The sequence below is a fragment of the Sarcophilus harrisii genome, chromosome 2 (assembly GCF_902635505.1).
Source record: "Sarcophilus harrisii chromosome 2, mSarHar1.11, whole genome shotgun sequence".
NCBI classification, from domain to species: Eukaryota; Metazoa; Chordata; class Mammalia; order Dasyuromorphia; family Dasyuridae; genus Sarcophilus; species Sarcophilus harrisii.
Genome location: NC_045427.1, coordinates 283,282,494 through 283,426,672, shown reverse-complemented (window position 1 = coordinate 283,426,672; position 144,179 = coordinate 283,282,494).

Sequence of the window (144,179 nt, the reverse complement as noted above, 5' to 3'; positions counted from 1 at the left end):
ATGTGTCATTATTCCTATTTTATAAATGTGGAATCCAAGGTATAGAGAACATGAGGAAATTTCTAATTTTACCTTTGCTTAGTTACCAGACAACTTGGGAACTCAAAGAAAAATCTCCTGGCCAAGGTAACAACATCACTCAATCACCTCACATCTTTTGGAAATGCTCTTGATTCCAATTCCAACAATTAAATATAATTAAGCAAACAAAAAATAAGTCCTGCCATGTGTTGAATCCTGTGGGAGTAATACCAAGATGAAAAATAAAATGGTCCTTTCCCATTTACAATTTAAAAGAAAGAATACAAATGAATGAATGAAAAAGCATTTATTAGGTATTTACTATGTACAAAAAATGTCTGGTATGTGCAAATAACAGCAATATAAGCTAGAATGTGATAGGACTAAAAGAGAGGTCCAGGCAGAATACAAGATGATTTGGGGCAACCTTCAAATGCTCATAAAGTTTGCTCACAAAAGAAAAAGGAAAATTTCAAAGAATGGACATGTGCAGGAAGTGCATTCTAGGCATTTGGAGCAGAATTAGGAAATGGAAGTAATAGAATTAGAGGACAATTAGGTCTCCCAGGAGGTAGAAGAGTGGGCTGGGAATCAGGAAGCCTCATCTGAGTCACAAGTTCAAATACAACCGCAGATACTTACTAGCTGTGTAACTGGGCAAGACACTTAACCTTGTTTGCCTCAGTTTCCTCATCTGTAAAATGACTAGGAGAAGGAAATGGCAAACCACTCCAGTATCTTTGCCATGAAAACCCCAAGTGAGGTTATGAAGAATCAGACATGACCAAAGAACAACAATAATTGATAAAATTAAAAGCAATGAATGGAAATTATAGATATTTACATTTTGAATTAATAAAAAACTTAAAAGCTGTCCCAAAATGGAATGCTTAATAAAAAGTAGTTAGTTCCAACCATTGGAAGTCACCAGTCAAATGCTTTGTGTGATTACACAGAAGTGGAAGATAGCAGATTCTATATTCTTCTCTGTGGACAATACTATACTTGCTTTCCAACTTGAAATCCAACCCACTCAGAACTCTTTTATCTCATGGTGTTGTGCTATCACTGATACCACTAGAGGGCACTCTGAGCACCTCTTTAGATTCTCAGGGTCCTTTCGAATTCCACGTGATTGAAGTAGTCAGGGATTGTCCTGTATTAACTTGCTTTGCAATGTTTTCCTCTCACTCCCTAGTCTATGTTCCTGATACCAGAATGTGGGATTCCCATCATCAGGACTTCTTCCTTCTCTCACTGTCTGATCTTGCTCCTTTGCTTTTGGACTGTTTCATCCATGCGAGGCATTGGAATTGGAAAGAATCACGCAGACCTACTGTTGTTTGTTCCACATCAGGGAAGTGATGTCATGACATGCAAGTGAATTGAATTTAAGTGAGGTGGGGCTGTGTAAGGTCACCTGCCTCACTGTCTCCTCCATAGCCATCGGGGTCCAGTGCTCAAGTATAAATCAAGATGACTGGAGATGGCCCTGGGTGAAAGCTAGATGGCTCAGTAGATAGACCACCTGACCTTAAGTCAGAAGGACCTGAGTTCAAATCCATAATCAGACACAAAGACTGTGAGACTTTAAAGGGACCTCAGAATACAAAAGAATAAGATATAGAACGCAAAATACTAGGGTTAGAAAGCTATTAGAGGATTATTATTTTTATTTTATTCTTTAATCTTCTTTATTATGAATAAAACCAGCAACTATATTCCAGAGAGAAGAGATTATATATGAAACTAATCTTTTGTTCCATAGTTTGTTTTAAATGCAGTTAATTTTTAATGTATATTAAATTTAACAGAATTAACAAAATTGTTCTATTTTTGTCCCCTTTTGAGTTTTTTCTTCTGTGTATTTTTTGTTTCACTGATGCTTTTTCTTTTTTTTTTTACCTTTATTATTTCCCAATAACTCACTCCCTAAGTAAAAAAAATCTTGCAGCAAAATATTCAAGAAAAATGTAGTAACACATTGACCATATATGAAAATGCAGTGAGTTGTCTCATTTTGTATTTTCAGCCCATTGTTATTATTCATCGTTTTTTAATTGTGTGCAACTTTTTGTGACTTCATTTGGAATTTTCTTGGCAAAGATACTAGAATGGTTTGTTATTTATTTTTCCAGTTCATTTAACAGATGAAGAAACTGAGGCAAATTAGGATTGTGATTTGCCCAGGGTCACACAGCCAGTAAGTATCTGAGGCCAAATTTGAATTTAGGAAGATGATTCTACCTGAATCTAATTATTATGCCACCTGACTTCTCCTTTAATCTATTATCTGTCTGCCAAGAAGTAAGAAGCATGCTTTTATCATTAGTCTTCTAAAGTCATGATTCAATACTGCTTAACACCTTAATTTCATAAACGGGGAGACAAAGACTCAAGAGAAGTGACCTGCCAAAGTCACATAATGGCAGAATCAGCAGTATCTGTCTGTTATCAGACTGGTATCAGTCCCTCTTTCTGTGCTTTTCCTATTATACCTTGCCATCTTTCTTTAGGAGTTTATTCTGTACAATCCTAATTCTGTCTGATTTCAGATGATCTGGGCTTAAGGTCTAGTTTCATCATTTGGAAAATCACTTCTTCACTGTGAATGTTAGTTTCCTCACATGTGAAATAAGAATAATAATCTTGCTATTATTTTCTATACTGGATTGTTATAAAGGTCAAAGGAGATGATGGATAGCAAAATGCTTTAGAATTATAAAATGATTATATAAAAAGATAATGATTTGCTGATAAAATATGAATATCTTTTTTTCCAGGAGTGAGCTGGTTGTATGAAGGGGTAGATAACACACACACTCTAAGATTCCTTCCAATTCTAACATTTAGTGATTTAATCTTGATTTATCTAATTCTGATAGAACGAGGCTGAGCTCCCCCACTAGTATAGTTTTTGCTGTCTTTCTTCTTGCAACTCTCTAAATTTCTTTAGGAATCTGGATGTTATACCATTTGATGCAAATACGTTTAGTATTGATATTACTTAATTATTTATGGCACTCTTTAGCAATATGTAGATTCCTTTCTTATCTCCTTTAATTAGATCTATTTTTGCTTTTGCTTGATCTGAGATCAGGATCACTATTCCTACTTAATTTTTTTACTTCAGCTAAAGCATAATAGATTATGTTCCAGCCTTTTACCTTTATTTTCTATGTATCTCTCTGTTTCAAATGTGTTTCTTGTAAACAACATATCATAGGTAAGAATTCATGATTTTTAATTCTTTTTCTAAGCAGATATGTAGTAAAGAGCACATTGCCCAGCACTTTCTTAATGCAAACTGAAAGGAAGAGGAATTAGATTTGGTCTGTTTGGCCAGAACAATGAGCAATAGTTCAGATATTCAGAACTTGTCTTAATAATTACATAAAAGATATGCTCTGAGGTTACTATCTTAAGCTTATTCACCCTGGAAGGTCAGACCTATGGAAAACACCTGGCGATTCTCCCCTCAAGGTTCTAAGAGTCATCCTGAGAGATTGTATGTCTGTAGCATTGTGCTTTCTTTATTAATGATATGTTGTTATAAATTACTTATCCAAACTTAACTTTTAGAAATGTGGATTTACTAATATGATATAGTAAGAAGATTGGATACAAAACTTCCACCAAATGGGGATCACAGTCTCTCAAGAATACATATAGAATCCAGGGAAAAGAAGACTTACAGACCCTGGAAGTAGTTTTGCTATAAGTTTTTTTCTCCTTTTCATGGGGTCTCCTTGTAATGATGATTCTCAGATTTATTTATTTAGTTCTAACCTTTATCTTGACTTCCCATCTCAAATCTCCCTTTCAATCTTTCAATAACTGTAGACATCATGTCCACAAGTGAATTCATTATTTTTCCTCCCAACCCCTTCCCTCTAGCTGTTACTGTCAAGAACATCAGCAACTTCTCAGTCACCCTACATTGAAACATAGCTGTCATTCTTAGCACTTCATTCTCCCTCACCCACCATACATAATCTTGTTGAAATTCTACATCTGTCATGTTCTACATCTACATATAAAATCTCTTGTATATGCCCACTTCTATATTGTTGTTCAGTTGTTCCTAACTCTTTGTTTCTGTGGACTATAGTATACCAAAACTGTCCTTGAGGTTTTCTTGATATAAATACTGGAGTTGTTTATCATTTCTTACTCCAGTTCATTTAATAGATGAAGAAGCTCAGAGAAACAAGGTTAATTGACTTGCCCAAGCTCACACAACTAGTAAGTGTAAGGCTTAGTTCATCTTGTCTCTAGACCTACTGCTCTATCCACTGAGCCAACTGACTACCTCCAGAAAAGAAAAATAAAGTACTCAGGCCACCCAAACATTTTGGTTTTTTCCTGCCTTTCTTTTGCTTGCTCTCTGTGTGTCTCTCTATCTCTCTCAGAGGGCCAGTTGCAAATGCCATTGCACAGCTCTCCTTATGGGCAGGTCCTAACACTGGAGGGGGGACTTTACACTGAAGTATAAAGTCCTCAAGAGTCTCTTCTATACCAACACCATAATTCTAATTCAGATCCTTATCACTTCACACCTGGACTACTGCCATAACCTGCTAGCTGGTGTCCTTGATTCATCCTTTTCCTATAACAATCCATCTAATCATATATCAAAGTAATATTTTTTTTAAAGAAAATACTTTTACTATAAAACGTTTTCAAATTTCTGCACTAAAATTCCACCCTAATGTCTTAAAGATCAGCTGGGTGACACAGTATTGCTGGGTTTTGAGTCAGAAAGACAGCTTCCTCGGTTCAAATTGCCCTCAGACACTTAGTATTTATGTGACCCTGGGGGGGGGGTGTCATTTAACCCTAATTTTCTCAGTTCCTTACCTGTAAAATGAGCTGGAAAAGAAACTGGCAAACTATTCTGATACCAAAGTAATTTTAAAATTCAGGTCTGACCATATCTCTCTCCCATCCACTCCCATTCAATAAACTCTAATGGTTTCTTATTTGCCTCCAGAATTTAAAAAACTGAAACTCCCATCCCAGGGCCCATTGATATGGGGCTCTCTCTATATTGGTGGAGATGAATGTCCTGTCCATGTGAGGAGTAAGGTAGAGTTTGGTAGAGTGGAAGAGCTTCTACATTTTCTAGTCCCCTCTGGAACTCTTTATGGGTCACAACTCTTCTATACCCTTTAAGCTTCAAATTGCTTCAGGTACTTTGGGCTTCTAGTTTCCAGAGAGACTATGGAAGAGATTAATGCCTCTTCAGGTTGCTAAAGGAAGACATAATCGTCTATTTGGTTTTAAAGCCTTTAATAAACTATATCCCTCTTACTTTTTGAGTTTTCTTGTACTTTACATTCTTCCATGGACTTTATATTTATAAATAATATATAATTTATAAATATACATTTATATGACACTAGATACCCTGATTTTTTTTCACAAGATGCTCCACCTCCTGATTCCATGCATTTTCACTTACGTTCCCTCCTAAACTTCGTTTCTAGGCTTCTCTGATTTCAATTAAAATTCTTTCTTCTGTAAGAAGCCTTTTTTGCCTTCCTTTAATGTGAGTGCTTCCCCTCTAAAATTATCTCCAATTATATGTATAAATACATGTGAATATATCTCCCTATTTTTGCATATGTGCGTATTTGTGTTTGTGTTTTGTGTATGTGCGTATTTGTGTTTGTGTGTGTTTGTGTGGGGTGTGTGTGTGTATGTGTGTGTGTATCAGCTAAGTGGCATAGTAGATTGAGTGCCAGGTTTAGAGTTAGGTAGGTTTATCTTCCTGAGGTGAAATATGGTCTCAAACACTAACAAACAAACATGTTCCTAGACAAGTTACTTAATCCTCTTTGCCTAGGAGACAGCTAGTTGACTCAGGGAATAGAGTGTTTGATCTGGAGTCAAGAAGAACTGAATTCAAATCTGCCATCTGATCATGGCAAGTCACTTAATCTCTGTGCCTTAATCCACAGGAGAAGAGAATGACAAACTACTGTAGTGTCTTTATCAAGAAAATGTCATGGTCCACAGGGACACAAAAAGTTGGACATGACTGACATGACTAAGTAGCAAAATGATTCTAAAACCTTTCAGGTTCCTCCAAACTCTGAGATTCTGTGATTTGATGACTCGGTCTTTTGAGAAGGAAGGCTCCTTCCTATTCTGTGCCAGCTGGGCAGCTAGTCCTGAGAAAGATTCTTTCTTCTTTTTTTTCTCTTCCTTCACTTTGGTTGTCTCTGAGTCATTATGAGTCCTTAAATGCCAAGGAGAGCATGTTTTTATCATGTCTAATAAAATAAAAATAGAAAGGAAAGTTAGTGAAATATGAAGACAATCGCCATGCTCCAAAAAGAGTTAATGTTGACAAAATGTCTTCTGTGCCTTTATTGCTAATATTTTCTTTTGGATTCTAATGCAGGAAGATTATTTCACTCTTAGGTTAATAAAGCATTATCTTAACATAATGACCAAGATAATTCTTTTTCAGGATCATAATAATAAACAAGCTGCTTCTGATGATGAAATACTGTTCTCCAAATGAGCCCATTCTATCCCAGGTATATAGAGTAACCAATGATACCCATTCACACTCACATGCTTCTGACTGGCAGAGACATTCTGATATAGTGAAATGCATACTGTACTGTGGCTGAGAGGCTTCAGATCAAATCCTGACTGTCACTGATGCACTTCATCTAATTTGTTAACAAGTTACATCCCCCCCACTCCAAATTTCGTTTCTTTTATCATAAAAGAAGTTTTACTAGATAATTTCTCACAGAGCCTATAATCTATGTATCATAGTAGCCTAAATCAGGACAGTGAAAACAGGAATACACAGACTCAGGGAAGAGAACCATAACAGTCATTCAAGTAACATAATTCTCCATTTGGGGGTGATGCTCTCTTCTTTATTGTTTTTGAGTAAATTTCCAACACTTTGTGACCCAGTTTGGAATTTTCTTCACAAAAATGGTGATTTGCCATTTCCTTTTCCAGCTCATTTTACAGATGAGGAGACTGAAGCAGTGTTAAGTGCCTTGCTCAAAGTCACACAGCTGGTAAGTTTCTGAGGTCAGATTCGAACTCAGGAAGATGAGTCTTCCTGTCTCCAAGTGCACCACAGTGCCATTTACTTACCCACTTCTCCCTTTACCATCAACTTGCCTCTCTGAAAGGCAACAGTGGCAAAGACTCAGGACTACTACTCTGAGAACTCAGTCAGTCCTTCACTGAACATTTATTAAGTGCTTACTATGTACCAGGCTAATTGCTGGGATACAAAGAAAGACAAAAATAGTTCTATTCTCAGGGGCTTGCAATCTAAAAATCAGTCAGTAAACAAATAGTAAGTTCCTACACACCAGGCACTATGCTAAGTATTGGGGTTACATAGAAAGGCAAAGACAGACTACTCTCAAGAGCTTACACTTTAAAAAATAGTCAACAAATCTTTCTCAAATAGCTACTATATATGTGCCAGGGACAGTGCTAAGTGCTGGGGATATAAAAAGAGTCTTCAAGGAGCTTACAATAGGGATGACAAAATGCCAACAACTATGTACAAATAAGTTCTATGGGATAAGTAGAAAGTAAGCAGCAGAGGGAATGGCACTAGAGTTAAGGGGGATTGGGAAAGACTTCCTGTAGAAGGTTAGATTTTAGCTGAAACCTGAAGGAAGCCAGGATACAGCTTTGCAGAGAGAGCAAGCATCATATGGGTTGGTTACTGAGAGCCCTTCCAACTCTTATGTTCGTATTTTTGCAGTCTGACTTAGCCACTTATCCTCTGTTCACTCCACTTAAGGGAATATTGAGGGAACATGATGAGTTCCTCAAGAGGAATGCTTGCAGGACTGAGAGAATTGCCAGCAACACTGGCAATCCTTCACTTCAAGCCAGCTTGTGTGAGTCAGACTTGCTCCCACAGAAGCTGACCCTTCTGGTAAGGGGCCCCAGGAGTTAGCATTTCATCTCTGGGTTCTTGGAGAGCAAAGATCTTGGGTCAGGATCCTATTTATTTCTCTCTTGGAGGGTGGAGATGGGAGGGAACTAGGATTCAGATTTATGAGACAAATTACAACTAATGAGAACTTGCTGAGAGCTAGATTACTTTTCTTCTTATCTTAAGATGGAAATATTAAGGACTTTTATTTTAAAAAATGGATCTAGACCTATAATTTCTTCAGTATAGAGAATTCCTGGTATATTCTCATCTCTGAGGGAATTAAAATTTAAGTCCCTTGCTCAATGGCATAGCTAATATACATCAGAGTCAATACTTCAATATGGGTCTTTATGATTGTAAGGCTGTTTCTTTATCTAATATACCATGATGCTGGGAAGTATTTAGTACCTTAACATTGGTTTTAAAAGAGTATTGAGGGTCTTCAAATATCCAATTTGCCAAAGGGCAAATTAATGGGACAATTTCTCCACTCTTGAACATAGATATCTCAAACTGCTTTGGTGACTTTTCTTCCTTATTTAGGTGTTTGTTTCATTTATTATTTCATTATATTATTTTTAAAAATGTGTTTATTGTTGAAAGGAAACAATGTTTCCAAGTTCCCACTCTTCCTCAAGTGAGACTACCTTGATTCTAGCATCATTCCCATCCTCTGCCTGACATATACCTGCAGAATGTTATCAGAATAGTGTACGGTTTTGCAGTTTAGAGGACTGACAAAATCATTGTCCTTGATGGCATCAAAGGACTAGCTAGGAAGTAGTAGCAGTTTTATTAGACAAGAAAACTGAGGACCTTAGAAACTAAATAGCTTGTCAAGTCTCACGTCTCATAAGTGACAGGGTTCACACTTGAACCTAGGATTTCAGAATTCTATGGCACCTTATACTGCATTTCTATATGAGACACACAATGGATCACAAAGATCATTTCTGACTATTTTTTTCTTCCCATATTGCTTTATAAAGTTCCTCATTCTGAATAGCAACCAGTAGAGGGCACTAGGAGCTTTCCCTTTTTCAGTCCCTCAAAGAGATCAATCAACATTTAGTGTAGCTCTTTAATCGAAATAATCCAACTGCAACCTGAAGAGAGCAGGGTTAATTGTGGGAATTTGAGCTGGAAGAAACCTTAGAGATTATTTAGTCTATCCATACTCATCTTCATGGAAGGCAAAACTAAAGTCAAACTATAAAATGTAAAAAAATGGAAGGCACCACAATCACATAGTAGTTGGTAACAGACATGGAATTTGAACCCTTCTCCAATGCTCTTGTCACTATCAGGAATATTCTGAAGTTAACTAATACCAGGTCAGCTCACAAGAATCAATAGAGTTGATTGATAAAATTTCCACGTGAGTACTTATACCTGGAAGACTAGCAAATTCTATAAATCAGGATCTGATAGAGTGTTTTGTTGATTGTCTAATTTTAAGACAGTGACAGAGATTATGCTAATTCATAAGAAAGTTAAAAGTATGTTCTGTGTATATTTCTTCCAGAAAACTAGTTGTTAAATATTTATCTTGGCTTCCAACTCTAAAATTCTGCAGTTCTGTGAAATGATGTGTTAATATCATAGAAAAAGGAAAAAAAAAAAAAAAACCCAACCACCAAGAACTCAGTGTTTAGTTTTTTCAGTGTGATCTTTTACACATTGGAAATTGACAAAAATTACAAATTGGGGCTTGATTTACTGTTTTGCTTATCAAGACTTAAGAAGCAGATGAAGAAAATGTTAATAATGCAAATTAAATTTGAAAGTTTATCATGTAAATGGTCAAAGAATATGAACAACTTTCAGATGATGAAATTGAAACTATTACCACTCATATGAAAGAGTGTTCCAAATCACTATTGATCAGAGAAATGCAAATTAAGACAACTCTGAGCTACCACTACACACCTGTCAGATTGGCTAAGATGACACGGAAAGATAATGTGGAATGTTGGAGGGGATGTGGGAAAACAGGGACATTGATACATTGTTGGTGGAGTTGTGAACAAATCCAACCATTCTGGAGAGCAATCTGGAATTATGCCCCAAAAGTTATCAAACTGTGCATACCCTTTGACCCAGCAGTGCTACTACTGGGTTTATACCCCAAAGAGATACTAAAGAAGGGAAAGGGACCTGTATGTGCCAAAATGTTTGTGGCAGGTCTCTTTGTAGTGGCTAGAAACTGGAAAATGAATGGATGCCCATCTATTGGAGAATTATTGGGTAAAGTGTGGTATATGAATGTTACGGAATATTATTGTTCTATAAGAAATGACCAACAGGATGAACACAGAGAGGTTTGGAGAGACTTACATGAACTGATGCTAAGTGAAATGAGCAGAACCAGGAGATCATTATATACCTCAACAACGATACTGTATGAGGATGTATTCTGATGGAAGTGGATTTCTTCAACAAAGAGAAGGTCTAACTTAGTTTCAATTGATCAAGGATGGACAGAAGCAGCTACACCCAAAGAAAGAACACTGGGAAATGAATGTAAACTGTTTGCATTTTTGTTTTTCTTCCCGGGTTATTTTTATCTTCTGAATCCAATTCTCCCTGTGCAACAAGAGAACTGTTCGGTTCTGCACACATATATTGTATCTAGGATATACTACAATATATTTAACATGTACAGGACTGCTTGCCATCGGGGGGAGGGGGTGAAGGGAGGGAAGGGAAAATCGGAACAGAAGTGAGTGCAAAGGGTAATGTTGTAAAAAATTACCCTGGCATAGGTTCTGTCAATAAAAAGTTATTATAATAAAAAAAAGAAAGTTTATCATGGTTTCAGAGAATTAGTTGTTCATAATTTATTAGCAAACCTCTGCAACTAATTCTATGGCACTATCTCATATAAGAGTTCATTGTTGAATTTTAACAACTTATCTATGCACCAGTTGGAGATTTGAGATTTTGTGAATAGTTATTACAATTTGAGTCAGAGGAAAAGTTGGAGTGGACTCATAGCAATGAACTCTTTATGTCTGTCTCTCTAATGATCAATGTATTATTGAGGACCTACTATGTGGTCAACACTGAGCTAGCATCTAAAGATAAACAGAGCATATTCAAGATTTAAAGTTGGAAGGGGCCTTAGAAGTCATTTAGGACAGCCCTTTCTTTATATATTTTTACTTTAAAAATTAATTTTAATTTACTTTTTGCAAGGCAATTGGAGTTAAGTGATTTGCCCAGGGTCATACAGGTAGCAAGTATTAAGTGTCAGAGGTCATATTTGAACTCAGATCCTCCTGACTTCAAGGGTTAGTGCTCTATCCACTGTACCATCTAGCTGCCTTTATATTTTTTATTTTAAAATATTTATTTAAAATATTTTATTTTTATACACAATTTCCAATGTTCATTTTTTTAAAGTTTTGAACTCCAAAACTCTTTTCCCTTTTTGCTTATTATTATTAAGAAATTTGATAAAGGTTATATTTCATATTAGTCATTTGAAAGAAACACAGATGAAAAACAAACAAACAACCCCAAAACCCAACAACCCAAGAAAAATATAATAAAAAAAAAGTAAGAATTGGTTTGCATTTAAACTCTATTAGTTCTTTCTCTGGAGGTGAATAGCATTTTTCATCATAGGTCCTTTGGAATTGTATTAGATCATTGCATCGTTGAGAGTAGTTAAATCATTCACAATTGATCGTTTTATGATGTTGCTGTTATTGTATATATTGTTCTCCTTGTTCTGTTCACTTTGCTTTACATCAGTTCATCTAAGTCTTCAGGTTTTTCTGAAAGTATTTGGCTTATCATTTTTTGAAGCACAATAATATCCAGTCACAGTCATATACCACATATTATTCAGCCATTTCTCAATTGATGCCCCAGAGAAGTGAGTTGCATAGGGTACACAGATAATAAATTGTAGAGATAGGATTGCAGCTCAGATTCTCTGACTTCCAAATTATGATTTTTTCCACAGCTTCCGTGTGCCTCTTACTCTTCCTCCATTTCCTATTCTCCCATGCTCCCACTTTGGCCTCTGAATGTTTTTTTCAGGGTTTCCTGAACCTTTGAGAATCAACATAACACAAGAAAAGGGAACCCAACTTAAGAGTCAAATGACACACACTATCTATTGGCACTATTATTGGCAGAATTATGGAGGGCAAATAACTTCATCTCTGTGCCTCAGTTTCTTCATGTGTAATAAAAGGCCAATCATGCTTATACTATTTACTTCATAGAGTTGTTGTGAGGAAGGCATTGTAAATATCTTAATATTTTTAAGAACTATGTTTATAGAACTATGAGTTATATTATTTCTAATTTCATCTTTTATACTAGAAAATATTTCCTTTTATTTCCAAGAATAGGGCTTCTGGTACTCATCAAATTTCTCAGAATTACAAATAAGTAATAACAATAATGACAATATTGAGCATTTATGTGGTGTGGTAAGTTTGCAAATCTTATCTTATTTTATCCTTACAATAATCCTTTTCTTGTTGCTATTTAATCAATTAGTTGTATCCAACTCTTCATGGTCATATTTAGGGTTTTCTTGGGGAAGATACTGGACTGGTTTGACATTTCCTTCTCTAACTTATTTCATAGATGAGAAAACTGAAGCAAGTAAGATTAAATGATTTATTCAACATCATATAGTAACTATCTGGGGTAGGATTTGAACTCAGGTTCTCCTGACCCCAGGTCTAGTATTCTAACCACTATACCATTTCACGGCCTGTGGTGGGAAAAATTATTGGCCATGTAAAATGAATTCTCACCTTGGATTTCTGTATGATTTAACAATACAGAAAAGCTTCTAAAAAGAACAGTTTTTGTTATTCACACTGTGCTCAAATAGTTTAAGTTGAAGGAGTGAAGTATAGTGGAAAAAAATGCTCCCTATTGGAAATTGAGTGAATGCTCATCAATTGGAGAATGGCTGAATAAATTATGGCATATGACTGTAATGGAATATCATTGTTCTATAAGAAGTGATCAGCAGGCTGATTTCAAAAAAGCCTGGAAAAACTTGTATGAACTGATGCTGAATGAAGTGAGCAGAACCAGGAGAACATTGTACACAGGAACAGTAACATTGTGTGATAATCAACTGTGATGGACTTGACTCTTTCAACAATGAAGTGATCCAAGGCAATTCTAATAGACTTGTGATAGCAAGTGCCATCTGCATCTAGAGAGAGAACTATGGAGACTGAATATAGATTAAACATAGTATTTTCACTTTTTGTTTGCTTTTTTTCCTTTCTCTTGGTTCATTTTCCCTTTTTGATCTGTTTTGTCTTGCATAGCATGACAAATATGGAAATATGTTTAGAAGAATATTAAATTGCTTGCTATCTTGGGGGGAGGGAGGTGTGGGGGGGAGGCAAGAAGAAAAAATTGGAACACAAAATTAAGCAAAGATTAATGTTGAAAGCTATCTCTACATATATTTGGAAAAATAAAATACTATTGGGAAAAAAGAAAAGAGCCTTCTTGTACTCTGAGTCAAGAGAACTAAGTTAAAGCCCAGCACTGGCCCTTATCATAAGTATGAACTTGGGTAAGTCATTTCTAAAGCCATGATATAGAGGAGATCATGATGAATTTCGAAGTCAAGAAGACCTGGGATCCAATTCCAACTCATTTAATTTCCAATTAGATGATCTTGGGTAAGCTACTCACTCTTGGAACGTGTTTTCTCATCTGAAAAATGGGATGAAAATTACAGTCACTTACCTTATCTATGAAGTCCAGATAAACCAGTATATGTAAAGTGAGTGACACACCTGAAAGTGCTAGATAAAGGCTGGCTATTAGAATTTCTCCTTCTCTGGTCTGAGCTTCCTTGTCCATAAAATGTGGTGGTTGGACTAGATGGTCTCAGAGATCCCTTGCAGTTCTGATGTTCTGGTTCTCTAGCCTTTCTTTGGAGGCTCTCAGTTCCATTTTTACTAATACATAGGACCAGTCTTTCATAATGATTGGGCAAAGAATAGGGGGAAGGGGTGGTGATGGCATATAAGATATTAACAGGAAACTAGTTTTGTGGTTACATAATGAGCACTATTGTTGTGGTTAAAAGACTACAGAGTCAGAATCCTGACTATGCCTCCTGGAAGGAAGGAAGGAAGGAAGGAAGGAAGGAAGGAAGGAAGGAAAGAAGGAAGGAAGAAGGAAGGAAGGAAAGGAGGGAGGGAGGGAGGGAGAAAAGAAGGAAGAAGAAAAGGAGGAAGGAGGAAATGAGAAAGGAAGAAAAAAGAGTGAGGGAGGAAGGAAGATAAAGAGATAAAGAAAAGAAAGGAGGGAGGAAGGAATGAAAGAAGGAAGCAAGAAAGGAAGGAAGGAAAGATGAAGAAAAGGTGGAAGGGAAGGGAAAGATGAAATGTAGAAGAAAAGAGGGAAGAATGGAGGAAGAAAGAAAAAGAAAGGGAGACAAGGAAGGAGGGAGGGAAGAAAGAAGGAAAGGAGAAAGAAAAGAAGGATGGAAAGGAGAAAAGAGAGGAAGGAAGGAGGGGGAAAGAAAGGGAAAGGAAGGGGAAGGAGAAAATGAGGACAAAAGGAAGAAAAGAGGTAGAAAGGAAGGAGAGAGGGAAAAAAGGAAGAAGAAAAGAAAGGAGAGAGGGAAGGAGAAAGGAATGAAGAAGGAGATGAAGTACTTATTAAGAGTTTACTATGTGTCAGTCACTGCAAACCTCTTAGCACAAAAATACAAGCAAAAGAAAGATAGTACCTGCCATAAAGGAACTTAGATTCTACTAGGGGTAGATAACCCACAAAAAGAAGCTGAAAAGCATATCTGTGGGGAGGGAAGTTACTCGACGTGGGGTATGACTTTGAAAATTGGAAGCCAGGTGAGACAATGGGAAAAGACCCAAAATGAAGACTTCATGAAGAGCTCCCTAATGGGATCTGGTAGTGGAGGTTGTTTACAGAGGGACGTTCTAGGTTAAGAAGCTTATAAAGGTGACTGAATGTTCAAAGGTGAGAAGGCTCCAGGTTCTGAGGGAAGTTCCCAGATGGAAAAGTATGGTTTTGAACTGGGAGAGCCAGGAATAGGACTGGGAAGAGAAGGACAAAAGGAATTTTACAGATGAGGAAACTGAGTTCCAGAGAAGTTAAGTAGATTCTCCTCTTTAACTAAGAAGTTAAAGAGGCTGGATATGAACGCAAGTTGTATGAACATGATGATATACTTTTTGTTGTTTGTTTCAGCTTTGTATGAAGATGACCCTTTTGGGGTTTTATTAGCAGAAATACTGGGATGGTTTATCATTTTACAGATTTTATTGAGGCAAACAGGGTGAAATGACTTGCCTGATTCATGTAGCTAGTGAGTGTCTGAGACTGTATTTGAACTCAGGTCTTCCTGACTTCAGACCATGCACTTTATCCATTTCTGCATCTAGCAGTCCTGATGCTGCACTGCACTTGTGATGTCTAAAAACTTTAAGCACTGAATACCAAATCTGAAAGTCCTTAGTATGTTAAAATTGCTAAATAAATCAACATTTATTGAACATTTAGTATATAGCTTGCACTACATTAAGCACTAGAGTTACAAAGAAAGACCAAAAAAAGTCCTTACTCTCAGACATGGGAAGAAATAATTGCCCAAATCTGGGAAGGGGTGGGCAGTGAGGAAGGGAAGAAGACTTAATAACTTATATTATTGCTAAAGTAAATAAGATACACCTGTATAATTCTGTAAAGCATTTTAAGGCATTGCAGCTCAGAATGCTTTTCTTATGATTGCATCATTACAACAAACTCCTCTGATCTGATTTGTAATTTATTGCTATGTACTGTCCAATTGTAAGGATAATCTATGGAACCTTTAAGTTGGAAGGACATTGGAGATGATCTAGTTCAGTCTTAATCTATAGAAGTATTTCTTTAGTCTTTAATGGATGGTCATTTAGTTTTCCCTGGAAGAAGTTCAGGGCCAGCCATCATTTGTTCCTGACACAGCCATTTTTGGATAGCTTTGTCAGAAGTTCCTACTTATTTTAATCTTGAATTTGCTCCCACTGCAGTTTCTACCTTCTTTTCCCAATTAGGCCATAGGATGTTAGAAAGTCTAAATTCAAACTCAGGTCTTCCTGGCTCTAACTCCAGTGCTTTATTTACTTACTGAACTCATAAGAGTTGATAATGTCATCAAGATATTAGATAATGCCCAGCATAGAGTCTTGGGGTATATCCAGATGTAGGATGAAGACTGAGAATGTGAGGTGGGACAAGTGGGATGAAAAGTCAGAGAAAAGAGCATGCACAGAAGGAAAGGATGGTCAAGAATGTCAAATGCTGCAGAGAACAAGGATTTTAAAAGCCACAAATTTTGGCAATTAAGTGATCATTGGTATTTTTGGACAGAGTAGTTTCAATTAAGTGTTGAGATCAGAGCCTTCAAAGCCTAAGACAAGTTAATCAATACTTTTAGGGGATCTATAATGGTATGGCTTAAGACCAGAAGGTAGGTAATAATTGCATAGTGATCTATTACTCTTTAATATCCATTCTTGGAGTGGGGGTAAGGAGGAAAATGGTACAAGGCCACAAGGCTAAAATCCCAGTTGAGTTCAGTTTTGATATAAAGAATTTCCGCTCTCACAAACACACACGTATCCACACATCCACACATGCAAGTACATGCATACACACAATCTCTTTGTGGCTATTAACTCAAAGACTATTTGTTTGCCTGGGCTTCTCTTTTTTGGTAGAGATTTATTGCTTGATGCTCTGTGCCTGCTTGAGAGGCAGAGATGACTCCAGTTGAAAAAAGAAATTTTGGTTTTCTGGCTTCTAACTTTGAGAGAAAAGACATATAGTTCTCTTTAGGTCCCTGAAGAGATATAAAGAGCTGGGGAAGAAGCCTGCACATAGAGGAACAAACATCTCTATCATGTTCTTATATCCAATTTACGGCACTAGAGACTTCAGAAAATTTCCCCTTTGGGTCTAATGTAGAACTTTCTTCAGCTGAGTTATCTTGCTTCCAATAGGAGAGCTCATTTACTCTGCATATTTTCTGGTATATTCTCTTCTGTATATCTTCTCTGATTTTTGTTTGCAATTGGAATGGATAAGTAACGTTTATTTGCCACTTGCCATGTTATATTCATTATGGAACTGTTATTTGTTGGAAAGGGACCAAACTTTGGATGTCTCATTAAGAAAAAAATGGTCAAGAGTTTTGCTTAAACCTAAAATTGTTTTCCCTGGACTTATAATATTCAGGTGCTCAAATAACTATAATTCAAATATCATACCTTTTCTCTGAGAAAAGCACAATGGCCAATCTTTAGTGCTAATTTCCTGCCTGTCTTCTTGGCAGGAATCAAAGTCTTCTTTGAAGAAGGATGGTGGGGGAGACAAGGGAGATATTCATCTAATCATGCCTTCTTGTGAGCCACAACTCAATAAGCCAATTTGGATATAAAATCTACACAAGCAGAACACATACTACATATTACTCCCTATTTCTGTCAAAGAGAATTCCCCTTTTCTGCAAAGCTCTCTCTGTTTAGGACCATAGAGATGCCATCTTGGAAATGGGAGGTTTATAGACTCTTGAAATTGATTGCTCGGATTCATTCTGGGCTTGTTGCCTCCCAAGAAAAGAAATTAGAACCTTGGTTCAGGCTCATTTGATCTTGGTACAAGATGAGTTTTTCATCCCCTTTGCCTTTTCACAATTATCCAGCCACCACAATCAGGGAGAGAGAGAACAGTTGATTTTTTAGAGCAAGAAGGAAACAGTTGTTCCTGCCTATATCCTGAAGAAAGGGACCAGCCACTTTCTCTGGCTCTATTCTAACTTGAAGTCAATTTACAGAAGCAGAGAAGGGCCAGTTCTTATACTGCAACTGCAGAAGATGCTATTTTGTTGAGAGAGAGCAAAGGAGAGCCAAGGGAGAAGCTCATTGGCATAGCAATGCATCTCTGGGGAGTTTGGTTACCTCACTAGATTTCCCTGTGTGTCTGCAGTGATGATTATTTGAGATTTGTGTGAGTGTCCCTGGGGAAAGATCTGCATTCAGTTGTACTCCAAGTCTCTTGATGGCTTATGCACAAAATATACCAAAGGCCCAAGCAGTAATGACTGTCACAATATCAGTGATATATGTGTCAACACTTTTTGAACCAAATCTTTCCCTATTCTCTTGAGTACCCTGATAGAACTTGAGGAACCTTTACATTCATAGGTGTCAGGCCCATGACATAGCCTATCCATAATAACATATTACATGGTGACTGACCACAAATGTATGCAATATTCAATCATATTCCAGGTGGAATAGTTTACTGGATGTGATGGAGTATTCCCAAGGCTTTGCTCATTACTAATAGATCTATGGGACAGCATGCATATATAGAAGCTACTATAAATTGTCATAATTTTCAGCAAATACCAAAATCCTTTGACTGCCTTCATTCTGATGATTCCCACATATCTCCCATATTTTCCTTTACCCATGGCAACCTCATCTTCTAGATGAGATTGACTTTCTTATCACTCTTTGTCTCATGCTCTATTGGATTTTGAGACTTTCTTCTCACTGGTGGAGATCAATTTCCTTTGCCCCTCACACAGGCATAAGGCATCTTATGACCACTATCAATGAGAAGAAAGGGTTTAGGGACTGGGCTTACATTTCTTTGCCAATTTCCATACCTAGTTTTCTTTCAAAATTCCAATATGCTGACTGGGAGTCAACCTTTGGTCAGTTCCTTAGAAGATAGCACTATACTGACATGTATAAGTTGGAGGTAGTATAGCTCAATGATATAAAACAAGATCTAAATATTTAAATGAATAGAAAATTTAGTTTTAGTTATTATTTTAAAGTGACTACCAAACAACAACAACAACAAATAACCCTAACGTGATTTTAGGTTTAATAATAGAAGCAAGATACAGAATGAAGATAGTAATAGTTCTGCTGTTTATTACCCTGGTTAGACATTTACAATATTGTATTTAATGGTGGGCAACATGTTTGAGAATGTTGAGAATGTACTTTGACAAGATGTAGCATGTCCAAAAGAGGGCAACCAAGATGGCAAGACAACTCTCTGAGAATTGGTTGAAGAATCTGGGAACATTTGGCATAGAAAAGTGAAGACTAGTCTACATAACATGTATAGTAAGACTGATGTTATTCAGCAAGTATTTATGAAATGTTTACTATATGCCAGGCACTGCGCTAAGCTTGAAGATGTCTTCAAGTATATGAAGGGTCATATATTTAGAACCAGAAGATATTTTAGATCTTGGAATACAATGCTTTCATTTTATAAATGAGGAAACTGAGAATGAAAGAATTTTTTCTGTTTTGATTTTTTTTAAGGATCAGAGATATTGAATGATTTGTCCAGTATCATATAAGATACAAGTAGCAGAGACTGAACTTAAATGTAGATCCTTTGACTTTAAATCCACCATCCTTTTTTTATCCCATGCTGGGATTCAAGCCAATTTAACACACTTTTAATAAGTACCTACTATGTACATTGAGAGTGCAGAGACAAAAATGAAACTGTCCCTGTTGTCAGGGAGATAAAGAAATATTAGTTTTGATCTATCTTGGTCCCAAGAGGTAGAACTAGCAACAATGGATAGAAATTGCAGAGAAGGAGATTTTAATTCTGTTAAAGGAGCATAATAATGATGATGGATATCATTTACATAGTTCTTTAATGTTTGCAAAGTACATTTACAAATATTACTCCACTTAATAAGAACACATTCCTAATAATTTGCATTGTTTAACATATAATGAACTGCTATATGGGGCTAATGAGCTCTTTATTAATAAAAGTGATAAAGGGGAAGTCAGAAACCCATTTTTGAGGATATTGTGATGGGTATTCCTGCTTTGAGTAGCTATTATAGATGGTGACTTATGAATTCCTTTTCAACTATGTCCAAAATTTGGTTATTCTCAATCAGGGAGTTGCTTTCTATTAGATCCTGTTGTCCCAACATTTTAGTGTTTCTAGAGTCATAATGGGTGGCAGACACTGTGAAGTTCCTGAGACTGAGAAGGAAAACATGAAAAGCAAAATTTAAATGGAAAAATGAATGATTAGACAAATTAAACAATTTACAGAGAAGCTCTAGGGCATTCAACAATATCCTGATCCTAGAATGGGACAATAATGGGACCATCCATTTTAAGCTTATATCCTTTGATGATTCAATGGTTCTTATGATCTCCATGGGCATACCCCCTTCACCAACTTCCATGAGTGCTGTTTTCTATTATTCTAGGAACTTTGTCAATGCTTTTCCTGCATATTTCACAAAGTAATTAATGTTAACTTCTTCCTATCAAGTATATTCTACTATGACGCAATAGTGGAAGAAACAAATGGGTTAAAGCATGATGTGACTTTCCTTTGATGGTGATCTTTGTCCAAGCACTTACAATCACGCTCTTTATTTGCTAACTGGTTGGTACATAAAAGAAGGAGGAAGAGCAAGTCCAGGAGAGTTCTATTCAAGAAGTAATGGAGATGGAATATAAGAGTTGTAGAATTCATCCAGAATCTCCTTTTAGATTTTATATTTGCTTACATGAGTACAGACTGTTTTCCTAGTAGATATAAGATCCTTGAAGTCTGTCTCTTTCTCTCCACTGTGTAGCATGGTGTCAGACATTTAGTAGACAATTAATAAATGCTTATTGAAGGACTGATTGAGAGTCCAGGTGATAGTCCAGTCTTTTACATTTGCAAACGACCAGTTTTTGCTGAGGTTGTATCAAATTAAAAAAAGTTTGTCTTTGCCCAATTTCAGAGGAGGTCTCATCATAATTTCATTATATTTTTTAGATTCCTTAACTATGTGCCAAGAATGAACTAAGCAGGGTGTGATGAATCAAGACTGTTTCCTAGGTTCTCCAAAATGTGCTGTTCTTCTTGGTCTTGGGGCCAAGGGGAAGATCTGCCAGGAACTACAGCCAAAAATCTTATACTGAGTAAGGTAGACTGAGTGTGGGGAGGAGGTAAAAACTTCAAGTCATTTTGTCTTTGTGGTTTTGATGTTGCTTCTGATTGTATTAAATTTGCATAGCATTTTTGTATATCCTAAAATAATGACATTCACTTTTTTTTTGCTTAGTTATGGAGTACAGTGACTCTTAAATGATCTCTTCTTAACTGTTTTTTATATCAGTTATTTTCATTATAGTATTTTTTATTTTTCTGTTCTATTTAATTCATTTATTTTCATTCATTTAATTTTGTTCTAGCATTTCTTATTTTATCAAGGCATTAATTTGTTCTGTTTGCACCATTCTCTTTTTTCAGGGACTCCATTATTTGTCTAAGATTTTTCAACTTCCATTCTGAACTGCTTATTTTCTTTCTAATTGTTTCCACAAGATCACTATTTTTGCTTATGATTTCATCTTTTAATCCCTTGATTCATTTCTTTTTAAAATAATAATAGCTTTCTATTTTCAAAATATATGCAAAGATAGTTTTAAATCATTGCAAAACCTTGTGTTCCAATTTTTTTCCTTCCTTCCTTCCACCTTTTCCCCTAGATAGCATGTAATCCAATATATGTTAAATGTGCAATTCTTCTATACATATACATACATTTCTATACAGGCATTTATCATGTTGCACAAGAATAATCAGATCAAAAAGGGAAAAATGAGAAAGAAAAAAAATCAAGCAAACAACAACAAAAAAGGTAAAAATAGCATGCTGTGATTCACATCCAGTTTTCACAGTCCTCTCTGAATGCAGATGACTCTTTACATCACTATCCTATTGGAATTGGTCTGAATCACTTCGCTGTTAAAAAGAGCCATGTCAATCAGAGTTGATCATCATATAATCTTGTCATTGTTATATGCAATGTTTTTTTGGTTCTACTCAATTCACTTAGCACCAGATCATGCAAATCTTCCAGGCCTTTTTGAAATCATCCTGCTGATCATTTCTTCTAGAACAATAATATTCCATAACATTCATATACTATAAGTTAATCAGTTATGTTTCACTCAGTTTCTAGTTCCTTGCCACTTCAAAAAGGGCTGCCACGAACATTTTTGCACATGTGGGTCCTTTCCCTTTTTTTATGATTTCTTGGATATAGACTCAATAGAAAATACTGCTAGATTCAAAGGGTATGCATAGTTTGGTAGCTCTTTGGATATAGTTTCAAATAGCTTTCCAGAATGGTTGGATCAGCTCACAATTCCACCAACAATGTATTAGTGTCCCGGTTTTCCCAAATGCCTTTCAACATTTAATATTATGTTTTCCTGTCATCTTAGCAAATCTGAGAAGTATGTAATAGTATTATAGTTGTCTTAGAGTTGTCTTAATTTATATTTCTCAAATCAATAGTGATTTAAAGCATTTTTCACATGAATAAAAATGGTTTTAATTTCATGTGAAAATTGTCTTTCATATCCTTAACATTTATCAATTATCAATTGGAGAATGGCTAGTATTCTTATAAATTTGACTCCATTTTCTATGAATTTTAAAATGAGGCCTTTATCAGAACCCTTGGATGTAAATTTCTCCCCCATCCCCAGTTTTCTGCTTCCCTTCCAGTACAAAACCCTTTTGATTTAATATAATCAAAATTATCTATTTTACAATTCATAATATTCTCTAATTCTTCTTTGGCCATAAATTCCCTTCCTTCTTCACAGATCTGAGAAGTAGACTATCCTTTGTTCTCCTAATTTGCTTATAGTATCACCCTTTATGTCTGAATCATGAACCCACTTCAACCTTATCTTGGTATAGAGTGTTAGATGTTTTCCAGTGCCTAGTTTCTGCTATATTATTTTTCCAATTTTTCCAGAATTTTTTGTCAAATAGTGAATTCTTACTCTAGAAAGGTTTATTAAACATTAGATTACTATAGCCATTGACTACTGTGTCTTGTGAACCTAACCTATTCCACTGATCAACTAACTCTATTTCATAGCCAGTACCAAATGGTTTTGATGATTGCTATTTTATAATATAGTTTTAGGTCTGATACAGCTAAACCATCTTCATTTTCATTTTTTACATTAATTTTCTTAAAATTCTTGACATTTTGTTCTTCTAGGTGAATTTTATTATTTTCTAGCTCTGTAAAGTAATTTCTTGGCAGTTTGATTGGTATGGCATTGAATAAGTAAATTAAAAATTTTTTTTATTATTTTAGCTCTGCCTACCTATGAGCACTTTATATTCTTCTAATTATTTTGATCTAATTTTGTGTGAAAAATGTTTTGTAATTTTGGTCATACAATTCCTGGCTTTTTTTTGCAGATAGGCTCCCAAATATTTTATATTATCTATAGTTATTTTAAATGGAATTTCTCTTTTTATATCTTACTGTTGGAAATCATTAGTAATATATTGAATGCCAATGACTTATGTGGATTTATTTTGTATCTTGCAACTCTGCTAAAGTTATTGTTTCTAGTATTTTTTTAGTTGATTCTCTAGGATCTCTTAGCATACCACCATATCATCTGCAAAGAGTAATGATTTTGTTTCCTTATTACCTACTCTAATTTATTTAATGTTTTCTCCTCTTATTGCTAAAGCAAATATTTCTAATAGAATATTGAAAAGTAGTGTTGATAGTGAGCTACCTTGTTTCATCCTTGATCTTATTGGGATTGCTTCTTGTTTATCCCCATTACATATGATGCTTACTGATAGTTTTAGATAGAGCTACTGCTCATTTTAAGGAAAACTCCATTTATTCCTGTGCTATCTATTGTTTTTTTTTTAATAGGAATAAGTGTTGTCTTGCTTCATTTCTTCTGGCTACCGTTGGAGTCTTTGTGGTCAAGTAATCCTTTTTTTCTGATACTATTTGTTACTCTTTTTTTGAGGGTTTAATCTTGTTGCCTTGTGCTTGACCCTTAGTACTTCTTCATTATTTTTGGCAATTCTTCTGTTTATTCATATCTTTAATCTCTGTTTATGGATTTAGAAGTTTGCCAGAGCCATTATCCACTCCTGCCTACACTCTTGGAGCGCCATTGCTACTATAATTCTGAGTGGCGAGAATTAGCCCCAATAATAACCCATATTCCCTGGTTTCTGGGACTGTTTCCTGGTAATCCAACAACAGTTTTGGCCTTGTCTTTTTCTGTTTCTTTCTTCTTGATATCTTCCAAACTAAGAGCTGGCCCCATGCACGCTATGTCCTTGATAGGTTTCATAATCCTAAACCAACAATATTAATAAATTACATTGATCACAGACCTCCTTTAGGGCTTCTGTGTTAGGGCCATCTAACTGCTATAGTTCTATATCTTGCTCTTTCATCTGCATAGGTTTCCTGGCCACTGGGATGCTCTTCCCTCTGGCTGGCCCTTTCTCCAATTATGCTTCTGGCACTGGTCCCATTTTGGCTTTTGCTTTTGCTTTGGTTCCAGGGAACATTGCTCAGGTGCTGCAGTGACCCTGTCATCATCTTTGGTTCTCCTACAGGTTGCTGGGACACTGCCTTCAAGCTCTGTATATGGCCTGACCCTATGTCTCAATGCAGTGGGCATAAGAGGACAAGCTTTATCCTCAAATGGTACAACAGGCCAGGGCTGAGACCCAACATTTTAAAGATCTAACTGGATATATCTCTTCCTCTATCTTCTCTTCTCTTAGAACACCTTCTGGCAGCCTTCTTATGCAGCACTGGATTAGATGGAGAAGCTTATTGCCATGCCTCTGGTTTTCTTTGTCATTCTTCCTTCTGGTACATTTTTAGAATTTTGCCAGAGTGTTTGTGGGAGAACTGAGATCCTCTGATGCCTTTCATGTTGACATCTTAACTAGAAGACACCATAATATCCTCATAATGGCTCTCACAAAGCCTTTAGTCTCTTCTCTCTCCAATGTTTTAGACAGCCACCAAAGTAATGTTACTAAAGTCTTGTGATGCCACAAACCTTTTAGACAAGTTCTGTTGGCTCTTTCTCATCTCTAGGATCAAAAACCAACTTCCCTGTTCAGCATTTACAGTCATTCACAGTATATTTTGCAATCTTATTATGTATTGCTTTCCTCTAAACAGTCAGTGAAGCAACCAAACTGGCCTTCTTGCCATTTCTCCCACGAGCTATTCTTTCTACCATCTCTATCCTTTTGCTCAGACTTTGTCATGCCTGACATGTAATCCTGTATTTCAGTCTCTTAAAATCTCTAGCTTCTTTTAGACTCTCGGTTTCTATATAAGGCTTTTCTTGATTCACCTTCTCCTACCCAAGATGCTAGTTTCTCTCCCTCCTCTCCAACCCCAGTAAAAATAGCTTGTATAGATTTTACTTTGTCTACATTTTGCATATCGTTATGTGTGTACACATTGTCTCCCCCAAGAGAATATAAAGTCCTTGAGGGTAGAGATTTTTTCCAATTTTGTCTTTGTATTCTTGTTGTTTAGTCCAATGGGAAATATCAATAAATGCTTCTTGATTGGTCAGCCTAATTGCATGGCATTGAAGGGATAAAAAAGCAGTAGTCTGAGCAGCAGACCAAAGCCCAGGGTAAATACCACCAGCAACAAGCAGCCAGAGGTGGGAATCCAAGGTGAAGAGATGAGACAAGAACAAGATGAGAAAGGATCTGGATTCAGAAATAATCTCACATACACTTAAAACATGAAAATGAGAAATTTCACAGAAACACCTAAAACCCAGCTCCACACCTAAAATCCCTAAAGAATATAAGCCAGCTTCTCTTTGGAAAACTTTGCTTTAAGACAGCAACACCTCTAAGTGAATGATAAATATTCATTTTGTCTGACATTCATATTTGCAATTTTTCCCTATTTCTAGCAAAAGTTTCTTTTTTTCCCTTAAGGGAATGAGAGTGATACCCCATATTCAACAAACTCCAGTGGCTCCTTATTACTTGAATGTTTAAAGATAAACTCCTTGCTTTGACATTTAAACTACTTCAATATTTTTTCCTATATTATGTTCCTAGATCTTCTTATACTTTACTCTCCTCATTGACATACCAGCCTATTCAACTCTCATTTCCTTGCCTTATTTATTTATTTATTTATTCATTTTTTCGTTCATTTATCATTCATTCATTCATTCATTTGGGGAGAGGGATCTGTCCTCTTCCTGTCCTAGGAATGCCTAGAATGCTTTCCTTTCTCACCTATAAGTTTTGGAATCATTGTTTTTCTTCAAAGCTCAGTTCAAATAACTTTCATAAAACTTTTACTAGCCCCCTTCTAGAGTTTCTCCTCCCCAAATTTCCTTATCTTCATTTTGTGTGTACACATACACACACACATACATACACACACACACACACACACACACACACACGCACATCTTATCTCCTCGATTAGAATATAAATTCCCTGAGGCCAGGAATTGTTTCACTCTTTGCATCTCCAGAATTTAATACAGTATTTGGCATATTGGAAGCACTTATTAAATAATTGTTAATTGCTTTAATTGATATTTGATTTTTTATTATTTTGATTGATTGATAATTGATATTTAATTGATAACTTAAAAGAAAATTTAAGGAATCATTGAAGCATTGAACTATCTCCCCTAGTCCTGAAAATCTATGGGAGCAAGACACATTTCCATCATCAGGATTCTAACTCTTGTCTACCTGATGACTTTGATCTAGAGTGAGAAGTTAGTGAGATGGCTGAATTCAACTGTTTTGACAAAGTTTCACTGACCTAAAGATATATTAGGGATGTCATGAGTTGGAACTTAAAGACCAAAAGAATATCCTCTCATTATTCACCCCTAGAATTAAATTCATAGATTTAAAGCCAGAAAGGATATTAGAGATCATCTCATCCATTACTTTCATTTTACAGATAAAGATTTAAGATCACAAGAACTTAAGTCAATTGCCCAAGGTCACACAGAAAATGAATGACAGAACTAGGAAGAGAATTAAAATTCTCTCCAAATTTCTCACCATCAACTTCTTACTTCTTAGTGATTTCATTGGTTTAAAAAATGAACATTTTCCTATGACCCACTTCAAACTAATTTCCATCTGGATAATTTAATCCCCGGGGAAATATACAAATATGTACATTATATGTTGCAGGTACAATGGAAAGAGCATCATAGTTGCAATATTTGCAACGGGAAAGAACATCATTGTTGCAAAGGTCCTATATTAACATCCTGGACAAGCTAGTTGTGTGACTTTGAGCAAATCATTTAGTGATTAACCAGTAAAACCCTTAGTGCCTGCTTCTAGAACAAAATACAATTTCTTTGTTGTTCAGTTCTCTCTGACTCTTCATGATTCTGTGTGGGATTTTCTTGGCAGAGATAATCAAGTAGTTTGCTATTTCTTTCTTTAGCTCATTTTACAGATGAGAAAACTGAGGCAAAGAGGGTTAAAGCATTTGCCCAAAATCACACAAAGTAAGTATCTGAGACCAGATTTGAACTCTCAAAGAGGACTCTTTCTGACTTTAGGCCAGGTATTTACTGTGTCACCTAGTATTTAAGGCCCTTCATAATCTGTCTTCTATTTATCTATCTTGCTTTATTTCCTACCAGCTTCTTTCATGAACTGTTTCAGTCAAATTTCACCACATTTCTTCCCTTTCATGTCCATGCAGTCCTATAAACTGCCTGGGAATGACCTTCCTCCTCATCCAAGTCTCTCAGAGCCATGTCTTTTTTCAAACATCAGATTAAGTGCCTTTGACTGCATGAAGCTTCCCCTCTTCTTCAAGTTCTTGTCTCTCCCTTCTCAATTCTTCTTCTACTTATAAATTCTACTTATTATGCAGTATTGGTTTTCTCTTGTAGAATATAAACTCCTTGAGGGCAGAAATTGTTTCATTTTGATTTTTTGTAGTCCCAATGATTACCATAGTAATTAAATTAATTAGTTAATTAATTTAAACAATTGAGTTCTAATCTTGATTCTGCACTAACTATAATTTTGATGTCTTATCAGTACCATATCTGTATCCCTAAAGTTTATGAATTCTAAACTGTGATACCCAGAATAGAACAATGTAATCCTGAAGTCTCACCAGACCAGAATAGAACAGAGTTACATGGGGGGGTAAGAGGTGAAAAATTGGAACAAGAGGTTTGGCAATTGTTAATGCTGTAAAGTTACCCATACATATAGCCTGTAAATAAAAGGCTATTAAAAAAAAAAGAACAGAGTTACAATCTCCTTAGTCCTAGGCACAATGTATTTCTTTGCTAGGATGGCATAGTAGATAGAATGGTTGAGTTCAAATTTGGTCTTTTACTAGCTGTGTGATCCTGGACAAGTCCCTTAACTCTGTTTATCTCACTTTCCTTATCTACAAAAATCTGTAAAATGATATGGAGAAAGAAATGGCAAACCATTCCAGCACCTTTGCCAAGAAAATCCATATAGGGTCAGGAAGAGTTGAACAAAACTAAAAAATGACTCTATAACAACAAAAAGGAATTTCTGGAATGAAAACTCTCCAACCCATGGAGATCAGCAACTCATCTGTATCTGTAGGAAGATGCTCAGAGAATTTAGATTTTTAGGGTCTTGTTCACTGTCATTCAGCTGGTATGTGCCCTCTTTTATACTTCTCCATAGCCCAATTTATTTGGGAAAAGCTGCTTTAGAAGTTTTACTCTTAACTCTTCAGAGACAAGATTCCATGTAACACTTATGCAAACTACTTCCTAGATGTGTAATGTTGAGCAAATCATTACTTTCTTGAGTCTTAGTTCCCTCATCTATGCAATTATGGGTTTGGAACTACATCAGTGGTGTCAAATTCAAGAAACAGAGCCCAGTGAGCCTTATATTGACTTAGAAAACCACAAATATTATCTGTGTTTTATTATACTTTTCTAAACATTTCCTAACTACATTTTAGTTTGGTTCTGGTGGAACTCAGGTGTTTTATAGACCACAGATCCCTCCAGTTTGACACCTTTGAAACACTGGTAAGAGCTCTTTCACCCATTTCATCTCTAGATACTAATGAGTAAATTTGTCTAGATGATCAATCTTCACAAATAACTTATCCCAATCCTAAACTCCCAAACCCTTCCTTTAATTTTCTCTGAATCTTTAAAAAAATCTTTCACTATATGCAAGTTAATCTATTAGTTGCACAACTAAGTCATGGAATTACATAAAAAGTCAAAAATCCCTTTTTATATGTCAGCTCTTTGTATGATTATCCATCTATCCAGTCAACAAATGTTTGCTTTGGGTAGAACATTGTGTTAGGTACTGAGTGAGATAAATTATTTCAATAAGATACTTTTCCTGGCCTCCATGTGGCTTACAATCTAGTTTGGGAATAAGACATAAATACGAATACCTATAATACACATTATGTAAAAACACATTGCAGAATTACAAAAAGAAGTGTTTCATATGATCTGAGAAATCAGAATCCCTCATTACTTCCCCCCAAATTTTTAACTGAGTTAAACAAGCAGAGTTCCCTAAATTTCCCTCATATAATGTGATTTCCTGTCATTTCATTCTGTATCCTATCTCTTGCCAAGCTTCTAAAATGTGGTGTCAATAAATGAACAATATGCCAAAGATGGCATGATCAAGGCAGAATACACTAGGACAATCTTCTTCCTAGCTCTGGGCACTTGGCTTCTATCAATGCACCTCAAAATGACATTAGTTTTTTTTGGCAAACATATCACATTGCTGCCTTATATTGAGCTCACAAGTTGGTAAATTCCCCAGATCTTGCTCATGTGACCCTTTGGAAAACTAGATCTCCCCCATCTTGGATAGGTGCCAGTAAGAAACATTAAATGCCAAATGTGTGGGAAAGCATTGATTTGTTCAAGATGACTGGGCAAACCACAAAATCCCATAATCCCCTTTTCTTAAATCAGAAGGGAACTCCCTCTTATTATCTAATACCCCCACCTCCAGTAAAACTCATAGTGAAGCTAACCTGGAAAGTTGTGTTATCTCCCTTATTTAAAAGAAACAGAGAAAGAGACATCTTGCCTAGGAACAGAACTCTAGGGAGATGGTCTAGAGAGAAATCTGACAGTTACTTCTCTCATTCCTTGCCCTACACATCTTCCTGAAGGCTGTTGATAACCAAAGGCTAAACTTGTACTGTGCATAAACATTCTGCTAGGGTCACAAGGTATTTCTATCTCAGGTCATGAGTCATGACAGCTATTTTTAGCTTCCTTATTGAGGACATTTTTGTTTTCTTTTCCATCTTCTGTCTGGTTGGGAGCCAATTTCTCCCTGATCCTGACAGAATGAATGACCATCCATTTGAAACTAACTACATATGACAGCATGAGGCAGGTGCTCCACCAATACCATTGTCTGGATGTCTATGAGAGGAGGGCGGCCACAGAGCAGCCAGATTTGGCCAGTCCCAAATTGCAGGGTTACCCTCTTTCCTTAGGTTTTCCACATTTCTCATCTTTTGAAAAAATCTCTAGCAATATCTTTACCTTCACTGCTTTTTATATTTCCTTAACCATTCGATTCAACCCTAAGTCAAACCATATTTTTATGGAAAGGCTGCTATGTGCTGACACAGTCTTAGGTATTATGGTTCATACAGAGGCACTAAAATCATAGACTATAGAGTACCAGAGTTGGATAGAACCTTAGAGCAAAGAATGTTTGAATATAGAACATAACATGTTAGGGCTATAAGAAGGGGTATGTTAAAATAAACTTGAGCCAGCTTCTGAGAGTTGATGGTTAAATTTACATTGTCAGCATTTATACCTCAGAAAATGGCAAATTTTGTTTAAACTTAAGAAAGTGATGGTGCATCATTGCACATGTATAGCCCATGTCAGATTGCTTACTAACTCAGGAAGGGGATAGAGAGGAGAGAGAAAGAAGAGGATGGATAGAATTTGGAACTCAGAACCTACAGAAAAACCTCGAGAAATGTTAAAAATTGTTTTTTACATGTAATTTGGAATAAACAAAATATTATATAAAAAAGAGTGATGGAAAGAAAACGAATTATCTGATAAAATTGGGACACAGCTCACCATGGTGAGGTGATAGTTAAACATTTACTGAACCTCACTGAAGGAATCTTAGAGCAAAGAACATACAACATAGAACATTTGATCTAGAAGGGAACTCTGAGTAAAGAATGTTAGAATACAAAACACAGAATGTTAGAGCTAGAAAGGCTTTTAGAGACCCTTTGTTTTAGTACCTTAATTTTACATGTGAAATATATGGTCAAAAAAAAAGGAATATGATTTGTCCATGATCAAACTCTTGTTATGTCCAGTTCTTTATGATCTTATGGACTTATTCATGATGTTTTCTTGGCAAAGATAATAGAATGGTTTGTCATTTTCTTTTCTGGTGTGTCCCCATTTTACAGATGTGAATTGAAGCAATTAAGGGTTAAGTGATTTTCCTGGAGCCACATAGTTTGAGGTTGGATTTGAATTCAGATCTTGACTCCACTTTATGTATTATACACCTATCTTCCCCACCAGGATCTAATAGCCTATAAGTAAAGGACTAGAATCGTAGCTTCATGACTCATTTTCTGACCCTTTTACCATTACTACTATTCCATACTAAGGAAGCTCCTATATAAAGCATCATCTCTAACTCTGTTTCAATATTTCAATGGGCCAAAAATCTTATTGTTATGGGTTCTCTGTCCACTTACAGCTCACAATCAGAATGCTTCCTTATTTTATGCAATTCTTATCAAGATTCTCCATAGACGTTTTACAAAAAATAATAATTAACAAAGAAAATAAAATAACTTATTCCCTATAAGCCTTTGAGTAGTGTAACTTTTGGATTCTCTAACAGCTATCCTTCACTGTTATACATAGCTGGTCTAAATTCTCCAGTTAAGTTGATGATTTAAAAAAAAATTCTAATTCTTCTACATGTCATTTTAAGTAATATGTTGCAGCTAATAATATTCACCATTTGTCTTAGCAAAGTAGCTTTCTGGTCACTTGAAATTTTTATTCTTTTAAGAGCTTGGCATTTACACACACACACACACACACACGTGTATATATATATATATATATATATATATACATATACATATACATATATAGATGAGCTAGCTCATTTGGCTGTCTATCCAACTGCTCATCATAATTTGAGCAAAATTTAGTATAATCCCTATGATGCATTTGCCATCTAAGGACCACTCCAGCTAAGTATGGAAAGGTTCATCATTGGGGGTGATTCATTTTTTAACTATCCATATATAGCCACCCATGGTTCAATAATCATGAATTGATAAACTATCAAAAGAATTGAAACACATCTGATTTTGAGGTTGCAGGGAGTAAGGATTTGGACCTACAATTTCATTAGTATATCACAGCAGTTCTCAAAGTGTGCTAGAAGGAACCCCAAGGCTATTGAGACATTTTAAAATAGGTCTGTGGGGGCAATATTTTTCCTAATGATATTAAGATGATTTAATTTCTAACATGGTAAATATCAGGGGTCACTGACAATCACCTTAACTTTTATCTTGCTACTGGAGTCTGATGACTCTTGAGGAGATTGTGAGGCTAGAAACAGTGCACTTCTGCCTCACTTAAATCTAATTCAAATGCAAGTTAAAATATCACCCTCATAATATCATTGTTCTTCTTTGAGAACAAAGGATGAACAATAACACAATAAATATCAGCATATATAATCCACATAAACAAAAGCTTGAGAGGGAGGGATCCTTGACTTTTTAAGAGTTTAAAGTGCTCCTGAAACAAAACGATTTGAGAATTGCTGGTTTAGGGAATTCTAAGTGAAGAGTTCTGTGCTTTCTCATGTAAATCAATAACTTCTGCAAATGATAGTCTCAGAAAGTTATGAGGGGACACTTTGAGATCATAAATCTAGAACTTGGAGGGACTGCATAAATCATCTAGTCCAACAGGTTTGGGGAAGTTAACTTGCCCAGGTTCATACAGCCAGGAAACATTAAAAACTGGACTTTAAATAACAAAATATCATTTCATAGTGTTTAAACAACAATATCTAACATTTTTATAATGCTTTAAAGTTTATAATATACTGTACAAATATCAACTCATTTTTAATTTAATTTAATTTAAATAATCTTTAGAGTTAGGTACTATTATTATCCCCATTTTACAGATGAAGAAACTGAGGCAGATAGTGGAAAGTGATTTGCTTAGGACTATACAGTTAATAAGCATCTGAGGGTGGATTTTAACTCATCTTCCTGATTCTAATCCCAGTATTCTTATATCACTTTCATTTCTCAATGTATCATTATGTACATTATTCAGTGGGCCATTTCTTGTAACAACAATAACAACAACAAACCTAAGCAGGACCTCAATATAGCCTGACAGTGTATGCAAAATCCTACAACCATAGTTTCCAACCTTTGTAGTAAGAAAAGAAGAACCATTTCACCTCAATCTTTCTTCTAGAATTAATATGGATATTATTTATCTCCAGTTTAGAGATAAAGAAATTAAGATAAAGGAAGTAACTTGAAGAATGTCACAAAATTAGAAAATGATAGAACCAGGATTTAAAGTCAGGTATTTTGACTCCAAGTCCAGTGTTTCTCAAGTATCTCATCCTCTCCTTCCTGTTTCAGGGAGGACCAGTATCTCTGGTGTAAGGGCTTGCAGAAACTTCTTCAGGGCTGCTCATTCACTTTTTGTGTCCATCTAACCACCCAAATCTCGCCAGTGACTCCAAGAAGCTGTGTCATATGTAGCAGTTACATCCTGGTAAAATTGTCTTGAATTAAATGAGGTTGAAAGTAACCAATGGACCATAAACCCATCAGTAATTTAAGGCAGCGTCTACTTCAAGGATATGAAAACTTCCTCAATGGAGTAGATGAATACAAACAATTTGTTTCAATAGCCATGAAGGTAGTGAAAGCAGGTGTTGTGGAATGCTTAGAGCTTGGTCGGACATCAAGGACACCAAGGTCATTGGTCATCTGGATTTTTGTCTTGTCACTGAACTTTGATGACTGGAAGAGAAAATGAGGTTGAGGACTTTGGAGAGTTCTTCCTCACTCAAGTGCAATTCACAGGCAAGTCAAAAGATCACAAAATGATGTTACTGGTTCTCTGAAAGTTAACTACAAACAACAACATACATGAACTCAATTCAACATTCACTTATTTATTAAAAAATTGTAGAGATGCCAAGATAAATACCTAGACCCTGTTTTCAAGCACCTGAATATCAGACAAAGAAAAAGATCCCTATACTTCAATGGCTCTGTAAATACAGAGTAAATATGTAAATCAATATGGGTAGTAATATAGGTAGATAAAGATTGCAGAGGGGCAATTAGGTGGTACACTGGATAGAGTCCCAGGTCTGGAGTCAGGAAGATATCTTCATAAGTTCAAATCTGGTTTCAGACACTTAATATTTGTGTGACCCTGGGAAAGTCATTGCATCCTGTTTGCCTCAGTTTCCTCATTTGTAAAATGAGCTGGAGAAGGAAATGTCAAACCACTCTAGTATCTTTGCCAAGAAAACCCCAAATGGGATCATGAAGAATCAGACATGATTGAGAAAAAGACATCCTTCTATGCTTTTTCATCATTCTCTGTGATCTCTGCTAAGGTCATTATATCATAAATCTTCCTTCCATAAATCTACCAGTACACTGAGGGGCTTCTTTTATTTCTCATGATGTTTCAAGATTACTAGTACAATTTTAGTGTTAATAATTAGTGCTTATTACCTCTTTTTGTTCTTTTTTATTACCTTTACATAGGATTAAAGAACCATAACTAAAAATCTAGAGGCAGTGATGTATAGTGGAAAGGACACTGTCAGAGCATCTTAGTTCACATCTTCCTTTTGCCATTTCTTTTCCATATGAGATTGGGCAAGTCATTTTACTCATATAGATTCCAGTTTCCTTATCTGTAAAATAAGAGAGGTGGCTTAGATGACCTGTAAGGTTCCCAGCTCTAATTCTATGAAGTTCTTCTAATCCAGTTCCTCACTTTGTTTATTCATGTCCTCATGGACCACAACATACTAGGTCCTTCTGTCCACCATTACCTCCCCAAATCTATCTAAACTGATGTTCATTATTTCAATGACACTATCTCTCCATTTCATTCTCTGTTGTCACCTGTTCCTATTGCTTTCAACCTTTTCCAATATCAGGAGCTTTTCCAATAAGTCCTATCTTTTTTAAAGTATTTAAACTTTAGCTTTAATATCTGGCTTTCCATTGAATAGGCTGAATTAATTTCTGTTATTCTGGCTTTTGATTTGTCCAGTTTGACATTTCAATGATGTTCTCGAATATAAATTAAATAAATAAGATGACAATATATACCCTTGTCATGCTCCTTATCCAATCTTCAACCAATAAATTGTTTCATGTTTGGTTCTAACTGTTCCTTGTTGGCCTGTAAACAGATAATTCAGGAGACAAGCAAGATGATCTGGTATTTCCATCTCTTTGAGGACTTTTCACATTCTATTGTGATCATCATAGTTAAAGAATATTGATGTAGTCAATGAAGCAGAAGTAGATGTTTCTCTGAAGCTCCCTTGCTTTCTTCATTTCTAGTGAGTGTTGACAATTTGGTCTTCAGTTTCTTTGCCTATTTGAAAACCACCTTGCTCTTCTGGAAATTCTAAGTATACATATTATTGAAATCTAGCTTGCAAAATCATAAGCATAATTGAAATGAATGCAATTGTTTGGTAATTTGAACACTTTTCGACATTGCCCTTCTTTAAGATTGAGACTTAAATTGATTTTTTCCAATCCAGTGGTCATTGTTGACTTTTCCAAATTTGTTGGCATGTTGAGTGCAGCACTTTAACAGCATCATCTTTTAGAATTTTAGATAACTCTGTTGAAATTCACTCAGCTCCACTAGCTTTAATGTTAGTTATGTTTTTAACTTGACTTAATTCTCCAGAATAGTTGGATCTAGAGCAGTAGCCACATCATTGTAGTTATCAGTAATATTACAATCTTTCTTGTATAATTCTTTTGTGTATTTTTGCCACTTCTTTTTAATCTCTTCTGTTTCTCTATTTCTAAGAAATAGAGCACTGGGTTTGGAGTCAGGAAAAGTTGAGTTCAACTAGGCTCAGACACTTAGGTAGACCATATCTGTGTCATTACTTAACTACTGCCTGCCAGTTTCCCAAGTGTTAAATTGGGGTGATAAAAAACAACTCCCAAAGTTGTTGTGAGGATCAAGGCACATAGTGGATACTCAAAAAATGCTTGTTTTCCTTCCTTACTCTTTAGACTGGGGGCTTTAAGGTGCTTTTTCATTTGCTAAGTCAAATGTGACTTTAATTTGTTTAATATTTACAGCATTAATTATTTATAATCATAAAATTATAATTCCATATAGAATATTTTCTATATTAATATGATTAATTATTTATAATTGTAAAATTATTTATAACAATTTTTGTTAGTCATCAAATCATAAGCATAGTGTGATCAACAGAGAGAGTATTATCCCTGTCTCCCAGAGCTGCAATGAAGAAAGCACTTTGTCAACTTGAATCTATGTTTGAAGTAAAACAAGTATCAGCAATAAGCAATGGGTTACCCATGATCACTTTTTATGCTTTTGTTCACTGATGGTTTTAGGTGAAGGAAGAAAAATCACTTCTTTCTCCCACCTAACTTTATATTACTACAGGGAGTTGGCTGAATGAGGGAATGAGTCTAAACAGCAGTCATTTACCATGAAAAAAAAGTAGGCTGGAAAGTGTCAGAGCTACAATGAATGAACTTCTCTTGCTAATGGCTGACTGGTCTTGTTATTAATACAGATGTAATGCTATTAAGCTTCCCTTATTAAGTCAGCAGCTCTGGATCCCTGTTACCCTTTATGCCTTAGTTACAGCCTCATTTTTCAATTATATCTTAATTCGCAACATCTTCAAAAAATGCCTGGTGTACACAAGGGATCACAAGGAAAGGCTGCTGAATTTCATCTGAATTGAAACTCAAGAGGAATCAAAGATCTGAACCTCCTGTTTGAGTTCCAGCCACTTTCAATTTTCAGGAAGGAGAGAAAAGGGATCAGGCAATGATATTACCAAATGGTCTAGATCTTGTCACCTATTCTGGAGTCAAGACTTTAAAAAAAAACATATTGAGTTTGTGAATTGAGAATTATAGAAAAGGAGATTCCAAAAAGGTATCATGAGTAGATAAGACACTGAACATGGAATAAAGAAAACTGGTGTTTAAATACTGTCTCAGGCCCCCTTTTTCTTCCCTTTGCTTTTTTACAAAGGAATATTTACTGAGAAGATATAGCAAAAATAGAAGTACAAACTTCCTCCATCCAACACTTACAAGTAGTTTTCTCCACCTTACCACCTTAGTCACTTGGGAGAATGAGTTCAAACTTGACAGTTGCTACAAAGCATTAAGTCCAATGAATTCTGAAAGCAGCATGGTCAGTGGACAGTCATGTAACCCCCAACAACTTGGATTTCAGGGTCAATCTACTGCTAGATGGAGTCATGGTCACTCTAGCATGGATGTTAGGTCCAGGACCTCTGATCTATCTATTACTTTTTTGAAGCTCATAGAGTGGAGTTCAGTCTGTTCCAGCTCCAATGTTCCTCCACCTCAGGCATAGTCATAACTCAGGCAGAAGAAGCAATGGGGATGTGAGTTCATGGCTCCAAGTTGTCTTGGGTAGTGATGGTTGTTGTTGTTATTGTTTGTCCATCATTCTCAAAGAAGACCATGACATCGGGGAGGTAATGTCATAACATGCAAGTGACTGGATTTAAGTAAGGGAGGGCTGTGCAAGATCACTTGCCTCACTTTCTCCTCCAGAGCCATCTGGGTCCAGTGACCAGATATAGATCAAGATGATGAGAGATGGCCCCAGTGCAGTGGGAGACTGTGGCCTTTTTAAGCCAGTGTCTTCAAAAAGGTCTTAGTTTGATTGAGGTTACACTCATTCAGTGGTTAGGCTAGATAAGTGAGTAACCTACTACCTTAACCTGGGTGGGAAGGTACCCAGAGGCTTAAATTTTGTCTCCTCATTCAAGCACAGATATCTGCCTCAGATTCTTTTTAGTTACGATACTGCACATCATTAAACTTGAGTCTCAGTCTCCTCATATATAAAATGATGAATGTTAATTTAATGAATTCTAAGGTCACTTCCAGCTTTAAATCTATGATCCTATAAAACTAGGTTCAGTTGAACAAGTTGTACAAGACACTGTGCTAGATTTTGGAGATACGAAAATAAAATAAAACAAAACAAAACTTCTCATTCTCAAAGAGGTTACATCCTTTTGGTTAATACATTACACAGAGAAGCAAATGAAGACAATTTAAGAAAGAAAAGGTCATTAATAAGTAGGGAGATCAAGGAAGTCTCCACAAAGAAAGTGACAATTTAATTGGGCTTCTAAGGAAGCTAATAAGAGATAGAGGGCAGAGTGAATGCATTCCAGGATTAAAGGAAAACCTATGTAAAAGTACAAAAGTGGGTAATGGTGTCCAACCTAAGTGCCATCAATTTGGTAAGCCAAGGGAAGGGGGAATTTTAAGGTGAGGGTGAATGACCAAGTTGCCTTACAGTAAACTGGTAGAGTTGGAAATAGAGAGATCAAAGCTTCATGCTAATCAGCAGTGGAGTCAGTATACTTCCAGGAAGGAAAAAGAGAGGATGGAAGAAAAGGAAAGGAAGAGAAGAGAAGGAAAAAAGGAAAGGAAATAAAGACAAGAAAAGAAAAGAAGGAAGGAAGAAAGGAAGGGAAGGATGGAAAGGAGAAAAAGAAGGAAGGAAATAAAGAGGAATGGAAGGAACCAATAAAGCTGGATTCCTCTCCAGATAATTCTAAACAGATCTAGAAAATGTGCCAAACCAAATCCTGATAGGGAAAACTTGCAATGAGTTATTTGTTCAGCATAGGATCATTTGTTCTAAGCATAGGGATACAGACAGAGAGGTCTTCAGGCACTGAGGACTGGATCAGGGCCAGAGAATGCTGGGAGGGGAACCCCCAGGGAAGTTTAGGGTAAGAGGTTCCACTCAAACCTGAGCCCCACCAGATGCATACCAGAGAGCATTGTGACAGGAACAAGTGTGAACTGACATTTTGCCATTCACTACTCAGTTTATGAGTCAAAGGTCTAAGGTAAACTGAGAAGGTCTGAGCTTTCCTCTGTAAGGAGGCCTTCAGTAGCATATCAATAAAGGAGCAAGTTCAAAATCCAGTAGCAGTAGGGACAGCAGTTAAACCACAGACAAAACAGGGTTTCCTTTCCAACATCTAGCTCAGTCTGCAGAAGACTATTGCTACTTGTTCTTCCTTCTCAAAAAGGACCATTGACATAAGGACCATGATGCCTTAGCTTGTGAGAGAGAATTGGATTTGAATAAGGCAGAGCTGCACAAAGTCATCATCCTTCATCTTTCCTCCAGAGTCCTTGCAGTCCAGTGGCAAGACAAAGGTCAAGACAACTGGTGGTGGCCCAGGATGCTCTGGATGACCTTGGCCCTTCTAAATTAAATTATAGAAAAATAAGCAGGATCGAATTCCAGATCAAAGAGGAGTCTATAATTCTGCTTCTCTGAACCAAGAGAGATTTCTAGCTGATAGAGGTTGAGTCCACCAGCAATCTCCTTTTGTTCACATCCAAACCCAGGTCAGGAATTTGCAGGGCTCAGACAAGGAAAGTGGCAAGCAATCTTTTCCCTGGATCAGACCATTCTGAGAGCATTGGAAGATTGTAGATTCCAAGACTGTTTCTGAAATCCAGGAATAGCACCACACTCAATACTTCAAGAAAACAGCAACAGGACTAGCCCAGACTTTCCTTTCCAAGATGTCACAGAGCCCAACACCCAAATCAAGTCTCAAGTCAGGATGCAGGTTGGAAAATAATTAAAAAAAAAACCCAATTAAAAAAGAATCCTACCAAACTGAGAAAAAAACAACAAAATTAATTATACATGAAAATAAATTTACATTGTATATAGTGTTCCATTCCCAGAAATGCTCTCATTTACTCTGCAACAGAGGAGAGATATCTTCTCATATGTCTTCTTGGGAGGTAATATTGTTCTTTGCAATTTTGCAAAATTAATTTTTGATTATTTTAATGGATATGTGGAACTCTCAGTTAGGATATTTGTCAATACCTGGTATACAATTTGTAATCTAGAAGAGCTTCCTGGAGGATGAAGAGATTACATGACTTGCCCAGAATCACACAAATATTACTCTGGTTGGGAGAAGAAACTACATTCTCTTAATTCTGGGTCCTCTTCTCAGTCCACAAAGCCACACTACTTCTTGCACATAATAAATATTTTTCCAATAGAACTGAGTTATAGGCTTTATAATGCCAAAAGAAACTGAGCAAGACAGAGATTAGAGATCAATTCAATAGTTTATTAAATGGAGAGAAATACTGGGACCACTGGATCCCAGGACTAGACGAGACTATCATCTCAAAGAGTCTAGCCCCGAGTATCAGGACAGCAAGCCTTTTATGGAATAACAAGAACAATGACAGAATGGAGAGACCTAGGTGGGGACAGAGGGAGGTTACTGATATTCTAATGACATTAAGGAATGTCTATAACACTTTTATCTCAACCATTAAGAGGGGACAGTCATGACCTTAAGGCAGAATTATGAAATAGGACAAATGGAGGAACTGGTCACCCCATTAAAAGTGACCTTTGGCATTACATTCCCTCCTTTTTCTCTTGGAACTATTCAAATCTTTGAATTACCTTCCTCTAGAAGGCCTTAGCACTATAATTTGAACAACCCTATGTGAAGTAAATCAAAATAAAGCTAGACCAATGCAAGGACAAGTCTCTCCCTGATAACCCCAGAATTAATCAGCAATACACAAGGTTCCTTATTTCAATTATTTCTGACAATCAATTGTCAGATCCTCTGCAGTTGGGGAGCATATGGACAGCTGTGGTCATTTGTGCATGACTCGACCTCTGCTTACGGAAAGCAGCAGGCTCAAGGCAGTTGCCCATTCAGAGGGGCAGCCGGCTCCAGGAGAGAAGGGCGAGGCTTGGAGTAGCCCCACCTGTCCTACCCTGAGGAACAAACAGGGCTGCCCACTAGAATACAAATTTCTGACCAGATTATGCAGTTAGACCAAGGCAGGCAACCCCAAACTTTTTAGAGGTCTTGATATTAACAAGATCCCCTTTTAAGTACGCTGAAATACTAAGTAAGGACCTGGGGTAACAGGAGTGGAGAAACAGCTCAGAGAGACTGCCAGTTCCAAGACAGGTATCCAATTTCTGGTTGTTTCTAAAAAATAATCCCCCAAAACTGAGTCTGCCAGGGCAATTCCAACAGAATAAGGGATTTCCAAGTTAAAGAACAACCAGAAAATCATAGTATAGTAAATTTAAGCAAGGAGTAAAGGACTTCCAATTAATTCTGAACTAGCAAGATACCAGTTTTCCCAATTTCCTATTTCTTCTCCTCCCTTTTTTTTTTTTTTTTTGGAAAGGAATTGTCAAATGACCATTCCACATACAAATCATACACATATGCATATACATAACAGACTAAAAGTCCCTCAAACATAACAGCAATAGTTACACAAGTTTAACAATTTCCATTCCAAGTCTTAAACACAGCACAGTAATACAGTGAAAATTTTGACAAGTCAACCACTTTCCCACTCCCCCCCATCAGTCCAAATTACATCAGGAAAAGTGGGCGCGGGTGATGGCTGTCATTTGCTTCTTCAAGCTGGACAGGGACGATGCTAGGGATGATGCTCAGTCCGCGAGGGGGATGGGTCCGTAGTGTGGTGAGCTGACAAACAAAGGTTTGATCTAGGTCCCAGAAGCAAGTCAATATATTTGCAATTTGACCAAATCTAGAAATAAAAACAAATCTAATAAAGAAAAGTTAGAACAGTCTGAGATAGAAAGACCAGTCCACAAGAACTGCTACAAGATGTGGCTTCTTAAAAAAACTTGAATATCCAGACACAATATCTAGTAACCAATAGATGACCAGACTAAATACTTATTTGCTCAAGTATTTAGAATATAGTGATTACACATAACCAGACTGGAAACAGCAAAGTATGACATAATTGAATTAACAATTTCTTATTGACCATTATAGAAATCAGTTACAGGAGGGAAAAAAATGCAGTGCATATTAACTACAAACCCAAGATATTTTACCTCTAGTAATAGATATTTACCATTATCAGTTTGCTTAAAACTGGTAAACCTTATCAGTTTGCTGCTTTTAAAATGTCTGGAACAGTTTAGAGGAAGGGGGGAGAATAGATCCATGTGACTACCCTTTCCCCAACTCCACAAGGGTGGGGAGCGAAATCACTCCAGGCTAACTAAATGGCTCCTATAGCTCAAGTAACAGCAGGGGGGGGGGGGGCGAGTTTAAATCTTTACAAAAGATCCCTACCCCACCCAACATTTAATGTAGCAGAAATCAGTGGGTGGGTGGGGGAATCCCATAAAACCCACAAGTCAAGCAGAGCTGGATTTAAAGCATATAATCCATTTCTATCTCATTTCAAATAATAAAGCAACATAGTTTCTTCCTCTCCTTCTGGCCCCATGTAGCCATTATTCCCAATGGACTTCTCCTAAGCCCAGCCTGGCCAGGGATGAAGCTTTCAGAAAAGTCCTTGTTACATACTTTAGGTAAAATTAGAGGCACATGACCTCTTTCAGGCAGGTTAACAGAACTTCTTTAACAAGCTATTATTCCTTTACGATCTTATACTTAAGGAAAACCAATTCATTTCCCAAATTTAGAATCATCTTTAAATTCCTAATCAAATGTTTTCACCAGCTGGAGTTCAGCATTGAAATAATCAATTCCCAAATTTGATCATTGTTCTTAAATTTAACAGAGTTCTTAAGTTACTGAAACAGACAAACAAATTACAAACAATTTCACAAAAATCACATAGGACACAGAGCACAACTAGACTGTCTAATAACATACAAGACATACAGAACACTGATCACACTTAGACTGCACAATTACAACATTTAGTAGGACACTAACATTAAAGCCAAACCAAATGGCGTTTTTAAAACCCCAATCTTTGTAGATAGCCCCCTGAGCATGCAAAAGCGGGAGGGGCCGACATTACTCTAACTAACACAGGATGACCCAAACAGGGAAACTGAGTCCCATTTTCAAATGTATATACTTCCCACTAGATGGAAGAAGTGGGAGGACCTCTCTTAGAAATGCAAAGGACGGGCCTTTGTCTCTGGAAAAAGTTGGACAGAAAGAGTTTCCTCAAGCAAAGCATCTGCTCCAGGAAAAGAGTTTTGAGGCGGCGGATTGTCTAGATTGCAGACAAGTAAAAACTTAGTTTTCCCAACCTTTGCAGCCTTTTTTTTAGAGATAGAGCCGCAGCAATTCCTAAAGAATTGTGCCAGAGCTCCCAAGAGCTCCAAACAACGACTGCAGTCTTGATGACTGCAGTGTCCACCACAAGATAAGGAAAGAAAAAGTCTTTTACCTTGTCCAAAATTCCATCACACTCCAGTAGCGACCTCCTGCGTCCAGTAGGCCACTCATCAACCAAGCAAATGGCACCCCCAAAAAGGGCACCCCAAGTGACCCTGTGTCCGGTTATTCACTAATCAACCAAACCAACTGGTACCCCAAGAAAAGGGCACCCCAAAAGTCAACCAAACCAAACAAACAAAACCACATGGTACCCCAAAAGGTACCCAGACAAACTTACTCTCCTGTGGCCAAAATGGGGTTGTCTACCATCAGGCTATTGTAGCTGGGAAACTGCTCTCTTTCCCGGAGGCTCTGGAAAGAAAACCAGGAGAGCCCGAGCTCTCCAGGCCAAGAGTTCAGATTTGCAGTCACCCCGCCCAAGGCAGAGACCCCAAAGTCTCATCTCTTATCCTGCTCATTTTCTAATCATCTTGCTGGGGCCTCCAAATGTAATGCCAAAAGAAACTGAGCAAGACAGAGATTAGAGACCAATTCGATAGTTTATTAAATGGAGAGAAATACTGGGACCACTGGATCCCAGGGCTAGACGAGAATATCATCTCAAAGAGTCTAGCCCCGAGTATCAGGACAGCAAGCCTTTTATGGAATAACAAGAACAATGACAGAATGGATAGACCTAGGTGGGGATAGAGGGAGGTTACTGATATTCTAATGACATTAAGGAATGTCTGTAACACCTTTATCTCAACCATTAAGAGGGGACAGTCATGACCTTAAGGCAGAATTATGAAATAGGACAAATGGAGGAACTGGTCACCCCATTAAAAGTGACCTTTGGCATTACAACTTTCACCTAGTCCAACTACAACATTTTAAAGAGTAGGACAATGCGACTTTGAGGATGGCTATAACTTTCCAAGGTCATATCTGGGAAAGCTGAAAGGAGAACCCAACTTCCTTAAATTCCCAAGCCAGGGGTATGTTCCAGAAAGAAAGAACACCTACATACTTCTTGCTGGAACAAGCCTGTTGAATAGGATTAAATCTTCTAGTGCCCTGAGGCAGCAACTGAACTTTCATGATTAAAGATGATGCCAAAATCCAATTCACACAGAAAACAATTGAATATGACAGAATACTCTGAACCCCTATTGTCTTTATAAGACTCACAAGTTTATTCCCAATTTTCTCTGAGACACCAAGAGACAAGTATATATTTCAATTGAATTCTATAATGCTAAAATCCTACCTTTAGCCCTAAATCCAGAATTACCCTCTCTAAAACCTCAGGAGAATTGCTTCCTGCAGCAGAAGCTTTTCTCTTGCTTAAAGAGATTTCTTCATTCTAAATAAGAACATGACTACACAAGTCCAGCAGTTCTTCTGTCTGCCAGTGAAACATTAAGTTGCCAGATTAAATGGATGGTTTTAGTGGTGCCTGATATCCAAGGTAGCTGGGAGGAAGTTGATTTTTTTCTTAAAGCAACTTCTTTATTATCATTATCTCATACATTGATCAGTTGAGTACTTGAATTGACTGGTACCCATCTTATGACTTTTGAATACTGACTCCTTCTTCCATGACTTATCATTGCTTTGATCTTAAGTAAAGTCTACTTTCCCTGGTTTTCTTTCCCCAAACTCTCATCCTTTTCTAGCTCATCTTGCATGCTATCTTCATTTTACCAATCCACATTATTGCCATCTCAATAATTTCATCAGAATAGTGAGAGTACCAGAGATCATACTATGATGAACCTGGGAGCCTCCCCACTAGGCTAAAGGAAAAAGTCACAGGAAAGCTCAAAACTCCCAGAGTTGCCTTGTCAGGGTCAGAGAAACTCCAGTAGCTCAAAGCTTTTTTTCCTCCAATAGGATATTAGAATATCAATTAACCATCTCCTCCACTAATTAGTGCAAATTAGTACTAGTTCCTATATCTAGTCTCCTTATTTTCTTTCCTCAATGCCTTGTCTTGCTAATTCAAGAAAAGAACTCTATAAAATTCAACAGAATTTCTGGATTGGGAAAAGGTGCCCTAACTCTATCCAAGACCCCATTAGACTATCCTCTCTTTTATTTTGTATCTTCACTCAATGGAGTATATAGAGTGTTCAGAGAGGATTTCATCCAAGGGTGATGAAACTGGATAAGGCAAGCACTGTGAAGAGCTTGGCTAGATAATTAAAAGGACAACATCATCCATTGCATCCTAGGTCATTGTCATTCATACTGACTTTGTCATTGGCCTTCAAGAGGGAGGCTGATGACTTTATGAAACTCTGCCTTGCTTAAATCCAATTCACACACAAGTAAAGACTTTACCCATCATCTTAATATTTTATCTCAACATCATGATGTCATGGATGCTCTTCTAAAATAAAGCACTAACAGTCTTCATTCAATAAAGTTGTCTTCCTTTGCTGTCTTGATATGAACTCCATGTTTCCTGGTATTGGATTTTGGTATTTCAAGCCTTCCTAAATTTGTATTAAGAGACATACTGTTTGAGGATTAGTTGAATGATGATGGTAATTTTGATGATGATGATGATGATGATCATAGATAGTGTTTATATAGCACTTTAAGTATTTTAAGGCACTTTACATGTTATCTCATTTTATTCCCTTAACAATTCTCTGAAATAGGTGCTATGAATATCTCCATTTTTTCAGATTAGGAAATTGAGGCTGAGAGAATTTAAATAAATTGTACAGTATCACAAAATAGTCTAAATGTGTGTTGCAGAATTTGAACTCAGGTTTTCCAGCAACTGGGGATAGTTAAGACTTAAAGGGAATAACACAATTTGGTTAGTTGTTGTCCTCCTGTCTTGAAGAACACCAAAATGACATTGTTCTGTTCGGGTCAAGGTATAGTGTGCCTGACCATGGTTGATCAGACCAATATAAGCTGAGAAGACTGTCATAGTTTAGGTAAAAGTAATTTATATGAATAGTCAGGGCAGAATTGTCTCTGAATTTGTGCATCTCTTGTTTCTTTTGAGCTGTTGCAATTTTGCTTTGCTCATAGAACGTAGCACTTTCTTTGATGTGGGCATGTCTTTCTAGGAGGTCCTGTCTCCTATTTCTCACAATCAGATTTCAAAGTTCTTTAGAGAGACTTTGAAAATATCCTTGTATTACTTTTTGACATCCATGTTAGCACTTGTCTTTTGTGAGTTCTTCATAAAATAAGTCTTTTAGGTGAACATACTTTTGACATTTGAACAAAGTGGCCAGTAGATTTTGGAGTTGTGATCTCTGCAGCTGAGTCTGAATAGTTGGCAGTTCAGCTTGAGAAAGGACCTCATTATCTGATACCATTTTTGTCAGGTGGTCTTGAGATTCTTCCTAAGATAATTCAAATGGAAGCAATTCAGGAAACAATCCTGAAATGTCTCTGTATACTATCCAGGTTTCATAGGGCATAAAACTATGAGGTCAGTACAATGGCTTTGTAGCTTGGCAAATATTTTCCACATAACCAATGAGATTAATGTACATGTTGCCATAGTTCAGAGTTTGGGAGGCTCCAAAAGAAAGTGTGGGAGAGAAGAAACATTTAAGCATCTAAAGGGCTGTTACACAAAAGAAGGATTAGATTTGTTTTATTAGGCTCTAGTGAGTGGAAATAGAAAGTAATACAAAAATATTGCAAAGTGGCTGTCTTAGCTTTGGAGTAAAGAAAAAAAATCTTACAGATTAGAGCTGTTCCAGTGTATAACAGACTTCCTTGGGAAGTAGTGAGTTATACATTACTGGAGGATTTCAAGTAGAGCCAAGATAACTGTATATTGAATATATTTAGATGGAATTATTTTGGTTAAGTGTTACATCAAATGGCTCTGAAATTCTATGATCTCATTTTTTTCTCCAAAGGGTTTCATATTGTATACACCTGGATTTCTGGGGGAAGGAGTGTTAAGTAATGATAAGGATCCTGAATTACATTTTCTCTGGTAAAATAGGAATGAAACTCATAGGCTTTTGTTTGCTCTTGCTGTCAAAAGTCTTTAAGTACTATCCATAAATCAGGAATGTAGTCTAGATGCAGCAGGGACTAGAGAAATGAATCTTTTTCTAAATGAATCCTTGATGCAAAATAGACATTGGGATTAAACTCAGGGACCAAGAGGATTTTAGGAGCCAGCCTGTTTCTTTAGTCACTCTTGTAAATAATGTCATTATGGATGACACCATTACCTTTCAGTTGTTTAGGTAGTAGAGAATAAGTAGGCTGACTCCATCCCTCCCTCTCTCTCATTTCTAGTTAGCACAATAGGTCTCAGGAAAGTGGAAACCAAAATTAGTAATGGGGCTGAATTGAGGAGATGGCTTTTGGTCTCTTAGATTAAAAATTGACTTATTTTATAAGAGAAGACAGTCAAATACCTTTTACAATTACGGCTTGGGGGAGAGTTCATAATTAAACAAAAGATAGACATGAATATAAAAAATAATAGATAATTTCAGTTACATAAAATTAGACAGCTGTTGTATCAGCATAATCAATGCAACTAGGACAAAAAAAGAAGCTGTTGATTGGAGCTAAAACAACAACAATCTCCGACAAGAGTATGATATCCAAGATATATAGGAAATTACTGTACATATATAAAATCAAGAACCATTTCCTGATAGGCAAATGATTCAAAACTATGAACAGATAGTTCTCAAAAAAATGCAAGCTATTAATAACCATATGACAAAACATCTGTAATAAGAAGAAAAATTTAAATGAAAATATCCCCAGTGGTTTTTTACTCACATCCAACAAAGTAGTAGAAGTGGGGGGAAAAAAGAAATGCTCACTATGGGAGGATGTGGAAAGAAAGACACATTAATGATAGATATTGGTAGCATTAGGAATTGATCTAATTATCCTGGAAAACAATTTGGAATTATCCCCTTCCAAAAGCGAATTTTTTACATGTCTATAGCCTTTGTCCACAAGATTTTACTTCTAGTCAACTGCTTGAAGAGATCAAAGAAAGAAATAAAGCTCCTATATATAATATGACATTTCCATTAGAAACAAAGTAGATGTTAGTTAATTGTAGAAGAGTGAAACAAGCTATAAATTGGGAAGGCAGTAAAATATTTTTGTGCTATAAGAAACCATAAACATGAAAAATATAGACAAAACTATAGGTTCTAATTTCAGAATGAAGTAAGAAGAACCAGGAAAACAATATGTACAATGACTTCAGGTAGAAATGGAAAGAACAACAACAAAAAGCTCAATTGTGCAATTATGATAACTAAATCTGGGCCCCAGAAAATAGATAAGAAAATGTACCTCCCTACTTTCTTTGCAGAGGCGGGGAATCAAGAGCATTGCATGCATCACCAGACTAGGCATTGGTGACTCTTTGAACTGTTTTTCCTCTTTTTAAAAAAAATTCTTTGTTACTAAGTTTGTCATGGGATGGACAAGGTAAGGATATATTTTGAAATTGAGATTATTAAAAAACAAAATTATTAATAAGAATTTTAACAAAAATTGACTTTTCTTTTAAAAAGAACACCTCCACTGACCTTCAGATCCAGAGCAGTTTTTTGGTTCTTTCTGTCAGAGGTTTTTTCTGTTAGTACAGGAAGGTACACAATCAGTCAATAAGGATTTATTAATCTCCTATCATGTTCCAGGCACTGTGCTAAGCATGGAGAATGCAAATAAAAGCAAAAGACAACCCTTGATCTCAGGAAATACACAGTTAAACTGGAGATGTAGCACACAAATAACTATTTGCAAACACAACAGACATAGGATAAATATTAGAGATAATCTCAGAGGGAAAGCATTAGATTAAGTGGGATCAGGAAAAGCTTCTTGCAAAAAGTGACACTTTGGCTAAGAGGAAAAGGAAGCCAGAAGATAGAAATGAGGGGAAAGCCATCCAGGAGGGGCAGCCAGTAAAAATGCATGGAGTTGGAAGATGGAATATCTTGTATATGAGGAACAGCAGAGGCTAGTAGGTAGATGTGACGTCATCCCTACTTGGTGGGCAGAAAAGCCATCACCCCTCTATCTTAGTCTGCTTTTTCTTCTTCTTTCCCTCTTCACTCCTCCTTCCCTCCATCTGTTCTCTCTGCCTTTTCCCCCTCTTGTATCTTCATCTTTCATTCCATCCCAAACAAACCCCAAAGAGCCCACCCCCATCTTCCTTTCAGGAACTCACATATTTTTTAAATTTTTATTTCCCCAGGTTTTCTGTTAAGAATTATATTCCCAATTTAGTGAAGTCATTTTAATGGATTTGTGTATTTGTATTGTGCTAGAAGTATCGTTGAAAATCCATGTGCTTCCCAGAGAGAGGACTGTGGGAACTGAATGTGTATCACAACATAACATTCTCACTGTTTTTGTTGTTGTTCACTTGCATTCTGTTTTCTTATTCATTTACTTTCCTTTTTGATCTGATTTTTCTTGTGTAGCAAGAGAATTATATAAATATGTTTACACACATTGAATTTAACATATATTTTAACATGTTAAAGATATATTGGATTGCTTGCCATCTAGGGGAAGGGGTAGGGGGAAGGAGGGAAAAATCTGAAACACAAGGCTATGTTGACAAATTATCTGTGCATATATATTTATATTTTGAAAATAGAAGGCTTTAAAAATTAAAAAAAAGAAAATCCATGTACTTGATAGTTCTTATTAAATCTTTTTCTCAAACAAAATTGTTTGTTTATTCAGTATGGTTCAGCCTGCCAAGTATTCTATTGTTGATTGCTCAAAAGGTTCTGAGGGCTGGGGAACCCTGCCTGGAAACATTTTCTGCTGAAGAAAATTCTGCTATAAGCTCATCTTTTACAGGTGGTTTTTGCATTATTTTTTCAAAATATTTTGCTTTGTTTGGTTTTGACACTATGGCTACTCCTCAACAAATACCACAATAGATCCCATTTGGTAACATATTCAGAACCCCCTGGAATCAATGAATCCTTGTGGCCCAGAATCAGAAAGGATCTCAGCAATTTGGGGGTCTGACTTCTGCCAAAATCTTCAATCCCTCAAAACTATCCTTGGGTAGTATCAATCAGTTGCCTAGCATTTATTAAGCATTGACTATGTGCCAAGTTCTATGCTTAAATGCTAGGGAAACAATGAAAGATAAAAATTAGTCCCTGCTCAGCCCCTTCCCAAACCATGGGGGAAGGATATGTAAATAATACAGAAAGGATAAGCTGGAAATTATCATCATAGAGAAGGCACTAACAGGAAAGGAAGTTTGGGAAATAATTCTTGTTTTAAATCCAAGCCTCCAGGATGTGAATCAGTGTTTTCCTGATATTCCCCAGCTTGCCCAACACCCCTACATTTTCTAGTACATCTTCCTTTGCACATGTAACTTGATTGGCTATAGCTTCCTTGATGTAGCTTCTAAAAAGCATAAAAGGTTCCAGTCTCGAATAGTCAGGACCTCTCAGAATTGGTGGGTGCCTGAGTCCAAGATGAGTTGCCATGTCTTGAAGACTGTTCAGATGGATTTCTAAATGGAGACAAGGAATGTGTGTGTGTGTATGTGTGTGTAAGTCACAAAAAAAAAACAACAAAAAAAAAAAACTATCCTTGTTGCATAGTTTTGCTGTGATAGAGAAAAGCCAAGCTTCTCCTTTAATAATTGTTCAGTGACTTTCAAGAGTCTCATTTCATCCCAACATGAAACCTGAACTAAGTCACTAGTTGGCAGTAGTCACTCCTATAATACAAGGGGTGTTACAGTGCAATAGCGAGCATTTTTACAGTGCTTTAAGGTTTGCAAAGGATTTTATATGTTTTCTCATTTGATCCTTACAACAACCCTGGAGATGTGAAGTATCATTAGTCCCACTTTTACAGATGAGAAAACTGAGACAGTTAGTTGGCAAAGGGCTGGAGTCAGGAGGATTCATCTTCACAATCTGACCTCAGGCACTTTCTAGCTGTGTGATCCTAGGCAAGTAACTTAATCCTGTTTGCCTCGTTTTCTCATCTGCAAAATGATGTGGAGAAGAAAATGGCAAATCACTCCAGGATCTTTGCCAAGAAATCCCCAAATGTGTCATGAAGAGTTGGACATGACTGAAAAATGACTGAACAAAAAATTGAGGCAGACAGAGGCTAAATGACTTGCTTAGGGTCACAAAACTAACATTTTGAGGTTGGATTTGAACTCAGAGGCTGACTCTGGGGCCCAGTGCTATCTCAACTTCACCATTTAGCTGTCTCTCTTTGATGTTTCTATTGGCGGGAAATTCAATGCTTTTTGACTTTATGCACTTCGCATTTCCAGGACTGTTTTCATTGTGTGTTGGAAATTTTTATTTTATTTTTTATTCAGATGAAATGTACTTTCCAGTATCTTTTAACTACTGGACCTAGTTCTTTTCTTTGGGAGCAAGCACAGGACAGCCCTTTAAATGTTTAATGATAGCTCTCATGTTCCTCCAAGTTTTTCTTCCTCTCTGTCTAAACATTCACATGTCCATTTATCTAAATATCATGTCAATCACTCAATAAGCATTTATTAAGCTCCTACTATGTTCACTGCACTGCAGAGAAGAATACTATCCCCTTCATCTCTCACACAATGCAATTCATTTTCTCAAAAAGCTTAGCTTGGTAAGGCATGGAAGACACCATGGTCATTCCTTGCTTCCCAGCCCATCACCATCTGTCTTGACTTGTCTTGTTGCTGGACTGTGATAATTCTGGAGGAGATAGGGTGGCTGATAACTTTGCACAGCTCTCCCTCACTTAAATCCAGTTAATGAGCAAATCAAGACATCACCTTCTTGATGTCATTGGTCCTCTTTGAAAATGAAATATGAACAACAACTAGAGAGTCAGACTTGGAACTAGGAGAATTTAAGTTCAAGGCTCTCCTGACACATACTGACTATGGGATTTTGGTCAAGATGCTTAAAACCAATAGTGCTCTAGGCAACTCCCTTTGATTAGAAGTTTCAGAGAAAATGTGCAGCCTACATTGGTAGAGTTTCTTTGCTTGAGAATTCCCTACAAAGTAAGAAAGAATATATAATATGACATGGAAAACTTCAGGACCTTTCTGATTACTAAAGGAGCTCTCTACTAATATGTTCGATTTTTGGTAGTTCTGAGGAAAATGTGAGCTGCTCAAAGAGAGTACAAAAGAGGCCCTCAGAGTAGGACTTTGAGAAATGGGAGGGGTGGGGATTTCTTCTGAAGTTTAAAATCAAGTATAGAAATCCCCAAAGGGAGTTAAGGTAAAAAGAGCTAAACTTGATCTTAAATGCTTAACAAATTTCCTCCTGCCTGAGTGTTCACTTAAAACATTTTAGCAGCAGCTGGCAGTCTGTAGTGATCAGAGTAATCTATGTAAATGATTTATTTACATGTAAAAATGAGACATTTCACAATAGCTAGACGACGGTCCTGGAGTGGGGCTCTCTTTGGATAGCAATACCACTGAGGCTTGGAAGCCTTCATAGCTCAATGCTCTTGGTAGCTCCACAGGGGGGTGATTACCTTTCCATAATGGCACTCCTCGCCCAGAGTTGTCAATGTTATTGCTCAGAAATAAATGGTCTAGGAGACTTTCAAAGCAAGAGTGAACTTGAAGTACAGTAAACATTTTGATTTCAGGAATGCCAGGAGCCCCTGCTGAAACAGGAGTGTCAAATGACAGCAGAAAGGCAAGGGGGGGTAGAGGTGGTCCCCGCTGTGCCCCACCATTTAGGGTTCTCTTCTATGCTGTCTCACACTCTAATTGACTGTAATTCTTTCTTTTTTTTTCCCTGATGAGTTAATAAGCTCTGAAGAGGAAAGGAAGAATGGTACAGTGGGAAGAACACCATACAAGGAGTCGGGAGTCTTGGCCAGTTCTTAATCTACCATTAACTCAATATGAAATCATGGAGAAATGATTCCAGCTTTCTGAGTCTTTGATTCCATCCTGTATAAAATGAGAGGACTGTGATAAATTGACCTTTCTGCTCTCTTCCAGGGCAAACATTTTCTGTGGTCTGTGTGCTAATACTCTGGATTCTTTGGTTTCTTCCATCTTGAACTTTCTATGTTCTTACTTCATTGTTCTTTGTGGGCTCATAGGATTTGAAATGTATTGATTTTGAACTTAGCACTCACTGACGGTAATTTCAATATACAAACAACAAAAAAGGAAGACTACATATAAAACCATGAACTTTTAAAAAGTAGCCTTTTATTTTCAAAATGTATGCAAAGATAATTTTCAGCATTCATCTTTGCAAAATCTTGTGTTCCAAAGTTTTTCTCCCTTTCTTCACCCCGCCCTCTTCCCTAGATAGCAAATAATTCAATATAATTTAAACATGTGTAATTCTTTTATACATATTTCCATAATTATCATGCTTCACAAGAAAAATCAGATCAAAAAGGAAAAAATGAGAAAGAAAACAAAAATCAAACAACAAAAAAGTGAGAATACTATGTTGTGATCCACATTCAGTCCCCTCACTCCTCTTTCTGAATGCACTCCCTCCTTCCTTCCTCCCTCCCTTCCTTCTTTCCTTCTTCCTTCCTTCCTTCCTCCCTTCCTTCCTCCTTTCCTTCCTCCCTTTCTTCTTCCTTTTCTCCCCTTCCTCCCTTTCTTCTTCCTTTTCTCCCCTTCCTCCTTTTCTCTCTTTCTTTCTCTCCAATTATTACTAAATTTCTCATCCCATCTTCTTTTATAACAAGTAGAGATAAGAAACAGAAATCAAAACACTGATCAAGTCTGTAAAGTTAAGCCCCATTGAGTTTTTTTGCCTTTTGTTTCTCTGCAAGATGTGGGAGACAAACTTCATAGTCATTTCTCTGAGGGACTGATTGACTGCTGTGTTGATAAGAATTTTAGTTTTAGAGAATGTTAAGAGCTAAGAGGGATCTTGGGACATAGAATATTAGTGCTAGAAATAATCTTGGCACATAGAAAAAAGGACTATTAGAACTAGAGAAATCTAGAGTGACCTTCCCATTGTACATTTGAGGGAGCAGAAATGACTTGTGCAAAGTCACAGAACTAAGTAGAAACTGAGTCAGGATTGTAATCCAAGTTCTTTACTCCAGGCTACATAATATTTCTTTGCATTTTCCTGAGAAGAGCATTAAGCACATAGTAGGTTTCCAATAAATTCATTCTGATTGGGAGGAAGTACCTGCCAACCATAAATGATCATCACTTAGGCATCAATCCTATTATGCAATTAGGACTTCCAAGGCAGATGCTTCTCAGCAGTGTGCCAAAGATGTGGAAAAGAGTGGAAAACTATTTTGGAAGAACAAAACAATCAATTTACCACGTTTCTTGTGTATACAAAAATACCTTGCTTACCATTCTCTGAAAAACAACTTGTCTTGAACAAGTAAGTGGCTGATAGGAAGGTTAATTCCTGTCCTAGCCCTTTTTTTGCCATTTGTATGCAAATCAGCACCATCAGGCCTTCCACTGAGAGACAAAGTCATAACTCAATCTAAACCATTAAAACTTCTATTTCTGGAAATTTTGGGCAATGAAGACAGAGTCTTCATTTAACATGTTCCAAAAGTTTCAGTGTAGTGAGACTTTGGAATATACTACATTATATTTGCTAGAAATGCAAAGTCTTCCTTTAAACCTGAGCTCAAATATCACTTTCCCAGTTCCCAGTTAGAGGAGATCTCTGATTCCCTAAATGTTACAAAACACAATTAAATGAGTACTTTATAACCATTATTTCAATTTATCCTCGCTACAAGTCCTATGAGATGATAACAATAATTCATAATTCTTAGAACTTTAATCTGCACAGTCTTTCCTTTTGAATCTGTAAGGTAGGCTTAAGAGTATAATCAAATATATAAAAGTATGATACTATATGTGCAAATAAAATTAATTTATACAAATACTTTCATTTTTCAGATGAAGAAAAAATAATGATGGCAAATTTGACTGATAATAACAAATGACTAGTCATGAATTAATGAAAGAGCTTTTATTAAGAGCTTATTATATGCTAAACTCCAATGACATAAATTTAAAAAGTGAAGCAGTCCTTACTATCAGGGAACTTACTAATTGGAGGAGATAACACATAAAAGATCATTCATCTGTAAAATGGACAGAAAGACCTAGAAGTCCTCAGGGTACATTAGGACATCAATGATAAGGCCCAAGGATGCACGTTGTAGGATGCAACAGCAGGTTGGATGATGGTGTTATGGGGTCTGGCTGGCAGAAAGACTTTCAGATGGGGCTGGGTGGCAAGATATAATGATCCATCATTGTAGTTGGTGATTCCCAGGGCTCAATCAAGCTAATTTGAGTATCTATGTTACTCTTTGCTTTGGGATTCATGTTTCTAGGAGCAGTATGTCCCTACTGGAAGCCCCAAAGGAGTCCGGGTAGCCTGGGGTTAGGGATGGGGTGAAAGGGAACGTAAAGGACATCTCTGCTTGAGTTTCTTTATGAAGAAAATGAAGAGAATTATGCCTATAGATGATACATGGTATATTGGTAAAGAGTAAAGTCAGCTTCAGAATCAAGGTGACTTGGATTCTAGTCCTTCTATCGTGTGTCCCAAGACAAAGCAATTAAACTCTTAGTGCCACAGATATATGTCTAAAGCTATAAATTGAGAAATAGTTGGTTTCTTGTGCTAGTGGGTGTTTCCTCACTGGAAACTCCCTTCACTGTTAAGTAGTTTTTCAGTTTTATCTAACTTTTAATGACCCATTTAGGATTTTCTTGACAAAGATACTGGAATGGGTTGCTCTTTCCTTCTCCAGCTCTTTTTTATAGAAGAGAAAACTGAGGCAAACAGGATTAAGTGACTTGTCCAGGGTCACACAACTAGTAAATGTGTGAGACCACGATTCTCAAACATGAGTAAATAATGACTGAACAACCAAAAAAAAAGGTATCTTCCACAGTGAACTTTTCTACCAAGGCACAGTGTATACTTTCAGCAGAGATACCACCCCAGAGTCGTTTCCATTGAATGAAATTAAGTCTCAAGAATCTCTTTATAAGGTTATAGAGAGGTACCTATCATTTTCTATTATAGACCATAGGGAAGTAATGATAATAACTTGGGACATGTTAGGGTCAGGATGAGCTGCCTGTCCCACTAGTTAAAAAGTTAAGAGATATGGAGGTAATATGGGATGCCTAAGAGGATGATGCAGATATAGAAGAGTATCTTTAAGCAACCAAGACTGATAGATCTATGTAGATTAAGCAAGGAAATTATGTCAACTCTGCAACAATACTGAAGGTTGCAAAAATCTAGCACCTACTGATTACCCAGAAAAACACATCTTGGTGGTTATAATTGTACTTCAGAAGCTTACTATCGTATGTAAATATTGATACAATGACTCCCCATAATACAAATACAGACTCTAAATTATTTGTGAAAATCTAACCAAAAAAATATATTGAAACTAGGCAGATATCTCAACCAAACCTGTTATATTGGATTTAAAAGCTACTGATAACAGTTTAAGAACTATGTTTTTAAAATGTGTTGTGAGGTCCAAATATACATTGTCTGCAGGAAATGAAAAGTTTTCAAAATATAAAGACAGTCGAAGAAAACAAAACCATCTGAGCATAGGATGAGATATATATCACATTCACAAAACATTAAAAGCCATATAAAGATAATTTCATTCTCATTTTTTCCTGTGGAATTTGGATACAAATATCCTGAGACATGTGGCTGTCCTGATATTATTCTTTTATATTTATGTGACTTTTAAAGTCTAATGAAATACTTTCCTCACAAGTAATAGTAGCTCACATTTAAAAAGCATTTTTATTGCTGAAAAGTATTCTGTATTGATTCCATTGTTTCTCAAATAACATTTTGATTAAATTATTATTCCAATGAGGGTGACTCTTAAATGTATAGAGCTAGCCCTAGTCTCTCTCTTAAGCTTGAATTCTGCATCACCAAATTCCTCTTGCAAATTTCTAACTGGAGAATCCACAGGCACCTCAAAATCAAAATAGAATTCAACATCTTTGTCCCTTTTCCCTCTTTCTAAATGTCATTGAACAGTTTCACAAACTCAGAGTCATCCTAAGACTACTTGCTCTCCTTTTCCATGCCATGTTTTATTAGTTGTCTGGTCTTGTCAATTATATATTCATGATATTTCTTGTTTTGGTTCCCATCTCTTCACTTACACAGCCACCATCCTAACTCAGGACATCATTTCCTCTCACCTGTTTACCTCTCAATCCATCTTCCACACAGCTAGCAATGTGATATACACAAAAAGTAACTCCAATTGTATCATTCCCCCATGTCATGAATTTTTCAATTTTATTTTGCCTCCGAGATCAAATACAATTCCTCTGTTTGGAATGGGCAACTTGACAGAATCTGACTTCACCTTATTGAGATTGAAGTAGGTTCAATGTCAGAAATGCCAGTGTTATAAAAGTAGAAGGCACCAATAATTTTTTTTTAAAAATGCAAGTTCATATGATTTCTTCCTTTAATTCTGCTTGCTTTTCTCTCTCTTTTTTGTTTTACTAATGTCTTTTGCTTTTACATCACATTGATTTCCAAAACATGGCTACTGTCTCTTCTGCTCAGAGATTCTTTTCTCATTACAAAGATTAAACACACTAAAAAGTGTTTCAGCAAAACCAAGCAATGCATCCACCCTGTCTGACATCATGATATTACTCCAGTTTTGAAATAATGTCTTCTTTCTCCCACAATTTATGCTTGGGTACCTGTCTATCACTTCTGGCCCATATCACCTCTGCTTAGAGCAACACACTTTCTATTATTTGGTAAACAGTGTCCAACAAATGTTTGTTACTTTAAAGTGAATTTAAAAAGACTCAAAAGTGAGACAATTAAAATTGCCTCTGGTAAGACAATGCAAAGAAGAAATACTCTGGGCTGTTTTCATTTCATTTTATACTTTCCCCTTGGGAGCTGTGTTTTCAGTAGGATTCATTTTCTGCCTATAATTGGAGTCATAGTATATAATATGCCACATACCTACAGCTGAATATATTTTCTCTAAATTTCCTGTCACACAGGGTAACTGCTTTCAATTTACAAGCATTAATTAAGCCTTAAAACACCTCTGGGAAATATGTTTGATAATCGTGTTGCAAGTCAGCAAGCCAATTCATAGCCAACTTAATGTAAGACTAATTTTAACAAAGTAACAGAGTTAAATTAGTATCTACAACAAACAAAAAAGTGGAGATTTGCTAACTATCCAAAAAAATTTTTATTGGTATCAAAATTAGTGCTTGAATTAGATATTCACTCCATTGCCACTGTTGTAACCCATCCATGTCTACATATCCTATGGCTTCCCACACATTTATCATAGTCTGTGCAATATGGAAGAAAACATCCTTAAATTCTCCTGGTATCACAAGGGTATCAATAGAACTATTGGATGACCCAAATGTAGTTCAGATATTTCTTGTTCTCTTTCTGTGAAAAGTCCCTCCTCATTTGTGATCAAAAATTTCTTATATGATATATTCTTTCCTGCACTCTTTCTTTATAATTCCATATCTGTAATAAGTAGCCCACTCGTGTCAACCATGGACCAATTTTTAATAGACTGGAGTATTTCATAATTCTTAGCTATACAAAACAGAAGAATAGTTATAATAAAAAGATTTACCTTTGTTTTTAGGAATACATTGGAGTTCTATTATGCATTCAGATAATAGTCGCAATAATAATAGTTTGATAATAAGTTGATATATTGGATAGAGTCAAGAAGACATATCCAAGGAGTTCAAATCTAGCCTCAGATACTTCCTAGCTGTTTAACCCTGGACAAGTCACTTGCCTATTTGCATTGGTTTCTTCATCTGTAAAATGAGCTGGAGAAGGAAAATGCCAAGAAAACCTCAAATGGGGCCATAGGGAGTCAGATATGACTGAAAATGACTGAAAAAGAGCAACAATAACGGTTTGAGAAGCAATATCATATAATATAGAGAGAGCAGGAGGTGAAGATTGAGAGACCTGGCTTGAAGTCCCAGTTCTCATGTGAACTATATGAATATATGGGCTATATGAACCTAGGCACAATGCTTAATCTCTTACTTCCCCAACAAAATCTCTAAAACTATAATTTGTAGAACAGTTGCCAACATGTATAGGTAGAAGAAGTCTCCTCACCTGGAGTTCTCTATACTAATCAAAACATATTTTAACCTAAATAATGGTTTACATTTTTGTGGTGTTAAATGGTAGCAAAACGTCTTTAACTTTATGAATGGGTCCTTGAGGTGAGGCTTTTCTGGGTTTAAGGAATGATTTGGGTCCATAGACATTCAAAAATATAAACTCATGAGCTTCTATGGATATACTTAATAGTAGTAGTCAGCAGAAAATTATTAGTGCAAGACACAGACATTTATTGAATTAGCAAAGTGTGGGAAAAAAAGGAATAAACATCTTTTTCCATAAAACTGAGATGCAGGGACAGCTGTAGTGTCACCTACAGCATCAGCCCTGAAGTCAGGAGGATCTGAGTTCAAATCTAGCCTCAGACACTTAACACTTTCTAGCTGTGTGACCCTGGGCAAGTCACTTAACACCAATTGCCTCAGCAAAAAAACAAAACAAAACAAAACAAAAAAACAAAAACAATACAAAACAAAAACTGAGATGCGTTTCCACAAATACACACAGTATCAGAGAGAAGAGCAGACAAACAGGTCACATATGTGAAGAAACATACCTGAAGGAAACTCACATAGAAGGGTAATCTCTGAGATTGAAGGGCTAATTTTTTATTATTATACCTTTTTATTTACAAGTTATATGCATGAGTAATTTTACAGCATTGACAATTGCCAAAGCTTTTGTTCCAATTTTTCCCCTCCTTTCCCCCCATCCCCTGCCCCAGATGGCAGGTTGACCAATACATGTTAAATATGTTAAAGTATAAATTAAATACAATATATGTATACATGTCCAAGCAGTTATTTTTCTGTACAAAAAGAATGACTTTGAAATAATGTACAATTAGCCTGTGAAGAAAATAAAAAATGCAGGCCGACAAAAATAGAAGGATTGGGAATTCTATGTAGTGGTTCATAGTCATCTCCCAGAATTCTTTCATTGGGTGTAGCTGGTTCAATTTATTACTGCTCTATTGGAACTGATTTGATTCATCTCATTGCTGAAGAGGGCCACGTCCATCAGAATTGATCATCATATAGTATTGTTGTTGAAGTATATAATGATCTCCTGGTCCTCATTTCACTCAGCATCAGTTCAATTAAGTCTCTCCAGGCCTTTCTGAAATAATCCTGCTGGATGTTTCTTACAGAACAATAATATTGAAGAGCTATTGTTGATATATGCTGAATATGTTATGATATGGGAGTCCCCTGCCAGTGGCTGCTGGAGGTCTAACTCAGACCTGTAGAATGGATCTCTTCATGTGAGAGGATTATGATGACACAAGGAGACTGAGAGACAGTTGCTTTCTCTGACACAACATATATATATATATATATATATAATCTGTTGATATCTCACTGAACATGTAAGCTATATTGTCACACAACTTTTGCTCAGTATGACCCTGCTAGTTCTGTGGTTGTGGAACTTCATTTCCTTTCCAATTTCTAACTTCAGTTGAAGTCATTGGCATTAGTATCATCTCTTCCTCATGAGAAAAATGGTCTCTACTATGTTCTTTTAATTTAAAAACTCAATGCTTTTTTAAAAAAAGTTATTTTAGAAAAGTAAGATGTCTTGCTTCATAGGCAATAAAAATACTTCTGGGGGAATTTATAGAATATCTATCTCATTAATTTCAGAATCTTTTCTAGAAGGTCTAATATCCAATAAGAAATTCTTTGTCCTAAGTGTCAACCTCTTTTTTTTTTTTAACTTTCATTCAAATATGATTTATTTATTAGTTACAATTTGGTTAGAATATTATGATTGAGAATGTAGTAATATTATTGGATGTAGTATTTTAATTATAGTTTTCTATTTTCAAAATATATACGTGGATAATTTTTGACATTCATCCGTACAAAACTCTGTATTCTAATTTTTTCTTCCCTTCCTCCCACCCCCTTCTCATCAGCAACTGATCCAATATATATTAAATATGTACAATTCTTCTATACATATTTCCACAAATATCATGCTGCACAAGAAAAATTAGATCAAAAAGGAAAAAATTGAGAAAGAAAACAAAATACAAGCAAACAACAACAAAAAGAGTGAAAATACTATGTTGTGGTCCACATCTTCATCACAAGACTATTGGAACTGGTCTGAATCACCTCATTTTTGATGAGAGCCATGTCCATCAGAACTGATCATTGTATAGTCTCCTTGTTGCTGTGTATAATGATCTCCTGGTTCTGCTCATTTCATTTAGCATCAGTTCATGTAAGTCTCTCCAGGCCTCTCTGAAATCATGCTTCTGATCATTTCTTATAGAACAATAATATTCCATAACATTCATATACCATAACTTGTTTAACCATTCTCCAATGGTTTTCTGGTTTCTAGTTTCTTGCCACTACAAACAAGGCTGCCACAAACATTTTTGCACATGTGGATCCCTTTCCCTCCTTTATGATCTCTTTGGGATACAAACCCAGTAAAAACACTGCTGGATCAAAAGGTATGCACAGTTTTATAGCCCTTTGGGCATAGTTCCAAATTGCTCTCCAGAATGGTTGGATTCGTTCACAGTTCTACCAACAATGCATCAGTGTCCCAGTTTCCCCACATCCCCTTCAACATTTGTCATTATCTTTTCTTGTCTTTTTAGTCTATCTGAGGTGTGTAATTGTATCTCAGAGTTGTCTTAATTTGCATTTCTCTGATCAATAATGATTTGGGGCATCTTTTCACATGACTAGAAATGATTTTAATTTCTTCATCTGAAAATTGCCTGTTCATTTCCTTTGAAGTGTCAAGCTCTTTCACTGTTAGCTAAATATTTAGTGCCCTCAAGCTTATCTTTATTTTGAACCTAGTTTTGAGGTCTCTAGGCTCTCATCAATAAGTATGACCTTACCTAGCTTAGGTTGGTCTTTCTGTATACTTCCTGATTTTAATCTTTGAAGATAAGTCTACATATATTATTACTACTACTACAATTCTACTTCCACCACCACCACCACCATCTCTACCACTTCTGGTACTACTATTATCATTTATTTGGCACAAAGCACTTTATAAATATTATCTTTTTTCATCCTCACAACAATCCTTGGAGGCATATGCTATTACCATCCCTGTTTTACAGTGAGGAAGCTGAAGCTTTAGTTCTCTTCCAGGGTTGCACAGCTAGCAAGCCTTCAGACTTCATGTCAGGTCTTTTGGAATAGATATTCAGAGCTCTAGATCCACTATTAGCTCTATCCATTCCATCACCCCAGCTGCCCAATAATCATATGGAGTGGATATTCACCCAGTAACTGCTAAGGACCCTAGGGTTCCAAGGTCTCCCAATATATCAAGTCAAAAAACCTTGCATTCTTCCATTTAGATTGCTTGGTATGGGAAAGGCACAGAGACAAAACTAAGTCCTGGGGGCAAATTCATTATTTCTTCTATCTGTCTAGTTACATTTTTGCCATACATATATCTATGTCTATAGATATGAAAATGTAAAGATATGTGTCTTTATTTGTTTATATATGTATATGTATGCATATACATATGAACAATGTACTTATGAATATATGTATGTGTATATATAGCAATTATATATCAGATCAATAAAACTTTTCATCAAATATATGTATATGCATATACATGTGTATATATATATGTGTGTGTGTGTGTATTTATATGTGTTTGTTTATATGTGTCTGTGTGGAGCTAGGAGATATAATGAATAAAGTACCAAGCTTGGAATCAGAAAGACTTATGTTCATGAGTTCAATTCTATTCTCAGGCATTTCCTAACTGTGTGACCCTGAGCAAGATATAACTCAGTTTGCCACAGTTTCCTCAATCTGCAGAATGAGCTAGAAAAAGAAATGTCAAACAACTCTAGTAACTTTACCAAGAAAACCCCAAATTATACATGATTGAAATAACAACACTTATGCCACTCCTACATATACACATATGTGTTACATGTGCATGTATTTGGAGTGTATCTATACGTACATATACATACATACATATAAATTTCATTTAATCTTTGCAACAATCCTTTGAGCAGATTATACAAATAGAAAGAGGGCTACTTGGGAATTCAGAACATATCCTGGCCTCTTTATTACTTGTTTGATCTTTGTCAAGTCATTTTTGTCAGTTAAGACTTAGAAGGCTCATAAAAGGTCCTCTAGTACATCCACATTTAAACAGAAATTCCCTTTTCAATATCCTTGACAAGTGGGAGTGACAGAGAATCACTAACTCTGTCAACAGTTTATTCTAATTCATGAACTTTTGATATAGTTTCCCCATCTGTAACAGGGAGGATTGACAGAGTATTCCCACCAGCCTCAGATTCCTTGTTACTAACATGATTACCTATTTCTTAGTATTATCATAAAAAGCTTTTTCATATAAACCATGCATCCCACAAAGATGTGAGTAATGATAATGATGATAATGAATATGGTGATGATATGACACCACTTTTATAGGTGAAGAATGAAACTTAGAGAATCTCAAAGGAAACTTGCTCTGTTTCACACTGAAGGAAAATTGCAAATCTGGAATGCTATGAATCCAAATTCAGTGCTTTTCCATTACACTAACCCTATCCCTCATTTATGTTCATTTAGTGCCTTATATGCAAAGTACATTGAAGGATCTAAAGATGTGAGAGGATCTGGGTTCAAATAATCAAATCAGGCAATCTTTCCAGGTCTCAATTTTTTTCATCTGTAAAATGAGGATTGTTATAGATATTAGTCACATTCTGCAGTGTTACCCAAACTGGATTATATGTAATTGGGAAATATGTGACAAGACAAATGACAATACACCAAAACATAGATAACATCACATTTTAAAACAGTTAACATGTAGCCCACAGATATCCTTACATGTGAATTTGTGGCCCCTGTTTCATCTGAGTTTGATACCACTAGATTCTAAATCTATGGCCTCTAAGACCCTTCCTGCCTCTCATACAAATTTCATAATTCCTATGACAAAGACTCTGTCCCTGCCCCTTAAAATGATAGTCTTTTAGACAAAGTAAATAAGAAAAGAAATAACTATAATATGATGGTTGAAGTTGTTGTTCAGGTGTTTTCATTTATGTCTGACTCTTTGTGATCCTATTTGTTTTTTTTTTCGCTGAGATACTGGAGCAGTTTGTCCTTTCCTTTTCCAGCTCATTTTACATATAAGGAAATTGAGGCAAATAGAATTAAGTGACTTGCCCAGGGTTACACAGACATTAAGTGTCTCAGATCAGATTTGAAGTCAAGTGCTCGATCCTTTCTGCCACCTAGCTGTCCTATTATGGTTGGTTCATAAGGCAAAATTAGATGTCTAACTATACTTTGGAACCAAAATGTCTCCAATTAGCCATCAGCACTGCTCTTTAGTAGGTCAGACAATCACCAAAATCTTCCCTTCCCTCTCTGTATGGTGGCCACAGCCATTGTTAAACAAGAGATTCTAAGGTCATGCTGGGATGACTGGCCGTTTCGCCATCTGCTCAGTGACATTGTGGCAGTCTGAGAGAGTGATGAATTTTCAATATCCCAGTAGTGACAGTGATCTGAGTGTCAGGCTGACCCTAGAGATGTCACCTGAAGGCCACAGAGACCTCATCAGTCATGTAACAGAAACAGGAGGAGAATCCAATAATCATGTTGCCTGCTGCTTTCAAAGCTGGGAGTAAACTGTAATAAAACCCATTTTTCCTATGAATATATATGTAATATACAAAAACTTTAATGAAGAGAAAATTTCACAGACAACATAGTGTGTTTAGAAGGAGAGATATCAGGCATTGCTAAGTACAGAATTTTTAATAGGTCTCAGGCACGTTTTCCTACTCATGTAAACTGGTTTCCTCAGAGATCGTTCCCAAGAACTAAATCCTTTTGATTTGATTTGATATGCTAAAATCCCAACATTTCAGAATTTAGTATAATTCAACAAATATTTACTCAAAACCTGTTGGGGGGGAGGTCTCTGGTCTGTATGCAAATAAATATAGATAGAATACAAAAAAGATATGAGAAGGCACTTAAATGGCTTTTCATTTCTCCATCCATCCATATACCCAATCATTCATTCAAAGGATAATAAGAGCAAAAGAAGGATCCAGACAAAGATGCTCTAAGAAATTTGTAGAAGGAATAGATCACTTTCAGTTAAAGGATGGCAGCAATCTGCTGATAAATGTTTAACAACCAGCTCTTCAAAAATACTTACATGTGGATTTGTGGCCCCTGTTTCATTTAAGTTTGACAGCATTGGACTAGATAACTTTTGGGGGCAGAGTTCTTAAATCTAGACAATCAACAAGACAACAGATAAGATAAGGCTGTAGAGGAGAGACATCTAGCTGGGGGGATCAAAGAAGACTTCATGGAGAACATGTAATAACTTGAAGTGGATTATAAAGAAAAAAAAAAGATTCCAAATTGGGGGAGGAGGGAGTACTTTAGCATTGAGGGAAGAAAGAACAGAACAAAATGATGACGTGGTAAATAATCTTGTTATTTTGGAATGAAAAGTATGAAAAAGGAAGTAAATGTAAAAGGTCAGCAAGATAGGTCAGAGCCAAGTGTTGGAAGATGTTGAATACCCAATGAAAGTATTTCTCTTTTGTCTTGTAGGTATTAGGGAACCATTGAAGATTTTGATTGAAGGTTTATGATTTGATCTGACCTGAGTATTTGATAAAGAATTTTGATAGCCACAAAGAATTACAGGACTTAGAAATGGAGAAAACATAAATGATAGTCTATTCTGATTCTCTCTTTTTATAGATGAAGAAATTAAAGTTCAGATTACTTGCCTATACCCACCTACATTTTAAAAAGCAAAACCAGGTTCTAAACTCAATATTTTGATCCTATTCTAAGACTGGAGAAATAAAATACAGGAAGACTTGAATGAAAACAGATTATTAAATCATTGTATTCAAATGAACTTATGGAAAATGGAAAGACCAATGACTAATTAATTAGAGGATTTAGATTAAAAAACCCATTTCTAAGTGGTATAGTGGATAGAGTCAGGAAGGTCTGAATTTAAATTTAGCCTCAGACATTCTAGGTGTGTGAGACCTATATGTCTCAGTTTCCTCATCCGTAAAATGGGGGTGATAAAAGCATCTATCTCCCAGGGTTGTTGTCAGGATCAAATAAGACAATAATTGATGATGGTGATAATGATGACAATGATGATATTTATTATTGCACCTTTCTGGAAACAATCCTTAACTTCCTTGGGCTACAGTTTCTTCAACTCTAAAATAAAGGGGTGGCTTGTAAGGAACGTTATATGATTATGTCTACAGAAGACAATAGTTATTTTTTTTAACCTATGAAATCCTATTATTCAATTAACTCATTTAACCCAAGGGCAGATGAATTAAATTGGCAAAGAGACAGAAAAAAGGCAGGTTTCCTTGGGTGCCTTGTCTCAACCTATAATATAATCTCCCAAAAAATGCTGGGTCTTCTTACCATTCAAAGAATATACTGAGTTAATTTTTGTCTCCAAGTCTTTCATTATGCAATTCCCCCCATCTAAAATTCTCTCTACCTTTCTTCCCTGTCTTTTCCAAGTCTTCCTCAACCACTTTGGCCCATAATAACTGCTCTTTTCTCCAAACCCTTGCATTGGTTTTTAATTATATCTTAGCAAACAATCATATTCTCCCTAACATGACTTCTCTTTTTAACACTTTCTAAAAGAAGTTTTCCTGCTCCACTTAATATTAGTGTCATTATAATTATTTCCAATCATATATATATATATATATATGTATACATAATTAACATAATTGCATGTTTTCTCCTTTATTACATTAGGAGGTCCTTTAGAGCAGGACCTGTTTTTTGCCTTTTTTGGGATAGCCTTAGTTAGTACAATGCTGCCTGCTACATTTTTGTTCAATTGTTTGAGTAGTGTCAAATTCTTCATGACCTTTTTTGGGATTTTCTTGGCATATATATATATATATATATGTGTGTGTGTGTATGTGTATGTATATATGTATGTATGTGTATGTATATATGTACCATCTGGACTAGCTCTCTGGAGGATCTCAGGACCAGCCCAAGTACTTGGACTTAGAGGAGTGAAGAGGCAGAGACCCATGAAGATGATCAAAGATGGAGTCTGTTTATTTCAAGTTCTCTCAGCCTTAAATACTTTAGTACAATTACATCACCACAGCATATTGAGCATGTGCCAACTGTAGTACAATTATGTCACTACAACACATTGAACATGTGCTAACTATAAGCATCCTGCTATTATTATGAAAATGCCTCTTTACTTCAAGTATCTTGCTTCAAGTAAAACACAGGTTGTCATTTCCCCCTGATTTCTCAGGAAGGTTGAGATGCCCCCAAGGGGAGATGAGAGTCGAACCAGATATTGTCAGTAGGTTCCCTCTATGCTGAAGGGTCTAATACACCTCACTGAGAGTTCCCCCATTGTCTGTGGCCCTCTCTCTCTCTCTATATATATATACACACATACATATATGCAATATATATATATATATATATGATGTATGTGTATATAACTAATCTATATAATTATATGTAATATAAATGATCAGAGAAGTATAACAAACAATTATTTTTGAGATTCAAATAGGAAAGTTGTTAAGGATGGGAAGATCAAGGAAGGCATCTTAGAGAAGTAGAATTTTAGTTGAACTTTAAAGAATGGGTAGAAATTCACCTGGGGCAGAGAGGGAAGGAAATATTCCAGGCCTGGAGGAACAGCATGAGCAAAGAAAGGCATGCTGTGGCTTACACAGCATGCAAAGTGTTCTAAGATCATGAAGGGATGCTAAGCACTGTGCTAGGGAGAAAAAGAAAAAAAACACAAAACAATAAGAAACAAATCCTTGCCATCAAGGAGCTTGTATTCTACCCAGTAAGCAGTAGGAAGCCACTGAAGATTTTTGAATACAGAGGTGTCAGGCCCTGCTCTATATATACATAAGAAAGGTTAGTTTGTCATTTCTTTGAAGTATGGATGGGAGAAGTAACAGGAGAGGGTAAAAGTGGAAAGACATATTAGAGGGATAGCTTTTTGTTGTTCATTCATTTCAGTAATGTCCAACTTTTCCTGATCCACTTGAGGTTTTTTGAGCAAAGATACTTGAGGGCTTTGCCATTTTCTTCTCTAGCTCATATTACACATGAAAAAATTTAGGTTAACAGGAGAAAGTGATTTGCCCAGGGTCACACAGCTGTTAAGTATCTGAGACCAGATTTGTGTCAGGAAGATGAATCTTCTACCCTGGCATTCTAGCCACTGTGCCACCTACCTGCCAATGAAAGGCTATAATAATGATACAATAATGTTAACAGGAATCCTTTTCCCTAACTTACCTGTCTTCTCTACTTTCCTAATACTCTTTATATAATCACAATTTTCATAGACTTCCAACCTCAGTCATCTCATGTCCAATCAACTGCCAACATCATTTGATTTTATCTTTATAAAACCTCTTGCATCCATTCCCTTCTCTCCATTTCCATGGCCACTATTATTTGTTCAGGTTCAACATTTACCTAGATCATTGAAATACTCTTTTACTTAATTTTCCTGCATAAAGTATTTCCCTTCTCTAAGCCATCTCTCAAACCATTACCAAAATGATTTCTAATCATACAGGTTGAGCCATGTTAATATTCTTCTCAAAAACCTTCAGTGTCTCCCTATTGCTTATAAGAAATTGCTTGTACACAGGAATGTTGCTTACATAAATTAAAACTCCTTAGAGCCTGACTTTTAATGTAGCACTGTTTGTCCCCCTTCCCATATGGCAAGGGGATATTGCATATTGGACAAATTTTACTACTTCAATAACCTCAACAATAAGACTTCTTATCTTTTCAGATTTACTTTATATAACTTCATGTTTTCTATTCATTGGACTATCAACTGATCCCTTATTTTATGCAGTCTTCTTTCACTTCCATGTATCTAACCAGGCTGAATCCTATCTATGAAATGTACATTCCCTTTCCAACTTCACTAATGAATATTAGATTGGCTAGTTAGTGGAACAGCTTTCTCCTTTGCTCTTCATTCTATGGAATATGCCCCACATTCAGCAATCTAGAGGAGGGAAGGGGCATGTAAAAGGAAGAAATAACTAGACTTGGGAAAAAGAAAATAATATAAGATATAAGAGAGAGACTGGAAGAGATCAATGAAGAGTATAACATGAACTGGAGGAATTATGAGGATCCTCTAGACTCCAGATAATATAGAAGGTAGGTCAGAAAGTCTCAGACTACCACTGAGAAATGAATGAGGAGAAGCAGCTGGAAGATGAATCATTGGCCCAAGTCTTAACTTCTCTCACTGTCTAGAAAGTGACTTTCTAAAAAGCTGTGAATAGAACACTATTGGGACGTTTGTTTCCTTCTAGTGGAAACAACTGCTGGTCTAGTTTGAGATGCTTGACTATGTTTCTGCAACTCTAATAACCTAGTTAAATCCTGAGAAGGGTTAGGAAAGAATCTCTTACAAGATGTTTATTTTTTTTTAATGTATCACTGTTGCGATTTCATGGACACACAACAGGGCCTTCTATCCTCCACTATCTCTTGAAACGTGTCCAAGTTCATCTTCATTATTTCCATGAAACTATCTATCCATCTCATCCTCTGCCATCTCCTTTTCCATTTGCCTTTAATTTTTTTTTTCCAGCATCAGGGTTCTTTCCAAAGAATCCCATCTTTTCATTATATGGCCAAAGTGTTTAAACTTTAGCTTCAGCATTTGACCTTCCAGTGAATAGCCTGAATTAATTTCCTTAATTATCGACTGATTATCTCTTTGCTGTCCAAGGGACACTCAAAAGTCTTCTCCAGCACCACAATTCAAAAGTATTGATTTTTGCAGTGCTCTTTTTTCCTTATAGTACAACTCTCACAGCATAATTTTGATTATATGGATCTTTGTCAGCAAGGTGATGTCTTTGCTTTTTGGTATGTTATTCAGATTTTCCATCACTTTCTTTTCAAGGATCAGGTATCTTTTCATTTATTTGGTTTGTTTTCAGGAGTATGAATGTGAATGAAAGATAACTGTGTGTACATATGTCTATGTATGTGTGTATGTGTGTGTACATGTATGTCCACACAGAGTAGAATACCACATACAGTGATATTTGTGATGTACTCCATTGTGCATTAGGTATTACAATAAGGTATTGTAAACACCCAATAAAAGAATAAGAAGATATTCAGACTACTTATTTGGTATGAAGGGAGGCATAAAATATTTTACTCAAGATTTTCCAGATCATGGAGGTGCTGTGTCCCTAATCCCCCAAATGTGGAAGAAATAGCTAATTGTTTTAAAGTACCATGAATTGTACCCATGTAAGAAGGTGAAATTAATTGATAAATGTTATATGTATTCTTACTGCTCCACTGACCAGTCCTTAGACATCTTTTTCCCTCTCCCTGGGCCTTTCTATTCCCTGAGACACAACAATATTGAAATCAGGCTGATTAATTACCTTCCAATGGTCCCTAGGTATTCAAGTGAAAGGAAGAGTCAATCTAAGCAGCAAAACTCATTGTTGTATTATTTTAAGAAATTTCCACAGCCACTCCAACCTTCAGCAGCTACTTTCCTTATCAGTCAGTAGTCATCCTATTGAACAAACATCCTTGATTGAACAAAATCCTATACCAGCAAAAAAGATTATAACTTACTGAGAGCTCAGATGGTGATTAGCATTTTTAAAGCAAGAAAGTATTTTTAAATATAGGTATGTACATTGTTTTAATTTTGAAAAAAATAATATTATACACTTAGACTACGGTATAGTATAAACATAATTTTTATATGTAATGGGAAATAAAAATTTGTACTTAATTGTAATATTTATTTTTATTGCAGTAGTCTGAAGCCAAACATGAATATCTCTGAGGTACGTATACTTGTATTAAATAGTAGAGCCAGGACATGAACCTCAGTAGTCTTAATAGGCAGCTAGATAGCACAAGAGATGGAATGCTAGGCCAGGAGTCAGGAGGACCTGAGTTAAAATCTGGCATTAGACACTTACTAGCTGTGTGATCCTGGACAAGCCACTTAGCCCTGTTTCAGTCTCCTCAACTGTAAAACAAAATGGAAAAGGAAATAGAAAATCAGTGTAGTGCCTTTGCTAAGAAAACCTCAAATTGGATCATGAAAAATAGAATACAACTGAACAAAATTCTCACTCCAAATCTTGCACTCCTTCCATGCAAAAATGCTGCTTATAAAATGAGCACTGCCGTCTACATAAGGGATAGAACTATAGAACAAAGGTAAACAACTCTTTGAGAATCATAGAGACTTTGGCATTGATCCCCAGGGATCCCCTAGTTTTGGATGACAGTAGAAATGTGGAATTGTAACCAGTTGACCATTAAAGAATGGGATCCAAAAGGGCCTTCAGATGGCTAAATTAGGTTGTAGAATCATTATATATGTGTGTGCATGAGTATACATATACATATACTCAGACACATCTATGTATGTACACATATGTACATATACATGCATGTGCATATCTATATATATACCCATTGAAAATGCATGCTATTTCAATGCTATTTACATACAATTTCCAGGAGTTCCTTCATCTTCCTTTTGGACATGCGATTTATTAAATTTTGCTATCTTTCATATGGTAAGTGTATGAGAAAGACAAAGACAGAAAACAGAAAACAGAAACAGTGACAGTGTTAGTAGATTCAGTTTACTCACAACCTTTTTATTGATTAACTTCAGATTTAAAGTTTTGAGTGTTAATGTTGAGGAGAGGGGGTAGTTTACAGGTTTTTTTCTTTTTCCAAATTTCAGTAATTCTGACACAGAAACAAGAGAAATCTGTAACATTCCAAATCCCTAAATTAACAGCATTAGACCTAAGCAATTATACTTGAATTGTGAGACATATCAATTAATTTTTATTAATAAAACTATCTTGATTCCAAGCTAAACTCTGAGTATCATTAATAATCATGCATTTTAAACCATTATCATAAATAATGTGAACAGGCACTGTACTTTTTTGAGTAGTTATCAAGAATGTTAGTTTTCATTGTTATAAAAATACAATTTTGTTTTTACAAAGGCCTAAATTTCACCCTGTATTAGAAAAAGATTTCATATGAAGTATTTTTAAAAAATCATTTACTATAGCTTTGTGCTAACCAGAGACAAACAAGCAAAACATAATCTTTGCCCTAAAGGAACTTTCTTTTTTTTCTTCATATAGCCCAAGGCTTACCAGACTAATTTGATGGTACTTAATCTTTTTCTAGTTTAATAGTATTTTATATTTTCCCCAGTTACATGTTTTTAATATTAATTTTACATGATTTTGAGTTACAAATTTTATTCCCTCCTTCCCCTCCCATCTTCTGAAGATGAGAGACAGTTTGATATAGTTGATACATGTGCTATCATGTAAAACATATTTCCTTGTTTGTCACAGTTGTGAAAGAAGAAACAGATCAAAAGGGGTAAAAAACCATGATAAAATAAAGTAAGTGAAAAAGTATGCTTTGATCTGCATTCAGAATGTATCAGTTCTTTATCTGCTAAGGACAGCATTTTCCTTCCTGAATCCTTTGTATATGTTTTGGATTATGTTGCTGAGAAAAGCTGAATCATTCTTAATTGATCATCACACAGTGTTACTGATGCTGTGTACAGTGTTTTCCAGGTTCTGCTCATTTTATGTTGCATCGATTAGGACAAGCCTTTACAGGTTTTTTTTTTGTTTTTTTTTTTCTGAAACCTGCCTGTTCCTTATTTCTTATTGCACAATAGTATTATATTACATTCATATGCCATGATTTGTTCAGTCACTCCCTATATTGATGGGTGTTCCCTCAATTTCCAATATTTTGCCACCACAAAAAGAGCTGCTATAAGTATTTTTGTTCTTGTAGGTCCTTTCCCCTTTCTAATGATCTCTTTAGGATCCAAACTTAGTAATGCTATTGATGGATCAAAGGGTATGCACAGTTTGGTGACCCTTTGGTCATAAGAACTTACATTCTAATGGGGGGAAACAATATATAATTGGGAGCAGAAAGTGGGAGGAAAGTGGAAAAAGTAGTTTTGAGAATCAGGAGATGAGTCTGTGAGCATAAATGACAAAAGTACTTCCTTAAATGGATGTGATTATGAGATACTCACCAATGGAGGAAGAGGCTGATGGGGTTACATCTCCAGTATGAGAAGGGTGTTGGAGGAAGGTGGAAAAGTAGATGAGACAGGATAGAAAGTATCAGGGAGGTAGAAAGCAGAATGAAGATAGAAAGTAAACCAAGTATGAAAAGTAATCTGGAAGTGCAAAGGAATCCAGAGTATCAAGAGCTGAGCCTGGATGATTGAATCTGCAGCCCCTTTCTTAGAGAGTAGCCTTATATAACATATAATATGAAAAGTAGGGAGAAAGGAAAAAAAAGTAATTGAATAGAAGAAATTCATCAAAACCATTCAGTATATTAAAAACAATTCTAGAAATCTATGTACCTATGAACCATCTTCCTCACCCCCCACCAACCCAACACACACACACACACACACACACACACACATACATCTTTGCAAAAGAATAGGGAGAGAAGGTGTTTTCTCATATCTTTTCTTTGTATAAAGCTTTCTTTTTGTAATTTTGACACACTAATTTTAAGTTGTTTTGTGGTTTTCTTCCCATTTACATTATTGCAGTCATTATCTTATTATATATATTGCTTTCTTGGCTTCACTTCATTTTGCAGCAATGCTTATAAGTCTTTCCAAATTTGTCTATTTTCATCATATTTATCATTTTTATAGTACTATAATATTCTATTATATTAACATACTACAGTTTATTTAGTGATTCCCCAGTTTGTGGGCATCCACTTTGTTTCTAGTTATTTGCTACCTCCAAAGAGTGCCCCTATAAATATTTTGGTTTCTTTTTTTATTAATAATCTATTTGATTTATATGCCTGGAAGAACAATCTCTAGATATAGACATTGTAGAAAACATATTTGTATAATTTCAAATTGCTTTACAAAATGATTTTTTTACTGATTTACATTTTCACCAACAATGAATTAGTGTGCCTGTCTTTCCACAACACCTCCCTCCAACATTAACTATTGATGTCTTTTTTTCATCTTTGCCAATTTGGTTGATGTGATGATGTAAAGTCTTGGGATTATTTGGCTTTGTATTTCTCTTAGTAGTAATTTGGAGTATTTTTTCAAATGGACTCTTTTATTAATTATCCAGAAATTATGTCTCTTATACTTTTCATATGCATGAGGTATATATATATGTGTGTGTGTGTGTGTGTGTGTGTGTGTGTGTATGGTCCTGTGCTGGGCCCTGCTGAGATACAAAAATACGAAGCAGCATTGTACTTCCTCAAAAAACTTACAGGAGATTAAACAAGTATTCAAATAAATAGAATATATATTAAAGTATATAGAGAAGATAAAAATATTATGAGAAATTTGAGCAGAAAGAGATCATTTCTAATTGGAGATTCAAAGAAAGCTGCTCTATCAGCAATGGGCATTGATGTGAAAGACTTAATGAAGTGGAAATGGAAAAATGGTGTAGAATTATGTGCAAAAGTAATGAAACAGGAAAGCACAGCTTCAGATGGAGAAGTAATTTGACTAGTGTCTCTAGTGAGTGAAGATAAGAGTGAGATAAGAGATGGAAAAGAATGGGATCAAGAATACAAAGAGAAAGAGGTTTCTTCTCAAAGTCTGAGGAAAAGGAGGATAGTAAACCTAAAACTTGAAGGAATCTCAGAATGAGTGAATAATCAGGGGAGCTGCTGTTAGGAAGATCTGAGTGCAAATCCAGCCTGAGACATTTACTAGCTATGTGACCTTCTCGACAAGTCACCTAACTCTATCTATTTCAGTTTCCTGATCTGTAAAATGGAATCCTATTAGTACCTACCATCTAGTTTAGAGGGCCACAGATAGTGGGGGAACTCTGGATGAGGCATAAGACCCTTCAGCCCAGAGGGAACCTACTGATAATGTCTGGTTTTACTTCCCATCTCCCTTTGGTGCTCTCACCATTCCTGAGAAGTCAGGGAGGGCATAACCACCTGTGTTCTACTTGAAGCAAGGGATGCTTACAGCAAAGAGGCATTTATATTCATTAGCAGGGTGCTTATAGTTAGCACTTGCTTAGTGTGGTGTGATAATATATATATCATGGTTCTCTAGTTGGCACAAACTTAGTGTGCTCTAATAATGTAATTATAGCAAGGTATTTAAGGGCTGAGAAGACTTGAAATAAAGACTCCATCTTTGACCATGCTCTTGAGTCTCCTGCCTTCTTCATTCCTCCACTAAGACTAAGACTTGTCCTGAGATCCTCCAGAGAGCTAGTCTAAATGGTATATTTTGGCACCCCAATTTGGGGGCTCTAGAAAGCACACTACACTCTTTAGATATAGGTCTGGTAATATGCCATTTTGTCAAAGGGTTGTTAGTGACTTTTGGGTGTATTTCCAAATTAATTAAGAAAAACATTTTTAAACAATGAATAAATTCCTAAAATTCAAATTATCCTTATAACAGAAGTGCAATATTTTGTATTTGATCTCTTTCTTTTTTTTGCCAATTTCTTATCTTCATATCTTCCTCTCTCCTCTTCCCTCTTGCATCCAATTTATTTCATCCTCAATTCACAAGGAAAATCTGTAAAGGCTTCTATGCAACTCCTTCAAGTGTTATGATTTGCAGCTGTGGAGGCTCTAGAAGAACTGACTTGCCCCTTCACTTAGGCATGGTCCTTAACAAAAGGGAAAAACTAATAGAAGGGAAAACAGAAGTATTGAGGGAAAGGTGTAAAAAAGAGTGAAGGACTCTATCTAACATGGGAGAATTGTTTGAGGGAGGTGATCATCAAAAGAAAAATTCTGTAAAGGAGAAAAAGAGGAAAGGAAAGAAAATAGCATAACTTAGGATAAATAATATGGCAGGAAATACAGAATTAGTTATTTTAACTGTAAATGTGAATGGGATAAACTTTCCCATAAAACTGAAGTGAATAGTAGATTGGATTAAAAACCAGAATCCTACAATATGTTGTTTACAAGAAACACATTTAAAGAATAGTGATACATACAGAGTGAAGATAAAGGGCTAGAGCAGAATATATTATGCTTCTGGTGAAGTTAAAAAAGCAGGGGTAGAAATCCTAATCTCAGATCAAGTAAAAGCAAAGATAGATGTAATTAAAAGAGATAAGGAAGAAAACTGTATTTTACTAAAGGGTATCAAAGATAATGAAGCAATACCAATACTAAACACATACGCACTAACTGGTATAGCATACAAATTCCTAGAGGAGAAGTTGAGAGAGCTGCAAGAAGAAATAGAGAGCAAAACTATAATAGTGGAAAATCTCAACCTTGCTCTCTCAGAACTAGATAAATCAAACCATAAAATAAATAAGAAAGAAGTTAAAGAGATAAATAAAAGAGTAGAAATGTTAGGTATGATAGATCTTTGGAGAAAAATTGAAGAGAGACAGAAAGGAGAAGACTTTCTTCTTGGAAGTTCATGGAACCTATACAAAAATTGATCATATATCAGTACTCAAAGACTTCAAAAGCAAATGCAGAAAGGCAGAAATAAGTAACAAATTATATTTTCAATGTAAAAATTACATTCAATAAAAGGCCAGGAGAAAATAGACAAAAAAGTATTTGGAAACTAATTAATCTCAATCTAAAGAATGAATGGGTGAAGTAGCGAATCATAGATGCAATTAATAATTTCATCCAAGAGAATGACAATAATGAGACAACATACCAAAATTTGTGGGATGCAGCCAAAGCAGCAATAAGGGGAAATTTTATCTCTCTAGATGCTTACTTGGGTAAAATAGGGAAAGAGAAGATCAATGAATTGGGCTCGCAACTAAAAAAGCTAGAAAAAGAGTAAATTAAAAACCCCTAATCAAATATCAAACTTAAAATTCTAAATATAAAAGGATAGAGTAATAAAATTGAAAGTAAAAAAAACTATTAAATTAATAAATAAAGCTAGAAGTTGGTTTTATTAAAAAAAACCCAACAAAATAGATAAACCTTTAGTTAATTTGATTAGAAAAAGGAAAGAGGAAAATTGTTAGTTTCAAAAATGAAAGGAGAGAACTTTCCACCAATGAAGAGGAAATTAGAGCAATAATTGGGAGTTCCTTTGCCCATCTTTATGCCCATAAATTTGATAATCTAAGTGAAATGGAGGAATGCCTACAAAAATATAGATTGCCAGATTAACAGAAGAGGAAATTGTCCAATTTTAAAAAAGAAATAGGACAAATTATTAATCAACTCCCTAAGAAAAAATCCCCAGGACCAGATGGATTTACATGTGAATTCTACCAAACACTTAAAGAACAATTAACTCCAATACCATATAAACTAATTTGAAAAAAAAAGGGAATTAAGGACTCCTACCAAATTTCTTTTATGACACAGACATGGTACTGATACCTAAATTAGATAGGACATAAACAGAGAAAGAAAATTATAGACCAATCTCCCTAATGAATATTGATGTAAAAATCTTAAATAAAATATTAGCAAAGAGATTACAGAAAATCAAACCCAGGATAATACGCTATGACTAAGTAATATTTATACCAGGATTGCAGGGCTGGTTCAATATTGGGAAAGCTATTAGCATAATTGACTATATCAATAACCAAATTAACAAAAACCATATGATCATCTCAATAGATGCAAAAAAAGCATTTGATAAAATCCAACATCCATTCCTGATAAAAACATATAAATGAACTTTTCCTTAAAATAGTCAGTAGCATCCATTTAAAACCATCAGTAAGCATTATATGCAATGGAGAAAAACTGGAACCTTTCCCAGTAAGATCAGGAGTAAAACAAGGTTGCCCACTATCACCATTATTATTCAATATTGTATTAAAAATGCTAGCCTCGGCAATAAGAGCCGAGAAAGAGATTAAAGGAATTAGAATAGGTAATGAGGAAACCAAACTATCACTCTTTGCAGATAATATGATGGTATACTTAGAGAACCCTAGAGATTCTACTAAAAAACTATTAGAAATAATTCATAACTTTAGCAAAGTTGCAGGATACAAAATAAATCCACATAAATCCTCAGCATTTTTATACATCACCAAGAAAATCCAACAGCAAGAGATACAAAGAGAAATTCCATTCAAAATAACTGTCGATAGCACAAAACATCTGGGAATCTATCTACCAAAGGAAAGTCAGGAATTATATGAGCAAAATTACAAAAAACTTTCCACATAAATAAAATCAGATTTAAATAATTGGAAAAATGTTAAGTGCTCTTGGATAAGCCAAGCGAATATAATAAAGATGACAATACTCCCTAAATTAATCTATTTATTTAGTGCTATACCAATCAGACTCCCAAGAAACTATTTTAATGACCTAGAGAAAATAACAACAAAATTCATATGGAAGAACAAAAGATCTCGAATCTCAAGGGAATTAATGAAAAAAAAAAATCAAATGAATGTGGCCTAGCTGAGCCAGACTTAAAACTGTATTATAAAGCAGCAGTCACCAAAACCATTTGGTATTGACTAAGAAATAGATTAGTTGATCAGTGGAATAGGTTAGGTTCACAAGGCAAAAAAATCAATAACTATAGCAATCTAGTATTTGACAAACCCAAAGATTCCAACTTTTGGGATAAGAATTCATTATTTGACAAAAACTGCTGGGAAAACTGGAAATTAGTATGGCAGAAATTAGGCATGGACCCACACTTAACACCATATATACCAAGATAAAATCAAAATGGGTCTATGATTTTAGGCATAAAGAACGAGATCATAAATAAATTAGAGGAACATAGAATAGTTTATCTCTCAGACTAGTGGAGGAGGAAGGAATTTGTGACCAAAGAAGAATTAGAGATCATTATTGATCACAAAATAGAAAATTTTGATTACATCAAATTAAAAAGCCTTTGTACAAATAAAATTAATGCAAACAAAATTAGAAGGGAAGCAAACTGGAAAAACATTTTTACAATTAAAAGTTCTGATAAAAGGCTCATTTCCAAAATACATAGAGAATTGACTCTCATTTATAAGAAATCAAGCCATTCTCCAATTGATAAATAGTCAAAGGATATGAACAATTTTCAAATGATGAAGTTGAAACTACTTCCACCCATGAGTGTTCCAAATCACTATTTAATCAGAGAAGTGCAAATTAAGACAACTCTGAGATACCACTATATACCTGTCAGATTGGCTATGATGACAGGAAAAAATTATGATGAATGTTGGAGGGGATGCAGGAAAACTGGGACATTGATACATTGTTGATAGAGTTGTGAATGAATGCAACCATTCTGGAGAGCAATCTGGAATTATGCCCAAAAAATGATTAAACTGTGCATACTCTTTGATCCAGCAGTGCTACTACTGGGTTTATACCCCAAGGAAATACTAAAGAAGGGAAAGGGACCTGTATGTGCCAAAATGTGTGTGGCAGCCCTTTTTGTGATGGCTGGAAACTGGAAAATGAATGGATGCCCATCAATTGGGGAATGGTTGGGTAAATTGTGGTATATGAATGTTATGGAATATTATTGTTCTGTAAGAAGTGACCAGCAGGATGAATACAGAGAGGCTTGGAGAGACTTATATGAACTGATACTAAGTGAAATGAGCAGAACCAGGAGATCATTATATACTTCAACAACAATACTGTATGAGGATGTATTCTGATGAAAGTGGATTTCTTTGAAAAAGGGAAGATTTAACTCAGTTCCAATTGATCAATGATGGACAGAAGCAGCTACACCCAGAGAAGGAACACTGGGAAATGAATATAAACTGTTTGCATTTTTGTTTTTCTTCCCATGCTATTTTTACCTTTTGAATACAATTCTTCCTGTGCAACAAGAAAACTGTTTGATTCTGCACACATATATTGTATTTAGGATATACTATAACATATTTAACATGTATAAGACTGCTTGCTATCTAGGGGAGGGGGTGGAGGGAGGGAAGGGAAAAGTCAGAACAGAAGTGAGTCCAGGGGATAATGTTGTAAAAAATTACCCATGCATATGTACTGTCAATAAAAAGTTATAATAAAAAAAGAAAAAAAGAAATCAATCAATTCTCCAATTGATAAATGGCCAAAGATATGAGCAGACAATTTTCAGATAAGAAATTGAAACTATTTCTAGTCATATGAAAAAGTGTTCCAAATCACTATTGATCAGAGGAATGCAAATTATGACAACTCTGAGATACCATTATACACTTATCAGATTGGCTAAGATGACAGGAAAAGATAATGATGAATGTTGGAGGGGATGTGGGAAAATGGGGACACTGATACATTGTTGATGGAACTGTGAATGGATACAACCATTCTGGAGAGCAATTTGGAACTATGCTCAAAAAGTTATCAAATTGTGCATACTCTTTGACCCAGCAGTGTTTCTATTGAGCTTATATCTCAAAGAGATCTTAAGGGAAAAAAAGAGACCCACATGTTCAAAAATGTTTGTGGTAGCACTTTTTGTAGTGGCAAGAAACTGGAAACTGAATGGATGTCCATGAATTGGAGAATGGTTGGGTAAATTATGGTATATGAATGTTATGGAATATTATTGTTCTGTAAGAAATGACCAGCAGGATAAATACAGAGAGGACTGGAGAGACTTACATGAAGCTAAGTGAAATGAGCAGAACCAGGAGATCATTATTCACAACAACAAGAAGACTATACAATGATCAGTTCTGATGGACATGATCTCTTCAACAATGAGATGATTCAAACCAATTCCAATTGTTTAGTGATAAAGAGCGCCATCTACACCCAGAGAGTGGACTGTGGGTACTGAGTGTGTACCATAACATAACATTTTCACTCTTTTTGTTGATGTTTGCTTGCATTTTGTTTTCTTTCTCAGGTTTTTTCCCCTTCTTAATCAGTTTTTTCTTGTGTAGAAAGATAACTGTATAAATAAATATACATATATATATATATATATATATATACATATTTTGGATTTAACATATATTTTAAAATTTAACACCTGCCATCTAGGGGATGGGGTGAGGGGAAGGAGGGGAAATTTTGGAATAGAAAGTTTTGCAAGGGTCACTATTGAAAAATTACCCATGCATATGTTTTATAAATAAAAAGCTTTAATAAAATAAAAATTAAAAAAGTGTTCCAACTAGCCTACACATCCCATCTTGTATGAATGTAAAATAAAACCTATTCCTGCATTCAAAAAAAGAATCTCTGTGGACAAATGAACTTTTGATTCATATGAGTTGTGTCTTACATGTGTATTAATCTTTGGTCACAAAGGGGACTTGATAGATGTTTGACTTTAATAATATTTGTTGCCCAGTGCTGCCATTCAACCACTTCAAAGCAAATACCCTACTAAACCAACAAGCATTCAAACTGTTGCAGAGAGCACAATTCTGAGGAACTTTTCTTTTCTTTTCTTTCTTTTTCCCTTCCCTCTGTCCACATAAGGTATCATGCCCTTACCTTCCAGTCATCTGTCCAAGGAAACATAAATTCTGATCACTGAAATTTCTCAAGATATCTTGGGGTTTTCAGGCTGCATTTCTTTTTTAAGAATGATGCCTTAAACCTAAATCACTCTAATTCTCATTGATTGGCAAATAATAGGTCCATGCCAAAACCCACATGGTCATTGTGTAGGGTCTGAATTTGCTCAGAATTAATATAAATAAGTAATTGTTTCTCTTTTGTCTAGAAACCTTGAGAAACCTCCTCTCCAGATAATTTTTTCTGGACTGGGTAAAAGGTTTCATTTCTTACCTAGTCTTAATTATTGAATGAGTGGTTGCCTCAATTGAACTGAGGCCTGTTGAATACATTGGCTTAAAAAGACCAAGATCTCCCACTGCATCTAAGGCCATCTGATCTATATTTTTCTCATGGCACTCAGATGGCTATGGAGGAGAAAATGAGGCTGATGAATTTGCCCAGCCCTCCCTCATTTCAATCCAATTCATTTGTACATCATAGCATCACTCCCTGAGGTCATCATTGTCTTTGAAAATATGGTACAAACAACCATCACCACATTTTATAGAGAACTCACACAATACAGGCATTCATGTAGTGGACAGAAGGATACTCTCAAGTCTCTCTGGAGAACTTTGGTAACAATTGTGAAATATGGAAGACACTGACATAGGACTATCTGTCTATCATGGCATGCTAGCAACAAAGAAGGTGCTGTGCTCTGTGAGCAATAAAGAATTGTAGTAGTTCAAAAGAAGCAAGAGATGTACAAATATAGAGAATTTTCCCTCCCAAATGATCATATAGACTATTTGTGCCCAATCTCTGGTAGAACCTTCTGAACCTATATTGATATGATCAACCACAACCAGACACACTGTACATTGACTTCAATATAGTGATATCATTTTGTTACTCTTTAAGAACAAAGGACAAACAACAATCCTACTGATAATATGTGGGGGTGGTTTTCTTTAAGTATCATTTATGAGATGTTCTAAAAGTCTTAGTACTGTTTTAAACATAAAGCTTATTAAGTTATTGATTACTTAATCAGTTATGTATTAATAATTATTATATTATAATTTCACATTATAGAACTATAATAGTTTATTAAAACTATTTAAGCTTAAAATTTAACAAAGATTTTTATAACACCCTATATTAAAACAACAGCAATAAGGATATCCCAGAATGCATACAATTCTGTATTGAGCTATACCTTTTCTGAATTGGTTAGTTTGCTTTTTAGTCCTTTAACTCCTTAAAATATGATTCTAAGTTTTAAAAAAATATATTCCTAAAAGCAAACTTTTAAGCATATATGAAATATGATGGGAAATGAACTTGCTACAAAGACTGAAAAATTATCACTCTACAAAATAGTTTATTTATGAAAAGTGTTTTTTCTTTTAAAAAACATGTATTTGAGCAAATAGAATAACAAATTAGTAAAGAAATTTCTCCCACATATGAAAGGACTCCTTTTCCCACAGATTGCTACACCATTGGTAGGAGAGGAATTATACATAGGGATCATGCATGGCCTACAAAACTCATGCTTCTCAAATTTCATCCTACATAGCTCACTTCTTTACCTCAGAAGCTTCCATTTACTGTTCTTGGTAAAGCTGTTGATGTCGTCTGTTGGTCTGCTGCTATCTATCATCTGCTGGACTGCTTACTCCATGATACCCTGTGCTGCCACCTTCTGTTTTTCCAGTGGATAAATCTTTGTGTGAAACGTTTACTAACAACCTGAGAATGGATAAAAACTCCTGTTACAACATTCATTTTCTTATTTATTCTGAGTGGCATTCAGTAGGACTGTTCTGATTTAAGTACTGCTCAGCCTGTTTTGTAGATCTCTGTTTTGGGCTGTCATTATTTAATTTTCATTATGTGGCACTATACCATACCATAGCAGAATAGACTTGGCAGTTTTCCCCAATCTAATATCTTTGGCTTGTTCTTCATCCTCTCTTAATTTTTGTTTTTCAAGTACATGGATGAATTTTTGGAGGCTACATTTGTTTTGAGGTGTAACACATCTGGACTAGTTTTTTTCTTTGTCATCTGCAAGAATTTTGTTTCCATCCAGAAGAAAATAAAGTGGGGAAGTACTTATGGCTTATTCAACCTCAAGAAATTAACATAAAAGGGAGTTCTATAACAAAATGCATTAGGATATGATTTCTGAAAACAAAAGACTGAATCACTATGGTCCCTCAGTGAGACTACACTAGAAAAGAAAGCTGTATAGTGCAGCACATTAGGTGTGGATGAAGCTATTTCTTGAGCAAGAGGCTCTCTTTCTTTCTCCCTTTCCATCCTTTTCTTCTTTCTCCCTCTCTATATTTGTTTCCCTCTTTATGCCTTGCCCTATCTCTGAAACCCTCTCTCTGAGCCTGTGTCCTTATTTCTGTCTTTGTCTATTTGTCTCTATATCTTTCTCCTCTCTGTCCTTACCTTTCCCTTGCCCTTCCTTCCTGAAGATCCCTAGGAATCAGAAGCTGCAGCCTAAGAACTGCCAAAAATTGCCAGGACCACAATAATCATTTGGATGGGAAAACTCATCAGATGAGACCCTTAAAAGGATATATGGAAAACTAGTGCCAGACAGACACAGCAGGAACAACTTGCAATGTGACTTTATAAATTCAGAAATGTTGGATGATGGGGTTCTTTGTGATCTTCCGACTCCAGATTTCTCCCGGCAATTAGTCAAGGAACTTGGCTGATTCTGCAGATTTTGGGATTCAGTGAGACAGAAGATTTTACCATTTTATAATTGTGGCAGAGAATCAATAGTAACTTTCTTCTCTCAGTATATTTGAGAACATTCATTCTGTTGGTCAAAATGAAGTTGTGAACTATGTTGGGAATTCAGAGGTAGCTAGCAGTATTGGAGGCCTAATCACTTGGGAAATTATTTTAAATTGTATCTTTAATTCTAAAAGAATTGCCCTTTAAACTATAAATTAAATGCATTTTTCCTTTGAGTCATGACAAAATTGGAAAATAGACAAGAAATGTAATGGGAAATGGAGCAGAATCTAATTCAGACATTTTCCCAAAATTTTAGCACTTGACTGGGGCAGATAAAACAATTTGTAAGATATTGATGAGAATTTTTTTTTCATTTCAAACTTTTAAAAAATGAATTAGAATTAAATGAATTTTTAAGTTAATTGAGAAGACCCTGAGTCACGGCCCTAGGAAGCAAGAGAGGATTCCTGGGCATTGAGGCCCACCTACCTATCTTTCCTTTTTTATATCTACCTAGGGCAGAAGTACTTCACCATATAATAAAGCTTGCTGGACCAAATCTAACAACAGAATAAATTCTTTACACATGTTGGAGGGGTAGAGAGAGGGTAGTGATCTTCTCCATATATAATATTAAAGTGATATTTTTCTCTCTATCTCCTAACTTTTGATATCCTGAAATATTAAGGTGATATCCCAAGACAATTAAATATAAAGCTTGAATGGCCTTTCCTCAACCAACAATAAAAGAAATATAAGAAATCTGTTTCTTATGTTTATGTCTTACGTCTAATTCTTGATTTTAAAAAAATTCCCCCCCTGTTTGTAGTGGCTAGAAACTGGAAAATGAATGGATGCCCATCAATTGGAGAATGGTTGGGTAAACTGTGGTATATGAATATTATGGAATATTATTGTTCTGTAAGAAATGACCAGCAGGATGAATACAGAGAGGCTTGGAGAGAATTACATGAACTGATGCTAAGTGAAATGAGCAGAACCAAGAGATCATTATATGCCTCAACAACGATACTGTATGAAGATGTAATCTGATGGAAGTGGATTTCTTTGACAAAGAGACCTAATTCAATTTCAATTGATCAATGATGGACAGAAGCAGCTACACCCAAAGAAAAAACACTGGGAAATGAATGTAAACTGTTTGCATTTTTGTTTTTCTTCCCGGGTTATTTTTACCTTCTGAATCCAATTCTCCCTGTGCAACAAGAAAACTGTTTGGATCTGCACACATACATTGCATCTAGGATATACTAGGACATATTCAATATATATAGGACTGCTTGCCATCTAGGGGACGGGGTGGAGGGTGGGAGGGAAAAATCGGAACAGAAGTGAGTGCAAGGGATAATGTTGTAAAAAAAATTACCCTAGCATGGGTTCTGTCAATAAAAAGTTACTATAAAAAAAAATTCCCCGAGTGCAAATTTCCAAATCTTTCTTGTTCTGGACATCCCTAATGGTAAACTAAAAAGAAATAGGAAGTTCTGGGGAGGTCAGGGAGTCAATTTATATTATCTATTGCCAGTGTAAGGAGTTTCATTCCATTAAAATTCATATTTATTTTGAAATTCAGCGTCCAAGATATTGGAATTTATCCTGAAGTTGTACTAATCAATCAGTCGCTTCCATTCAACAGACTATTCTCTACAAAGCTGCCAATGATGTCTATACTGGTGATTCTATTGACCTTTTCTTAATCTTCCTCCTTGATCTTTCTCTGTAGTTTTTGATGCTGTCTAGCACACCCTTTCCTTGATAGGCTCTTTTCTTTCTAGGTTTCTGTGACACTGCCCTCTCCTGGTTCTCTTTTTATCTATTCTGGCCTCTTCTCAGTCTCCTTTGCTGAATCTTCACCCAAGTTACATCCACTAACTTTGGATATTCCCAAGTTACTATTCTGGGCCTTTTTGTTCCTTCTCCTTTCATACTATTTTACTTGGTAATCTCATTCATTTATCATCTCCATGTATATCTATTTAGATCTAATTAGATCTATTTATCTAGCTTTAATCTCTCTCTCCAGACTTCTGTTTTCTCTGGACATCTATTAGAAATATTGAACAAAATATCCCATTGACATCATAAATACTATACTGATATATTTTCACCATAAAACCTTCCTTGATTCCTAGAACTATAGCCCAGAATCCCCACAATATCCAAAACTGAACTCAAATTTTCCCCCAAACCCTTGCCTCTTTCAGACTTCCTTATTACTTATTGTCAAAGGAACCATTACATAGCCAATTCTCCAAGCTTGTAATCTAGATGTTATCTTTTGACTCCTTACCCCCTTCATTCATCTGTTGCTAAGTGCTACAAATACTACCTAGGCAACACCTCTCATATACCCTCTTATATCTTTTAATACTGCTGCCATCTTGGTCCGGGCCTTTATCACCTCATACTTGGATTATTGCTATGGCTTGATGGTTGATCCTTGCTTTAAGTCTCTCCACACATCAGTTCTTTTCCCACTTAATTGTCAAATTTATCTTCCTAAAATGCAGTTCTGATCATATCAATCCTTTATTCAATAAACTTCAGATGTTCCCTATTACCTCCAAGATCAAATGTCCTTTAAAATCATCCATTTGGCTTTTAAAGTCTTTCCTAACCTGGTCCTTTTTACTTTTCCATTCTTCTTATACCTTACTCCCTTCCACAAATTCTATAACCTAGTGGCACTGGTCTTCTCATTGTTCCTGGAACAAGACACTAGCTGTTACAGGGGTGGGGAATCTTTTTTCTGCTTAGGGTCATTTGAATATTTATGACATCATTTATGGGCCGGATAAAATTATCAACTTCTAGAAATCAGGCAGTCAGAAATTTCAGTCCATCATCATTTGGGGATGCCTTATCAAATGATTTCATGGGCCTTATATGGATATTTCCCACTCCTGGACTATTTCATACATTTTCCCTGGGAATCTTCCATACCTATTATTCTTCCTCTGTATCCTGGGTCATTGCCAGTCACCTTGAATTTGGTCCTACCACTGGATTTCTATGACTCTAGAAAAGAGCTGACTACTTTGTGCAATACTACCTCATTTAAATATAATTCACTAGCAAATCAAGACACCACCCCATGATGCCATGTTGAAAACAAAGGACCACCACCAACAAAAACTTTACCTCCACTTCCTCATTTTCCACACTTGCTTCTTGTCTCAACTAAAACTCCATCCTCTGCAAGAAGCCTTATCCAATGCTGCTTAATACTTGTGCCTTCCTTCTAAGATTATCTACAATTTATCCTGTATATAACTTGTATGTACATAATTATTTGCATGTTGATCTTCTCATTAGAATATAAACTCCTAGGACAAGAATTATATTTCTTCCCTCTCTCCCGCTTTCTCTCTTTCCTTCCTTCATTCCTTTGTTCCTTCATTCTTTCCTTCCTTCCTTTCTTCCTTCCTTCCTTCTTTCTTTTCTTTCTTGCTTGGCACACTTCCTAGCACACATTAAGTGATTAATATTTAATCAACAAATATTGATTAACTTACTACTATGTAATAGTATTAAAAGACTATTGATCCAGAGTGGGTAGGGATCTCAGAGGCATGTAGTCCAACCAATCTAATTTGATAAATGAATAAAACAAGATTCCAAGAAGTAGTAACTTGCCCAGGGTGACACAGATAGTATCAGAAGTAGAATTTTAATCCACATTGCATATATTGGCCCCTGTCTTTAAGTCTTGTGGCAGTGCCTGCTAAGACAGTGTCCTGTCTTCCTTGGAATTCCAATGTCTGCCAAAGTAAGAGGACAGACTCACAAAGAAAACACAGCTAATACATAACAACAATAAATTAAGTAGCACTCAGGAATAAATCTAACACACTTATCAGCTGAGAATTATATCAACAACCCCAGAAAAAAGAAATGTCTTTGAATTGCTCCTGGCTACTAGGAACAAAACAAGCCTATCAATAGAATTCTGTCATAGTTAAAAACCATCTGGAGGCCAAGGTTAAAATTATAATGTGAAAGATATCACAAGGTTAAAATGGCTTGCTATTTATTTTGATGCTTGGAAGCTACTTTCAAGATCTGAAAGGAAAATAGGTGATTGAGTAAGAACATTAATGACTTGCAAGACTATATTTCATGGAGGTCAACACAGTTTAACCCAACAGTCTCTCTTATTTCTAATGACCTCAATCCCCTTGTATTTTGAAAGGTACACAGAATCATGTCTGTGGGGCTGGACTGAAATACAAATCACTACTAAATTGGCTCATGCTGTTTCTTATTCCTGGAATTTTCATTTTATATCATGTTATCATCTGCCACATCCTTCAAAATCCAGTTCCAATGCTGTTTTCTTAATCCAGTAAACATTAATTCAATGGCTGTTATATGTGGAGGAGTATATTAGACCTTGGGAGCATAGAAAAGTTTAGATAAAATACAATTTCTTTCCTTCATGGATCTTAGTGACAAGATACAATAGCCTATGCCAGTTTATCCTGTGTCACTCTTGTGTCTGTCCTTCATAAAGTTAAACATAGAAGGTACATTCAAAATGCTTGATTTCTCCTGAAATCATGAAGATTGTGATTAGCCCATGAACTAGTACATATTAAACTTATTAATTGCTTATTATTATCATTAAATGCTATTTATTGACTGATTAAAACATTCAGGCTCTCTACTTTTCATCCTTATCCTTACTATATGATCATCCCATCTTCTTTTCCTATCACAAATTTTTTTTCTTTTTTTTAATTTAATAGCCTTTTATTTACAGTTTATATGTATGAGTAACTTTACAGCATTAACAATTGCCAAACCTCTTCACAAATTATTTTGATGGCATCTTTTCCTGTTCTCTAAAGTTCCTCCTTGGTTACATTTACACACACACACACACACACACACACACACACACACACACATGCATGTTTCCTCCCGCCTCCATTATATGTTAAACAATTTTTAACATTTGCTATTTTTTTATGTTTGGGTTCCAAAATCTATCCCTTCTTCCTCCCTGTGATGGTGAACAATCTAATTTAAATTATCCATGTGCAATCATGTAAAACTTTTCTATACTAGTCATCTTGTAAGAGAAAACTTGAAGAAAAAAAAGAAAGAAAAACTATGCATTGGCTTATATTTAGGCAATATAAGTTCTTTTTCTGAAAGAGAATAGCATGTATTATCATAATTTGGGGTTGTCTTAGATCATTGTATTGCTGAGAATAGCTACATTCATTCACAATTCTTTATCATACAATATTGCTATTACTGTGTACAATATTTTCCTGGTTCTGCTCACTTCACTTTGTATCAGCTCATGTAAGTTTTTTCCTTGGTTACACATTGCAGTCTGCTCATACAGGTCATGCACCTCTACAGTATTCTCTGGGTGATTTTCATTTTTAATTCTTCAGAGATTATTGTGTTCCATATCTTGTAGCAATACTACAGTGCATTAGAAAAGTGTTATATGAGGGGAAGGTTATTAGCCATAGCAAATTCCACAGAGAGGACATTTGAATTGATCTTTCAAGGATTTGTAGTCAATAGGCCAAATTTCAAACATTGAGAACAGTGTGAACAAAGACACAATGGTGGCAAGAGCAGTTTATGACAAGAAAGTGAGGTTCTAGGATATGGTGGAAAGAACACAAAAATAAAGTCAGACAACCTGAGGGCATACCTTATTCCTACAACATTTTTGCCATGAGGCCTTGGGCAAAAAAATCCAAAAAAACTAATCTCTCTAAGCTTGTTTCCTCATTTATACTATAGGAGAGGATTTGGAATCCTCTCAGATTTAGATCCTTCTAGATATAATTCCTATGAACATATGATTTTAGACTTTGTAGAAAGAAGTATAAGATACATACAGAAGATAGCCTGTTGGCAGATTGTGAAAGGCTGTAAATACCAGGCTATGGAATTTGGACTTTGTTCAATATATAGTAGGGAGTCATTAAAGAATTTTGAGTAGAAGACTAACCTAGATTTCTAGGTAAGAAAAATTGTTTTATCCATGTTATGAAGAATGAAGGAAGTGATAGAGATAGGAGTTAGGTGGTTATTGTTGTAGTCTAGGCAGTGTTAAATTAAATGACACAGTGGACAGATGACTGGAAAACTTGAGTTTGGAGTTTTGAAAAAACTGAGTTAAAAAAAAAAAAAAAAGAATTTGAGCCTTGCCTCAGACACTTAGTATATGACAGTTAAGCCAATCTCTTAGCCTCAGTTTAATGCATCTGAAAAATGAGGGAGTTGGATTCTCAGGTCCTTTCCATCTCTAAATTTATGAATCTCTATTAGAGTGGTTAAATGGAATTAGATAGAGGAGGTAGCTTGAAGACATGTATTGAAGAGGGATTTAATAGAATTTGGGAACTTTTTGAATAAGAAAAATGATGTCTTCTCTCTTCCAATGATATACCTGCAATATCTCTCAGCCGTCTATCTGGGTACTATTTATAGTTTTAGAATTGAGTAAATTGAATTTCAAGGCAGAATGCTCAGCTGCATTGACATTATGATCTAAGTAACTGAGTCAACTAATCAAAGATATGCATTTATATTCATAAAGAAGCCTAATATGGTGCCAAAAATGTATATACATACCCAGACACATCATCTTAAGTTGTGATTATATAGATTATATATATATATATATATATATATAATACATATGTGTATATTATATGTACATGTAATATATATGTATATGCATATGTGTATATCTCATGGGCAGCCAATAAATGTTTATTGAGTCAATTTATTAAATGATATATGTTTAATAAACTACTAAATACTTTTGGTGCTTTGGCATTTTGACCAAATACGCAAACAGGTGACCATCAGTGATGTCATTCTTATTTCACATTGAAAACCATAGGGAAAATTAATCCCAAAAAAAACCCTACAGAAATCCAGAACTTTGATTTTTCAAAGTCAGTATAACTTAGAAGTAGATCATTAATGACCAGTTGAGCACTGAATTTGAAGTCAGGGAAACTGGCTTCTAATCCTAGCTTCTCACTATTTGTGTACCACCTTAAGTAAATCATTTAATATCTTTACATCTCTCTTTCTTCATCTGTAAAATTTAAGGGATTAGATTAAACAATTGCTATATCCTTCCAGGTACAGATCTTTAAATGTATTCCTAAAGGTAAACAATGAGCTTGTAGACCTGACTTGGCTAGATCTAATTCTTACCCCATATTTTCCCCTTTCTGACACTCACCCAAACATATGAATCTAGGCACTTCTACTTTTGCTAGTTCCAGTTCCAAATTCACCTCATACATTCAGTTATTTAGTCAACATTTATTTATTTATTTTTGAATAGCCCTTTTTTTATTTTTCCAAATACACACAAAGATAATTTTCAACATTCATCTTTTGCAAACGCTTGTGCTCAGATTGTTTTCCTTCCCTCTTACCTTCCCCCTCCCATAGAGAGCAAGCAATCTGATATAGGTTAATTTAGAAAAATCATGTGCAGTTCTTCTAAATATTTTTCTATATTCATCATCAGTCAATATTTATTCAATAATCTGTGCATAGGATGTTGTACAAGACGTAAACATGCTGAGGAAGACTCAAAAAGTATAGTCATAATGGCATCAATTAATGAAAATACATTAAACGAAACAAAATGGCATGAACAGTTGCTTCCATAGAAACAATGTTATAACACTAATGATGTTACATTTCACAGTTCGCAACTCATATCCCCAACACTGTATATTCTAGGCTACTTTTATTGTAATTTATCACTTAATTACACTTTTGTGAAACTGTTAAGACAGAGAAGGGTTATAAGGAGAAGGGTGCTGCTGTCAACTCAAAATGGCTCATGAGAACTGATTGTCCAGTTTTCACTGTGAATATTTGGAGCTCAGAAACTGACAACTAATAGGTATCACCCAGATTTATATATGTGTGTGTGTGTGTGTGTGTATGTGTATGTGTGTGTGAGCATAGATATAGATATATGTGTGTCTTTTTTTAAAATAGCTCCACCAAAAATGCATTTGTTAGTATTGCTGCTTTTTCCATAGCCTCTCCAATATTTATCATTTCTTTTTAAAAAAACTTTTTGGGTTATATTTAAGTTCCAATCTGTTTTCTTCCCTCTCTCCCAATCCTGCACTAAAGAAGGCTAACATTTGACACAAATTATTTGAGATTAGCCAATACATAACTGCATATATCAATTTTTTTTTCTGGAGATGGATAATATCTTCCTTCATAAGTCCTTTGCAGTTGATTTGATTATTCACGATTCAGAATAGATTAGTCATTCACACTTATTCTTCAAACAATATTGTTACTGTATACAATGTTGGTTCTGCTCATTTCACTTTTTATTATTTTATATGTCTAATCATATACTTTTATAAGTCAGTCTTACACATCTATAGTATATATACTATATAGTATATATACATAATATGCCTACCATATGCACTGTACTAAGGTCTGGGTATACTGAAGGAAGCATAGAGGAAACATATAGGTTACCTCATGTAACCCCTTCATTTTGCAGTTTTATAGAAATATAAATTTAGAAAAGGGGAATGATTTGTTCGAAGTCACAGAGTGAGTTTAGGGGAGAAATAGGATTAGAACCCAAGTTTCCCGACTTTTTCGTCTGGTGTTCTTTTTCTATACCACACTGGATCATGCTTTGTTTAATATATGGATAGAAAATATGACTTTTAATTCCTTTTATGACTCATCAGAGCCTTTTATTGGGCATTAATTTCCTCAAGCAAAAGCCAAGCAAAGAATTTAGTGCATTTCAAACATCCAGAAGAAAGAAAGATAAAGCCCTAAGCTTTAGGTATGGTGACAACCACTCCCTCATGGATTTTATCCTTGATCTCAGGGACTTAAAAGCCAAGCTTCATCTTCCAAGGAATTCAGAGACACAGAAACCAACATCATTATTTTCAAACTGAAGTTAACTATGCTGCCCAGAGGATTTTCCATTTTTTCATAAGCAATAAGGTTGAGCAGTATTTAGGCTTTAGACTGACAGATTTCTTAAAGTGAAAATTTTGAGGTATGAAGAAGAGGGGGAAAAAAAACAGGAAAAGTTACAGTTTGGATTTGAATAGATCATTTGAACATGTTAATTATTTCTGAGCACTATTGATCAAAGCCTACACAGAAAGCAATGAATTATAGGATCCCTAAAGGTAGTCATGTGATGATAGGATTTAGGTAGAGCTCAAAGAGACCTGGCAGCTCGACAGTTATGGTTGAAATCCCTCATTTTACAGAGGAGAAATTGAAGGTCAGGAAGGTCAAACAAATTGTCAAAATCATGTGGTTTAATCATTTGTAAAGCTAGGATTCTGATCATAGAATCTGAGAGTTAGCAGGTGCATCAGAAGTTCATTTATTCTTGATCAAAAATCTTCTCTGCTTGAAGAACTCCAAGAAGGATACTTTATCTTCAAGGTAACCTATTCTACATTGACATAACTCAAATAATTAGCAAGTTTTTCATTACATGACTTCCATCTATTGTAGCTAGTCTTCCTTTCTGTCATCAAGCAAGGACTAATCTAAATCCTTTTCCACATGACCTCCTCCTCCCATCCCCCATCCAATAGTCTAAGAGAGCTATCGAGATCAATTAAATTCATCTCCTTTCTATACATTGGAGATGACATTCTATCACTTCTCTCTGGGCCTTTGCATGGACTTTCTTTTATGCGTAGGGCCCATTATTTCTTCACCTCCACCTCTTTAAATCCCTGTCTTCTTTCAAGGCTTAGTTCAAGAATTGCTACTTCTGAGAAGTCTATCATGATACTTTCCAGCTGTAACTATCCTCTACACCCAAAATACTCTGCTTTTATTTTTTCTTATAATTTGGAGTCAGAATAATTTGGGTTTAAGACATGATGAAATACCTAACCGTAAATCACTGAATGGATGTTACCACAGAAAAACTGATACCTGGGAAAGACCTTAGCTTAAAAAGGGGCCAACATCTCCCACTGCATCTGGGGCAATCTCCTGTTGTCCTGATCCATATCTTCACATTGGACTCAGATGATCCTGGAGGAAAGAATAAGGCTGGTGACTTTGCACAGCCCTGCCTCACTTAAATCCAATTTTACTTGCAAATCAAGACATTACTCTCCTGATGTCATTGGTCCTCTTCAAGAATGAAGGACAAACAACTAAACACAACAACAAAAGGATCGCTTATCTGGGTATATGTTGTTACACATCCCTCCAATAGAATGTCAAGTCTTTGAGCACAGGGACCATGTGAATCTAAGTTATGTATCTCTTCCTGCATCAAACCAACACAATTCCCTGTGTGCAGTGGATAGAAAAATATTGATTGATTAGAAGACTGTGAATTTTAGGGAGCCAAGAAAAACCCAGACTTCAGGCAAAAGAAGGTTGGAAGCTACATTTTTATATAAAAAAGACTGCTTCTTAAAAGCCAACACAACATAGTAGCTTGAGTCACATTAGTGCTGGTTTTATGATTTTTAAAATAAAAATTCTGAAGTTATTTTCTTTAAAATAATCAAGTACATATTAATAAGCTATCAGGCAAAGCTACTGAGGCTCCCCTTGAGCTAGTGAATGGAAACACAGTGTGCTAAAAATATTAGGAGAGATTTATTTGGTTTCACCACATGACATCTTTTATAATTCATCGTGGCTGTTCACACTTACTGTTTTCTCTCTTAAGTGCCTTTTTCCATCTGCTTTTACAGATATAGACCACACCAAAATGAGGAAAGGAATTCTCTTTTTCATAGGAATATGTGTTCTTTCTGTATTTGCTCTGATGAAATTCATCCCAGATCCTTCCTTTTTAGGGGGGAGAGGGAAGGGAGTTGCATTGAGTAGCAAGAATACATAGAAACAGACCTGGCATAATTTAATGGCCAACAGACTTAAAACTTACCCTTCTACAGGTAGTAATGTTCATTCAGGACTCCAAAAAGTAAATCAAATAGGAAATGTTAAGAAATTCATCAAGCGTGGATGATTAAACTTAGATGCCAGAAGGTAAACAGTAATATGTCATCAATATTCAAGAAGGGAGATGAGATAGGGTTTAAGAAATTAGAGCTCATAAGGTTTCTATCATATCCTGGAGTCAATGAAAGTGATCAACAATCCCTTCAGTTTTCATTTTAAAGATTAAGTAGGAGGCCATACAACTCCATAGAAATTTCAGAAAGCATTTAATTTGGAACTGTATAGGATGCAGCTCAGGAGTCCCAAAGGCCTGAATACATGATACATTAAGAATTTTAGAAACTGAAAGCATCCTTCTCCCTTCTCTTTCACTCTTCTCTTCCTCTTCCTCCTCCTCCTCCTTTCTCTTTTCCCTTTTCTTTGTCTTCTCCTCTTTCTTCTTTTCTTTCTACTCCTTTTCTTCTCCACCTTTTCTTCAAGTAAAATTATTCTGTAAATTATAAAATTCTATGTATATATAGCATTATTTTTTTGCCTAAATTTTTGTATTATGTATTTTCGCATTGAAAAGAGGATATTCAATACATGTTCATTCACCTACTCTGTTTTTAATTTAAATTATTCTCTCTCTCTCTCTCTCTCTCTCTCTCTCTCTCTCTCTTTCTTTTTCTCCCCCTTTTACCTCCTCAAATCTTGCCCCCCCCACTTAACTTCTCTATGCTTTCTTTCAATTTCCAAGCAATTTGCCAAGACGATTCTTGTCAGTAGTGATTCAAAGTTCTCTTCATCTCCCTTTTCCCCTTATTTCATTGAGACACTTTATTTTTCAACTTATGTTCTTTCCCTCTGTGATCTTCAGTCTCTCTGTCTCAATTCCTTTCTTCTAGACTTCAAGTATGAACATATCTGCTTATCTTAAAGAGAACCTTGGACTAATCTAATGTTATATCTATTTTTTTTCCTTTCAGAAACAAATTCTTGAATAAGTGTCGTGATTTTTACCCAATAGAGTCCATCCTCAATCTCTTACAATCTTGGTTTCATCTTCACCATCCTAACTAGTTAGTCAAAAATCATTTATTAAGCATCTATTATGTGCCAGATTTTGTGCTAAGTACTGGAGATACAAAGAAAAGCGAAAACAAAACTAAATCAGTTCTTAATATTAAGGTTGGTCTAAAAATCTAGAAAAAGTTTTTTAGAGGATAAATTAAAGTGAGTAGAAATTTGAGAGAGGAGAACCAATTAGGAGGTCAATGTAATATTCCAAGTGAGAGGAATGAGGGTCTCAACCAGGCTAATAGTGATTTCAGAATGAAGGGGAAGGGAAAAAGAGATGTTGTGTAGGCAGAAACAACAAATCACAATTCTCAACAGAAAACATAGTGATCTATTTATTGACAAATCCAAAGGCTTCTTCTTGGCTTTTAAATCCTTTGATCTAAGAATAACTCAGTTATTACCCCCTTACTCTTTGCCTGTTCTTGATGGGCCTCTATAAAGGGCAAGAACTTTGGAGAAATGTACTTAAGGCTCAGTTTGATTGATTTAAACAAGGTGTTAACTCAGTGGAATTAATAAGACAATGGTTATCTAGGTTAGTATGTGAGTTCTCTAGTTCAGTATGATTGATTTAATCTAACAACAAATAATGGTTCCCTAGTGATATAATGATTGGTTTATACTCAATATACTGTAATGATGTAATTGTAATAGAGTATATAAGCTGGAGCTCAAGTTCTCTGACTTGGAGAGACATTCCATCTTTGATCAGCCTCCTGGTGGCTCTCTTGCTTCCTGCACTTTGGGACATTCCATCTTGCACCATCCTGATGGCTGGCCTCACTTCTCCACTGAGACCAATTCTTGTCTGAAGGCCACAAGAAAGCTAGCCAGGTCTCCATTTTGGCGCCCCACATTAGGTGCCAAAATGTAATGTCCTCATTTGCTTTCTGGAGGTCTTGGGACCAGTCTTCATTTCAGCAGAATAATCACCACAAGAATAACCAGGGATGAAGTCCAAATTATTTATTATCTCCTTCACAGTCTCCTTCACTTGGGGCTCGGCTAGCTTTCTGGAGGGCCTTCAAAATAGGTTTTGGTTTCAGTGGAGGAAGTAGGAGAGCCACCACGATTATCTCTGTCTTGAAGTCTCCCTCTGGCTGAGTTTGTCCCTAGTTTATATGCTCTATTACAATTACATCATTACAATATACTGATACATTATTGTATACAATATACAACATACAATATACAATAAACCATCATTATATCACTAGGAAACCATTATTTGTTGTAAAATTAAATCAATCATACTGAACTAGAGAACTCACATGGTAACCTAGATAACCATTGTATTATCAATTCCACTGAGTTAACACCTTGTTTAAATCAATCATACTGAGCCTTAAGTATATTTCTCCAAAGTTCCTGCCCCTTATAGGTCTCATGCTGCATGGGGTACTTCCTATTCAGAGGTATTCAAGATTCTATTGTTGGCCTTCTATATTTCTTTTTAAGAAAATTACTTTGTAAAAGAAATAATCACCCAGTAGTAAGAATACAGTACTTGAGTCAGGGAGTCCTCAATTCAAATCATGCTCCTGACACTAGCTATAGAACCATGGTTTAGTTATTTGTCTCAGTTTCCTCACCTATAAAATAAGAGACCTCCGCTCAACAGCCTTAAAGGTCCTATCTATCTCCAAATCTATAACTATAATCCTATTCTCTATTCTGATCACCTTTATCTTTCCAAACTAAAAGTCAAAATTGTCTCCTTTGCATTAATACTTCAATAGGCTTTTGATTGCATCTCAACCTCTCCTCCTCACATAATACACTCTCCTTTAAGACAAGTTTAAAGAAAATTAAAATTTTGAATTCAAAACTTGACCACCAAAATGAAAGGACATTTCCATAAGCATAGGAGAATACAAAAACAGGATTATATATGAAACAATGAAGCTCCATTTCATATTGCTTGCTTTAAAAAGTGTATGTAACAAATCCCACATGTTACTTACAAAATAATCTTGCTTTTCTGTGTTTTCTTTTGAATTACTTTCAATTATCTTCTATGTATTGGGGGAGGAGGTTTCAATGGCTCTCCTTTTTTGGAGGAAGGGACAACACTATTGTTAATCCTTTCTCTCTTCTCAGGATCCTGTAATTAAAAAACTAAGAAATAGAAAAAAAATTTTAACAAATAGTTAAGAAAAATGAATCTGTACAATAGTCATATGCAAAAGTGTATCTCTTTCTTCACTTTAAGTCCATCACTTCTCTTTCAGGAATTGGGTAATATACTTCATCATAAGTCCTCTGGTTGGTCATTTCATTGATCAGAGTTCTTAAGTCTTTCCTAGTTGTTTTTCTTTGCAAAGTTCTTGTCCTTATATAAGTTGGTCCCCTGCTTTCTCATGTTTCCATGGATCAGTTCATACTATCCAAGATTTTCTTAAATTGTCTTTTAAACACTATTTTATATGCTGTTATAATATTCCATTACATTTATATACCATAATTAGGTAAGCCACTCTCCATTTGGTGGGTGTTGACTTTATTTCCATTTCTTTTCTTTCTAAATTTATTTTTATTTTTCTCCTCTGTCCCCCTTCTTCTCCCTCTCTTTTTCCTTCTCATTCTTGTTCATACTTGTCCTTATCCTTAACTATTGGCTCTTTTCCCACTACACATTGCTCATATTATTATGTACAAACATGCCTATAGTTATGACCTCTGGAAAGTTACTTAACTGAACCTCTGTAAAATAAAGAAATTTAAATATATTGTCTCTAAGGTTACATTTGCCCAACCTTACTCCCACATCATCATGCAAGAGAGAATGGTGTGCCCTGAAAAGAGTGATTCTATTTGGAATGACTCGTCTCTACCTTTACACATAAAGAAGTAGGTTTTGACCTCTTTAAAATTTCCTCTCAATGGGAACTGTCCAGAAGTAAAATGTGCTGCTGAACCAAGGTGGTGTTCCATATCATTGAAAATCATTATACTGAATGTAAATAATTATCAAAGATTATATAAAAACTTTTTGTTCAGGTATGAGCTGGACTAGATGTTTTCTGAGGATTTCCTCAGATTTGAAATCCTGGAATTCTACCAAAACAAAAAAGCAGCATTGATTGGTGAAATATTTAAGGGGAAAGGCCTTCTAACAGAGAGGTTACTAGACCCAGGTTGCAGATGAGACATAAACTTTTTAGATGTGGCAAAAACAGGAATTTGTTTACCTTGTCTCTGTTTATTTGTTATATTTCTCAATGGGGAGGTAGAAGAGAAAGAAAAAAGATTTTGTTAATTGAAAAATGTTTTTTTTTAAATGAACAAGATGAGAGGATGACAGATGGTTGATCATTCTGGCCAGTGGATATACCAGTGACCTTAATGGTTTGAGTAATATTCATGCTGTAATTCTGTTCATCGTATTTATAGAACTCTCATCTTCTCTGACTTGGACAGCTCTTCTGTTACAGGCAGAATGTAGGGGAATGTTGCAAATTCTATCTTGGACAAGTTTTATAAAATCTAGCTTCCTGTCCTGGTAATGCCACTTACAGACTATGCAATCCAGATCAAGTCACTTTCCCTTTAAGACATTCAGTTTTTCCCAGTGAAGTAGTATGATATTGCCTTAAAAATACTGGAGATGTATTCTGGAAGGCCTGGAATCTAATCCTGTCTATAATTCCTGCCACTGTAACTGTGTGACTATGGACAAGTCATTTAGTTTCTCTCAACCTCAGTTTTCTTATGGAGATGTCCAGAGCCCAATTACATCAATTTGTCTTTTAGATGCAAGTCATGTTACATATATATGCTTGGATCATTTGGAAAAAAAAAAAAAAAAGATCAGTTAAGTGATTATAATGTTTCCTCTGAACTGATAGTATCTGGGAATGGCCTAGAAGGGTCTGTGATTTCTCAAATTCTTTGATATTGATTGAAATTGCTCCACAGTGGGGGAGGTTGAGGGAGACGTTCCATTTGAGGCATTCTAGCAGAAATGATAGTGTGGAGAGGGGAAGAAGAGGGCACAAGATAATAGTGAGTGGCCAGAAATACAGGTCAGTTAATTAGTCAATAAGCATTTATCTGAGTATTAACTTGAAGAGCAAAAAAATTATTCCTGCCCTCAAGAAGCTCATGTTCTAATAGACACTGTGCAAATAACTATGTACATAAAAGATAGATAAAAGGCAAATTAGAGATAATCTCAGATGAAAGGCACTAGCATGAAGGACTGAGAAAAGCTTCTTGCAGAAGATGGGGTTTGAAGTGAGTCTTGCAAAAAATCAGAGAGGTCCAGTAATAAAATATAATGTATGAGGAATAGCAGGAAGGTTAGTGTTGTTGAATTTAAAATATATGAATAGAGAAGAAGGCAAGAAAACTCAGAATTTAAAAGGGTCAGGTACTGAGTTGCAAGGTCTAAAATGGAAGCCAAAGTTGGTAATTGCTAATTTGTAACTAAAAGGGCTTGAGATAGAAGCCAAATCGTCTGCAAAGGCCAGATCAAAACTATAATCATAAGATAAGGTGGGAGTGCAGGTGGCTAAAGAAGGGTGTAACAAGGGTTTGCTGTTAGGTGAATTAAAGATTTAGGAAGGGCAGGTAGATGACATAGTGCATAGAGTTAGAAGAACTTGAGTTCAAGTTCGACCTCAGACACTTACAAACTGGGTGACCTTGGGCAATAGCACTGTTGGTTTTCTCATCTGTAAAATGAGCTAGAGAAGGAAATGGCAAACCAGTCCAGTATCTTTGCCATAAAAACTTCAAATGGGGTCATGAAAAGTTAGACAAGATTGAAAAATGGCTAAACAACAGGATTTAGGATTGCTATGGGATTTTGAGCTGGAGATCAGCCAACATAACTTTCAGTTTTGCAGAGATGGAAACTGAGGTCCAAGTATTAAAAGATTTGACCAAGATCACATGGCTAGTAACTAGCAAAGGTCAACTTTGACCCCTGGCTTTTTGGCTTTACATCCAAAATTCTTTTCACTGAGCAATGGAATATTGATTAGAACCAGGAAAATCTCAGATTGTCCTTTTCTTTAGCCTTGGTAGCATGGGAATTTTTAGCATTAACTTGTCTGTCTAGAACTTCTTCTTTAGGTGTATAACTCCTTCTGGCCCCATTAACTCAGAATCATAAAATATTGAAGCAGAAAGAGACTCTAGAAATTTTAGTCAAATCTCTCATTTCACAGATGAGAAAACTGAGACTAGAAAAAAAGTGACTTGTACAATCTCATCATGTTCTTAAGTCACAGAATTGTAGAAGAGTTCAGAAACTCAGAACCCATACACCATAAAAAAACAAAACAAAACCCTACTATAACATCTTCAGTATCAGCCAACTACACTTTGTTTAAATCCTACAATGAGGAGAAGGGAACCTGCCAAATTTCAATCCATTTTTGCATTGCTGTAGATGCTAAACAACCTGTGGGTGGCACAGTAGATAGAATGTCAGGCTTGGAATCAGAAATATTCTTCCTGAGTTCTAATCTGGCTTCAAACATTTACTAGCTGTGTGACTGGATAAATTACTTGACCCTATTTGCCTTAGTTTCTTCATCTGTAAGATGAGCTGGAAAAGGAATTGGCAAATCACTCCAATATCTTTGCCAAAAAACAAACAAACAAACAAAAAACCCACCAAAAATAAATGGGGTCATAAAGAGTCAGACGGAATTGAAATGCTAAAACAATAAATTGTTAAGAAATTTTTTTGTTGAAATCAAACCCACATAGACTCCAACTGGGGATGATAGGGCAAATTTATAATCCCTGCTCTTGGGGAGGCTACGACTTGGTGAATCATCTTAATTTGAGACCTTTGAGATGCAATGTGACTAAAGTTAACTGGATGTTTGCACAAATCTGGTGCCAGTATGTCTGCCTAAGGCACCAGGATGCCTAAGAAATGTCAAAGCTTCCAAACTGATTGGTGATGGGGTCAAGCCTGTGAATGACCTCTGTACTGCTTGAGTGAAACAGGGAGACCTAGTCTCAAAAGAGAAAACAACAACAACAACAGTCAAATGGATTTCATTAGGAGTTATTCTAATGCTTTTTAATTCAACAATAGTGACTTCACTAAGATTTATTAAGCATTCACTATATACCAAGTATTATGTGAGGCACTATTAGTATATAAAGACAAAATGAAATAGTCACCTGCTCATAAGGACTTTCTGATCTATTGGGAGGAAACCACATATATACGGATAAACAAATTCAAACTATATACAAAGTAATTTCAAGATGGGAAGAAAGAAGCACTATCAATTGGGAAGATCAGAAAAGGCCCAGCTAAGCCTTTAAGGAAGGAAACGAGTATTTATTAAGTGCCTACTGTGTACCAAGTACCATTCTAGACCCTTTGCAAATATCCAATTTGATTCCCCACAACAAACTTCTGAGGTAAGTGCTATTATTATCCCCATTTTGCAGTTGAAAAAGTAAAACAAACAATAGTGAATGACTGCCCAGAAGCTAGTAACTATCCAAGGCCTGTTGTGAATACAAATCTCCTTGGTTCTATGCCCTCTGTGCCTCCTAGGAAATTAAAAAACCAGAAATAAATGTCACCTGGAAGAGGTTAAGGATCTTCCCAGGGCAACAGAGCTAATGAGAGTCTGAGTTAGAATTTGAACTCAAGTATTCCTGACTGAAGGTCTGGGCTCTATCCCACTGTACCAACCAGCTGCTGTCTCTACTTAGTGATTTGAAAGGAGTAAGTGGTGACAATAACAGCTGACATATTGAAAAGCACTTTAAAATTTGTAAAATGTCTTATGCATGTATCTGATTTATTCTTCTGCATGACATTACTATACACCATTTCCCTCAGAGGAGCAATGGACCCTGGTGCGCAAATGGCGGCCAATGAGAGGCTTTTCTGAAAGTTCAGAGAGAGCCATACTTGGTTTGACATTTGACAGTGATGAAATCCCATAGAGGATCGTTATTCAGAAACCACGAGTTTTTTTTTTTTTTTCCTTTCTTTTTGCTCTTATTAATAGCTGTGGTGGGGGCTTGCGACAATTGATATGTCAGATCGTGCTCCCTTGGGGATTGTGCTGTGGAGACTGAATGCACAAATGAGAACAGCCCCCAGATGGTAGCATGACAAATCCTTCTCACAAGAAATGAACTGGTTTATGTTGCTGGCTGACCCAAATGCCTCAGACTCCTCCCCTGCCATGACAGACTATGTTCAAATAATTCATAGTAAAGAACAGAATTTCGCTTGGAGAGAGAGGAACAGAGAGTTAATATAGACAGGAGGAATTAAGGGAGTCTGAATAAGCAAAACCCTTTAAAAAAATCAAGGCATTTTGCAAAAATGAATTAGGATTTCAAGTGTGATATGGATGTCTTATCCGGCATCATTCTGATTTAGGGAAGTATAGTGACACAACAGAGCACTAGGCTTGAAATCAGGAAAATCCCAGTTCAAATACTGCCTTAAATACTTACTATGTAACCCTGAGCAAGTCACTTAATTGATTTGCCTCACTTTCCTCATCTGTAAAATGTGGATAACTATAATACCTATTTCCCAGGATGGTTGTGAGGATCAAATGAGATAATAATTGTAAAGCACCTAGCACACAGTAAGCACTATGTAAATATTAGCCATTATTAGGATTAAAAAAATTCTAATAATACTGTAATTTAGTTAAAACAAATCTGCACCCTCTCTTTTGCTTAACCCCTCCTGCTTACTTCTCATTCTCTTAGAGGATGGAACATTCTTTTCATCTTTCTTTGTATTTTTAGGGTTTAGTACATTGCCTGACATTTAATACATGCTTTCAACTGGCTGATTCTCTGGTTGTTGGTATCATTTATGTTTGAGCTCTTAGCACTTAGGTAATGAGTGAGTAGTTGAGGGGATAGAGTCCTGGGTCTGGAGTCAGGAATAACTAAGATGAAATTTGATCTCAGACATTTATTACCTGTTTACCCTAGGCAAATCACTTTCCCTCTGTCTGCCTCAATTTCCTCAACTGCTAAATTAAGATAATCATAGTAACTACCTCACAGGATTATATATTGTGTGTGTAAAGCACTTGTACAGAACCTAACACACAGTAAGCTCTTAATAAATTCCTTTTTCCCTCCCCCCTCCTTTACTTGGATTATGATGACAACTTCCCTGTTTCCTTTCTCAGTTTATCTTTAATAGACAGGTATGACTTTATGAGACTTTAATGACTCTCCTTATCCTATTTAGTTAATCCTGTGCTTAGATTAGAATTCAGGATTTTCACAATATGGTCCCAATCTACCTTTTCATTCTTTGATCATATTGCTTCCCTCCATATACTTACAGGTCCAGCCAAAATAGTCTATTGACCATCCCTACATATATCCCACACTTTCTCACTCCCTTGCCTGGGTTCAGACTATTTCATCATATCTTGAATTCATTTTCTTTTTTAAAAATAGTATTTTATTTTTCCAAATACATGCAAAGATAGTTTTCAACATCCATTTTTGTAAAATCTTGTTTTCAAAATTTTTCTCCCTCTCTCTCCCCCACCTACTTCCCTAGATAACAAGCTATATAGGTTAAACACGTGCAATTCTTCTAAACATATTTCTATATTCATCATGCTGCATAAAAAATTCAGATCAAAAGGAGAAAAAACAGAAAAAAAAAAACAAGTAAACAAACCATAACAAAAAGTGAAAATACCATGCTTTGCTCCACATTCAATCTCCATAGTTCTCTCTCTCTGGACGTAGATGGCACTTTCCATCCCAAGTCTATTGAAATTGCCTTGAATCATCTCCTTGTTGAAAAAATCCAAGTCCCTTACAATTGATCATCACATAATCTTATTACTGTGAATAATGTCTTCCTACTTATGCTTACTTCACTTAGCTCAGTTCATGTAAGTCTTTCTGAAATCAGCCTGCTCATCATTTTTTATAGAACAAAAAGATTCTATTACATTCATATACCACAACTTATTCAGCCCTTCTTCAACTGATGGGCATCCACTCAATTTCCAGTTCCTTGCCACTTCTAAAAGGGATGCTACAAACAGTTTTGCACATGTGGTTCTTTTTTTCCTCTTTCATGATTTCTTTGGGATATAAGCCCAGTAACAACACTGCTGGATCAAAGGATATGCATAGCATGATAACTTTTTGCGCATAATTCAAAGCTGCTCTGAGGAATAGTTGGATCATTTCACAACTCCATCAAAAGTTCATTAGTGTCCCAGTTTTCCCACATTCCCTCCAACATTTATCATTATCTTTACCTGTCATCTTAGCCAATCTGAAAGGTGTGAAATTATACCTCAGAGTTGTCTTAATTTGCATTTCTCTAATCAATATTGTTTTACAGCATTTTTTCATATGACTAGAAATGGCTTTAATTTATTCATCTGAAAATTGTCTGTTCCTATCTTTTGACCACTTATCAATTAGGGGATTATAGAATTTACTTCCTCCTTTTTCTGCCTTTTGATATCCCAACTCAAAAGTTCCCTGTTCCATGAACTTCTCTGACTCTATCTTCCCACATAGTAGCCCAAAAGGATCTTCCCTTTTCTGAACTTCACCCAGAAGCATGCACAGACAGGTATATTCTGTTTTAAATTGTATTATATATCTTTGTATTTCTTGAATCCTCCCACATAACCTCCTTAAGAACTATAGAAATGGGAGTTATATAAATATGAGTTAATATTATGAGGGCAGGGATAGTATCTTTTATTTGTTTTATTTGTAGCTTCCACAGCAATTGGCACAGGGCTCTACATGAAGCAAATCTTTAATTGTTCTAGCTTCTATGATTAATATCTGATTTCCTTGATTAGGAGAGTAGAAGGAAGGGAGGGAGGAAGGAAGGAAAGAAAATAGAAAATCATCAGCTTAATTTCCAATCACAGATCTTTAAACTCTGGTTTATTATTCTAAAGTCAACTGGACAGATATTACATAAAAGCAAACTTTGCCCCAACACAGGCAAAATGTTCCCAGTAATTACAACTATTCTAAAGAAGCAAGGTCTGCCATGGAGGTACATCAAGTTTCTTCATACTAGAGGCCTTCAAGACTGGATGACTACTCATAGGAAAATCTTAGGGAAGAGTTCCTATTGAGGTACTGATTGGAGCAGATGCCTTCTGAGACCATGTAATGCCACGGACCTCTAAATACTAGACTACACCCCCCAAGGACAGATAGAGCCTTTATGAGAAGACTTTGTTTTATAACAAAAGATCATTCATTAGGATGGCCAGCTGCTACTTTCAGAATGTGATTATTTTCAAAGTCCAGGACCATGCTAACAAAAAATAAAGCAGCTGCAAAAAAGATGAAACATAGGGAAAGAGAATAAAATTACATCAAAATGCTATATGTGGACAGTATTCTATTAGTCACTATTGGCACATGCACATAGACATACACACACACATAATTACTCCTCTAATTTCAAAACTTGCATAATTAATTTGCAGTGATGCCTATATAAAGGCAAAGATCTACCTGTACTCCACCTAAAGATAAAACTCAGATTGTAGATTCTTTGGCTATTGGTTGTTTTAAATTACCCAGGTTAGTACTGAGTATAAAATTAATCTCCAAGAATTCGTCAATTTACAACATAATACAATGCAAATGTATGTTAAGTACCTATAACATGCAGAGCATTGTGCTAAGTGAGGGGGAGGGGAGAGAAAACATCCTGAAAAGACATCCTCCATGCCCTACTCAGTTGTCAATTTGATTTTTATAAAGCTCAACTGAAGGGCAGCTTGGTGGTGCAGTGAACTGAAACACTGGTCCTGGAGTCAGGAAGATCTGAGTTCAAATCTGACCTCAGATATTTCCTGGTTATGTGAAATTCCAGGTATAAACAGTTTGTTTGGATGATCACCTTTTGAAGAATTGGAACAGCAGGAAAAAAGCTAGAGCTGCTCCATTTCTCCTGAACTGAATTCTACTTTGTTAATATCTTTCCTAAGAAATCACCTAGAACCCAACCCAAGCACACTGGATGGACACCAGCTGCTCTCAACCTGGGGTCTGTGAAAAAGTTTTTGCCTCAGTCCTTCATTTGTAAGATGAGCTGGAGATGGAAATGACAAAACTAGCTGGCATCTTTACCATCTTCACCTCAGAGGGTATCATGAAGAGTTGGGCACTACTTAATAGACTTAACAACCAAAAAAGCTTAGATGACTATGCCATCCCACTATATTCAATAAACTTCAGTGGCTCCCTGTCATCTTAGAATAAAATATAAAACCCTCTCTTGGGCATTCAAAGTCCTTTGTAATGTGGTCCTCCTACCTACCTTTCCAATCTTACAATTTTCTTACATGTATTGAGATTCAGTGGCACTGGTCTCCTGGCTGTTTTTTTTTTTTTAAATAATATTTTATTTTCTCCCAGTTATATGTAAAGAAAAATTTTAGCATTCATTTTTGCAGGATTTTGAATTCCAAATTTTTTTCCCTCGCTCCTTCTCTCTCCCCACTCTTCCATAGGTGATAAGCAGTTTGACGTGGTTTATACATGTACTGTCATGTAAAACATATTTCCATATTAGTTACAGTTGTGAAAGAAGAAACAGATCAAAAGAGGAGAAAAACATGAGAAAGAACAAAGTGAAACACCATGCTTCCATCTGTATTCAGATGCCATCAGTTCTTTAGCTGGTTATGGATAGCATTTTTCTTCATGTGCTCTTTTATCTTGTCTTGGATCATTGTGTTGCTGAGAAGAACTGAGTCAATCATAGGTGATCATCACACAGTGTTGCTGCTACTGTATACAATATTCGGCTTCTGCTTGTTTCACTTTGTGTCTGTGGAAGTTTTTTCACATTGTTCTGAAATCTGACTCTGGCATTATTTCTTATTGCATAATAGTGTTCTAATACATTCATATACGACAGCTTGTTCCATTACCCAATTGATTGGTATCTTCTCAGTTTCCAATATTTTTGCAAATGTATTTGTGAATAGGAATTTGTGAATAGGAAAAGGACTACCACAAATATTTTTGCAATGTAGATTCTTTTCTCTTTTTTGTGATTTCTTTGGGCTATGGATTTAGAAGATCAAATGATATGCAAAATTTGGTTGCTCTTTGGACATAGCTCCAAATTGCTCTCCAGAATGGTTGGATCAGTTTACAACTGTACCAATAGTACATTAGTGTCCCAAATTTCCCACACCCTCTCCAACATTTATCATTCTTTGTGTGTGTCATATTGACCAATCTGATAAATGAGATGATATCTCAAAGTTGTTTTAATTTGCATTTCTCTAATCAAAAGTGATTTGGTATATTTCTACATATGTCTATGGATAACTTTTATTTCTTCATCTGAAAATTGCCTATTCATATACTTTGACCATTTATTAAGTGGGCAATGACTTGAATTCTCATCAATTTAACTCAGTTTCCCATATATTTGAAAAAAGAGGCTTTCATCAGAAATACTTGCTGCAAAGATTGTTTCTAAGTTTTCTGCTTTCCTTCTCATCTTGGTTGCATTGGTTTTGTTTGTACAAAAGGTTTTTATTTTAATATAATCAAAATTATCTATTTTGTATTTTGTAATGCTCTCTATCTTTTGTTTGGTCATAAATTCTTTCTCTTCCCTTAGATCTGACAGATGGACATTTTTTTTTTATCTTCTACTTTATGTATAAATTATGCACCCATTTTGACTTTATCTTGGTATGCTATGTGAGATGTTGATCTATACCTAGTTTGTGTCCAATTGTTTTCAATTTTCCCAGCAGTTTTTGTCAAATAGTGACATATAAAAAATATAGAGTCTTCAGTTTGGTCATTGACTATTATGCCTTGTGTACCAAGTGTATTCCAGTTATCCATTATTCAATTTCTTGGCCAGTATCAGATAGTTTGGATGATTACTGCTTTATGATATATTTTGAGCTCTGATATTTCTAGTCACATTCCTTTGTATTTTTTTCACTAATTCCCTTGATATTATTCAACTTTTATTCTTCTAGGTGATTTTGTTTAGCTCTATCAGATAATTTTTTGATAGTTTGATTGGTATGGCATTGGATAAATAAATTAAATAGAAATGTCATTTTAATAACTACCCATAAGCAGCTGATATTTTTCCAATTGTGTAAATCTGACTTTATTTGGGCAAAAAGTATTTTGTAATTGTGTTCTTATAGTTCCTGGATTTGTCTTGGCAGGTAGACTCCTACATATTTTATATTGTTTACAGTTATTTCAAATGGAATTTCTCTTTCTATCTCTTTCTATTGAGCTTTGTTGGCTACATGAGTTTATCTTTTATATTGCAACTTTGCTAAAGTTGTTAACTATTTTTAGTAATTTTAATTAATGCTCTAGAATTATTTAAGTATATCATCATATCATCAGCAAATAGAAATTATATTATTTCCTTGTTGCATATTTCAGTGCCTTCAATTTCTTCTTCTCATCTCTATAGCTAACATTATTAGTACTATATTGAATAGTAGTGATAATGGACATCCTTGCTTTACACCTGATCTTTTTGACAAACCATTTAGCTTATCCCCATACAGGTAATGCTTGTTGATGGTTTTATATAGATACTGATTATCATTTGAAGGGATTTCCACTTATTTTTATGATCTTGAGAAATGAGTGATCTATACTGTCAAAAGTTTTTTCAGCATCTATTCAGATAATCATATGATTTCTGTTGGTTTTGTTATTGATATGGCCAATTATATTGAAGGTTCCCTAATACTGAATGAATTTTGCATTCCTGGTATAAATCCAACATGGTCATAATGTATGATCTTTGCAATATATTACTATAATCACCTTGTATTCTGTTCAAAATTTTTGCATCAATATTCCTTAGAGAAATTGGTCTATACTTTTTTTTCTGTTTTAGCTTTTCTTGATTTTGGTATCACTACCATTTTTATCATAAAAGGAACTTGGTAGGACTCCTTTCTTGCCTATTTTTCCAGATATTTCAAATAATATTGGAATAATTTTTTCTTTAAATGTTTGGTAGAATTCACTCAGGAACCCAATTAAGCCTGGGGATTTTTTCCTATGGAGTTCATTAATGACTTATTCAATTTCTTTTTCTAAGATAGGGTTATTGAAGTTTTCTATTTCATGGTCTGTTAATACAAGTAATTTATATTTTCATAAATATTCATAATTTCACTCATATTTCAGATTCATTGGCATATAGTCAGGTAAAATATTTCCTAATGATTGCCTTAGTTTCTTCTATTAGTGATCCAATTTTTAAAAAAATAACAAATATCTTTCCATGTAAGGATATAAACAGTTTAACCATATTGAATGTCTTATGGTTTCTTTTCTCTTTTTACCTGTTTATGATTCTCTTGCATCTTGCTATTAAAGGTCAAGTTTTTGGTTTAGTTTTTGTCTTCTCCTTAAGAAATCCTTCTGTTTTGTTGAATAACTAGATGCAATATGCTTAATTTTGTCAAGTAAGTGATTCTTGACTGTAATCTTAGCTTCTTTGTCTTCTGGAGTATCATGTTTCATGAACTCTGATCCTTTAATGTTGCAGCTGCCAAGTTTTGTGTAAATACTAATTTTGACCTTCTGATATTTGAATTGCTTCTTTCTGAATACTTGTAGTATTTTTCCTTTGACCTGGTAGTTCTGGAATTTGGCTTGGAGTTTGTATTAGTGGATTCTTTCAATGCCTATTTTCCCTCTAGTTCCAAGATATCAAGGAAGTTTTCCTTGATAGTTTCTTGAACAATGCTATCTAGGTCCTCCATTTGAGGCTTTTGTGTATTGTCTCTCCTGGATCTATTTTCCAGGTTAATAGTTTTTTTCCATGAGGCATTTTACATTTTCTTCCAGTTTTTTCATTCTTTTGAATCTGATTGATTTTTTTATATCTCATTGAGTCATTAGCTTCCACTTGCCCAATTCTAACTTTTGGGGTGTTATCTTCCCCAATTAGCTTTTGTATTTTCTTTTCAATTTGGCCAATTGTACACTTTAAATAATTGTTTTCTTCAGTGGATTTTGTGTATCTCCTTTTCCATTTGATCAGTTCTACTTTTTAAACAGTTTTCCAAACTATTGTTCCTTTTTTCATAATTCTCCTGCATAACTCTCATTTCTTTCTCCAATTTTTCTCCTATGTATTACCTTATATGTTTTTAAGCTCCTTTTTGAGTTCTTCTATGAGTCTTTTTTAAAAAAATGTTTTTGAGTGAGGCAATTGGGGTTAAGTGACTTTCCCAGGGTCATATAGCTAGTAAGTATCAAGTATCTGAGGCTAGATTTGAACTCAGGGCCAGCATTCTATCCACTGTGCTATCTAACTTACCCTTCTATGAGTTTTTTCTGGGCTAGAGGCTACTTCTCATTTCTCTTTGAGGTTTTGCCTATAGGTGTTTTTCATTGTTGTTCTCTTCTAAATTTGTGTCTTAGTCTTCCCTGTCACCCTAAGTTTCTGTGGTCAAAATTATTTTTTGTCAATCTTTTTTTTTTTGGCCGGGCCGGGGGGGTGGGGGGGAGGAGAGAAGAGGGGAGAGGAAGGAGGCTTTTTCCTTTCTTTTAAATTTGAACTCTACTTTCAAGGTAGAAGGAATACTGCCTCAGGCTTCTTGTGCCAGTGGCTACAGATTCTGGCAGTAAATCTGGTACTGAATTGATTTTGCCCTGAGGCCAAAAAGGGACCTTCATATCTGGTGCTGCCCTGGGAGTGGGGTGGAGTTGGTGGAGGGTGGTTGGTGCTGCTGCAGGCTGTAGGGATCTGATAGCCTACTTGGTACTGAGATGAAGTCTTAGTAGTGGTGACTGGTATGTGCTGAGGTACTGTGGTGTGTTTCTGCATTTTCCCAGAGCTGCATTTTCCCAGCTCCTGGATGATGATTGTCTGCCCTGGAGCTACAATAAAGACTGTGGCAGTTCCCAGAGCTGGCATTCACTGGGTCCCCTGGCTATGCCAAGGAATATGTAGGTCCTGGTGATGGTGCATACCTACTCCACTACAGTGGGACTCAGGATCTCCTGTTGATTTGCTGGGGTAGGCTTGCTGTTGGCTCATTGGGAAGTTTCCTAGACTGTGCACGCAGCCACTGCCACCCCAATCTCTTTTACCTGAGTGAGATAGACTCCTCCTGTGGATCTTCAAGTTTCGTGGGCTAAAAGATTGTTTCACTTCATCTCCTTGCTGGTTCTACTACTGCAAGACCTCTTTTGAGATGTTATTTTATGATTGTGTGGAGGCGAACATGGGAAAGTTATAGTGATTCGCTGCTTATTCAGCCATATTGGCTTCCAGAAGTAGAATCCCTCCTGGCTAATTTTTTTTTTTTTTTTACACAAGACTCTTCATTTCCTCTTTTCACTGGATGTCCCACATGCTTAGAATTTTCTCTCTCCTTATTTCCATCTCCTGACCTCTTTGACTTCCTTTAAGTCCCACCTAAAATCCCTTTTTCTATAAGAACCCTTGTGAAGTCCTTCTTAATCTTAGTGTCTTCTCTCTGATACTATCCCCTGAGATATATTTGGATAATTAATCATAAAAAGGGTCAGTAGTGCTCTTGAATTCCAAAGAACCTTCATGGAACCCAATCAATGTTTATATGCCTTTGGAAGAGTAGGGTTCCAGAGAATGGCAGTCAACTTTGATTCGTTAACAAATGAATGAAAAGAATGATTAATAGTATATGTGATTGTTTAGTACGCTAGTCATGTTTGACTTTTCATAATTCCATTTGGAATTTTCTTAGCAGACGCTGAAATAGTTTGCCATTTCCTTCTTTAGTTCAACTTAGAGATGAGGAAGCTAGGCAAACAGGCTAAAGTGGTTTGTCTAGGGTTATACATCCAATACGTGTGCTCAAATTTGAACTCATGAAGATGAGTCTTCCTCACTCCAGGGCTGGTACTCTATCCACTCTGCCACTTAGATGCCCAGCTATTATTATAAGTATATTCTACTGTTACTGCTTTGGACTTTAGATACCTTAAATGGTAGACACAAATTAATGAAAGGAACACTAGATATTGAACAGAAGACCTGAATTTGGTCTACAATTTTCTTTCTCTGTTTTTATCCTACTTTGTTTGGGGATCAGCATCATATCTGTGTCATAAAAGGAATTTGGTGGGACTCCTTTTTTCCCTATTTTTCCAAATAGTTTGTGTAGTATTGGAATTAGTTGTTCTTTAAATGGTTCTTTACCAAAAACAAATTTGGTAAAATTCACGTGTAAATCCATCTCCCCCTGCAGATTTTTTCTTAGGGAGTTGATTAATAGCTTGTTCATTTTTTTCTAAAAATGGGACTATTTAATTTACTTCTCTGTTAATCTAAGCAATCTCTATTTTTGTAAGTATTCATTTCACTTAGATTATCAGATTTATTGGCATACAATTGGGCAAAATAACTCTTAATTATTGCTCTAATTTCTTCTTCATTGGTAGAAAATTCATTTTTGATACTATTTGATTTTCTTTTTTCCTTTTTCTAATCAAATTAACTAAAGGTTTATCTATTTTGTTGTTTTTTTTTTTTCACAAAACCAACTCTCAGTTTTGTTTATTAGTTCAATAGTTTTCTTACTTTCAATTTTATTAATCTCTCTTATTTTCAGAATTTCAAATTTGGTATTTAATTGAGGGTTTTAATTTGTTTTTTCTAGTTGCATTCATCCTCTTTTTCTCTATTTTGAGCAAGTAAGCATGTAGAGATATAAAACTTACCCTAAGAACAGCTTTGGCTGTATCCCCTAAATTTTGGAACGAAGTATTCTTTATCTTGTTACTATGTGGGACTTCTGGCCAAGATGGCGGCGAGGAGGCACACAGCTGTGTAAGCTCCGCACTTTCTCTCAGAATCCATCTCATTACAAGCCTCTGAATTAATGCCTGACTGAAAAAAAACCCCACAAACAGTTACCAAGAGAAGACACCTTGAGATTCGCCAGAAAGGTCTGTTTTGCTCGAGGGCGGGATGGTTTTAGATCGCACAGGCTGAGGGGGAAGTGGCAGGAGAGTTCCAGCCGAGCAGACCGGAGGGGATTGGGGTGTGATCTCGCCTTCTTGTGGGGAGAGCTTCACACAGGATTGGATACTTTCTCAGCAAGTCAGAGCCCAGCAGAGAAGCTTAAAACACTGGGGAGAAGAAAACCCCCAAAACAGTTCCTTGAGACTGGCCACCCCTCCCCACAGCATCTCAGCACGCCTCAGAGTCTCAGAGCACAGGCCACACAGTCCTGCTAGTGCCCCTGCTGCCCCCTCAGTCTGTAGAGGAAGCTTGGAACGCCACCCAGCCCCCCCCAAAAAAGGCAGATTCCATTTGTGGTTTTTTCCTTTTTCTTTGCTAGTTTGTCCCTTTGATTCTTCCCTTTTGAAAATGAGCAAAAAGTTAAAAAGGTTCTTTTTGACAGCTTTTATACAGACAGAGAACAGACTCTAAACCCTGAGGAGACTAAAACAGATTATCTTCAGGTGAACCCATTAGAGGAGATCATCTGTTCCTCACACAGATGAATTCCCCAAGAAGAATTAAAAAGGCTTTAAAGGAAGAAAAAAATGGGAAAAAGGAGAGGGAGGGTTGGCAAGAGAGTCTGGAGAAGTCATCCCACCACTTAAAGACAGAATGGATAAAGAAATAAAAACCTTAAAAATAGGATTAGTGAACTGGAAACAGAAAATAGTCACTAAAGAATAAAAAGGGTGAAAAAAACATTCCATAGAACAAATTGGACAATTAGAAAAAGATATAAAAAAGGAGGAAGAAAACACTTCATTGAAAATAAGAATAGAACAAATGGAATTGAATGACTGGAGGAGACAAGAAGAACAGTCAAGCAAGACCAAAAACCAAACAATGGAGAAAATGTGGAAATACCTTCTGGGAAAAATAGACCTGGAAAACAGGTCAGGAGACAATCTGAGAAATTGACCAGAAAAATATGATGAAAAAAAGAACCTTGACACTATTTTCCAGGAAATTTATCAAAGAGAACTGCTCAGAAGTCATAGAAAAGAGGGGAAATAGACATTGAAAGGATTCAAAACCCACTGAAAGGGATCCTAAAATCAAAACACCAAGAAATATAGTGGCCAAATGCCAGAACCCTCAAATGAAGGAAAAAAATATTCCAAGTGGCTAGAAAAACCCAATTCAAATATAGAGGATATATATAAGGATCACCCAAGATCTAGCAGCATCCATATTAAAAGATTGAAGGGCCTGGAATATGATATTCCGAAAGGCTAAGGAACTTGGTATGCAACCAAAAATAACTTACCCAGCCAGAATGAGCATCTTTTCCAGGGAAGAAGATGGTCATTCAACAAAATAAGTGAATTTCACCCATTTTTTGGAAAAACCAGAACTTAACAAGAAGTTTGATCTGCAAAATAGAACCTAAGAAAACCTAAAAAGGTAAAAAGAAATCTTTGGGAACTATATTTCTTTGTAAAATGTATGAAAAAACATGATACCTTTGTTCAGAAATTAGAGGTGGAAAGGACATTGTATCAGAAAAGGGTAAAGGGGGTATATATCTCACAAAGAGGCAAAGGAAACCATTATATCTGAGAGAAAGAATGGAGGGGGGATGAATATTGGGGTTTTTACTGCCATAAGAATTGACTTTAAGAAAAAATGTTAGACATATTCAATATAAAGGGAAACTTTTCCCATCTCATTGAAAAGTGAGAAGGAAAAGGAAAAGGGAAATAATATCTAAGAAGGAAAACAGAAACTGTGAGGGAAAGGAGGATAGGGGAAGGAAAAGGTGGGGAGGAGGGATACTAAAAAAGGGGAGGGCGGGAGAAGAAGGGGCTCAAAGTTTAAACTGGGAAGGGGTAAGGGGAAAAAGGGAAAAAGAAAATAGGGGAACAAGATGGTGAATAAGAATTGGTAATTTTAACCATAAATGTGAATGGGGTAAACTCCCCCAAAAGAGGAAGCAATTAAAATGGATTAAAAGCCAAATCCACAATATGTTGTTTACAGGAAACACCTGAAGCAGGGAGATACATGAAATAAAGGTAAAAGGATGGAGCAAATCTACTATGCTTCCAGGTGAAGTCAAAAGAGGGAGCCATCCTGATCTCACTTCAAGCAAAACAAAATTGATCTAATTAAAAGAGATAAGGAAATTATATCTTGTAAAGGTAGATAAATAATGAAGCAATAGAATATTAAAATATATGCACCTGGTAGCATCTAAATTTTAAAGAGAAATTAAGAGAGCTAAGAAGAAATAGATAGCAAACATAAAAGGGGAGATCTCAACCCATTTAGAATTAGGTAAATCAAATCACAAAATAAAAAGAAAGAAGTCAAAGAGGTAAATAGAATACTAGAAAAGTTAGATATGATAGACCCTGAGAAAAAAATGGAAGAAAGGAGAATTTCTTTTCAGAGTTCATGGAACCTATAAAAAATAGACCAATATTAGGGACATAAAACCTCAAACTCAAATGCAGTAAAGAAATAGTGAATGACCTTTTCGAATGAAGCAATAAAAATTACCCTCAACAAAAAGCCAGGGAAAGTAGACCAAAAATAATTGAAACTAAAAATCCTATATAAAGAATGATTGGGTGAAAAGCAAATCATAGACATAATTAATAACTTCACCCAAGAAAATGACAAAATGAGAATCATATCAAAATGTGTGGATGCAGCCAAAGCGGTAATAAGGGGGAAATTTAACTTAGAGGCTTACTTGATAAAGTAGAGAAAGAGAAGGTCAAGAATTCTTACAATAAAAAATGCTGAAAAGGAACAAATTAAAAAAACCCCAGCCAAGCACTAAACTTGAAATTTAAAAATAAAAGGAGAGATCAATAAAATTGAAAGAAAAAACTATTGAATTAATTAATAAAATAAATTTTCTAGAAAAAAAAAAAATAGAAAACCCTTAGAAAATCTGATTAAAAAAAGGAAAGAGGAAAATCAAATTGTTAGTCTTAAAAAATGAAAAGGAGAACTCCCACTAATGAAGATGAAATTAGAGCAATAATTAGGAATTTGCCCAATTTTATGGCAATAAATTCGACAACTTAAATGAAATGGAAGAATACCTTCAAAAATATAGCTTGCCCAGATTAACAGAGGAAGAAGTAAAATCCTAAACAGTCCATCTTAGAAAAAGAAATAGAACCATTAACCAACTCCCAAGAAAAAAACCCCAGGACCAGATGGATTCATGTGAATTTACCAAACATTTAAAGAACAATTAACCCCAATGCTATATAAACTATTTGAAAAATAGGGGACTAAGGAGTCCTACCAAACCCTTTTACGACACAGACATGGTACTGATACCAAAACCAGGTAGGCTGAAAAAGAGAAAGAAATTATAGACCAATCTCTAATGAATATTGATTAAAATCTTAAATAAAATATTAGCAAAATTAAGAAAATCATCCACAGGATAAACACTATGATCAATAGGATTTATACCAGGAATGGGGTTAATATTAGAAAAACTTTAGCATAATTGATAATCAATAACAAACTAACAAAACCATATGATCATCTCAATAGATGCAGAAAACATTTGTAAAACCAACATCCATTCCTAATAAAAAACACTTGAGAGTAGGAATAACTGGACTTTTTCAAAATAGCAGGAGCATATATTTAAAACCATCAGTAACATCAATGCAATGGGGAAAAGGAATCTTTCCCCAGTAAGATCTGAGTGAAGCAAGGTTGCCCACTCCCATCATTATTCAAATTGTTTAGAAACACTAGCCTCGGCAATAAGAGTCGAGAAAGAGATTAAAGGAATGAATAGGGGAGGAAACCAAACTATCACTCTTGCAGATGATATGATGGTATACTTAGAGAACCCAAGATTCTTGAAAAGCTATTAGAAATAATCCATAACTTTTAGCAAAGTTGCAGGTTATAAAATAAACCCTAAACCTCAGCATTTTTATACATCACCAACAAACCAACACAAGAGATACAAAGAGAAATTCATTCAGAATAACTTAACAGCATAAAATATTTGGGAATCTATCTACCAAAGGGAAAGTCAGGAATTATAGATAAATTACAAAAACTTTCCACACAAATAAAGTCAGACTTAAAAAATTGAAAAATATCAAGTGTCCCTGGATAGGTCAACAAATATAATAAAGATGACAATTCCCTAAACTAATCTATTTATTTATGCTATACCAATCAGACTTCCAAGAAAATATTTTAATGAGCTAGAAAATAAAAAAAAAATTCAATGGAATAATAAAAGGTCAAAATTCAAAAGAATTAATGAAAAAAAATCAAATGAAGGGGTTTGCTTTCCTGATTAAAACTATATTATAAAGGATCACCAAAACCATTTGGTATTTAAGAAATAGATTAGTTGATCAGTGGAAAGGTTAGGTTCAAAGACAGAATAGCCAACTATAAATTTAGTGTTTGACAAACCCAAAGATCCTCACTTTTGGGATAAGAATTATTATTTGACAAAACTGCTGGGATAACTGGAAATTAAGGCAGAAATTAGGCATGGAAAATTAACACCGATACCAAGATAAGATCAAAATGGGTCCTGATTTAGAAAAAGAACGAGATTATAAAACAAATTGAGGAAAATAGGATAGTTTATCTCTCAGACTTGTGGAAGAGGAAGAGATTTGGACTAAAGACGAACTAAGACCATTATTGATCAAAATAAAAAATTTTGATTACACAAATTAAAAGCTTCGGAAAACAAAATTAATGTAAAAAGATTAGAAGGGAACAAAAAACTGGGAAAAACATCTTCACAGTTAAAGGTTCTGATAAAGGCCTATTTCCAAAATATATAGAGAGCTGACCTAATTTTAAGAAACCGCCATTCTCCAATTGATAAATGGTCAGGATATGAAGAAATTTTCAGATGATGAAATTGGAAATCAACCACTCATATGAAAGAAAGTTCCAAACCAATTAATCAGAGAAAATGCAAATTAAGACAACTCTGAGATACCACACACCGTCAGATTCTAAGATTACAGGAAAAAATAATGATGATTGTTGGAGGGGAGGGAAAAACTGGGACACTGAACATTGTTGGTGGAGCTGTGAATGAATCCAACCATTCTGGGAGAGCAATCAGAATTATGCCCAAAAGATCAAACTGTGCTACCCTTTTGATCCAGCAGTGTTTCATGGGCTTATACCCCAAGGGGATACTAAAGAAGAGAAAGGGACCAGTATGTGTCAAAAATGTTTGTAGTCCTGTTTGTGTGGTGAAGGAAACTGGGGATACAATTGAGAAATGGTTGGGAAATTTGGGTATATGAATGTTATGGAAATTATTGTTCGTAAGAAATGACCAGCAAGATGAATACAGAGAAGCTTGGAGAGAATTTAATGAACTGATGCAATGAAATGAAAACCAAGAGATCAATATATGTCAACAATGATACTGTATGAAGATGTACCTGATGGAAGTGGATCTCTTTAAAAGAGACCTAATTCAGTTTCAATTGATCAATGATGGACAGAAAGTACACCCAAAGAAAACCACTGGGAAATGAATGTAAACTGTTATTTTTTTTTTTCCCAGGTTATTTCTACCTTTCTGAATCCAACCTCCTGTGCAACAAGAAAACTGTTTGGATCTGAACAAATTGTATCTAGGATATACTAGGACATATTAAATATATAGGACTGCTTGCCATCTAGGGAGGTGGAGGGTGGAGGGAAAATCGAAAAAGGAGTGCAAGGGATAATGTTGTAAAAAAAATTACCCTGGCATGGATTCTGCCAATAAAAAGTTACTATAATAAAAAAGAAAAGAAAAGAAAAAAAAGAAAAAAAAATCTTGTTACTATGTAAAGCAGAAATCATTATTTTAGCTCTACTCAGTCAATAAACATTTATTTAGCATCTACTATGAGCCAGGAGCCATGCTAAACTTCACCTGACAATATTGATGAAATCACACATTTTAGTTTAAAAAAAAATCAATTTTACAGGTAAATACATTACTAGGTAGCAGTTTATGTGGGGAAAGTTATGGGGTTTTAGTGGACTATATTTCAATAGTACTCAACAGTGTGGCATGGCAACCAAATAAAAATTCAATCGAGCTTCATTAAGAGAGTTAACACTTAATAACTTCTTAGTGTATTCATTTCTGGATACCATAATTTAAGAAAAACAATGCTAAACTAAAAAGCATTTATAGATAAATATTATTAAGTCCCTATTACATTTCAGGGACTGTACTATGAACTTTATAAATATGTCATTTGATCCTCACAGCAACCCTGGGAGATAGGTGCTATCATTACCTCCTTTTTATTATTGAGGAAATGAAATAGATAGAAGTTAAGTGACTTGCCCAAAGTCCCATTAAGTAAACATGTTAGGTAAAATTTGAACTTGTGCCTTCTTGATTCCAGACCTACTATTCTATCCACTGTACTGTCTGAGAGAAGAAAAAAAAAGAGATACTAAAGGATCTTGAATCATATAAAGATTGCTTGAAAGACCTGTGAATGTTTAGTCTGGAGAAAAGAAGAATCGAGAACTAAGAGCAGTCTTCAAATATTTAAATGCTGGTCATATGGAAGAAGAATTAAATTTGTTTTCTTTAGCCCCTGAGAACAGAACCAGAAATAATAGATCCAAGTTTCCAAGTTTCAGTATTAGACTTGAGGTCAGGAAAAATTTCCTAATAATTAGAGATGATTAAAAATTGAGTGGGCTTACTTGAGAGGTGATAGGCTTCCTCTCTTGGGGTATTTTGAAACAGAAGTTGAATTGACTAATGGTCAGTGGTCAGATGGCCAATGTAGTCCCTTGTGATCCTAAACTTCTCCAAAATCCAGGTCCTCTGACTTCTTATTCAGCCTTTCCCACTGCACTATGTTGAGTTATAGATTAGGATTCAGACACTTTCATTTTTATATTCTTTTCTTCTCATTTTCACTAACCATAACTGTGATGAATCATTGTGTGGAAGTAGGGGAGGCTGTACTCACCAAATGATTCCCTAGCACCAAGCCCTATTGACTAGTCAGCAATCTCAAGCTCACTCTCTCATGCATTACTGACTAATATACAATCACCCAAACTCTTATCATTGTATTTATTTCCAGAGCACTTCTCTCTTTCACTCTCAAGTGAGATACAGTAAGTACTATTCTTTTTACTTGGTGCTGAATTTATAAAAAGTACCAGTCCCAGAGTCAAAGGATTTGAGTTCAAATTCTGCCTCTGAATTTTCTGTGTGACCTTGGGCAAGTCTTTTCATTTGTCTGGACTTCAGGTTCTTCAAATGTGAAATACATCAGTTGAGCTAGTTGAGTTTTATGGGTCTTTCTAGTTCAAAACCTATGCCCACCATTGCTAGATTTCTTTACATGCATTCTTACTCGTTATTTCCATAATGATCTGTGAATTCCCCAATTGTTAAAATATTAGATATCATGCTTGTAATTGCTACAAAACTTCAGTGGAGAAGTTTGGGGAGGAGGAATTTAATGTAAATTAGTGAATAATGAGTTCCATTTTGTTGTTCTAAATGAAATGTCTATATCCAGGTAGAATTGTCTAGCACGAAGTTGGTAAAGAAGGTTTGGAACAACCATTTTAGGAAAGTGTGACAAAATGTCATTCAGGGAATTAATTATGGGGCTCTTTTTGTTGTCATTCAGTCATTCAGTCCTGTGTGACTCTATGATCCTGTGGACAATATTGTCCTTGAAGGTTTCTTGGCAAAGATACTGAAAGGTTTGCCATTTCCTTTTCCAATGCATGAAAGCAACTAGAGTTTAAGTGACTTGCCCACACTAGCACCCAGCTGGCAAATGTCTGAGGCCAAATTTGAACTCAGATATTCCTGACTCAAGCTCAGAGCTCTATTCTTTGAGACACCTAACTGCCACAATATCTAGTTGTAGTCAGATAGCATAATTTTATTGACCTACTAGGCATAGTTGTATTACTTTATTCAGTTGAGTTATGTAACATATGTAGGAAAAGAAAATGTAGATAAAGGGGATAGCCCAGGGTTGAGGTTTGGTGAAAGGAGAGTTACAATAGAAAAAAGGGATAAAATATTCAAAACTAGAAAAGAGTATAATCATGCTGGTTACTTATACAGAAGCTAGAAAAGTGAGGTAGTTGCCTAGAATGATAAAACTAAAACTAGAAGGACCTCAGGGCACCTGTACAGCCCCTTCATTTTATAGTTGGAAAACTTGGGGCCTGGAGAATTTGAATGACTTGTATGGGATCATATAGGTGCTAATTAATAGTATTTAAATTTGAATTCAGGTCCTTTACAAGGTTTTTTCCCACAGTACCATGATATTTCTTAGAACAGGAGACCAGGAGGGAATACAGGATGTTCTAGAATAAAGATACCTAGAGGTACTAGAAGTTGTTGTGAGCATGAGTAACAGGTTTAAAAGGAATGAATTATAGTAAAAATGGAAGCACAAGAGGAAATGATCAAAATGAGGAATTATAGAAGTCAGGATCAAAGAATAATGGGTAAAAGTAAAATCTAAGATGAGCTATCTTGAAGGTGAATGATATGGAAGAATGTTATGACATAAGAGTATAGAAAGCTAATGAACAGTTAGCACTTATCAAGCACCTACTATATGCCAGGGTGCCCGAGCCTCCTACATTTTCCATGACACAAGAGCAGTAAGAGAAGCTCTGCCCCAAGAGTTTTTCCTTGTGGCAACATAAGGGACATATAAAATAATTGCTCTCTTTCCTGGTACTGTTCTTTGAAATGAAGACTTTCATTCAAACTACAGTTAAGATGCCCAGCATTGAGCACAGGACCTGACACATAGTAGGTGCTTAACAAATGCTTGAGGGGAGTGTTTGAATCTTTTTAGACTCCACAATTTGTTTCAAACATATTATGCTTGCTCTTATTTAATACCAATCACTTTCATGGACACTGCTCCCAAATAATGCCAAATCTCATCCTATCTTTTCTGTCTTTAATTCCTTCTTTCCAAATTTCTAACTATTGAAATCCTCCAATTTCTTCAAAAGTTTCTTCCCTGAAATCTAAACCCAGCTGAAAGTGATCTTTCCTTCCTCACAATTTCCTAGGATACTTTACATTTCTCCTTTCCTTCATTACATTCCGTTTTGAATTGTTTATTTGTGTTCACATCTTTCCTTCTTGTTTGATTATAAACTTTGTGGGCTTGGGTATTTATCAGTTTTTATCTTTACATTCCTGACATTTAATACAGTTCCTTGAATGCATAAATGTATATTGTGTTGAGCTAAAATGAATTAAATTGAGTTAAACTAAAGATAACTGATCAGTTAGAATAGAGATATTTTGTTGTCAATGCATTTCCTTGATAGTCTCCAACAGCTATGAAAACAACAAATCTATAAACTGAGTCACAGCCACATACCATAGATTTTAAAGATGATTAATTTCATCTCCTCCCAAAATTATCTCTCCCCTAATACACACATATGTGTGGGTCTACCTTTAAGGAATTATTTACAAGGATATAGTTCAACTGGGGTTTTGTGATGACTTTTATTAATTATTTAATAATTCAATCAATTATTCAAAATTCTTCTGCTGTTTAAAGCATCTCCAAAATATTTTTGTAGATAAATTAAACCAGTATATTTTTTCCTAAAGCATAAATGCATGCTGATTTTATATAAAAGTACACAGTTAGTGATGAGTCGTGTTTTTGTGTATAACTGGTCTGTATTAAGGTGTGCCAAAGTACTCAAGATGGGAGCTTCTGTGTGTTGCTGTCTTCTCATGTACTGTTGGTTTTATTTCCTTTTATTTCCAGTACTCTGAGCAGAAATTCTTACTTAGTAATCTGCATTATTTCTTTTTAGCATGAAATATATCATTAATGCATTAAGCTTAACATGGAAATCATGATTTTTAAAAATGGGCTGAGGTCTCACTTCCATTAAAAGTCTTGCTAAAGACAGATTTAACTTTCTCTTGCTTTCAGTGATGGTGTACCTTAAAACAGACCATCTTGTCTTTTCTGTGATTCACAGTACCATGTACAAGAAACTATGGAAGTGAGTGATATTGATTCAACTAGGTTGGTCCAGACTTTTCCTTAATAAGTCCTCTTGTCTTGTTGTGTGTGATTTTCCCTGCTATATTACCAAGAAAGGCAATTAGGGAATCATACGACATATCTATGATTCTCTACACCTTTTGTTTATTCCATAAAATGGAGAAATGTGAGAAAATAGAAAACATGTGAGAAGAATTATCCATATCCATATCATGTGAGAAGAATGATAACATGTCCAACAAATTCAGACTGAGAGCTTTATGCTTGACCATCTACAATTGAGAAAAGTCTCTGTCATTGAGGAATATCACTCAGTTGTGAACAACTTCCTAAGAGTTCTGCTTTCATCTTTAAGTTAGATGACCATTTTTGTAACTGTGGATAATTTCTCACAAGTGTGCTATCTGAATCCAGATCCAAAATTGCCTTCTGTATTCTAAATAACCTGATATAGCCTAGAAAACATTGTCAAATCATATGGAAATTTGGTATAGATAATGACTGGTAGATTGGCACAATTTATGTGCCTCTAGAAGAGACTGGTAGTTTAATTATTTCTCACAATAACATACCACCTTCTGGTGGGTAGAAAATTAAAATGCATGAAGGAATAGATAATACATTTTCTGTAGTATTTTTTTGCCATTTATCTGCAATGGAAGTGAGTATAGTATTTGCCCATGGGCTGAATTTGCTCACAGCAATGCAGTGGACCCTGATGATTCTTGTTTCAGATTATATAGGAGATTTTATCACATGTCATTGTTCAGCAGATGAAGCTAAAACTGAGAAATTGCCTGACTTGGAAGCATAGAAAATCCATTTACCTGAGAGACTTTGCAACCCAGCATTCTCTGTGCTAGGCATTGTAGCAATTACCAAAATAGTTTAAAAAAAAAGGTGCTTATCTTTAAGGAGGTTTTGGGGATCAAAGAGGTGGGACTGTGAAGAGAGCTACTCCTGGAGTCAGGAGGTTCTGAGTTCAAATCCAGCCTCAGTCACTTAACACTTATTAACTGTATGACCCTGGGTAACTCTCAATTGGTCTGCCCCCCCCATCTTTCTCATTGTGTCTCTCTCTTTCTTGCTGTCTCTCTCACTCGCTGTCTCTCTCTTTTGCTCTTTCTCTCTGTCTCTGGCTCTCTATTTCGCCCTCCTTTTCCCTCTCTTTCTCCTTCTCCTTTTCTCTCCCCCCTCCATCTCTCTGTCTGTCTATGTATGTACATATATATATGTATATATATATATGATGAAGTTTATAGATTCTTTGAAGAAAAGAAACAAACATATAGAACAATAGCTAATATTAACTAATAACTAATACCTCTGGACAAGGAAATGGAAAACTACTCCAAGATGAAGTCAAGAAGACTTGGTTATGATAAAAAATTACTCAAATGATTCAGCAAGTAATAACGAATAAACAGAGTGAGAAAGCCAGTGAATACTGGCTCCCAAGAAAGATTGTTGAATTGCTTTCTTGTTTATTTAGACATAAGAAAATGCTAAAACTGCAGATTAAAACTAACAGTGTGTAATACCTTTTTTGGACAGCCAATTGTTAAATATTTACTAGCACATCTCTGTAGGGTTCTACTTCTAATAAATATTAGTTGTGTGATTCTAGGAAGCCACCTAATCCATCACTGCCTCAGGTAACAATTTAAGAATAAGATTCTGTCTTCTTAGCTTCTGTCCTGCCTATAGTATCAATGTAGGCATTTGATTCTCTACATATCTTGTGTATTCCACAAAACAGAGAAACATGAAAAAATAGAGAGCATATAGGAGAAACCTTAATAGTGATAATATGTCCAACAAATTCAGGCTGAGAGTTTTATGTATGATCATCTACAACTGAGAACAACTATTAATAGCTAGTATTTACATAAAAAAACATTTTTAAGGTTTACATTGTACATATGTTATCTCATTTGTTCTTTTTATATTACCATCCTTTTAGGCATCCAATTTCATCATCTCACCATCATCATCCTCCACTTCTCAGTCTCCTTCACTCTGTTTAGCCAGTCACTTGACCAATCTTGCATTTCTACCTCTACAACATATTTTTGATTCTACTCCTCTCTACTCTGAACCTTAGAGTCTCTCACCACATTAATCCATTCCACCCAGCTACCAGAATAAGCTTTCTTATTATCAGATCTAACCATATGACTCCCCTAGTCCATCAACTCCAGTGGTTTCCTATTACTTTAGGTAACATACAGGTTACATGCATACATACACACACACACACATACACACAGATGGGTGGGAATGTGGGTAGGAGATTGGGGATTTGGGTTTGTATTAAATATATATATATATGTGTGTGTGTATGTATATATATATATATATATATATATATATATATATACACACATGTGCACATGCACAAACACTAACTTGTTCCCAGTCCATCTTTCCAGCCTCATTAAGCATAATTCCCCCTACTGAACTCAGTGATCCAGCCAAATTTTCCTTCTCTCTTATCCTTACATGTGGCATACCATATTTTTCCATACTTTTGTTTTACAGCTTCTGTACATAGAATGTAGTTCCTTCTTTCTCTCTGAATAGAGTCCTTCTAAGATACAACTTTTGGGGCAGCTGGGTGGATAGAGTGATGGGTCTGAAATCAGGAAGACTCATCTTTCTGGGTCTAAATCTGACCTCAGACACTTAGCAGTTGTGCAATTCAGGACAAATCACTTAACCATTTTTGCCTCAGGTCTAATTTCTCATCTGTAAAATGGGTGAGAGAAGTACATGACAAATTGCTCTAATATCTTTGCCAAATGGGATCACAAGGAGTTGGACATGATGGGAAAAAAAGACTAGATACAACTTTAAGATAACTCTTTAAGATATAATTCTTGTTTTAAGATATGAAGATATCCAAAACCCTAAGAAAAAATATCCAGGGCCAGATGGATTTACATGTGAATTCTACAAAATATTGAAAGAACAATTAATTCCAATACTATATAAACTATTTGAAAAAATAGGGAAAGAAAGAGTCCTGCCAAATTCCTTTTATGACACAGATATGGTGGTGATAGCTAAACCAGGTAGGGTGAAAACAGAAAAAGAAAATTATAAACCAATTTCCCTAATGAATATTGATACAAAAATCTTAAATAAAATATTAACAACGAGATTACAGAAAGTCATCCTTAGGATAATATACCATGACCAAGTAGTATTTATACCAGGAATGCAGGGCTGGTTCAATATTAGGAAAACTAGTAGCATAATCAACTATATAAATAACCAAACTAACAGAAACCATATGATTATCTCAAAAGATACAGAAAAAACATTTGATAAAATCCAATACCCATGCCTATTAAAAACACTAGGGAATTTAGGAATAAATAGACTTTTCTTTTAAATTATCAGTAGGATCTATTTAAAATCATCAGCAAGCATCATATGTAATGGGGACAAACTAGAACCATTTTCAATAAGATCAGGAATGAAACAAGGCTGCCCACTATCACCATTACTATTCTAATATTGTATTAGAAATGTATCCTTTGGCCTGGAGAGACTTACACGAACTGATGCTGAGTGAAATGAGCAGGATCAGGAAATCATTATATACTTCAACAACAATACTATATGATGACCAGTTCTGATGGACCAGGCCATCCTCAGCAACGAGATCAACCAAATCATTTCTAATGGAGCAGTAATGAACTGAACTAGCTATGCCCAGAAAAAGAACTCTGGGAGATGACTAAAAACCATTACATTGAATTCCCAATCCCTATATTTATGCCCACCTGCATTTTTTATTTCCTTCACAAGCTAATTGTACACTATTTCAGAGTCTGATTCTTTTTGTACAGCAAAATAACGTTTTGGTCATGTATACTTATTGTGTATCTAAGTTATATTTTGATATATTTAACATCTACTGGTCATCCTGCCATCTAGGGGAGGGGATGGGGGGTAAGAGGTGAAAAATTGGAACAAGAGGTTTGGCAATTGTTAATGCTGTAAAGTTACCCATGTATATATCCTGTAAATAAAAGGCTATTAAATAAAAAAAAAGAAATGTATCCTTTGGCAATAAGAGAAGAAAAAAAGATTAAAGGATTTAGAGTAGGTCATGAGGAAACCAAATAATCACTCTTTACAGATGATATGATGGTGTACTTAGAAAACCCTAGAGAATCAACTAAAAAACTACTAGAAACAACTCACAATTTTAGCAAAATTGTATGATACAAAATAAATACACATAAATCATTAGCATTTTTATATATTACCAACAAAGTCCAGCAGCAAGAGATATAAAAAGAAATCAATTCAAAATAACTGTCAATAGTATAAAATATTTGGGAATCTATCTGCCAAGGGAAAGTCAGGAACTATATGATCACAACTACAACACATTTTCCACATAATAAAGTCAGATCTAATCATTTGGAAAAATGTCAAGTGCTCTTGGATAGGTTGAGCAAATATAATAAAAATCACAATATTACCTAAATTAATCTATTTATTTAGTGCTATACCAATCAAACTCCCAAGAAATTATTTTACAGGTCTAGAAAAAATCATAACAAAGTCCATGTGGAAGAACAAAAGGTCAAGAATTGCAAGGGAATTAATGAAAACAAATGCTAATGAAGGTGACTAGCTGAACCAGAGCAAACTAATGTTTGACAGACCCAAAGACCCCAGCTTTGGGGATAAGAACTCACTATTTGCAAAAACTGCTGGGAAAATTGGAAACTAATATGGAAGAAATTAGGGGTTGACCCACACCTAACATCACATACCAAGATAAGATCTAAATGGGTTCATTATTTAGACATAAAAAGTGATATTATAAGCAAATTAGAAGAATATAAGATAGTTTACTTCTCAGTGTGGAAAAGGAAGGAATTTGCCTCCAAAGAAGAACTAGAATTTATAATTAAACAGCAAATGGATAATTTTGATTATATTGCATTAAAAAGTTTTGTACAAAGAAAACTAATGCAGACAAGATCAGAAGGGAAGCAATAAAGTGGGAAAACCTTTTTACATTTAAGGGTTCTGATAAAGGCCTCATTTATAAAATACATAGAGAATTGACTCAAATTTATAAGAATTCAAGCCATTCTCCAATTGATAAATTGTCAAAGGATATGAACAGACAATTTTCATATGAAGAAATTAAAATCATTTCTAATCATATGAGAAAGTGTTCTAAATCACTAATGATTAGAGAACTACAAATTAAGACAATTCTGAGATACCACTATACTCCTCTCAGATTGGCTAAAATGACAGGAAAAGATAATGATGAATATTGGAGGGGATGTGGGAAAACTGAGACACTACGTTGTTGGTGGAACTATGAACGGATCCAGCCATTCTGGAGAGCAATTTGGAACTATGTTTGATAACTGTGCATATCTTTTATTTTTTTTTATTTTTTATTTTATTTTATTTTATTTTTATTTAATAGCCTTTTATTTACAGGATATATACATGGGTAACTTTACAGCATTAACAATTGCCAAACCTCTTGTTCCATTTTTTCACCTCTTACCCCCCACCCCCTCCTCCAGATGGCAGGATTACCAGTAGATGTTAAGTACATTAAAATATAAATTAGATACACAATAAGTATACATGACCAAAATGTTATTTTGCTGTACAAAAAGAATCAGACTCTGAAATATTGTACAATTAGCTTGTGAAGGAAATCAAAAATGCATGTGGGCATAAATATAGGGATTGGGAATTCAATGTAATGGTTTTTAGTCATCTCCCAGAGTTCTTTTTCTGGGCATAGCTGGTTCAGTTCATTACTGCTCCATTGGAAATGATGTGCATATCTTTTAATTTAGCAGTGTTTCTATTGGACCTATATCACAAAGAGATATTAAAGAAAGGAAAGCAAAGATGTTTGTGGCAATCCTTTTCATAGTGGCAAAAACTGGACACTGAATAACTGTCCATCAGTTGGAGGATGGCTGAATAAGTTATGATATATGAATGTTATGGAATATTATTGTTCTATTAAAAATGATCAACAGGATGATTTTAGAGAGGCCTGGAGAGACTTACATGAACTGATGCTAAGTGAAATGAGCAGAACCAGGAGATCATTATACTCAAGAACAAGAAGATTATACAATGATCAATTCTGATGAACGTGACACTTTGCAACAATGAGATGATTGATGCCAGTCCCAATGATCTTGTGACAATGAGAACCATTTACACCCAGAGAGAGGACTGTGGGAATTGAATATGGATCACAACATAACATTCTCACTCTTTTTGTTGTTCACTTCCATTTTGTTGTCTTACTCATTTACTTTCATTTTTTGATCTGATTTTTCTTATACAGCAAGAGAATTGTATAAATATGTTTATACATATTGGATTTAACATATATTTTAACATATTTAACATATATTGGATTTCTTGCCATTGAGGGAAGAGGGTGGGGGGAAAGAGGAGAAAATCTGAAACACAAGGCTATACAAGGGGTCAATATTGTCAAATTATCCATGCCTATTTTTTGAAAATAAAAAGCTTTAAACATTAAAAATAAAATATATGAAGATATTACCTTCTACATGAAGCCTTTCCTGGAACCTTTCTGACTATTAGTGTTCCTAGTCCCAAACTACCTTATATTTAATTACTTTGTATATATTTGTATTTATTTACTTTATATATATGCTATCTGAATGTAACAGTGATTAGTCTGGCTCCTGCTTCCTGAAGTGGGCATGCTACATTTCATCCCTCTTCCAGGATTCTCTAGTACTCCTCAGATTTAGTGATGTCTTATCTATTTTCCATCAGATTAAACCCAGACAAATTGTATATTTCCAAATTTGAGAGTCTTCCACACCCCAGTTCTATTTAACTGCTTAACAATTAGATTAGGTATTACAAAAAAGTAACTTCTTCAGTCACATAGCAAGAACAAATATATAAATCCCACTATTACCCCCACATTTGGAAGGCATAATCCTACCTTACACTACTTCAGTGAATGGGAAGGGGAAGAAGTTAGGTTCACAGATTAACTCAGATCCTGTATAGCATAGTCTTACCAAGTCACAAGTTCAAGATCCTCCTGGGCTTGCATCCTGGCTCCCTGGATTCTCAGGGCTTCCTTGGAGGTTGGGCAAGAATATCTATTCTAGAATTCTTCCTCCAAGATCACTATGCTGCTTTTAGTTTTTATAACAAGAAAGCAAAGCTATCTATAGCTATAGGAGAAAATGCTACAAATTACTAATCATTAGAGAAATATAAATTAAGACAATTCTGAGGTTCCGGATCATACCCCAATATTGACAAATATTGAATGACAGTGAGAAAATACATACATTAACGTATTGTTGGTAAAGCTATGATTTGCTGTAGTTATTTTAGAAAGCAATTTGTAGCTATGCACCCAACGTTGCTAACCTATGTACACTCTTTAACACAACAATACTACTCCTAGGCCTGTATGCCTTAAGAGATCAAAGAAAGAGTAAAAGAATGCATAGGTACACAAATACTTATGGCAGCTATTTTTTGTTGTTGTTGTTGTGGCAAAGAACTGAAAACTACAGAGGTATCTATCATAGGAACTGGCTAAATAAATAATAGTATATATATTTATTTTATTCTTACCCAAAGAAACAACAAAAACATTTCTATTATATAGGATAGAAAAAAAAAGATTATTGTACATGAAACTGCAAATCTATTATGTATAACTTGGAATTCCCTTTAAATATATATTAAAATTATCATTAAATTTTCTTTTCTCCCCTTTTTCTTCTCTGACTCCCCTCTGCCCTGGAGATGGCTACTATTAGATATAAATTTGAATATCATGTAAATATGTAAATTATTCTGTACATACTTCTATTTATCAACTATTTCTCTGAAAGCAGATAGTTTCTTTCTTCATATGCCTTTGTAGTTAATTTGGGTTTTTGTAATAGTCAAAATGATTTAGTCACTCAAAATTGTTCTTAAAACAACACTTATTACTGTATATTATGTTCTCTTGGTTCTGCTCATTTCTTTTTCCATTATTTCATGAGTCTATACATTCTTTCCTAAAATTGTTGAACTCATCGTTTCTTATAACAGTTGCATTCCATTATGACCACATACTACAACCTGTTAAGCCTTTCTGCAGATGGGGATCTCCATAAATGCAAGTTCTTTGCCACTACAAAGAGACCTACTATAAATATTTTAAAACACATAGGTTTTAGTGGTATTGCTGAGTAAAAAAAGAATAGGGCATTTTACTAACTCTTTGAGCATAAGCCCAGATTGCTCTCAAAATAAGATTGGATCAGTTGATGTATTCCAATTTTTCCACATTCCCTCCTACATTTGTTGTTTCTTTTTCAATTATTTTAGCTAATTTGATAGGTGTAAAATGATATCTTATGGTTGTTTTAATTTGTATTCTTTAATCAATAATGATTTAGAGCATTTTTTCATATAGCTATAAATTGTTCTAATTTCTTCATCAGAAAACTGCCTATTCATATCATTAGATCATTTATCAATTGGGGAATGATTGTATTCTTATAGATTTGACAAACTTCTTTATATATTGAAATATGTGACCTTTATCTGAGAAACTGTCTATAAAATTTTTCTCCCCAACTTTCTATTTTCCTTCTGATCTTAGTTACATTTTTTATTTAATGTAATCAAAATTATTTGTTTTACACCTAACTTTGCTCTTTATCTCTTATTTATTCATCTCTCATTTATTCATTTATCTATTCATAAATCTGATAGGTAATATATTTCATGTTCTTCAAGTTTTCTTGTAATATCTCTCTTTATACCTAGGTCAGGTATTCATTTTGACCTTATCTTGGCAAATGATATGAGATATTAATCAATACCTAATTTCTGCCAGACTGCTTTCCAGCTTTCTCAATAATTTTTTTTATCAAATAATAAATTCTTATCTCAAAAACTTGTCCTTGCAATTGTCAACCACAAGGTTATTATAGTCATTTGCTTCTGTAAATTAGATATCTATTTTGTTCCACTGATCTGTCTTTCTATTTTTTAGACAGTATCATATAATTCTGATAATTACTGCCTAATAATATAGCTTAAGATGTAGTACTGCTAAATCTCTTTTCTTTAAATTTTTTCATTAGTTCTCAACCTTTTGTTTTTCCAAATATATTTTGTTATTATTTTTGTAGCTCAGTAAAATAGGTTTTTTCATTGGGTGGCACTGAATATATAAATTCATTTAGATAAAATTGTCATTTTTATTATATTGGCTCTGCCTACTCATGAAAAGTTAACATTTATCTAATTATTTAAATCTTAGTAAATTTGTATAAAAAGCTTTTTATACTTCTGTTCAGAAGAGCATATTAATGCAATGGAATATAATATATTGTACAATTAAAATGATAAAAAGGGATAGTTTCAAAGAAATTTTCTAAGGTCAATGCAGAGTGAAGTGAATAGAGACAGGAGAACAATTTATACTAAACAATATTGTAAAGTTAAGTAATTATAAAAGACTTCAGTACTGTGACCAATGCAATAATCAATCATGATTCAAGGGGACCAAGAATGAAGCTTGCTATTCATCTCCTAATAGATACTAATCTCAGGGTACAAAATGAAAACAATGTGGGAATTTGTTTTGCTTGACTATAGACATTTGTTATGAGTTTTTTTTTAATGGGCAACTAGAAGTGGAAGGGGAAAAAATAAACTTTTTAAATTGAAAAGTATGTACAACTTTAAGAAATAATTGCCTTGTGATGATTTCTTTTATTTATCTTATTTTTATTTCTCTCTCATAATTTCTTCATTTTTTTCTTGTATGAAAGTGATATGTGGTTGGGGGGAGGGAGAACTACACTTAGGAAATCTCTTGTTCCACCATCTTCCTGGGATTGTCTAATAGTAATTGACATTTATGGACAAAGAAGTAGCTTTATGAAACAACAACAACAAAAACAAAATTATCTTAGGAAGACCAATATGGCAGTATTGAATTGCAGAGATTAGAGTCAAGGAGGCAATCGAGGAAGCTTTGGAAATCCTTTGATCATGAGTTGATAAGGGCCTGAACTAGAGTGATGACAGTGAAAATTGTGGGGTGGTGGGAGACAAAACAGAAAGACATGAACTTAGAGGACGCAGTTACTAACCAAACATGGGAACAGGGGTAGTAGGAGGACCCAAAAAATTAATCCGAGGGTTTTAGTCTGAATGATTAAGAAAATAAAAGAGAAAAAATATGTCAGAAGTGAATGTGAGACAATATTTGGTGGAAGGGATGGGAGGGACTGAATTTGATTTTAAATATGCTGAAGCCAAAGTGATGGCAGAACATCTAAATGGAATTCGTTAGGCTACAAACACTTCAAACATAGTACCCAGAAACTTTCCAATCAACAGCTAAAGAGTAAAAATGGGAGTAGAATTTGACAGAGTTCAGCACTTGAGAAACAGATTTTAGGAACAGCTGTGTAGAGGTGTTAGTTGAATTCTTGAAAGTAGCTGAGTTCTTCAATATAGAGGAAGAAAAGGGAATGAATGATAAAAAGTCAGTGCCTGAAATTTGGGAACTACTAAAAGAGTTGGCTGACTTCTCTAATCTTCATTTTTCTTAGAGAAAGTAGTCACAAATTTCCCAACAAAAAATATTTTAGATCCATTGATCATTTGGATAGGATAGTTAAAGAAAAAAATTGAACTAGACTTTCTTTTTTATAAAATTATTCTTTTAAAAATATTCATATTTTCCAGATGTGAAGGGGAAAATAAGAGAAATTAAGTTACTTTTTTAATGGTTCTCTCCTAGACACTGGGCTAAATAAGTAGGGAGACAAGGTATAGAGTATAAAAAGAAATGCTTGGAGTTAGGAAGATCTGGATTCAGATAAAAAGATAACAGTAGCTCAGGTAGGTAGGTGGCACAATGGATAGAGTTCTGGGCCTGGAATCAGGAATACTTGAATTCAAATGTGTCCTTTGACACTTATTAGCTCTGTGAATCTAGGCAAATCACTTAACCCTGTTTTCCTCCATTTCTTCAGCTGTAAAATGCTAAAAAAAAAAAAAAAAAAAAAAAAAAAAAAAAAAAAAAAAAAAAGGAAAGTCATCTTTCAGAAGAATGCTCCAAATGGGGTCGTGAGACTGAATAACAATAATAGCTCTAGTACAATGGTTCTCAAAAAATGTGTTGCTAAATGCACTGCAAAATTTTAGCTGTTTTGTTATGGGAAGCATCATGGCACAATGGAGAAAGTGTTGGATTTAGAGTTTAAAGAATGGAGTTTGAGTCCCATTTTTGACACCTACTCCATATATTGTCTGGCATATTCTGATCTGTATAACTTCTCTGACTTTGCTCTCAGCTCAGGTAAGGGTTTTTATTTGCTAATCACTAAGTGTCTTCGTGTAACTGGCATTTGGGGAAAGAAGTTGGGGCATGTCTTCCCTTTACAAAGCTCTGACAAAAAATAAAAGTGACTTGAACCTTAATTTTTTTTCTCTCTATGACACATGAAGGGAGTGATAGATAGATATAATCCTAGTCCAATTATCTCCTTTGAGGAGATCAGAATAGCTGGATTCTTGGTCTTAATCTCCTGCTCCCCTTCTGGCAGAATTCAGTCTCCCTTGGAGACAGTAAGAGAGATTCTAAAGACTCATGTCTCCCCGGAAGCTTCATTTTGACAAATCTAGTGAGCATATCCATAACTTCTATGGGCAATACATATTCAAATTAGACAAACTGTATAATTTTGCTCTATACAAATTGTACTTATACAGCATTTATAATATTGCAAGTATATCATTCACAAAATAAACAAAACTTAATGATATCACATAAACTATAACACCAAACATGTTAGAGCATAAGCTTGCAAAGTGCTCAACAAAAAACTATTTATATCAAAAGGAATTGTAAATGCAGAATGAACCTTTCACTTCTCCCATGGAACCAGCAATTTAATGTTCAATGTACTATGATTTCTTATGGCCAAGAATACTATACTTGAAAACAACAGAAGTTTTAGAACCAATAAGATAATATATGGAAAGTACTTTGTAAACACTAACGTGTCATATTCTGTTGTCAGTTGTTACTATTATAATTCATTAAAATTTGATACATATCTATGCCCTTTCTAAAGGTAATACAAAAACTTATTATTAAAAGCATTAACTAAGCAACTGAGGAAATTATTAATATTATAAATAATCTTGCCTCATTTATCAAATACTTCAGATAAAATTGTCTTGTTTATTTTTAAACTAAATTTTATTTCAAAAATAACAAGCATTAATTTTCTTCCCCTCCCACATTCACTCCACCATCACTGGAAAAAAGAAAAGAAAACCCTAGTAACGAATATTCATAGCCAAGCAAAACAAACTCCCACATTGGCCAGGTGCAAAAATGTGTGTCTCATTCTGCATATGTAGTCCACAATTTGTATGTCAAGAACACATTTCATAATTGGTCCTCTGAAGTCATATTGCATTCATCAGCATGCTTGAGTCTTTCAAAATTATTAATTTTTATGCTATTGTTATTATAGCAATATTGATCATCAGTTCTCTGTTCCTTTTCTCTTCCATCTGTCTAGATTATAATTGTGAATTCTCACCCTTTGTTTCTTTCCTTTTAAACCCCTCTTCACAACACTCCCTCTGAATTTAGGGTTTGTTTTGCTCATCAATAAGCTCTCCCTAAATCCACGCTGTCTTCCATCTTTCCTCTCTCCCTTTCCCCTTCTATTTCCTTATAGAGTTGAATGCTTTTCTATTCCAAAATTTTGATAAGTACTTTTTGGACTCTTGTGTGATTCTGTCTGTAGTTCTATAGTATTTGTTCTCTTTCTTGTCACTTTCAGAATTTTTTCTTCTTTATTTGAATTGGAAGCATTGGATTTTGACTATTATGTTCCTGGGAGCTTTCATTTTGGGATTTCTTTTAGGAGATGATCAGTAAGATTTTGGTTTTTAATTTTTTTTTACTTTGCCCTCTTATTTTAATATATGTGTATAATTTTTCATGCTTTATTGAAATATGATATCCAGGCTTTTAAAAAATTATTACTTATGACTTTAAAAAAAAGTTCTTTGGTTCTTAAATTATTGTTTCCTTGAACTATTTTCTAGGATAGTAATTTTTGACTAAAGATACCTTAGTTTTTTCTTCTTTCCTAAAATAAGATTTTGATTTTATTTTAATATTTTCTTTTTGTCTCATAGAGATATTAACTTCTGTTTGGTCCATTAGAATTTTCAGCAAATCTATTATTCAAGTAAAGTTTTGGACCACTTATGCTAATTTGTTCCATTTTTTTCCCAAGTCTTTCCTCCAAATCTTTCATTTCTTTTCCACTTCTTTCCTCTATCACTTTTGTTACATTTATTGTATCACTTTAAAACTCAGTATTTATTCTAGGATTTTTAATTGATCTTGCTGCTATATATTTTTTCTTGATATTTTGTGGATGTTTTGGAGTTATTCTCTTCTATGTTGCATCTTGGGAATCCTTGACATCATAATAGCACTTCATTCTTTTTTGTTTATTCATTCTTCCTACCTTACTTTTCTTAATGGGACTTTGTGTTACGGCCAGGCTCTGCATACTTCTACTGGAATTGTGACTTTGTCCTGGCCTGTCTCATACTCTACTCTTATTATCATGAAAGCACATTTGTTAGAATCATTAATTTTAAATTATAAAGGATGTTGAAGATCATTCAGTTCAATCTCCTTCTTCATAGGAGAAAACCAAGATGCAGGGAATTTTCATGACTTTCCTAGAGATTCCTTCCAGTTCTAGATCTATGATTTTATAATGCTATGTTCTGACTAGGATTTGTAACTTTTATTGTTATCAAAGACCCTTTTGGTAGTCTGACCACAATCTGAAAACTACCTTTTAAAATTCAAATAAATGAAGTACATTCATCTTTTAGCTTCCTATAGCTTATATGGACTTGGTTATTCTATTTGAAGGCAAATTCTATTTGCAATGATAGTGCAATTTATTATGTTCCATAATGTGTGACCAAGTGCTAAAATCCCTCCAGGAAATCACTAGCAGCAGACCTGAAAACTTTGCACTCCCTTGTGATTTCAGCTCTGTAAAACCATAATTGAGCATTCACATTGTATTAAGCACTATGTGCATTAAGTTTCATGGAAACTAAGGTAAGTTTATTTCTAATTCTATGGTATCCTTTCATTTACTTAACATCAATATTTCATTATAACAACTTATTGCACTCAAGTTACCATCTCTTTCACTCTCCGTTCTCTTTTTTTATCAGTGAAAATAGCAATGTATTTGAAGTCAGAAAACTCAAATAAAAATAACACTTTTGAAATTTACTATCTTATTTAGGTTTAGGGATTTTTTTATTCTGTAATCTAGGAATTTAAAATTTTAAAATAAATATATTTCAATATAGTTTTTTCTTATAATTCCATGTATTTATTTATATGTTTAAAAACATTATTCTGAGGAATCCATAGGCTATATCAGACTGCCAAAAAAGGTGACAGGAAAGATTAAGAATCCCATGAATATAGGATCATGGATTTGGAAGAGATCTCAAAGGCTATATTGTCCGATCTTGGGCAAATCATATAACCTCTTGGGCCTCTGTTTCCTCATATCTAAAATGATGGGGTTGAACTGAATGAACTTGAAGGTCTCTTAAAGGAGCTTTTTAAAAATGATGAGTCTATACATTCTTTCATGGTCACTGTTTTTCTGAGGGAAAGTATTTCAGCTTGAGGTATAATTTGAAGGTTAAAACAGTAAGGTGATCATGGCATTTTGGAGCCCAACTTAAACTTTAAATTCTGCTACTGTAATTGGGACTTTTCTTTCCTGTCAGAGAAATATATTATAGGACAATCCATCAATAATCTTGATTATGTCCATAATCATAAAGTGTTAGAAAAGAAACAAATTTTAAAATGGAACATAAAATATAAGAAAGAGAAAAGTGATTTGGGTAGTGATTTTTTTTTCTTTTTCACACTTGGGGTCTGCTTGAAAGGACTCCAGAATTCTCAGCATCAGAACAGGCACTGGGGAATATGAGAATGAATTACCCCTTTGGACTCCAGAACATATATATATATACTCATCCCAATCATTTCTCCTTCCTCTCAAAGTTACACCTACATGTTCTTTACATTTAATGGGCTGGGGTCCATTTTCTCCTTTCACCTCTTCCCCTTTCCATTCACAACAAGATGAGCAATGGGTAGTGATTGTGACATCATAATAAGCTCAGCTTTTCCTCTCTACCCCTCCTTTCTCTTATATTTGAGAGGAGGCGACTGCTGTAATTTGGTCTCTGTCAAACCCCCCTTTTCACTCTTGTATTGAAGAGGTCAGACCCGGCAAAAACCTTTCTCCTCCAGTCAGTTTTCTTTGTCCATAAAGCAGTAGTGGTTAGGGGGAGGAAAATGCTATTCATTCACCAAAGCCACAGGACTTCTGACTCTCAAAGAAAGGGGCAAGTTAAAACTAAGACTCAGCACCCTCTTTAAAAAAAAAAAACCTATATGAAAGGAGCTAAAATAGAAGAAAAGGATAAGCACCAAGACTTGAGACTGCCAAGACAGATAATAAATGAATCTCAGCTATGCTATGACATTTACTGCAGCCGATCTGAATGAGGGCATTCTGTGAATTCTAGTTTTTACATGAAAAGGAAATTTGATTAGATCCTCCTACCCTTTCACCTCCTATATTTGGCAGCAAATCCTTCTCCAACTGAATGATTATATGCTAACTCAACAAGCATATAAAAATGTGGAATCAGGATTATAGGCCTACATTTATGTGTGTGTTTATAAAAAGACTGACTTTACTGCAAGAGTAGGTATTACTAACATGAAGAAACTATGGAAAAATGTTATCCCAAGATAAGAATGCTATCCCAAAGAAGGATAATGGAAAACACCTGTTTATTTTACAGTAATTAATTTTCTAGCGTTATAGTAGGCCCTCCCACAAAAGTACCTTCTATGTCATCTAATTTTACAGGTGAGGAGAGCTGGACTTAGAGACAAGGACACCTGATTTCAAATCCCATTTCTGACAATTAGTAGCAATGGGATTCTGTGGAAGTCTGTCAACTTCTTGGAATTTTAGTTTCCTAATGTGTCAAATGAGTAAATCAGACTTAATTATGTCTAAGTTCCCTTCTAGCTCTAAATCTATGATCTTACAATAAGAAATTGAGATCAACCCCCCCCCCCAAAAAAAGGCTAAGTGGCTTTCTGAAGGACTCAGCTTTAAGTTGAAGATCTGGTACTCACATTCAGAGTTCTTGTCTCTTAGCCCCATATTGCTCTAGTCAATCCAACTGTCACAGAGGATTTGATTTGAGCAGCAAATCTTCCACTACCTTGGACTCCTAAATGGCTGATATGATTAAGCTGGCTATGCCATTAGTATAGACCTAATAAGTTTTGAGACAAGACAAGACACAAAGTAAAAACAAGCAAGTCACCAAGATACTTTAACTAATAGCTACAATATCATCAACTATTGCAAATAGACTATTAAAAACAAAACAAAAAACAAACAAAAAAAGGATGAAGAAGCTATTTGTGTATTCCTAACAAAAAATAAGAAGGTCATTTCTAATATTTTTATTTAGGGATATTAATTTCTGATGCCTTTCTTCAGGAAAAAGCAGGAATTTGCAGCATGAATTCTCCAATTTGACCTTTGGCACCAATTAAATCCACAAGGATTCATTTTTCTTTGTCTATTGTAGTTCAAAATTAAATTGGCCAGCAACAATCCAGTTTTTCTTCTTTCATTTCCTTTTTGTAAAATAAAGAAAAGCCTTCAGTAATATAGGAATAGCATAAATTTCTGGAGGGGAGTGAAGAATTTGAAAAGGATAGAAAGGTGTGAATGAGGTTCAATCTGCACTGGTAGAGAAGGTATTCACACCACTTGAAATCATGGACTCTCAAAGTATGAAGTGTTTATTTTCCATTACACAAATTTCAGCTGTTCTTATTTAAAAAAAAAATTAATGAGCAAGCTAAATGAATTAAAAAGGCTCTAGGGTACAAAAATGTTCACGATTATTATTTTGACTCATAATGCTCTTTTGGAACAATTTTTAATTAAGTGGGATGTGCCAATAACTTCAAATGAGTTGACTAACTTATTCTCAGAGTCCTCTGATTAAAGGCAGCCCAAATGTCTAACCACAGACAGAACACATGACATTATAATACAAATGACTGTCTGTTACTATTTTTAAATAATGTTTATTAGAATCTGTTGGCCTGAAATAAATGTAATTTATAGTCGACTGTAGCCTCACTTACACAAGACCTCCTACGGTTTAGCTCATTAATGCACACAGGGGGAAAAAGGGTTCCCTTTTAATGCTTTTCTTCCATTTCTCCTTTCTAATGAAATCAGATTGTGAAGCTCTTACTAGATAGAATTTCTTATCCACTTCAACACAAATGATTCTAAAATGTTCAGAATCTTTTAATTATCACAAAGGAACAAATTGCAATTCTATATAAAAAGTATTGGGTTCTTAACAGGGAGGAAATAAATTAATGTCTAAATGGGGAGACCTCACATGGAATGTTCAGATACATCTGTGGGTAAAAATTCGAATCGAACTCAAAATTTCAAAGTATTATTTAATATGCAAATATTCATTGGTATCTCCATAGTGCTGACAAAAGTTTGGGATTAGGACTCAGGAGATCTTGGTTACTATTTTAGCTCTGTCTGTAATGCACTTTATGATCCTGAGTAATAGAGGTAACATTTTTCATCATGAGTCCTTTGAAATTGCAATGGTATTGATCAGAGTAGCCAAGTCTTTTATAGCTGATCATTATAATATTGTTGCTATTCTGTACAATGTTCTCCTGATTCTACTTACTTCCCTTTGCATTGGTTAATATATTTTATTATATATATATATATATTAATATATTTCCCCAGGTTTTTTTTTAAATCATCCTGCTCATCATTTCTTATAGCACAATAATATTCCATAATAATCATTTACCACACCTTGTTTAGTCATTTCCCAAGTTATGGATATCCCTTCAATTTCTAATTTTTTGCTAGCACCAAAACAGCTGCTATAAATATGCATATATTATAATATGTAATATATAACATATATATGTAATTTTCCATTTTTTTGGATATCTTTGGGATAAATGATTTCACATGTGTAGTTGATATCAAACCTAGTAATGATATTTCTGGGTCAAAGGATATGCATAGTTTTGTATTCTGCTATATAGAACTCCAAATTATTCTCCACAATGATTGAACCAGTTCACAACTCCACTATGGACACTTTTAACTCATAAATGAGTAACAGTAAACAAAAAGGCAAAAGTAAGAATAATAATAACATTTATTCAATAAAAAACAAAAGCAGGAAGAATCAAAATGTAATGGTCCACCAATAAACCTAGGTCATAGTCTTTCATCAAAGCTCAATGTCTGGAATAGAAGGAGAGTGGATACAAACTTAATGGAAACCTAATAGTGATTCATAGAATAGTGAGGAAGTCTCAATTTTTATCAGCATTGCAGCTTTGATGTGTTCTATATTGTCTTCTTTTTTCTGTTGCTTTGGCTTTTATAAGCAACTTCTTCCCTTTTCTTCTCTGATTTCTCTCTCTGTGTCTTTGTTCCTCTGTCTCTGTCTGAATCTGCCTCTGTTTCTGTCTCTATATATCTTTCTTTCTCTGTCTCTTTATCTCTGTTTCTGTCTTTGTCTCTCTGTCTCTTTCCTTCTTCAGTTAATGACCTTAGATTTTCTGATTTGACTTCTGATTCTCAAATCAGGGCTTCGTCATGTGGTGACCCACATATGTGGGTGTTAAGTTGAAAAGCACCAGATTTACATATCTGTCAGCTATGACACAAATAATCCACATATCATAATCCCATAGTCCTAAAACAATTCTTTGATTCATAGTTTCCCAGCAATAAAACTCCAGAGTCCTATAAACAGTTCTGTTCAAATTAGCTGGTGGAAAACAATGCACTACAGCCATCTCTAACATCAATCATTACTGTTGCCTTTGAGCTGCTTTTATTCATGTTCTCTCAATACTTTTATGTGAGGAGATTTTTTTTCCTATTACTCTTCAGAACTATT